The sequence below is a fragment of the Pelodiscus sinensis genome, chromosome 3 (genome assembly GCF_049634645.1).
Source record: "Pelodiscus sinensis isolate JC-2024 chromosome 3, ASM4963464v1, whole genome shotgun sequence".
NCBI lineage: Eukaryota > Metazoa > Chordata > Testudines > Trionychidae > Pelodiscus > Pelodiscus sinensis.
Genome location: NC_134713.1, coordinates 139,044,816 through 139,166,686, shown reverse-complemented (window position 1 = coordinate 139,166,686; position 121,871 = coordinate 139,044,816). Strand labels below are relative to the sequence as shown.

Genomic DNA, 121,871 nt, shown 5'->3' with positions numbered 1-121,871 from the left:
AACCCTGTTTCCACTCCCCGGAAGGCTGCAGACTCAGTCCGGGGCACATCAAAGACTGTTGCTATGGGAATAGTTATGCTGCTATAAACAGAGGATCCTAACATGTATGTAAGGCCAAGAGGGAGGGAAAGAGATAGGTGGAGGGTAGAAAAATCTACTAAAAGATGTAAGAGAACTCTGTGTGCTCCTAAGAGTGCAGAGACTGAGGAGAGTGGATAAAGGCAGGCAGAATGTGGGCAAGGACTATTCAAACCATGAGACTACCATATATTCTGCTTCTGCTACCAGTACCCCTCACTTCTGATCTGCAACCCCTGCTATTGCAGTCCTACCACCCCAAACTCTGACTTGAAATTATCCCAGTTTTAGTCTAGACATAATTCTGCCTCTTGTTCCTCACTTCTGCCCCTCCCACCGTTGTTATTTTTCAGTCCTGAGCATCTCCTGAGCAGAAACCAACATGGCAAATTAACTGAGCCAAATTGAAATAAGATGGAAAAAGCCCTCGAGTATTTTGATGAGACCCTTAAACTTACTTCCTCTGTGACCCTGCTAGTTCCACACCCACGTAGTGAAAGGCTGGTGTACTGGCTAACAGTGCAGCTGAACCCCTCAGAACTGTTGAAGACAGGGATTCAGCAGAGTTCTGCTGCCGTGATGTTGGGAATGTTGTGCTTGGGAAGAACCACACCCAGTGGGTGCCTGCTGCTCTGGGCCATGCGTCAGCCAGGGATATTTCAAGAAAGACTTCAATACTTGTCCCTCCATAAATTCTCCAAATCCTCTCTCTGCAGTGGAGTCAGATAACAGTCAGAAGAACAATGGCTCCAAGAATCCAGGCTGCCCATCTGCTCTGTGTTTCCAGATTCTTGCCTCCCCAGCGCCAGCTGATGAAATTTTCATAGCTGATGAGGTTTCTCATTTCCACTGGGCCTTGCTGCCTTGGGGCCTTCACAGTTGATCAGTATCTGAGTTTGTGTGGGTATATGCTATAGGAGACAACACTCAGACAGTCCCATGCTCTTTTATAGACCTTTCAACTTAGGATCTTAAAGTGCTTTACAAACATACATTAATTAAGCCTCACAAGAAGTTAAGAGTCTGATTTTCAGATCTTCTGAGCACCCACTGCTCCTGTGAATTCTGTTGGAATTAATGGTGCTCAGCACTTCCCAAAGTTAGATCTTAAGTGACTTCTGCAATGTCAAACAATGAATTAGAGATGGAATCAGTGATATAACTCAGGAGTACCATGCTATAACCAATGGAAAACACTCTTCTCCCAAACCTAAGAACAGCACCCAGCGGTCCTGGCTCCTATTACTTTATCTATTATTTACTTCATCTTGTCTATCCTATCTCTGTGTTTCTGCAAGGTAGGCAGCAGGTTCATCCCTGCCCTGGGAACTGAGGTGTGAGATGTGGGGGCATTATGTTATGTTACATTATATTCATTTATATAACACTGTTAATACCAAAACGTTGCTCTCCTGGAACCAGTTGCTCACTAAATCTACTGGAGTTCAATTAACAAGCACCAAGTAATCTAACACTGGACTCCCAATAATCCCTTTATTTTAAGGGGCCTCTGGCTGATGCAGAAGCCCCCAGCAAATGACCCTAGAAATACATTTGAGATTCTCTTAAATACCAGCTGAATTTATGACCCTCAATGAAGAGCAGGAAAGAATCTCTTCAAAATACTTTCCAAGTAGCAGCACTTTATATAGACCACTGTAACAGTATAAAAGAGACTCCTGATGGGGCAGGTGCCACCCTGTGGAGAGATGAATCCCCTATTTAGTAAAGCATTTACAACCTTGACTGGTGATGGAGTGGACATCAGGAGGCTGAGAAGTACTATCTCCCCATCAGAGGGAGGCAGTGCAGGTTCAGGCCGCTCAGGTTCACAGTTACCCTATGTCAAGCTGATGAGACAGAGTGGCATCTGACTGGCTGGGCCCCGCCAGGAAAACCTGAAATAGCCTCAAGCTTTTCCCGTATGAAACAAAGAATCCCTGTAGAGATGTTTTCCCCTCTACTTCCTTGAGACACCACAGGCAGGCAGAGGGCTGTCAGGAAATGCCCTGTTCTCCCTCCTGCATTGCCAGTCATTCTGGGATAGCCTTGGATGGTTCTGGAGAGGATTTCTGGCTAGTCCTCAGCTGACAAGTTGGGACCTCAGTGGGAGAGAAATTCTCATGGATCAGATGGGTCAAAAACAGGAAGCATGTGAACAAAACCTTAGCCATATAGGAAATGCACTCTGGGGTAGGTATGCAGGCACAAAGGAATGCTGGTTCATTCAGGTACATTCCTTAAAGTGGAACACCCAGACATAATGGAATCCTAGGAACAACAAGAACAACCAAGCACTTGCACTCAGGAACACCCAATTACATCCTGCCAAGGCACAATGGGACAGCCAAGTACACCCCAACAGTATGCTTGGAGAGTGCACTTACAGATCAGTACAACCCACCAATAAAACTGCTGCTACCAGTTTAATTCCACTCATTCTCCCATATGGTAGCAAAGTCTGCCTCCCAGCTTTAACAATCGCATTTGACACTCAGAGAACACCTTACATGTTGAGTTTTGCACCTGGAAACTCCAACAATAATGATTTCAGCAAAAATGAGTTGATTCCCCCTTTCTAATTAGTACTCGTATTCTGTAGGGCTCAAAAACAGTAATCAAGATTGGATCCCAATTGTGCTGAACACAATACAGACATAAAAATAGGTCCAGCTCCTTATCTTAAAGCGCATACAGTTTAATTCATGGCAAGACTCAACAAGTGGGTGCAACCTATGATCAGTGGAAATAGGGAAGGAAGGAGGAGAATAATAATGATAAAAAGCACATGATAAGAAAAGATTGCCTTTAGGACAGCTAGATGAATTCAAGTCACTTAAACATACTTATATGGGTGTATATATTATGAAATATAAACACAAATCAAATAGGTTGTATGTGATCCCTCATCTTCATCCACATGGCAAATTCCAAAATAATATGGCCTCCTTGCAAAATGAACATACCCTAAGTCAGTCACTGACTGTAATGGAGGTGTGACAGCACCTCCTTCTGGCTATCCTGGAAATCAGCTCTGGTCCACCAGTGTGCCTTCATCCAGTGTGTCCTTCTGGGCCATCACTTTCATCCCTAGGATGGTTCGGGACGGTCATCCCAGGGCCTATGTTTTGGGAGGCCCTGCAGTGGCCACTTCAACCATACTGTGGACGGGTCCCAGGGCACAGGTGGGGCATGGGCAAGAGGTTGCCTTGGCCCCACACTTGGGGCACCAGGGGATGGTCCCAGGCCCCGCACTACCCTAGGGACAGCCCTGCTTCTGTTTCCACCTCTAGGACCAGTGTCACTCCCCAGACTGTAGGATCCTCTTCTGGACACAGCCTTCTGGCCATACCCCACTCCAGCCTCTCCCCGCTTCCAAGAGTCCTCAGTCCAACCACTTGTTTCAGTGGCAAATTGCCATCCATGCCCTGGCCACTCCACTCAGTGGCAAGCGAGGGCAAAGGGAAGGGGAAATCCAGGCCTGCCCATTACCCTGGGTCCCAGCCCAGGGATCCTATAGTTGGGAGCTACATACTGCCCTCCTCCAACTCCACTGTCTCCTTCACTGAGTCACAGTCACTTTTCTACAGCCCCAGCACCTTCTCTACCCCTGGTATGAGGGCCTTACTCTGGAAGCTGGCAGCCTAGAGCTTCTTCATACTCTGCTGACTTTGCCCAGCACTGCTCTGTCCATGGTGCTTCCACTTTTTAGGCGGCCAGGTTCCTCCCTCAAACTCCAAGAAGTGACTGACTCTGCTCTGCTCAGCAGCCCCTTCTTATATGGCCCAACCTGACCCTGATTGGTTGCCTCCAATAACCCTTTCCCCAATTGGCTGGCTCTACAAGCCTTTTCCTTATTGGGTTGCTTTAACCATATTCCAGTGACAGGTAGCTACTCCATTACTCTGACAAAATACTTCCAATGGTCTAATAATATTCCGCTTATGTCCATCACTGGCAATTTGATGTTTTTGATGCTCACATAATCACTAGTCATGTAGCAGCATTCCTTGGTACACATGCTTTAGAATTCATTGGTCTTCCATTCTAATAATATGTCCATAACTAGAAACCAAACTACTGCTAATGGAGGTGATTGCGGGATTCAGCTTTGAATATCTTCAATTTTGATCTTGCTCTGCCACTTGATATAAAACAACTGATAAAGAATTGGAAATGGCAGTTCAGTGTTCTTCAGCCTTCCTTGGCACTACATTTCATTTCCATTCAATACTGCAGGTCTCAGTGATCCCATCTGGCCATCTAAATAGCCAGAAAGAAAAGAACATAGGGTATGTCTACACTACCACCCTAGTTCAAACTAGGGTGGTTAATGTAGGCAACCGAAGTTGCAAATGAAGCCCGGGATTTGAATTTCCCGGGCTTCATTTGCATCTTGCCGGGCGCTGCCATTTTTAAATGTCCGCTAGTTTGGACTCCGTGCCCGTGGCTACACGCGGCACGGACTAGGTAATTCGGATTAGGCTTCCTATTCCGAACTACCGTTACTCCTCGTGGAACATTAACCACCCTAGTTTGAACTAGGGTGGTAGTGTAGACATACCCATAGTGACTCTGATCATCTCTTGCCCTATACCTTGGGCCATTATTTATCCTAGTGCAGACAGTAGGAATATAGACCCATGTTAGGTTTGGGTGAGCTATCATTTTAACTTGAGTTAGGATATTAGTAAGCAATAGGCCCAAATCATTGAATCAAACAGAATGAGAGTATGAGAAAGAAGAGTTGTGTTAAAATTGTATAGACCCTTCAAAATACCAGAACTTGTCTACACTACAAGATTTTTTTGGCATAATTGATGTTGCTCAGGGGAATGAATGATCCACACTCTTGAGTGATGTAAGTTATACTGACCTACTTGCTTATGTGGACCATACTATGTTGGCAGAAGAGCTTCTCATGTTGACATAGCTACTGCCTCTTGTAGAGGCAGGAGTTATTAAGCCAACAGACAAGCTCCCTCTTATTGGCTTAGAGTATCTCCACCACAAGCGCTACAGTGGAACAGCTGATTCAGTACAACTACAAGAGCTGTAGTGCAGATGTAGCCTCAGTGTCATCTTATTTAAGGTTTGGACCAAAGTAATAGAAATAAAACACGGTGACTGGGTACAGGATGCAGTAAATAACTGACTATATAAGAAAATCCTTCAAGCTGGCCTTAACTATGGTCTGATAATTGGCAATGACATCATTTGTTAAAGGATATAAAAAAGTAAACTCTTAAAGGGTGCATGGCATTTAACCCCTTGGGTACCTCAGTGCTTTTATAAAGTTCAAGCCCTTCTTAAATAAACATTAGAGGATAAGGTCTTTCTTGACTGTGGCACAGGTGGTTAAAACCAAAATATTGGAGACTGAGAGCCCTATCCATTTTCAGTAATAAAACATCAGCAAAAATAGCAGCAGGAGAAGAATGAAAAGACACAGTGCACCTCAGGGGAGAAGGGAGGATGACAGAAGAGAAGCAATGTTAAGAACACTGAGCCTTAAGGAGGCTCTGAATAATCAGACAGTTATTTTGGTGGGGTAACTCTGTAAGCACAAAACAAACAGTTCCACTTCATGTGAAAAGTGATACGGCTAATACGACTTTATGGCAAATAAAGGCTGGGGTCAAACTATGGAAGGAATGTGTGTTCCCACAGAATATGCAGTTTATACTGGAAATGAAATGTAAAAGAATAGAAATGTAAAACCTGATATGTTATTTAATTAAATTCCGATAAAAGCTCCAAAGAAGAGCCAGAGTAAGTTGTGTTTTCTTTTTCAGCAAATATAAGAAATGGAGCTTTAACAATTAAAAATCCTATTCAAAAGTTGTATTCAGCTGTGATGTGACGTAAATGCTATGCAGGGAGTGAAAAATATATGTTTCATAATTGGAAAAAGAATAACTTTATTAAAACAAAAAATAAATATTTTGGTCGGTTGTATAAGAAAATGAAAAAAGAGAAAAAGTGAAATGTCCTAGATTGGAAACAGGTCCAAATAATGCCTTAGGGATACATCTATTCAAGAAATATTGTATAACAATGTTCAGTTTATTCATGTATCAATGTTACTGAATTTCACTAATTTTGCCAAAAATGATTCTAAAGCTATTAAAAAGACATTGAAGATGCATAAACCTGCCAAGGTGGGGCAGCAACGGAACAAGAGAGGACTTAGTAGAAATAGCATGGAAGATGAACTGTTTGGGACTGGTATGTCACTCTGAACCCAAGATGACATAGAGATCCTGTGGGAACATGACCAAGACTTTTAACAGATGCTAACCGAAACACTGGCTGTATTAAATAAGCAAGGTTTTTTAGCAAGAATTAGCATCTAGATAATTACATTTTTGAAAATCAGTAAAGCAGAGCACTGATTGAGAAAGCACTTTTAAGTGTTTTATATGCATGATGCTGTAAATGATCTTTAAATATATAAGCTAAAATTAATTTACTATCATGAAATGTAAAAAAAAGGAAAAATAATACACATGAATAGCATGTGATACAAACATGCTATATACTGTGAAATCAGTCTTAAATGACAGAGAAAAATTACAAATTTGGTACAAGGGAGGTAATGCTAATTGGTACAGGGTAATAAATTAACAAGGGTCCAATACCATGAAGTTTATCAAATAAGCTTTGGTCAGAGTATTACAAGTGAAATACTTGATAGCACTGCAACCAATATGGTGTGGAAATAATTTGTTTTGCCATCTCACATACTGTTGCAGAGAATAACAAGGTCTGGACAGCCCCAGACTTGTACGGCTGTTTGCATCTAATGGATGGACGCTTTTTTACTCACACTTGCAGATGTAATGTCTTGCAGTGTTGCCCGTATTTAGCTTTACTATGGGAGAACAGTCTCCAAATTGCAGAGTGCGGTTGAAATACTGGGAAGCTGGTGAAGTAAGAATTACCAATACTAGGAATTAAAGAGACAAGGTGGGTGAGGTAATATCTGGAAATATGCTGGGAATGGCAAATATCGTCTATTGACTAGAAAGGACCTCTTCCTATATGGAACCTGCAAATATTATTTTAATTGCCCTAAGTTCAGTTTCACACCAGAACTTCCCATGGCAATAAATAGAAAAACATGTTTTGTACTAGTTTTTCATAATGTAATTGAAATATAGGTAAAATTAAAATTGCAGAAAGGTGCTTTAAAAGCAGAGCAATCTTATAATGTGGGATTATGTCTATGGTGAAGGTTATCATTAGAAGGTTTGGTAATTATCAATATTATTGTGGTGATTAGTGTGTTGATGCTATATTGCAGAATTTAGCAGTTATATTAACAGTTTGCAAAATTGCAGAAGTCTGTTTGAAATGCTTCATATAGTAAAACCCATATTAGTGCATAGGTTTTTAGGGTGGGGAATGCAGGAATATAGGCCCCCATTAGATTTGGATGAACTATGGTTTTAAATTGAGTGGAACATTAGCTTGAAAAATAGGCCCAAAACATGTAGCCAGAAATAATTAAATCAATGAGAAAGAAGAGTTGCTATATTAAGCTTTTAGTGACCCTTCAGCATACCAGTGTTATCTTATTTAAGGTCTGAATGTAAAGTAATAGAAATAAAAAATAAACTAGTAAAGTAAAAATAGTAAAAAAAATTGTAATAGAAATAAAACACCGTTAATTGGGTTATAAGGTGCAGTAAATAATTGGCTATATAAGAAATTTCTTCAACTTGGCCTTAACTAAGTTCCAATAATTGGAAATTACATCACTTGTTTGTTAAAGAGGGTAAAAAAGTAATTTCTTAAAGGGTGCATTGCAAATACCTGCCTGACCAAACTGGAGATGACTAATACGGGTCTGAACATCCTTGGCTTTAGCCTGTTTGTAAGTATATTGATCAAATGTTTATAAATGTTTTATTTTTGTTTGGATGTAATAAATTGCTTTTTATTTAGGCTTATTATTGAGCACTTGTACAAATAGCATTTGGCCTCTGGATTTAGTACAGTTTCCAGATGGTTTCAACAAAAGTACCGGACGCACTTGACATTACATCACAATCTACATTATATCTTATTTAGAAAATACCAGACATTTATCTTTTCTCATTTATATTTTCTCAATTTGTTTCCCGAACATAAAGCTCAAATACTGGATTGTCCAGTTCAAAACCGGACCATTGGCAACCCTAGGATTTAATAAAGGAACTTGTAGATAACTGAGCATGATAGTGATACCCTGCATAAATAGTAACTACAACACAGTGAGTGCAAAACCTTATCAGGTCTGAAGGGCTGCTTTTTACACCGACTCTGTGCTGGTGTGCATCATTCCACCAGGTGTGGGGCAACAGAAAACCAGGCCTTCTGTAACCATGTGATCTTGTTACCATCCCCCATATCCTGCCTCCCCACCACTCTGCTTGTTGGTTACATTCACTTGTTCCATCTTGCCTTTAATGAGGCTGCGATCTTGCAATGAGCTCTGCATAGTTGGACTCCTCCACCTACGCAGAGCCCTGTTGGAGTCAATAGGACTTAGCGGTCTACCCACACAAGTACAGTTGTGGTACTTGTTAATTTTTCAGTGAAGGAACTTTGTGTTACTCTATGTTTGTACAGCCCCAGCACAATAGGGCTCTGATTTCAGATGGGGTTCTGGGTGCTTTTACAATGCAAATAGTAACACTAAAGTAATATGTGGTAACCTGCCACTGAATAAAGAACACAGGGCACAGAATATGGTTTCAGGGTATTAAGCCTCAACTACAGTGTGAAGACCTGCTTTGGGCAGAGACAGGAGAGATTGTGTCTGCCTCAGACAGAGCATTCAGGGGTTCTGAATTTGTTACTTTTTGTGAAAACTTGTTTAGCTTCTCCTGCTAATAAAGTGTTTGCAATGAACTGGTTTCACAGCACACGGGGGTTCTCCCCTGAGTGTGTGGGGAGATGGCTGAGGTATGGGTATGGGGGTGGGACTCACTAGTACGCATACACAAGGTGGCTGCACCTCTAGGTGGAGCAGAGGATTCACTGTGGGTGTGCAAAGATGGGGGAGGCCATCTCCTACATATGTTTGTGTATTGGGGATATGTAGAGCAGGAACAGCCTCATCTGTGGGTACAGGAAGATGGGGTGCTTTCCCTCTGTGTACAGGGAGAGAGGAGGGCTCAGAAAGAGGGGGGATGCTGCTCATCTTTCATGATGATTTTATTCTGCAAAGTGGGCAATCCATACACTCATCCCTGCATAGACCCAGGGGTCCAGAGGTTGCTCTGGTCCTTATCTATCCTGAGCATCTATCAGACAAGGGTATGTGGCTACCTAGGCCTCTGAGGAAACAGAATCTGTGTTAATTTTAATCCATCCCTAGCTCACTCCTCCTGCTTGGAAGAGATGTTTCTTATGAAATCTGCAACACTGCTTTCCCTGTGGAGCCCTCTGCTTGTTTATAGGGACGGGCCCAGGCAGGCCAAGAAGGAATTACCTTTCCTTAGGACACACTTGGCGCGTGGCTGAGTGTGCTTCTTCCCTGCTTTGCAAGAGCTCTTGCGGCCAAGGAGCCAGTCAGTCTGGAATCAGCTTCCTGCCTTCCTCCCCACCTCCACCCCCCGAGGCCTGGGCACCCCTAGAACATTGGCTGGAAATGATGGGCTCCTCCTTATTGCTCGCAGTGTCTGTTCTGAGCCCTTCTATGCAGAAGCTGCAATTGGAGGAAGAGACCATGGCATCTACTACTGTAGCTGACGCTCCTACCAGCCCTCACGGCGGAGATGGGCTACACTTAGGATGTCTGGTTCTCAATCAGAAAGTCCAATTGAAAAGAGGACCTACCAGTGTCTGGTCAGTAGCAAAAGTCCAGTGGTGGCAGGGAGGCACCAGATCACCATCCATGCCAACCCCTTTCTTAGCCAGGGGTAAGTGGAAGGAGATGAGAGAGGAATGGGACACTCAGCACATCACAGCAGTCGGCCATCAGCCCGGCTGCACTTGCCGCAGGCTGCCATCTGGGGAAGTCAATCGGGGGGCTGTCAGGATCCAGGAGACCCTGCAGGAAAGCTTCCACCCCGAGGAGCCCGCAGAGCCACCCCAGTCCTCCCCATCGGGGGCTCGTACCCCATTCCTTCCTCACCTCCTTCCACTTACCCCTCCATAGCCCCCCTTCCTGATGTAAAAAATAAAGGACACGTGTGTTCAAAAATAGAAACTCTCTTTATTTAACAAAACTGGGGGGGAGGGATTAACCTCTGGGGAACTGGGAAAAGGAGGTGGGAGAGGGGAAGAGAGAGCGTGGGAGAGGGGAGGGGGAAAGCTGGGAGGAGGGAGCTGGAAGGGGGAAGCCAGGGGAAGAAGGAGGAGGGGAAGTATAAAACTATGGTACGCCATATCTTCAGTACTGTGTACAGATGTGGTCTCCTCACCCCAAAAGAGATGTTTTGGCCTTGGAAAGGGTTCAGAAAAGAGCAACTAAAATGATTAGGGGTTTGGAACAGGTCCCATATGAAGAGAGGCTAAAGAGACTGGGACTTTTCAGCTTAGAAAAGAGGAGACTGGGGGGATATGATAGAGGTCTATAAAAGCATGAGTGGTGTGGAGAGGGTGCATAAAGAAAAGTTCTACATTAGTTCCATAATAGAAGGACTAGAGGACACCAAATGAAATGAATGGGTAGTAGGCTTCAAACTAATAAAAGAAAGTTCTTCTTCACAATCCAAATAGTTAACCTGTGGAACTCCTTGCCGCAGGAGGCTGTGAAGGCTACAACTAGAACAGAGTTTAAAGAGAAGTTAGATAAAGTGATGGAGGTTGGGTCCATGGAGTGCTATTAGCCAGGGGATAGGAATGGTGTCCCTGGCCTCTGTTTGTAGAAGGCTGGAGATGGATGGCACGAGACAAATGGCTTGGTCATTGTCTTCGGTCCATCCCCTCCAGGGTAGCTGGTGTTGGCCGCTGTCGGCAGACAGGCTACTGGGCTAGATGGACCTTTAGTCTGACCCCGTACGGCTGTTCTTATGTTCTTATGTTCTAAGCTCAGGGCTCAGGGTCGGGGTTCTCACCGGACCACTTTGATTTTCATGCAGACCTGCTCCTGGGGTCGCATGTGGCCTTTGGTGGCCAGGCTGGCAGCTATCCTGCCCTAGACAGCCGCTTTCCTGTGCCTAGTGCGGAGGTTGTGCACGTTGGAGGCCTCTCCCCAAACCTGGATGAGGTCCACGATCTCCGCACTAGACCAGGTGGGCGCCCGCCTCTTGCGGCCCCGGGCAGGCTCCTGGGAGCCGCCAGCCTGGTCCCGGGAAGAGGCGGAGGGCTGGGTGGCAGCGGGTGGCTGGCTCATGCCGTGCCAGGTGCAGGGTCTGCTGGCTGGGTGCTGGCAAGCTTGCATCTGGCACAAGCACCGTAGCCAGACTGTGTCCCTTTAAAGTTTCCCTGGTTTGGCCCAGAGTGGCCACCAGGGCAAGCTGGGAAGGGCTAGCCTCCCACTAGTTCAAATTAAGTGGCTATACAGCCCTTAATTCGAACTACTTAATTCGAACTAGGCGTTAGTCCTCGTAGAATGAGGTTTACCTAGTTCGAATTAAGCACTCTGCTAGTTCGAATTAAGTTCGAACTAGCGGTTTGCATGTGTAGCGCCTATGAAAGTTAATTCGAACTAACGGCTGTTAACTTTGTAGTGTAGTGTAGACACACCCTTATTCACAGAAGGGGAGGAGGGAATCTATGTTTTGTTAGTTCATGAGGTGCTGCAAGACTATCTGTTGTTTTTGAAGTTTTTCCAATTACAGACTAAGTTGGCTCTCCCTCTGAAGCTTTTGTACCTTTGGGAAAGTGGCAGCAAGAGCAATGTCTCCCACACACACTGTGGGTGGACAGAGGGAACTCAAAAAGAAAAAGACAAAGCAAAAACCACAATATGATATTTTTTTAAAAAACTCCTTAATTTTGGGCAAATCTTGTGATTTTTTTTCAGTTGGATGTGTGATTTTTTTTTTCATATTTGGGCTGAGAAATACTGCTTCCCTTCCCTGTCAGCTCCCAGGCTTCCTATGACCCTCTGCCTCACTCCTAGGCTACGTCTACATTGGCCCCTTCTCCACTTCAAAGTAGGAATAAGAGATCCTCCGGAAAAGGGTTTTATTCCGGAGGATCGCGCCAGTCTAGACGCTTTTTTCCGGCTTTTCCCCAAGCCGGAAAAAAAGCGGCGTCCATGTTTATTTAAATCCCGTGGGGGATATTTAAATCCCCCGCGGATTTCCCTATTCTGAAGTTGGAAATTAACATGCCTCTTCCGGAGAAGGGGCCAATGTAGACGTAGCCCTAGAGCCAGAGCCTCTGGGCCCCACACTTCCTCTTTGTTTTTTGCCCACTCTCCTGGCTAGAGTGAATCTAGGGCCTTGCCTCTGCCCCTCTCAGAATGACTTATGACCCAATCCTTTCACTACAGCTCATTCTAGTAGGGGTTGGTGTTACCCAGTATTGAGCAAGCAGGTCCATTGCACTATTGACAGGTATCCTCCCCAGGCATGTAGGAACTGTCATATGGGATCTACCCAGAGGTCCATCTAGGGCACTGTTAATTGTCACCTGGATTCTGCCAGCCATAGAATCCAGAGAACAGACATAAATCCCCAGAAGGAATCCCCCTAGCAGAGGAGACCCCTGTGGCTGATATAAGGGAGAGGAACATGGGTATGGGCAGGCCAGAGGAGGGAAGATTAGATATAACTTGAACAGATCTGCACTTGTCATTCTACACCCCTGCAAAGCTATATGGGGACACTGAAGCAGGGATGTAATTTAATCACCACTGGTCCAAACGACCTCTGAATATAAGAACTGCAAGTTGCCTCCCCATCATTCAGACCCTGGCACCTATGCAAGCATATGGATGAATTTGCTCCAAGTCCAGAATCCTGTCTCTGACAGTGGCCAGTGCCTCATGCTTCTGGGAAAGGTACAAGAATCACCTACTGATCAGTTATGAATAACCTACTTATATGGGCAGCTTCCTCCTAATCTCTCTGAGCTAGAGAGTGGCTTAAGAGCCCAGGAACTGAAGGGTTTGTATCCCTCCTAGAAATATTTTTTAAAACCTTATAATCACTCTGCTTGCTCTCATTATCTATGTAAATGTTTAATCCTTTTCTGAGTCCCACTATACTTCTTGCCTTGAGATCTTGTGGCAGTGAGTTCCAGGGGCGATAGACTTAACAACTTTAAGATTGTAAGGAACCATTGTGATCATGTAGTCTGACTTACAGAACATTGCAGGCCATAGAACCTCACCCACTCTTGTAATAGACACCTAATAGGTTGTTTGTGTTGAGTGTGAAAAAGAATTACTTTTTATTAATATACTGCCTTTAACAGGAATATCCCTTTATTTTTGTATGGCATAAGAGGGTAACTAGAAATCTAGCAGTGATGTGAAGTGATGTGAAGACCCATGAGCTATTGATTCCAGTGCTGAGTTTGAAGTCCATGAAGACATCGCCTAAAATCAGAGAGAATCTGGCACTAGTGCCAGATTCAAATCACATCCACAAAGGTTTTGGGATACAGAGAATCATAGGACTGGAAGGAACCTTGAGAGGTCATTAAATACAGACCCCTGCACTCATGGCAGGACCAAGCACCATCTAGACCATCCCTGACAGGTGTTTATTTAACCTGTTCTTAAAAATCTCCAATGATGGAGATTCCACAACCTCCCTAGACAATTTATTCCAGAACTTAACTATCCTGACAGTTAAAAAAAGTTTTTCTTAATGTCCAACCTAAACTTCCCATGCTGCATTTAAGCCCATTGCTTCTTGTCTTATCACCAGAGGTTAAGGAGAATAATTTTTCTGCCCCTCTTTAGGTATTGAGAGCTGTTATCATGTCCCCTCTCAGTCTTCTCTTTTCCAGACTAAACAAATTCAGTTGTTTCAATCTTCCCTCATAGGTCAAGTTTTCTAGACCTCCATGGACAATCATGTTTGTTGTTCTTCTCTGGACTTTCTCCAATTTGTCCACATCTTTCCTGAAATGTGGCTCCCAGAACCGGGCACAATACTCCAACTGAGGCCTAGTCATCACAGAGTAAAAAGGATTACTTCTCAAGTCTTGCTCACAACACTCCTGATAATACATCCCAGAATGATGTTTACTTTTTTTGTAACAGTGTCACACTGTTGACTCATATTTAGTTTGTGGTTGACTATGACCCTAAATGCTTTTCTGCAGTATTCCTTCCTAGACAGTTGCTTCCTATTCTGTATGTGTGAAATGGATTGTTCCTTCCTAAGTGGAGCACTTTGCATTTGCTGTTATTGAACTTCATCCTATTTACCTCAGACCACGTATCATTATATCATTATTTGGTCTGGAAGTTTTAAGCTAGCAGGTAATGCAGCGCTGAATCAGCAGGTGTCCCAGCCCAGTTCCTCTTATGCCAGTGCACATATTACAAACTATTGCTAATGACATTAGTTGCCCTTTGCTTGTCCTCCATGGAAGCCTCTGCAGAGAGGCCAAGGAAGAACTAAAAGTGCCTTGGAGACTGAATTTATTCCATCAGAGGCCAGCTTTCAGAGCAGCTGAGGAAATGTGGGCCATATGAAGGAGTTTGTACTACCCCCGAAGCCTTTTCCATTCTTCTTCTTCCCAGGATCTGCTCCAGGTCTGAACCACACTTGTCGAGTGTGTGCATAGTTGTATTTCAACACAGGCACTCTCCACAGGGTGACAGATCATTGCAATGGTGAAAATTACACAGGAAGAGCCAGAAGCTCTTTCACCTTTGCCCTTAACCCTCTCTCTGCCACCCCCATCTCCTCAGTGCACACACACACACATATCTCTGCTGCCCATGGAAGCTATTTCTAAGCAATCCCGGGCATCTGGGGAATGAGACTCTGAACAAATATCGGAGCGTGCGTGTGCACGCACACACACAGACACAGACACGTGCTGCTGCAGCAGAGTCAAATATAGACCTTGGGGAAGGGGGAACAATGGTAGGAGGTTGGGTTACATTGCCGCAGGGCCAGTGGGCTGAGGGTGTTTGTTGTGAGCCAGGATGGAATGGGAAAAACGAGGGGGAGGGAGAGAACATTTGTTTTAATATATAAACCGCTGCCTGGTGCTGTGCTGTGCTGTGCTATGCTGTGTAGTGTGTGTGTGTGTGTGTGTGTGTGTGTGTGTGTGTAAAAAACCTGGAGCAAGAGCCAAGCTATGGGACGTTAAATTGAGTTGGCAGCTCAGTGGTTTTTGTGGTCTCTCTCCAGCTGGTTTCCTCTACTCCCCTGTCACCCTGGAGAGATTAGAGGGGGCAGGAGGAAGGGAAGAGTCTCCCTGGGCTTCTGCACAGAAAAGTGTTTCTTTCTCTCTTTGCTTTAGGGAAAATTCCCCCAGTGGAGGGGAAGTGACAGCATCACCTATTCCCTTAGCCCAGCATCTGCCTCATGCCACTGATGTCCAGCTGCTTCCAAGGAGCAGGCTCCAGACTGCGAAAGAAAGGGAAGCAGGTCCAGCTGGTTTTGACAGGTAATTTTTCTGGCTGTATGCGAGTGGTGACAGCACTTTGAAAGAGTGGCTGGGGAGGGGCTTTTAGGCTGACTTGCACTAAGGGAGTAAAACACGAATACAGCAGACAGGTGACAGGTCACTTCATTCCAACCCCATGTTCCCACTTTGTGGGATTTCCTTGAAAAGGGAAAATCTCCGAACAGATTCTTATGGCCAGAAAAAATCCTTCCTAATTCTGACCTAGCAGCTGTTCAATGCAAGTGGCAGAGATCAGAGGAGAGCGGAGCAGCGTCCAAGCTTGCAGCAGGGTGAAGGAATCCTTATTCCCAATCTCAGGGGCTATAGAAAGTGCTGTTTTTCCAGACTGGTTCTCAAAAAGCCTGGGCATCATTATAGCAAGTCCAAGACCTAGGATTTTGCAGGGACTGGATGAGAGCCCTTCACTCCTGCATGTTCATCCTGAGCCCCTAGTGCTAGACAAGAAGCTGCAAGTATTCTCCCACTCCTTTTAATTTCTGTTCCCTTCCTTCGCTTCCTTTACTTCCCTTTCCCCATCTCTTAAAGAATCACACAAGGACCATGGTTAAAAAGTGAAAGGAAAAGTCACATGTTTAAATTCACCCATTTTGTCCACCCTCAGATATTGAAATTTCTGTTCCCAACCCTACTGCCTGCAATTTTATGTCTCTAGTGATCAAGTGTCACCTCCTATACCCTGATGACACTCACTCAGTGCTACAACTCTCACTCACCTTTGAAAGGAACAGAATGAAAAACTCTAGGTACTGTATTCCTTGCAGCACTTTTAAGGCTGTCTCTCCCTCCTGCGGACCCTGGGCAGTTGTATGTACATGCAGACACTCATTTTAACAAGAAGTGCTTCTCATTATACAGGTACACACACATACTCACACTCTGTCCTAGCACACACATACATTGACACCACCATGGCTACACAAATACACAGCACACACATTTGGTCCACCAGCATACACAATGGCACTGGAACTCTAACTAAGAAAAATACAGTTTGATTGTATGGGACACTGTTCCCACAGCAGCCTTGCAATGCCCAGTAGCTAATCCCAGGGCAATATCACAGTAAGAATTTAGAAGTGCAGGTGAGGACGGGGAACTGGGAGAAATATGAAGGGTGAGCAATAGCAAGTGCCTGCTTCACTAGAGTAGCACCCAAGGAAGCTGGTACAAGTAGTACTGTTTGAAGGATGAGGAAGGAAGGTGAGCAGCCTAAGCACCAGCCACGGAGGGGGGAGCTCTCCTGCTTTTAGCAGAAGAAGAGATGTGCTCTTCTCCTCTCTGCTTCTCTTTACTGTTATGCCTGGAATCAAGAGAAGAGTGTCACAGCTGTCAACTGAGTTGGGACATGACTAGATCTCCTAGGCGCTATGCTACTACTGATGAAACAGAGATGAAGCTAGTCACTTTATAGAAAATGGAGAACCAGCGAAGGCATCCCAGGATAGAGATGGAGCAGTTCTGCTCCATGAACATCTGAGAAGATGGCTGAAGCATCCAAGAGACTGAGGTTTGGATCTGAGGGCCTCTGGAGACCATGGAAATGGGTGCTCATACACCTGATTTGTGAAGGGAGCAATTCAGCAGTGGTCTAGAGCCGTGGTCTCCAACCTTTTTAAGCACAAGAACACTTTTTTGAATTTAAGAGCAATCCAGGATCTACCTCAAACCCAAATAATCTTGCCTTGCTCCTTCATGCCCCTTCTCCCAGCGGCGGATTTAGGACAGGGAAAGCGGGGCGGCTGCCCTGGGCCCCGCGCTTCCCAAGGCCCCGCGCATGCGCCGTGGCGCCACGGCGCATGCACCATGTCAAAGGGGGGGGGGCGTGAAATTTCGCTGCCCGGGGCCCCGTGGCACTCTCATCCTCCCCTGCCTTCTCCAAGGTCCTGCACCTGCTCACTCCATCCTCCCTCCCTTCTCCATCCTCCCTCCCTTTCACCAGGAAGGGGCAGAGGATTAGGGCACAGGCTCTGGTCTTGGGCTAAGGGATTCGGAATGTAAGAAGGGCTCTGAGCTGAGCCTGGGGCAAGGACTTGGGGTGCAAGAGTGGGTGGGGCAGGGGATCAGAGCTGGCTCCAGCTGGACACTGCTTACCTCAGGTGGGTCCTGGGTGGTGGTACAGTGAGGTTAAGGCAGGCTTACCCCTGCCCTTGCCCTGCACCACCCTCCAAAGCAGTCAGCAAACTCCCTCCATTCCAAACCCTGTTGTGCCCCCCACTCTGCTCTGTGGAGATAGGATACAGGATGGGAGAGGGGGCACCTTGACATCAGCATCCTCCTCTGCCTTCCCTACTCTGCACAGCAAGCAGGAGGCTCCCGGGGAGGGGCAGCTCCAAGGGAAAGGGCAGGAGATACGCAGCAGTGTGGGGAGGAAGCTGAAGTGCTGCGCTTTATAATAGCCTCTTGGCCAAACCAGACAGAATCACCTGTCAGAGGCTCCAAGATCTACCTGTAGATCCCGATCGACTGGTTGGTGACCATTGGTCTAGGAGATAGACTGGAGTGCAAAGGTTTGCTCAGAGTCTAAGGCTCTGTCTATACAGCAGGGCTTAACTCGAAATAAGCTATGCAAATTGAGCTACATCAATTGCGTAGCTTATTTTGAAAGAGCTCATTTCAAAATTGGGAGTGTCTACATAGCACTTATTTCAAAATAGAGCACTCTTCCTCTGACTTCCCTCACTCGTGCAATAAGAGTTACTGGAGTCGGAGTAAGAAATCCTCCAGCTTGACAGTATTTCAACATTATTTCGAAATAATGTTGCTGTGTAGACATACCCTAAGGGAGCTCAGGTCCAAGACGAGAAAAGAGAGGTCATTGAATTGTGACTGTAGCTAAGAGTCCTTCTTCATCCAAGAGGAAGGATGTCTGTCTTATTGATGTTTTAGTGGAGCATGTTAAAAGCCAGGTGTTGCAAAAAGGGAAGGAGGTGCAAGGAGATGGAGTTGAGGGTGATTAGTACAAAGATAGTATCTGAGGTACATGAACTGATGTGCCAAGTGGGAAGAGATGGACAGAGAAGAGAATGATATCTTGAAGCGAGTGAGCCAGTTATAAAGTCAGGTTTGATATCAGGTAGTTAGGGAGCAGACATACCAGCCTGAAGCGCAAGGGGGATGTGTAGCCCATGTCAAATGCTACCCTGAGGTCAAGTGTGTGGGAGGCCTAACTGAAAAAGGGGAGAAATCTGGGCCCTGAGAAGAGTGCTTTCAGTGTTCTGGACTTCCAGTTGAAATGGACCACAAATGCTGTGAGAGCAGCAAGGGGTTGTTGAAATAATTTTTGATAGCATTTTGCTTTGAAGAGTACGGTGGATCTGGGGCCACGCTTGACAGCACTATGGTCAAACATGAATTTCTTGAGGCATGCTGCAGCTTCAAGTGCAGTAGGGACAGAGCTGCCAAGAAATGAATGAAAGCTGCAGGAAGTAGCTGAGTTAGTCAGTACAGGATAAACTTAAAAAACAACAAATGGTCTGGTAGCACTTTAAAGACTAACAAAACATGTAGATAGTACCATTCATTCATGTTAGTCTTTAAAGTGCTACCAGACTATTTGTTGTTTTTAAAGAAATGAATGGGTAATCATAGTGCTGGCAGAGCCAGCATAGGGACAAGGACATGATCCTAGAGAAGTCAATCAGACATGATGAGAGTGGAGATGGCGAGTCAGGAGTATTGGGGGAGGCTAAACAAGGAGGGCAGCATTAGTAGCTGTGATGCTATTGTTAACTGATGCCATTCTGGAGTGGTAAGAAGTGGCAAGCTCTGGGTGGCAGATAAGGGGAAGAGGAGAAAGTGTGCAGGTGGCGGAGCAGACTGGTAATGCTGAAGAGTGAAACCTGAAAAGGCCTTCGGAGTTACACAGAAATAGGCAGGAAGGCAAATTCCTGGATGGGAGAGAGGCCTTGCAGAGGACTAATTGTTCTGTCTAATTCTGGTGGAGCTTTGGGACATCAGCACCTCCCCCGGTGATGTCTTAAGAGGTTAGGAAGGTTCAATGGAATGGAGGGTTCTGGAGGAGCAAGGAAACAGAGATTGTAGAGGAGCAAGTTGGCTTGAAGATGCAGATAAAACAGTCAGATGCTCCCCCGGGGTCCTTGTCACCACACAGAAAGATCCTTGTTACAGGCACACATGCAGACACAAGCAAACAGCTGACTGAAGATAAGGTTGCCACATGAGTAACTTTCCTGGAGAGCCCTGCAATCTTGAGTGGGCAGGGAAGAAGGTAGTTACTGAAGCTCAGTTAATGGCTTGTGGATGGGTATGAAGAAGGGGGTTGGGATTCACAGAGCATTCAGATTTCTGATGGAAGGTGACTGTCAAGATCACTCTACATTAAGCAATGGGCAATCCCTTGAGCTGAAAACTGGCAGAGCTTGTAGGGCAGCCTTTAAAATAGACAGGAAAGGGTGAAGGAGGCGCTTTCAACTTTAACTCAGACAATCCAGCATGAATGTCCAATATAAACATCAAAATAGAATATGGAGATGTTCTTCAAAAGATGATAATAATGGGAGAAAGAGCACTGATCAATGAAAGTACATGTAGAAAAAAAGCAGCAAGCGTGAGCAGAAATAATTGATGGAGGCAGACCTAGATAATGTAGTGATTAAAATGTGGTATTCTGTGGTTCGCACAAGGACTGTGCGGGAGCCACACTGGTGCTAGTGCCACTAGGGGTCAGAGCAGCCAAAACTATGTTTTATTATGGGAGTCCCTCACTATTCACCATGTGGCTCTGAAGCTGCTTGGTTCTCATCCCTCATTCCCAGCAGGAACCTTGTGTTGATATCCCTGAGAATCTGTTGGTCAGTCTCCATGAAGCAGATTTAGGCTGCCTGCCAAGAACTAGGTGGGGAGTTAAAATCTCCACAACCAGCAGCATCCTGTGACGTGGGGTAACCCAAGAGTTGGCCTGGGAGTTTCTCCTTCTTTCACATGTTTCTCCATGTTTCTCTTTGGGGTCGGTTCCTGGCACCTAGTGGTTTCTCCTTAGCTTTTTAATCCTTGTATATCCTTCCCCCTTGTTTTTCTCATACATTAGGGGACCTTAGCACCCCAGCGGTGGGAAGGGTTGGCTATTCAGCCCCCTCACGCCCGTTCAGTGTTTCCTGGGCAGACCAGAGGGGGCTGCAGTGCCATTCCACCCAAGGGGATCCTCCCCCAGGACTGGGGCAGATTCTGAGTCTGTAAGGGGGCTCTTTCCTTCCTCCTCCCCTCCCCTGCTCTGGTGTGCAGCTGCCCCCATCTCCTAGGTGAGCAGGAACAGGGACAGCCCTTGGGGCAGATTCTGCGGTGGAGGCCAGAGGGGGAAAGATCTCCCAGGAGGGGGCAGGGAGGCGTCAGCCCGGCTCTCGGCTCAGGCAGAGGTAGCTTCCCCGCCACCATCCGGGCCGGAGCAGGTGAGAGGTGAGTGGGGCAGGGCCGGGGGGGCTGGCTGCGGCTGGGGGCGCTGGGTTTCCTGGCTCCCGCTCGCAGTCGAGCTGCGGGAGGCGGCATGTCCCGGGGAGGGCGCGGGGATGTGCAGCCACACGCAGCCCCTGGCAGCCGGCCTGAGCGCACGGCAGCGGCGGGAGGAGCAGCCGGAGCGGGGAGCCTCGCAGCAGCTCCGCAGCCCTGCGCCGACCGAACCCCCCGCAGCCGGGCCGGGCCGGGCATGGCAGCCCCCCTCCGCCGCTCCCCGCGCTAGACCAAAGGAGCCCCTGCGATCGCCGAGGTGAGGAGGCGGCAGCGGCCCCGGGGGGCGCAGGGGCTGGGGCGGCCTGCGGAAGGCGCAGGGGGCGCGGGGCTGGGTGGGGGGCCGCGAGGGGAGGGAGGATCCGGCTGCCTGCGGAGGAGCTGCTGGGGTGGGGGCAGGAGCCGGCGGAGCTGCAGCTGCCCCACCACACCGCACGGGTCCAGGCGTCGGACTCCCGGTGCCGGCGGCCTTTGCCGGGGGGCGCCCCCTACGGGGCCGAGCAGGCGCTCGGGAAGCGGGGGGGGATATGGCTGAGCTGGGGTGGGGGCAGCATGTGTCCGCACTACGCGAGCCCCCTGCAGCTGGCCCGGGAGCCGGGGGCTGGAGGGGAGGCGACCGCAGCGGTTCTGGAGACCTGATCTCCAGGGCCATCTCTTTTAGCCCCATCCCCCGCGGGACAGCGCCCTACCCTTCGCTGGCTGAGGATCAGGCTGAATTCAGAGACGCCGGGGAGCTAGGCAGGTCATGGGGGATTCAGAGGCTGACAGTGCCCCCCACGTAGGCATTGAACCGCGAGGGGAACACCCCTGCACACTCCATCCTGCCAGGGGGAGTCAGGCCCTGGCCTCAGGAAGCCAGAATGTGGAGCTAGAGCAATATCAAGGTCTGAGATTCAGCGGCATCCCCTCCAACAGCTTCTGGGGGCAGGGCACAATTCTTGTCTCTGAGGAGGTTGCTTTTCTCAGCTGATCCACTTGGTGCTTTGTCTTCATTTACAGCTAGGTTAGGCTTAACCCCCTGTCCTAAAACAGAGCTGTGGAGACCTCCCCCCCCCTCCGAAAGTAGGACAATTGGGAGATCAAACTGGTGTGTTTGTGAAGTCAATGCTAAGGGATCAGAAAGGTCAGGAGGGCAGCTCTTGGTGAAGAGCAGAGCTTTAGAGGTTTGACCATAGCAGATCCAGTAAACCTGAGACACCAACCCCCCATCAGGCACAGAACCCCCTGGTCTATTAGCCCTCAGAATCCCTACTCAGCTAGCCTAATAAATACAGGAGTATCAAAATAAGAAAGTTCCCTCAGCTCATGAGAGTGACCCAGGGCTTGGAATAAAGACCTAGCCCCATCCCAATCCCGCTCACACCACCTTCAGCATTGTCAGAACACTTTACGTTTATTTAGAGCCTTTCACTCCAAAGGATCCCACAGTCTTTGCAGGCTGCCTCCCCACCAGTGCTGGGAGGTGCTGCCTTAACTGCAGGTACAGTGTTGGGAGTAATACCCACATTATGGTTAAGATGAGAGGTCATGCCTCAAACTGGGAGACTTCATGAGAAATCTAAGGGAAGATGACCTTTTCAATGACATGTGGAGTGAGGCTCAGCTCCTAGCGGCCCCGGAGGAGCAGGCTGCCAACTGTTCAGCCATAATCCCTAAATTATTTTATAAGATTCACAGGAATCACTTCCCCCTCTCCTGAAATGCAGCAGCTGTTCAACAGCACACACTAGCACTACACAGCATTTTGGGACAGGAAGTGAAGGGGAATCCAGTGCCCAAATGTAACTGCAGGAGAATTCAGGGAGGTGGAATTTGGTCAGGCTAATCAGAAGTGCCATGGGACCTCTAATGATCACAGGTGGTTAGAATCGTGGTTCTGCTCAGCTGAAAGATGCTTCTAAGCATGGGGTGGGCAATAATTTTTGATGGGGGCCCAACTCCAATATTTTAGTAAGTGGCCAAGGGCTGTACTTTTCTAGGTGGGGTCTGGGATGGAGGGTGGTTGAGGAAGGGAGCTTGGAGTAGGAGACTGAGGTGCAGGAGAAGGTGTGGGTTCTGAGAGGGAGTTTGGGTGAAGGAGGGGGTTGTGGCATGGGGCAGGGAATTGGGATGCAGGGTCTGGGAGGGGATATAGATATAGGAAAGGATTCTGGCCTGGGGGAAAGGTGTAGGAGGGGGTGCAGGGTCTGGAAAGTATTTGTGACCCGAGGGAGGAGTTTGTTCAAAGGGTTTGGGTGGTGACCCAGGCAAGGGAGGGGCTGGGGTGCCATAGGCAGTCTTTGGCCAGTAGGCGTTTACCTAGGTGGCTCACAGAGAGCAGCCTAGCGGGACCTTTAGGCAGGCTCCCTGCCTGCTGCAGCCCAAGGCCACTCAAAGCAGCTGGCTGCTCCATATGTTTCTCTGCGCTATGCATGGAGGAGGGGAAGGAGAGGCTTTTTGTGCTACCCTACCCCCAGCATAATCTCTCAGCTCCCATTGGTCAGAATTGGCCAAATGGGAGCTGAGAGATTGTGCTGGGGGCAGGGCAGTCCATGAAACCTCCCCCCTCCCACCACAGTGCAGAGAGGCATATGGAGCAGCCAGCTGCTTTGAGTGGCCTTGGGCTGCTCCTTACCTGAGGGCCCAGGTGGGGTGAGCTGCATTCAAAGGCTTGGTAGGATGGATCCAGCCTGCGGGCCGCATCTTGCCAGCTCTTGTTCTAGCAGCATCATACCCCTAAGACAACAGGACAGTCCAGTCCTTCTATCAGTGCTACTTCCTGAAAAGAGTTTGCTGCCCAAATCCTAGGAAATCTCCCATCCATATTAATTCAGCCCAATACTGCAAAGCTTGCAAGCCATCCTTATGGTAGAACAGCCCGTCCTTCTCATCCACACACTTGGGTAGAGTCCTTCTTTATGCTCGTTGTTCTCCTAGGAAAATTGACTGACCCTTCTGATCTTATTGTATTTCTGTCCCTATGGTGGCACTCTACAATTGCCTGCCCACAACAGTCCTAACATGCCTCAGAAAGCTGTGAAAGAACAAGGCCTTTTTGAGAAATAGTAAAATGCTGCTCCAGGAGAACAAGCAGCGGATGGAAAATAAATGGACTCAGAAACATTGGGACCACCAGTGGCTGTGCAGGAAGGCAGGAGAAACAGGAAAAATGAACAGCAATCAGTTAAGAAAGGGAACATTTGCTTTTGCTTCTTCAAGCTTTAACCTCATGTCTAAGGGCCTCTATCCCACTCCTACTTCCTGCAAACGTTACTCCTGGCAGTGCTGACCACCTGCCAGAGTGGGACAGAGTTATTTTCCTCCCCTCTCCTTGGAGTCTGGCAGAGATAGAAGCAGTTTCCCTGTGTAGCCCTCAGCTTTATTAGGTTTGCTAGCTGCAGCTGAGTCTAGTGAGAGGACACAAAGTGCAACTGACAGCAGTATGAGGACTAAGAAGCAATCCCTTCAGCATAGACTGAGCACTTCAGAGGATCATAGAATCATAGATTCCTAGTGCTGGCAGAGACCTCAGAAGGTCATCAAGTCCAGCCCCCTGCCCAAAGCAAGATCAACCCCAACTAGGACCAATCCTTAATCAGGATGTGACCCATCCATTTGGAATGCAGTTATGATGCATTGCTAGAGTCATGTGGGTGATTTCAGGATTGAATAAAAAGGGGATGGTTCCCTTATGCTAGGGAAGTGGGATTTCTTGAGGAGAAGGCTGAGATACATGGATAGGCTGCAGGTTAATAGTCCTAGCCATTAGACACCAATTTATAGTTCTGTTACATACCTTTAAAGGAGGCTGTTTGGACCATGTAGCTCTGGTTGTCCCCAGGAGAGGAGGGAGTGCGGAAGGACCAGGTGAAGAGATGTAGTGAGACTGTGACAAATGGACAGCCCTTGTAGAAAGCATGTAAACTCAGAACTCAGAAAGAGGATGGCAGGGAGAAAGGGGTGTCTGAGCCAAACCCAGCAAGGCTGCAGAGGGGTGGGTGGAGAGGATTTTTTGACCATGCTCTTTATGTCCCTGTAGGTGCTCATCTCGGTGGGGCCACATTGACCATGCTCAGAAGTTTCTGTCTTCAGCTCATGTCCTTGGTTTGGATCCTCTTGGCCCATCATCATCTTGCCCAAGGTGAGGCTCTGTAGAAATGTGTTTTTCCTCCTGTGTCCATCCTTCTGAGCCCACCAGGGCGCTGCTGAAGTCTCATTACATCCCTGCTGTCCAAAGAAAAGGAAGCGGATCTGATGGACGAGAGCAAAGGTTCTGCTTAGCCAGTAGGCATATTGTGCATGACTGGCTGCCATCAGACGGGCTCCCCGCTCTGCTTTCCCAGTGTGTCGTACCAGCGCAGCACTAGGCAATGCCCAAGGGGATAGAACGCAGGACTCCCTTGGGCTGTATACAAAGCTCACTCCCTTTCTGTAAGAAAGCCTGGATTATCACTATTATCGCTGAGACAAGTTGTCTTTGCTGGGCAGTTCCAAGAGGCAAGGAAAGGCAGGGAGAGTGCAACAGGCCAGCTTGGATCCTGAATATGCCCCAGTTAAGTGGCCACAAAGCACCTTCCGTGGCTGCGTGCTTATAGGTGTGCAACGAGACAGTACTCAGCCACAGGCTGACCTGGCCCCGCATGCTGCTCCAGATTAGCCAGGGCACATTATGGGAGTTTCTAGTTCTGATCTGGGCCATAGGACATCTGCCTCCCACTTACAGTGAAGGCCATTAAGGATGCTGTGAGGAGAACACACCATCCCCTCTGATTTCTCATGTTCTACGTGGTATAGCTTAGAGAGTCTCTTTTGCTGGCAGCCTGACATAAGCTCTGCTGATGGGACTCTAGACCCTATACCGGGCCGTAGAGATGGACTCCATCGCTGTGCAGTCCTCCATCTCCAAGACAGGGGCTGACATTTGCTTCTGCTCTCCTATTCCTACCACATGCAGGTCTCCCTTCCTGCTCTGGTCTGTCTGCCTCTACCCCATGTTTCAGGTGTGCAGTGACACCTGCTGGACAAGGGGCAGGTTGAGAAGCTGCTTTCTTAATACCCATGGCGCTGGAAGCTGAAGACTAACCATGATTGGGAGTGGCGCTCCCCCAGCCTGTCCCAGACCCCCCACATGCGGGACTGAGAGCTCTGAATTTGGCCTAATGGCCACTCCTGAGCCCTGCAAAGCCAGTTTGTCTCAGTGATAATCAGTGAACAGGAAGGAAAGAAAAGGTTACCAGAGAGAGAGGGAGTCAGAGAGCAACGAACAGGAAGGAAGAGGGCAGGAGATGAGAGGAGACACTCGATGAGGAGCAGCAGGGCCAGACCGTGGCTCAGTTACAGCCATTGGGACCTTTAAATAAATAAACAGAACTCGACACCCGTCAGGTTATAATGCCCCCCTCTTGCCTTCTCTGCAACAAAGAGTGAGATTGTTGCTCACAGCCTGGCCATGGCAGAGCCTCGCAGCCTACCTGAGTAGCACTCTGAAAGCATCTGCAGCCCTACGGGGGGAGGCATTGCTGGGGACTGAGATGGTGCCAGTCCAGCTTCACTCACCTCACATCCCAGGGCAATGCGGCTTTTCCCAAAGGACACAGAAATTTAGACTCGTTAGAATAGAAAACATTCTAATGGGCCTTAAAACCCCTCAGATTACTGTTCAGAAGCTAGTCCCAGACTTCCCTCTCATTATCATTTATTATGTTATAGGAGTACCAGTCAGGACTGGGCCCTCTTGGCCTGGGTGCTGTAAACCCACAAGTAATGCACATTCCCTCCCAGAAGAGCCGTAGGAAAGTGCCATAGATAAGGTGACCTAATATAGGCCCTTGACATGAGCAGACCTGGAACCTGGGGCTTTCATGCACGGGTGTATGTTAGCAAGGGCTTGCTTTTCTCACCTCCTTGTGCACTAACTGCCTTTCTCTGACCTGTACTGCAGGTGATGACTGCAGTGAGCACTGTAACCTGGCCCACGGCTCCTGTGACCAGGACGGCAAGTGCAGGTACAGTGTTTGGTGGGGAACAGTAAACGTTCTTCGGACAGCAGCTCTCTTGCATCACAGCTTATTTCTGGAGGATAGCTAAACCCTTTCCTAGGCCAAGGGATGCAGAAGGGCTCGTTCTACTCCTCAGTTCACCCAAATCTCAGTCCCCAGGCTCCAAGAGTCACATACTCCGACAGCTGCTTGGACAGACCATGCTGTTGGTGGGAAAGTGTGGGTCCCTCTGTCCGTTGTTGTGGGCTTTGCTTCAGTGCGTTTAGATCCCACCTGAAGACAACTAACTTGCAGAGTTCTGCAGAGGCAAAGTGGCCCCTATAATCTCAACAGCAGTCTGAGAGGCAGCACAGCAATTTGTGAGAGGATCCTCAGGGCTCCTCAAGGCTTAGCTATATGGTGGTGGATAGCCACCCCAGCAGCAGCAGCAAAAGCTTAACGGTAAGCAGCTAAAATTAGACTGTGAGCTCTTTGGGGGCAGGGACTGTCTTCCTGCATCTGTGCAACATGGGCACTTGCAGAAAACATAATATACACAATAGCTTTGATGCCCACAACAGAAAGAGCAGCACTGGCTTGAATATTGGCAGAGGGTGCAGTTGTAACAGTAGCTGTACTCTGTCTGTGCTACTTGTTGCAGCTGGGACTGGGGGATGGCATCTAAGATGGTGACGTGGCTGCTTTGGGATGCGAGAGGAGGCAAGATCAAGACAAGGGTGCTGTGCTAGTCAGGTTGTGAACCTTGCTGCGAGTTGTTGTGGTGGACATAGAGGTGGTAGCTCTTGCCTCCATTTTCAGGTCTCCACTTGTTCTTTGAATCCTTCTGCAGCTTGGTAGCCCTTTCTTGCTACCCTCTGATCCTCAGAGAGTCTGGCTAGCCTATGCTGCTTTGCCAGCTTTCATTGCCCACATGCTCCTTCAGCCTCCTACAGAAGCGGAGAAGCTGAAAACTCAGCAGGGATCTTTCGGAATTGTAGGCACTGCATTGAGTTGGTGAGGTTTAATACTGTGGTACGTTTAGTGTCCAATTCTTATTTCTTCCAGCTACGGCTACACTGCCCTCTCTTGCGCAAGAAAATATGCAAATGAGGTGAAGTGGTGAATATCACGCCTCATTTGCAAACTTAATGAGCTGCCATTTTTGCACAAGGGGCTTTTGCGCAAAAAGGAGCCATCTACGCTGCTCCTTCTTGCACAAAACCCCCCTCTTGCACAAGAGCAGTTCTTCCTGAAAAATAGCAGCAGAACGGCTCTTGTGCAAGAGGGGGGTTTTGCGCAAAATGATGGCTCATTAAGTATTCAAATGAGGCACGGTGATATTCATGGCTTTGCCTCATTTGCATATTTTCTTGTGCAAAAGAGGGAAGAGTAGCTGTAGCCCCCGTTCTGTGACCTCAGCTCAGTTTTGCTTTCTTCCAGGGGATCTATTTCTTGGACACCTAATCTCCCATGGGAGAGGCAGGCACTGTCCAATAAGGGAACACTTACAATCAGTGCCCCCCCTCATCCTTTGAGATCCAGAATGCTACTGTGTACTGCTGTGACTGGTTTCTCCATCACACTCTTATGGGAAGCTTGTGGAATAAGTTGATACAACACAGGGACCCCATCGGGGGTACTGCGCATTGTTTCACATCTGGATTATTGTACAGGTTCTTGAGTTCCACAGTTCAGGAAGTGTAATGGGGTGTCCATCCCACATGTGCTGATCAAGGATTCATATGGGCCTGAAGGACCAATTAACTTGCCTGCTCATACCTGGAGAGGCAGCCAGGCCTAATTAGAGATAAAGCCCAACTGGGGGAAGAAAAGGGCTTGTTTCTACAAAGAGCTGGGTGAGCCCAGTTAAGGTACAGTATCCTGGAAAAACTCTGCCGCATCCAAGGAATGCATCTGCTCTTCTGAAATATTTTTGGAAGAGCAGACGTGTTTTTTCGGCATCCCTGTAAACCTCATTTTATGAGGAAGAAGGGATGTTCCAAAAAAGGGTTTTTTTCCCGACATTTGGCCCAGTGTAGACGGTTCGTAATTTGCATATCTTTTCTGGAAGAACTGTGTAGTCTAGGCACAGCTTTAGTGAGGAGAGACCCAGAGGAGAGGAGAGGAGAGGAGAGGAGAGGAGAGGAGAGGAGAGGAGAATGTTTCCTCTATAGGAAGCAGCCTGATAGGAGGCTGAGAAGTGGGGCAGGCCAGCTAGCTACTGCAGGAGTGAGCTGGAAGCCGGACTGGAGACAGGGACCCTGAGGAGTTATAGCTTGCCTGAACCTCTGAGGGGCTGGGGGAAGAATGTGTTACCTCCTGGACAGTGGGTTATTTAAGACATGGGAGCCGGAGATAAGGTATGAGAACAATCTGTAGGAGATGATGCACACTTGTGAGGAAGAGGAGGCCATCTGAAGGTTTGGTTTTGTTGATATTTCTTTTGTCCACTGAGGTGAGGGCAGGAGTTTGCAAATTGGTCTGGCTGGGGGCAAGGATAATCTTATGGCTAGAGTAGGCCAGAGGACAGTAGGGGAAACTGAGGCAAAGGTTGTTTAGCACAGGAGCCAGCCTGGAGGGGGCGTGTTGTGTTAAGATGGCACTTTGTTGCAGGAAGGAAATGGACAAATTATACTCGTAAAAGACGGCAATAAAATGCATAAAGCTGTGAAGCCGTTGGAGGAATTCTGCTTTCCTGATGGTGCCTGCCACCTGCCCTTTAACTTGGCTGGAAAGATACAGGCGTTTTCTTTCTGTCTAATTTGATACTTGGATACAGAGCAGATTACTGAGAGGAGGATAATGTGGACTTGCAATTAAAATCAAGGCTGCTGGCCATATGTCTGGGGTTCTGTTACCAGCTCTGCCTCTGCCATCCTGTGTAGCCTTGTAGGGTAAATCCCTTTTCTTCTCTGCCTCAGTTCCTACATTTGTAAAGTTTGGATAATACTTACCTTCACCCTTTGGGAGGATTAAGGCATTAAGTGTTGGAAAAGGCCTTTAACAATGAAGAGTGCAAAGCGAGTGCTGCTATTCCAGCTTTTATGGGAGAAAATAAACACAGTAGCAGTGTTTGTCGTGTAAGCACAAAAGGCCACTACAGCCATGTTACCAGCCCAGATGTACATTTGCACAGTAGTTGCGAGTGTGATTGCAACCGAGCAGACCTAGCAAAGCTAGTTTTAATCTTGCTAGCTTGAGTCCTGGAGCAGTCATTCTGTGGCACCACCTGCTAGCTACAGAGGAATTACCCAAGGTTCCACGAATGCTTCTACAACCAGTACTTCCCAGCTTCACTGCTGCTGGTACCAAGCTAGCTGCAATAAAGCTTGCTTGGGTACATCTACCAGCTGCCATTACACCTCATGATCATAGTGTAGACATGTCCAGGATTTGTCATTTCTGCTTCTTCGTCGGCCTTGATGGTCTTTCAGAAGAAACAATTTTCTGCCTCGGGAGAGCGCTTTGAGAGTGGATTTTCCAAGCCCCCCCCACACACACTTCTAGCAAGTGCAGGATGTTGTGTGAAAACAGAATTGTGTGAGCCATTATATAACTCAGTTCTTGCCTGTATTGTGCTGCTGTTGGGGAAGACTGCTGTGCTCAGACTGACCTCTTGCAGGTGTGACCCAGGCTGGGAAGGAGAATATTGCGAGCAGTGTGTGCGGATGCCGAGCTGTCTCCATGGTACATGCCATCAGCCGTGGCAATGCATCTGTCACAATGGCTGGGCTGGCAAGTTCTGTGACAAAGGTAAGTTCCACCAGCTGGACAGGAATCAGCTTGCTTCAGCAACAGGCAACTTGTTTACAAGAAAGAACTCCAGATGGGGAAAATGTGGTGTGGGGAGAGTCCAACTGCCTTGCAGAGCGGAGGAGGGGAATGTGGAGGGCACAGGGATTAGAAGCACCAGGTGTCAATCCAGCTGCCTGAGTGTATCCCCATGAAATTGTACTTTTTACTCTTTTATGGGTAGGGCCGAAGCCCAGCACACATCCCCTAAAGGGAAGGATGATGCAGCTGTTTAGGTGACCAGTTGTTTCTCATGTGACACGTGTGCTGGAGTCTTATCTTTCCATCAGAGATTTGGCCCCTCTCTTTTCCTTTCTACAGAAAGTGGTTAGGCGGCTGGACTCTGATCCCTGTTTGCAGGGCCAGTGATGCTGTGACATTAACAGTATTCACTGGCTTTCTCTCACGGTTGGGACTGCTGACAGTTGTTTCCTATTTCCAGCTGCACTTCCTGCATTTGGAAGCCAGCTGGGTGGGATCCACTCAGTCAGTTTCAAATGGGAGTGAGTGAGGAAGCAGCTTCATGGCAGCGTAGCTAATCTGTCCTCCAGCCAGAGATCTTCGGGCTCTGCTCTTCAGGTTGGAGAGAGTACAGACTAGGGATGTCTATGTGTAGACGACTACACGACTGACTGATACGCATGAGTTTATTGGTTAATCCTGTCATCTACATGCATTTCCCCTCCCCTTTGCTGCCTCTATGTCAGAGGCAGCAAGGCGGGAGAGGCGGGAGTTGATGTCCATGGGGAGTTGGCTTTTAAGCCGGCTCCCCACAAGCACCAGATCCACCTGGTCTCCGCCTCTCATGGAGGCAACAGCACAGAAGGTAAAGGGGCAGGCAGGTGCCGAGACGTGTGGGAAGCTGGCTTTTAAACAGCTCTCTCTGCATGCAGGCTCCATGGACCCACCTGCCTTGCTGCCTCCTACAGCCTGGGCCTGCCACGGACAGAGGCTGTTCAGCGTCAGCAGCCCTGTCCGTGGGGAGTTTAGACCCTCTGCAGTCAGGGGCTGCTGCCACTCTGCGCTGCTGTATCAGAGGCAGTAGAGCAGAGCAGCAGGCAGGAGCTAGTCTATGCAGGAAGCTGGTTTTTAAACTGGATTCCCTTGTGGACCAGCTCCCACTTGCCATCCTGTGCTGCTGCCTCTGATAAGAGAGACAGCAGTGCAGGGTAGCAGGAGGCTCGGAGAGCACCGGCTACCGGCCCCACCCCTGGGGACTATCGAATAGTCATGTACCATTTGATGCGGTTACATGACTATTCTATTTCACGCTATATAACATGCTTAGTACAGGCTACAGCATACAGTAATTCCACAGCGCTCAGAGGCAGAGCAGCAAAGGTTTCCCCCACTACAGAACAATGCAAACATGCACTGAGAGCTTCAGCTGAAGAGTCCTAGGCTATGTCTACACTGGCAGCTTCTTGTGCAAGAACAGCTGTTTTTGCACAAAAACTTGCCTGCTGTCTACACTGCATGTGCATTCTTGCGCAAGTAAATTTACAGTATAGCGTTGTAAAACAGGGCTTCTTCCGGATGAGTTATTCCTCTCCCCACGAGGAATAAGCCCTCTTGTGCAAGCTCTTCCATGACAGGCAACATGAATTTCTTGCGCAAGAAGCCCCTATGGTTAAAATGGGCATCAGAGCTTTCTTGCGCAAGAGAGCGTCCACACTGCCATGGATGCTCTTGTGCAAAAGCACGTGGCAGTGTGGACGTGCTCTTGTGGAAGATTTTTTGCACAAGAATTCTTCTGCAAAAGAGTTCTTGCGCAAGAAGCCACCAGGGTAGACATAGTTCTAGAATTTAATACCAGTCGGGACAACCAGCTCATCTTGATGATCTGACCCCTCTGTGCCACAAGCCACTAAACACTACTCAGCTGCCCTGACTTCAAGCCCAACCACCAGAATTAGACCAAAATTTTGCCGCCCTCAGAAAGCTAAACTAGCGTGTGCCACAAGTGGAGAACAGGAGGGCCAGAGAGGTCAGCCCCTACAATGGCAGACAGGCCCACTGATGGAAGGGGTGAGGGAGGCAAAGGAGGCAACTGCCCAGGGGCCCAGTGATTCAAAAGGGCCTAGGGTTCCCAGACGCTGCTGCAGTTGGAGTGCCATTCGGTACGCTCCACTGGCTCTGAGGGCTGGCTGCCCCTTCCACCTGAGGCCCTGCTCCTTCCAGGAGCACAGAGCAACCTCGCCCCACCTTGCCCAGGGGCCAAGCAATTCTGTAAGCTCCCCTGATGGCAGGGAGTTGATTGTGTTGTACCCTGAGGCGCTCTGTGTAAAAGCTACGCTGCAAAGGCTGGGAGAAGCTGCAGATCGTGCTTCATTTCCTCCCTTTGGGGTGGATTTGACAGTTCTTGTTGGCATCAGCTCAGCTCACCAAATGCCTCCTGTTTCTCTCTCCTCAGATGTACACATTTGCGAACACAACCCCCCCTGCCAGAATGGGGCTGGATGCGTCTACGATGGGGACGGGGAGTATTCCTGCCTGTGTTCTGAGGGCTTTCATGGAAAGGACTGTGAGCGGAAGACAGGGCCATGTGAAAAGGCAGGGTGAGAGCAGCCGGGCAGGCAGAGATTACATAAGGCATTAGCTACAGCTTCTACTCTACCAATCAATGGCCAAACTTGGATCATTAGCTGTGGATTTCCATATGTCTATGGCATTGAGCCAAAACCTTCCTAATCTTTAGGCAAGCTTTGGTTTAGCTCAGTGGTCCCCAACCTTTAGAGGCTCCCAGGCGCCCGGGAGGTGGGGGCCATTCACCCGCCGGGCGCCCGGGAGGTGGGGGCCACTCACGCGCCGGGCGCCCGGGGGCGGGGTCGCGCGTCCGGGGGCATGCCAGGGGACCCTTTTGCGCAAGATCCTGTAAACCTCATTTTTTGAGGAATAAGGGATCTTGCACAAAAGGTTCTTTTTCTGAAAAATGGCCCCATCTACACTGTGGGGTTTTTTTCGCAAAAACCTCTTCCGCAAAAAGGATTGGCAGAGACTATGCAAATGAGTGCAAGATTTGCAAATGAGCACTTCATTTGCATTTCCTCTTCTGCAAAAACCAAACAGTGTAGACGGAGCCAATGACACTGCCTCGGCTTTGCCCTCAGGGAAACTTACTGGGAGCCAACCTTCCCCTTTGTAAAGTTTGGCTTTAGGATTTCCCTGGTGTGGGATTGGCCAGTACCTTGGCCACACTCTGTAGAAGGGTGGGAGGGGCCTGTGCTCCAGGTGTATCTATGTATGTCCATCCAGGCATCATGGAGGCTTTTCTCTCCTCTGTGTAGGAGGGACCCAAACATCTGTCCTTTACTCTCACCTGCTTGAGGGTGCAATTCCCCCTCGTGCAGAAAGCAAGCACATGGCCTGAGCACCACTTGAGCCCATGTGTATGTGTTACCCTGAGCCCGCGTGCCAACCTGGGGCCAGAGCTACGTCCTGTCCAGGCCTGTGATCTGTCCCTGCTCTCTGCCTGCAGGTTTCCGTGCAGGAATGGTGGGCAGTGCCAGGACGAGAACGGCTTTGCTAAGAACTTCACCTGCAGGTGCCTGGCTGGCTTTGTCGGTGCCCTCTGTGAGGAGGATGTAGATGATTGCCTGATGCGACCCTGTGCCAATGGTGCCATCTGCCAGGACGGTATCAACCGCTTTTCCTGCCAGTGCCAGGTGGGCTTTGAGGGGCGTTTTTGCACCATCAACATCAACGACTGTGCCAGCCACCCGTGCAAAAATGGGGCAAAGTGTTACGATCGCATCAATGATTTTGACTGCTTGTGTCCTGAGGGTTTTACTGGCAAAACGTGTGAGGCCTCTGCTCCGGAACCGACCTGGGTCCCCTTCTACCTTTCTGCTAACAAGGAGAACAATGATCCTCTGAAAAGCACAACCAGCGAGTATCTCTGGGTTACGCAGCCCGAGCCAGTCAGGACTGTGGTTACTGGAAAGCGGGTTGCCAACCACAGTGAGAAAGCCAGTGGGGGAGGGCTGTTGAAAATTTCTGTGAAAGAGGTGGTGACCCAGCGGGACACAGGGTTGAGCGAGTCCCAGCTGGTGACCGTGCTGGTGTTTGGGACACTCACAGCCGCACTGGTCCTGGTGACCATACTGTTAATGCTGCGGAACTGGCAGAGAGGGCGTCGGAGGTCAAACTGGTGCCAAAGCCCCTCACAGGCTGCAAGGAAGCTCCAGGAACAAGAATGTCAAATGGGCATGTTAAATACAGTCATGGTAGAGCCCAGGAAGACAACAGAGCTGTGAGGACTCTGGCACTCTGAGTGGGGTCCTGGCAGGCAGTCATGCCAATGAACCCTTTAAACTGTGCCCCGGGAGTCATGCCGGTTGAGTATCTCCAAAGTACTAATGGTCTTTGGTGCAACCTAGCCTGTGATTCAGTGGGGTGGGGGTTTCCACAGGGCAGCAAATCTGTATTTGAAGACACAGCTCTCAAACAGGGCGTGACCAATCTGTTCTGGATCCAATTCATCTTCATCAACCAGGCGTACCTAGGAGTCCAAAGCAAGGGCTGAGTCAGACCAGCCCACTCCTGGAAGCGACAGCACATGGATTTCATCAGCTAGCGCCAGAAGACATTGGTACCAACTTATACTAACCCAGGCTAGACATGAGACTGATGGTGCCAGAGCAGGAGAGAGGCATGATCCTCTGTGAAACAAACTCTGCCAGGCTCCTGGATGCTGAGTAATTCCTAGTGCTGGCCACTGTTGCCAGCTTTGGCCTATTGTTCACACTGGGGCTAGGGCTTCTGGAGCTGTTGTGGCCCTTCTGTAACACTGTGGGCTTCTCAGCTCTTTGGTGGCCATAGTATGCCCATTTCAAACTGCACAGGCCCAAGAACTGAGCAGACAGACTCCCTCCATAGCCTTGTGGTGCTGTGAGCTGGTTAGGAGTGACTCCAGAGGTGGCATGAGAGCCCATCTTGCCCTTTTCTGTCTGATACCATGTCCCTTCTTCTTGGATTGGGGATTGTAAGAATATTTTGTACCTTGCTGATAATGATCCCTGGGTCTCTTTTCTCTTAACCAAAGAGTCTGGGCTGGTTTGTGTGTGTTCTAATAGTAATTCAAAAAGCTCTTTCCCAACCATAGCACATGCTTCCGCTTTCCCGCTCGCTAAGGGGGAGAGCCAGAGGCAGCTCCCCAATGTGTGGAGGAGGATGGGACTGGCCTATACCATGTGTCCCTGTAGGAGGAATTGAATATGGAGGAGGCTGGAAGTGAGCTCTGGTTGGTTCAGTTAGGGTCCATGTCCCAGTTCAACTGTCTTCCCCAGTAACCCCAGGCACAGAGCTGGGAGTAGCCGATCACCAGCCCTGATAGCGCTTTGCAATACAAAGTGCAGGCAAGGCTCTCTCTGGGGGATGCAGGGGCAGATTAAACTTTTGGATCGCCCTCTGGGAACAGAAAGGTGGCCCTGCCTGCCCAGCAGCCATTGTGCACCTTGCAGTCGGAAGCACACCTGATCCCTACAACAAGGGAATGGGACAGAAGAGGGAATGGGACATTTAATCATGAATCTAGGTCCTCTCCTGTCGGGTACAATCTCATCACCTTTGACCCTGCATAAGGCTAGACACAGCGCCACAAACAAGGTGGTGAGAGTTTCCCTGTTTCTCCCCACTGCCCTGCAACCTTATGTTAGATTCAGGCAGGGTCCACAGAGGCCGCTCCCCAGGCAGGCTAAAGGAGCTAGAGCCCGAGGTGGAAGGGAGGGCTCCGGCCTGGGTATGAGGCAGAACAGACAAAAGGGTTGGAGGGAGAGAGGATTAGGGTTTCACCAGCAAGATTTTTTTTTTAAATACACCGATGGATGATGTACCTTTATCAAATAAAATACTAGAACCAGCTCAGCGGCTAAATGAGCCCTTTGCTGGTGGTGGTCTCCCTGCTGCTCTCGGTCAAGTCCACCCTCGAGCTCTGCTGGAGGAGCTGCTCTGCAATCCCTGATCCTTGTGCTGCACCCCAGAGAGACCCTCTCAACCATGGGGCCTATTAGGACTAAGAAGTCCCCATCACCCCAAGACAGAAAGACACAACACAATGGGCAGAGGGACCAGGGCACCCCGCAGGGATGCAGCTAGATCCTGCAGCCTCAGGTGCAGGGAAGTGGCATCTGTATCTCAGGACAGCCTGGAAAAAGGGTTGCTTTTGCTATGGGTATCCTCAGAGTGCTGGAGAGGGGCTGGACTGTGCAGTGATGGCAGGCTCCCCAAGCCACAATCTAGGAGGGAGTGAGATGGGTTATGAACCTGTTTAGCCTGGCTACTGGCAGCGGGGGGATGGGAGAGGGAACCTGGAAGTAATTTGGGCAACATTTGCTCAAACACCCATCCATGGGGAGGTTCGGCTTATACAGGCCAATCTGACTGTGTGGGAAACATGGATTCAAAGCCTAGATCTGCTGCCCCCTCATTCCCTGTCCACATCCTCAGGTTGGCAGTCTCTACCCTGCCATGTGAGACCCCCAGGCTCGAGTCTTCAATACAGGTCCTCTATAGTCATGCTAGAATCAGAGCTGTGCTGAGAAGAGTTCTCCAGCATCCTGCCCCAAGAGGCTATGGAGCTGGGGATGAGAGCTATGACATCTCATTTGGAACAGTGCTCCCTAGATTAACTTTGGACTTTTAAACACCTGAAGGGTGTGGTGTCCCCTTGTAGCCATGATGAACACGACATGCAACACTGACACTATCTCTGAGCACTAGCATACCTCTACATATTAATGATGCCAATGCCTACTAATCGGTCCAGTGAGGCTGTAGCATAAGGAAACCAGAGCTCATGGGAGGAGGTATCTGCAGCCTGTGCTGGGCTCACAACATGCATAAGGGCTTACTTCAGCAGATGTAGGGAGAGAGGAACCATGGCTCCTAGCCCCTGCCTGTCACTGGGGTCAGTATGGAGAGTCACTGGGCTGCCTTGAGGAGACTGTCTCTGAAAACAGCGTGTGTGAGAGGGAATCTTCTGTCAGGGAGGGAGCCTGTGAGCAGGCCTGGTTCTGGAGAAAGGGGAGCAGTAACAACAAGCAGCTTAAGAAAAACATTTGCCCTTTATTGTAGAATCACGTGTTTTTGACTAGGAGCCACCGATTTACCTGACAGTAGAGACTAAACCCTCATTACACCAAAGGGGGTGCTGCCACAAGCTAGAAACATTTTTCCCCATCTTAGGACTCTTGATGCAGACTAGTAAGTCTTGGTCTCGCTCCATCATTGCTCAGGAAACAGCGCCTCATCCTCCTATGACTTCCCACTTGAAATATGGTCCACTCTGAGCAGAATCTGAGCCAAGAGCCAGTGTCACCCTCTGCTGTCCTTTGTGCAGGCTAGTGCATCCCATATGGCAGCTCTAGGCCCGGCAGGAAGTGGGTGCCTGCACTCACCAGCCTGTGAGGTCCAGCACATAAGAGATTTGCAGATGTGCAGCGAGGAGGTGCTGGTTACTGGTTGCTTTCTCTGCACAGGGAAGTCATTGCTGCCCACTGGTCAAGAGTCGCTGAAACAAGGAATCTTCCCTCTTGCTAAGGGCAGCAGGTGAATCCAGCTCTGCCACCTTCCCTGCATGCATCACTAGCACACGGTCCGAATCCAGGATGGTATTCAGCCTGGTGAGAGCAAATATAACCACAGACATAAGGGGCAGGAGTGCCATAGTCTGTGCAGAGAGACATACCAAATCAATTCAGCAGCACAGACGCCTGGGACACCCCCACTCACAAGCACACATTTCTACAGAGCCCCTCATAGCAGTTGCTGGGGTAGCACTTACATACAGGGATCACTCCTTCAGTGCTGAAATGCAGCCATCTCTGGGGAGGAATCTGGGAGCTGTTTAACAGGAACACTACACAACAACTTTTAAAACAGGGCAAGAGCGCAGTAAGATAGCATTTCCAGGTGACAGCAGGGAGGCTGGGAATCAGAGCTCCTGGGGCACCTGCTGGCTTTTCCACTAACTGGCTATGTGAACTTGGGTGAGTCACTTCTCCAGCTTGAGCCTCAGTTTCCCTATCTGTAAAATTGGACTAGTAATACTCACTTCTCAGGGTGTGAGAAGCCTACATTCATTCCTGTCTAAAGCACACAGATACAGTGGGAGGATATAGTATTATTAATGGGTACGGCTTGAACCCCTCTAGTCCAGCACCCTCAGGACTTGACCAGTGCCAAAACAGAAAATTTGCTGAGCCATGGAAGGTCAGCATTGTCTAGCAGCATTACCAACATTTCCACTGCTTACTGAGCTCTGAGAAGGCATTTAGGGGTAAATTAAAGGTAAATAAAGCACAGAAGACTGAGAGCCAGGACTGGTGGCTGTAAACAAACTTCATGGGACTATGAGAAACTTGGCCAGAGCCCTGATAACTGGACAGCCAGCTAACTAAAATTATGCCACACCATGGATATTGCTGGACCAGCACATGCCAGACTAAAGAAGTTCAACTTGTATGATATTAAACTGCATGGAGCTGTGTGATGTAACAGGAATGCAATTGGATCAGAACAGACATTAATGCCCCAACCATTACAGAAAGTAACGGTGGATTTTTATATGGGCCCCCGGTGGTCATGATCTCAGTTTTTCATCTCCCGCAAAAGACAGCACCTCCCATAACCGTTGGGGCCAGGCTAGGGTATAAGCAACAATTGTGACTGGGAGAGAAAAGTACCAACTACTCTTGCATCTCCTGGATTTCCCTAAAGATCTCCCATCCAAGCAATGACTTAGCCATATTTGATCAGATCCATCTAACAAAAAATTCCAAAACCCATCTATCTCAAAAGTGCTTCAGAGTGAATGACCAGAACAGGGCAAATATCAAGTGATCCATCCTGTTGTCCACTCCCAACTCCTGGCAGTCAGAGGCTTGGGACAGACAGAACATGGGGATGTAACTCTGACCATTGTGTCTAATGACCATTGATGGATCTATCATCACTGAACTTACCTAATTTTTTTTTGACCCCAGTTATAATTTTGGCCTTCACAACATCCCCAGGCAAGGAGTTCCACAAGCTGACTGTATGTTGTGTAAAGTAGTACTTCCTGTGGATTGTTTTAAACTAGGGATGTTACATTTCGAATAATCAAATCAAGTAGTCGATGGAATTTCCATCGACTACTCGGTTATTCGATAAGGGGGGGTGCTTGCTATCTCACTGCGCCTCTCTCTTTGAAATGTACAAGAACTGCGGGCTCTCTCTTCAAAGGGAAAGGCGCAGCAGCAGGGACGCCTCTGCCTCCCGTGCCCCCCACGCAGCACCGGCTCCTGCTCCCCACCTTGCTGCCTCTCTCTGATAGAGGCAGCAAGGGGAGGGTGAAGCGACTAATCAAGTGACTACTCAACTATCCCATAAGCTTATACTTATGGGATAGACAACTAGTCGCTTACATCCTTATTTTAAACCTGCTGCCTACTCATTATCTGGATGATGCCTGGTTCTTGTGTTATGTGAAGGCTTAAATAACCCTCTTATTTGCTTTCTCCACACCATTCCTGATTTTATGGACCTCTATCACACCCTCCTTAGCTGTTTCTTTTCCAAACTGAACAGTCCTCCCGACTTTTAATCTCTCTTTAGGTGGGAGCTGCTCAATACCCTTATTATTATCAGAGAGGAAGCTGTGTTAGTCTGTTTCAGCAAAAACAACAAAGTCTGGTGGCACTTTACATTCTAACAAATGCATTAGGGTATTAGAGCATGCACTCATGAAAGCTTATGCTCAAATACCCTAATCAATATCTTAGTTTTTGAAGTACCACTGGACTCCTTGTGGCTTTTAATTACTTTTGTTGCCCTTCTCAGTACCTGTTATAATTCTAATGCATCTTTTTTGAGATATTGTGACCAGATCAGATTAGTCTACAGCCTAAGATGGCTTGGCTGCAAGGTGTTCTCCCTATCCACCAGTCTCTTCTTTCCCTGGGATCTTTTTAACCTAGTGGTAATGGCCCCCCATCTGAAGAGCTACGGCATCCATCTCTGGCCCAGAGATGGCTGTTCAGTTTCATCCTCTGGCTGTCCTGCAGTGCCCTCTACTGGGCAAGACCAGCTCTGTTTCATGTTCAGCACCTCTCAGCTCTCCATGATGGCAGGGAGCTTTGAGTACAATTGTCAGGCTATCAGTTCTCTGCATTCTCAACCCCTTTTCACCTTCTGAAGCTGCAGTACCCCTGTTCTATTTGGTAGGAAAGCAAGTCCCTTTCAGACAGCTTCCAGCGACACACAGAACATGCTGGGTTCCACCTGGCACCTATGAAAGGGAACAGTTTACTTTTGGACAGTATCCAGATGCTCCTGGAGACAAAGTCAGGCGGACTGGGGCCCAGGGACAGATGCTGAAGGGGGATGGTAAATGCCTACTCCTTCCGGAGCAGCAAAAGGAAACAGACAGGTTTGCACTTGAAAAATCCTGTCATGTTGATTTTGTGACTCACCTCACATATGGAGCTAATATCAAAGTGGGGGGCAGTCACATTACTGAGACTGTAGGTGTGGCCACTGGGTGTGGCTGGGGGAAGGTGTGGCACAATGAGTTTAAAAACAGAGGGTTGCCCCTTTCTCTCTCCATAAGGCAAGTAGAAGGCTCTTCGCTGCCCCTGGCAGCCAGTCTCCCAGCCAAGGGCGAAAGACTTGTGCTAGTACTCTAAAAACAGCTGTGCAGATGATGTTTCCCATTGTTTGGGCTGGAGCTCAGGGTCTCAAGACCCCACACTCTGGCTTAAGAACCTGAGCTCTATACCAAGCCGCAGCATCTACACAAGTATTTTGAGAGGGCTAGCCTGAGCCCCTCTAGCACAGATCTGTGGGTGGGGCTGAGAGTAGGAGTGGGGCTGGAGATGTTTCCTGCCTGCCAGAGGCAGGGGGGCTGCTCCAACCCCACATGGTTCATTATAGGCAGGGAGCACTCAGGACCGGCCAGAGCAGCCCCTTCCCACAGCTGGGGTGGAGTACTCCCTCCACCCGTCCAGATTTAAATGATTAACTTAAGGTTTAACTGGTTCCAATTAAACAGGATTTTACATCCCTAGTGGAGAGGCTGCTCCCCAGTGCAGAGGAGACATGCCCTTGGCCTGAGGGGAAGCTGGCCATACCTGTGAGCAATTGTGAGCACAGTCTTGTCAGTAAAACGCTGGCGGATGGTCTGCTGTAGCAGCTGATCGGTCTTCTGATCCACACTGGCTGTAGCCTCATCGATGCACAGCACCTGTCAGTGAAACAGCAACTGAGTGAAGGGTATCTCCATGCCATGGGAAAAGATCTCTGCTCCCAGCCCTGAGATACACCTCAGAGGACAGCATAAATCAGCTCACAGCCCTGAGTCTTAACCACTTGACATTCCATTTCCTCATTAGGGCCTCCAGACACAGATTCCCGGTCCTGCCCTACTACTCCCAGAGTCAGGAACAGGCACCCACTCTCCAAACAAGTAACTGCCCTGCTTTGAGAAGGGAGACTCCAGTGGGAGTTAGAAGCGCTCACCTTGGCCTGGGTCAGGAGGGCTCTTGCAAGACACATGAGCTGCCTCTGTCCCACTGACAGACTCTTTCCTCTCTCCCCCAGCTCACAGTCCAGTCCACCTGCAGGGAGACAAGGATAAGCCCTCACCCAGCAAATCTTTGGTTAGAACCCTGCACAGCTTGCCTATACCAGGAGCTTCCAGGTGGTACTCAAAACTTCATTTCTGCTCAGCCCCAGCCCAAAGCCTGGGGATTTTAGACTCAGAGAAGCAAGATTTGTCACTAACACTATAGGTGTACCCTCTGCTAGGATCATGGAGACAGGTGAGAGAGACTGGGAAGCCCTTATCCTTCCCCCACACTCTAATCCCCTAGGGCCCAGCCTCCTTTAGTCAGATCCTGCCAGAGCCTTGCCCACCACCCTCACCAGATACCTCACGTGCTCATGTCCTTCCACTGGAAGTTACAGGATTCTGCTTGGGCCTCAGATGCCAATCCATTGGATCCCATTGGGATCTCACCCTCCCATGCTAGACCTTGTTGCATTTAGGCCCATAACTATCATCTCCAACTCACTGGCTCTGCCTGCTACCGGAGCTTCCTCATCTCCTACTGGCATTGGACTCACCCATCTGAGCAATCACCTCCTGTAGGTGGCACTGCTCCAGCACCTGGTACAGGTCAGAGTCTGTATGTTGCCCCAGAGGGTCCAAGTTCTCCCGGATTGTCCCACTAAACAGAAATGGGTCCTGGGGGATTATGGCCAGTTTGGATCTGCAGGGAGTGGAGAGATGAAGGTTTAGCAGGTGGGAACAGCATGGAAGCAAAAGGCTTTTCCTTGGAGCCAGTGGTAACAAGGCTGGTCCTGACTCTACTGGGCCGATCTCAGCCACAGGCACTGTAACCAAGGCATCTGAGATGCACAAAGGACCAGGCAGAGCTCTTCTCAGCCTGGAAAGCCTCAGCGTACACAACTGGGGGGAGGGGGAAGGAGGGGAGAGGACTCAGAAATATTTGAGCATCAGATAGGAAACTGCCAGAAGAGGCCAGAACCAACTCCCTCATTATTGCTTTGCTGGCAACCATTAGAACCAAAGTCCTGTGTTTGGTGGAAGGGCTCTTGGCTGAATCCTAAATGCCATTTGCTTCTACCTTTGCTCTGCCCACCTTACCTCAGACTCTCCAGGCCCACCAGCCGGCTGTCAACATTGTCCAGGAGGATGTGTCCCCCTCTCAGCTCCACCATGCGGAAGAGTGCCAAGAAGATGGTGGATTTGCCGGATCCAGTGCGTCCCACAATCCCCACTTTCTCTCCCGGGTATATGGTGAAGGTCACCCCATCCAGAGCATTGGGCAGTCCTGGCCGATATACCAGAACCACCTGCTGGAACTCCACAAGGCCCTGGCTCGGCCAGTCAGGGGCAACCTCAAATGAAGAAGAGGCAGAAATGTGACCAGGATCAACTACCAGGATCTGTCCCATTTGCTTCCTGTCTCTTTGCCTGGCTTCTCAATTCCTGACCATCCCTGTGCACCTAATTGCATCCCAGCCCTGTTCCACCCACCCCTCCTCCCACTGCACATGACCTTGAGGGGGGAGCGAAAGGGGTATTAGGAAAGGCACGGAGCAATTCTTGTAGATTGACTGGCAGTCCTCAGCACCCACTCATTAGATGGCTGTAACCAGTCACCAGTACATCAGGACCCTATGGGATACCTGAGCAGAGGGGAAGAATGCACAGAAAGGAGACCCAGTGCAAAGAACAGATCCATGAGATAGGATGCAAGCCAGGCCTGGAGGGCTGAGTGCAGATCTTACCTGGATCAGTTGCTCCTGGGGCTCTATGGGGATATCGGTGGAGTACTCCTCTGCTCGCTCGACACTCACCATCATGGTCTCTGTCTGCGTGAAACTGGAGATGAGGCTGGACAGCAAGTTTGTGACAGACAGGGCATACGAGAGGGCCAGGCCCACAAGACCTGAGATGATAAGAGATCATGGCAGGCATGTGAAGGAGTGGAGAAAGCAGCTCCAGTCAGGGTGGATTGAGGGGGACAAGGAAGAGGAGGTTACTCACCTATGCAGTAACAGATGCTCTTCGAGAGGAGTGTCCCTGTGGGTGCTCTGCGTTAAGTCAGTGCGCTGCTGCCGAGCCCTTTCTCCAGAGTCTTCATAGTAGGTCCCAGGGGCCATGCATGCACATGCCTTAAGCTGCGCACTCCTACAGTGCAAACATAGCACATGTGGGAGCCCCCTCTCTCCTCACTTCCTTCTCTACCCCTGAAGCATATAGCCCGTCAAGGAGGCCAGCACTCCAAAGTAGAGGGGAGGAAGGGAGGGTTGTGGAGCACCAAGGGGGGCACGCATCTCGAAGAACATCAGCTACTGCACAGGTGAGTAGCCTCCTCTTCTTCATCTTCGAGATATCCCCTTGGGTGCTCCACATTAGGTAACTACAAAGCTATATCCATTTAAGGAGGTAGGGACTTCGGAGCTGGCATGAATGCAGTAGATAGGACAGCCTTAGAGAATCTGAGTTAGAGAAAAGTCCCTGAGAAAGTGCTTAATGCTTTGTGAATGTGTGCGCTGATGACCAGGTAGCAGACGTTTAACACAGCCACTATCGGGACCATTCAGAGAAAGGCCACAGAGATAGCCATGGCTCTAGTTGAGTGTGCTCTTATGTTGTAAGCAGGGTTAACATCTGATAAAGAGTAACAAAGTTTTATACGGTCTGAAATTCAGTGAGAGAGTCGCTGGGCTGAGGTGGTTTGGCCTTCATTGTGATTAGCAACAGAAAAACAGCCTAGGAGAGCTCCTGAAAGGTCCTGTCAGCAGTAAATAAAAGGAAAGAGCCCTGCATAAATCCAGTGTGTGCGTGACTGATTCAAGCACACTAATGTGCGGTTTGAGGAAGAATGTCGGCAGAGATATAGTCTGATGCAGATGGAAAGAGGTAAAAACTTGGGATGAGTTCATGAGGAGACCTTGTCCTTGAAAAAGGTAGTGTGTGGGGGATCTGCCATCAGTGCTTCGATCTCTCTGACCTGCCTTGCCAAGGTAATAGCTACAAGAAAAGTTGTTTTCATAGAAAGGTGCAAAAGAGAGCATGTAGCCATTGGCTCAACTGGAGATGTGGTGACAGTATTTAAAACCAGGTGGCAGTCCCATGGTTGTGCTGGTGGGACCACATCTGGGTAAAGTCCTTACAAACACTGATAAACGTCTTAGTAAGAATGCGTGCATACATTCAGGTTCATCATGTGAAGATTGGGATGAATGGTCTGATTTCCTGGTTGATAGAGATCATCCTGATTGCGAGGCAGAGGGATCTGAGGTACTCAAGACATTCTGAGCAGAAAGGGAACCCAGGGTGCTATGAGAATTAAGTGTGCTTTGTCGGCCTGCACTTTGACTATGACCCTGTTTATGAGGAGTATTAGGGGAAAGGTGCATAGGAGATGATGTGACCAGTTAATGAGGAAAGCATCTCCAAAGAAACCCTTCCCCATTCTGGCTCTGGAACAGAACTGCAGACACTTCTTGTTGTTTTGTGTGGGAAAGAGGTCTATGGTGGAGTGACCCCATTGTTGGAAAACCCACAAGAGGATATCTGGGTTGATTTGCCACTCATGCAATGCCCTCCTTAGTGCATTGGCCATGGTGTTGAGGTTGCCAGGAAGGTGAATGGCAGTGATAAATATGCAATGATTCAAGTATCAATTCCAAAGTACAACTGCTTCTGTACATAGGGCATGTGATCGGGCTCTGCCCTGACAATTTATATAAAACACTGCAGCAACATTGTCTATGTATAGTCTCACGTGATGCTGATTAAAGGTAGGAAATGCTCACAAGCATATCTTACTGCCTGCAGTTCTCCATTGATGTGGAGACCTGTGTCTTTGTTGGACCACAGTCCCCGAGCCATAGGATGCTGCAAGTGTGCTTCCCAGCCCCTGAGGGATGCATCGGTTGTCAATGAAACGGACGGTTCTATGGTAAGGAACAGGACCCAGAACAGAGATTTGTGGGTGTCAATTACCAGAGAAAAGTTTTCTTCACGGAGGGTGTAACTTTGACAGTGGGTGAATGTTGGGTTTGTAAACTGTCCTGAGCCACCTCTGCTGACATCTCATGTACAAACGTGCATTTCTGACTACAAAGCTGCAACCTGGGAGTTGTAGGCAGTTGTGAGCCGCTGTTCTAGGGGAGAATGACAGCATCCTGATCAGGTCCACAATTCTGTGAAAATCATCCGTAGGAAGAGAAGCGAGAACGGATGTGGAATCTAGCCAAGCACCAATAAACTGAATTCTCTGAGTGGGTATCAGATTTGACTTGCTTTCATTTATCCATAGACCAAGACGTTGGAAGATGTGTCTTGTGATTGAGATGGAGTGATGAGTATCGGAGCGCGCTTTGAGGAGACAGCTGTAGAAATACGATAATGGCTTGTTTCTGCAGATATGCTGTAATGACTGAAAGCACCTTTGAAAAAATTCTTGGAGCTGTAGAAAGGCCAAATGGTAGGACCTTGTATAGTAGTGCTGGGTACCTAAAATGAATCGAAAAAAACTGCCTGTGAGCAGGATGGATGGAAATATGAAAATACGTATCTTGCAAGTCAAGACACGAAAACCAATCACCTCATTCCAACACCAGTATAATGGTGGCGAGTGTTACCATCTTAAACTTGTATTTCTTAACAAATTTGTTCAACGCTCATAGATCAAGAATGGGTCACCATCGTCCCAACTTTTTCTCCATGGGGAAGTAGTGGAAGTAAAACCCTTTCCCCCTTTAATGAGTGAGGACTAACTCAATTGCCTGCACTTGTAAGCAATGGTCAACCTTCTGTTGGAGAAGTTCCTTGTTAGAGATGGTTCCTGAAGAGGGACTGAGTAGGGGATGAGTGGGGGTCTTCATATAAAGGGAATGGCATATCCAATCATGATTATTTGGAGAACCCATTTATCAGATGTTATCCTTCTCCAATTGTTAAAAAACATTAACAGATGATGTTGGAATAGTTTACATGGTATGGTTGGCATTGAAATTGGCAAAACGTTTTCACAACCCTCGACATATTTCTCCAGTTTGCTTAGAGAACTGTTGTGATTGCTGCAAGTTGTTAGATGGTTGACAATGTCATTGGCTCCTGCCTCTATTGCAGGTTTGTTGATGTTGGTCCTGCCAATTATATTGTTGAGTATTTTAGGGGTATCTGCACCCAGGGTACGGATGGGACTTGTATTGCCGCCTTCTTGCTGTTGCAGGATTATGAACGCCAAGAGATCTGAAAGTTGCCCGAGAATCTTTCATAGAATGCAGCACTTCGTTAGTGTTTACCGCAAACAGCTTCTGCCCATCAAATGGAAGATCCACTACCATGGACTGGATTTATCTAGGGAAGGCAGCAACACTGAACCATGAGGCTCTTTGCATCACGACAGCTGTAACGAGGAGTGGGCCACTGTGTCAGCTGCATCTAGATGGCTTGTAGGGCTGTCCTTGAGATTGTATGGCCCTACACAATCACTGCTTTGAACTGCTGCTTCTTGGCCTCAGCAATGTCTGAAATAAAATCATTTAAATTGGAATAATTCCGATAGTTGTATTTGCTTAGTAGCGCTGCATAATCGTGACTTGGAATTGTAGTGTTGATGACATGTAGACTTTCAATTCAGAGGTCCAGCCTTTTGTTGTCACAGTCAGAGGGGTGGCTATAGAGTGCTGCAGCTTAGTCTTTTAGGTTATATCTATAGGGTGTGGAATTAAGATTACGCAACTTCAGCTACATTAGTTGCGTAGCTGAAGTCACAGTAGCTCAGCTCGCCTTTTGGCGCTGTCCAGACTGCAGGAAGTCGAAGAAAGAACACTCTCTTCCTTTGACTTCCCTTACTCCTTGTGAAAGCAGGGTTACTGGCATCGACCGGAGTGCCTCTCTCACTTTGAATTAGTTGTCTTAACTAAACCACTAATTCGAACCCTGGAAGATTGACAGCAGCAATTTTGATCTTCCACTGCGGTGTAGATGTATGCTTGGGTGTGCTGCCTCCACCACCAGGGAAGTAGGTGCAGGAGGCACCACCACTTCATCTGGGGAGGACAATTCATTAGTGTCAGGTGAGGTGTCTGGTGAGGGGTCAGACTGGTCCCCTTGTATAGCACGTTGCTGTTGAGGAGACGGAGATTGTAGTGCGGGGGAAGGGAGTGTTGAGGCACAGAAACAGATTTGCGAGAATAGTGCTGTTTACAGCAAGGCTGCCAAGGACTCCAATACTGGCATTGTGGGTAAGCCATGGGAGGTGGTACCAATAGATTTTTATACCAAGAGGGCATATAATGGTGTCTGAAGGGTGGGGGATGGGTCCTAGCCGAGTAGACAGAATAGAAAGTGAGTTAGGTGAGATCATCACATCCACCTCCTTGTCAGAGTCACTAGAAAACCTTTCTAGCCATGCATCTGGTCTTGGTGCCGAGGTACTGGAAGAAATGTTGGTGCCAAGAAAGAGTGAGTTGAAAGTTGAGGAGACCAAGAGATCTCTATGTTGTGTATATGGCTGCGCTGGCATAGATTATGCCATTTGTTGGCTGCACCAATGCTACTTGCGATGCAGTGTGATATCTTGGCACCGAGCTGCCAGGAGAAATGGTTGGTGCTGGGTCAGTGCCCACACTGGTGCTGGATATTGTGCTTGGCATCAAAGGCAGTTGTGGTGCCAGCAATGAAAAGTCGGTGCTGGTAGTTGCAGCGACACTCGAGGCAGGCAACTCCAAGTCTGTGGCCTCGGAGTGGGGCTTTGCATTTCCCGCTCCCATGGCAGTGCTGGACATGCCCAGTGCGTCATGGTAATCAGACATGGTGCCAGAGACACTCTCGGTACCATGTGCACTGGAGATGAGCGTTTAGGTGCTGGAGGCTCCTGAGGCAATGAGGAGGCGTGTTTCTTTGAAGATGTTTTGTCCTTTCGAGCTCAAGGCTTATCTGATTGTTGACCCAGATCTGAAGCTGGTCTTAGCGATTTTTCAAGTAAAATCAGCTTGAGGTGTAGGTGTCACGCTGCACTCTCTGTCTGTGACTGGAGGCAGTAGAGAAGGAACTGTGGGGCGGAGGGGGGGCCGAGCTTGCGCATGCGCAATGCCTGCGCTGTAGGAGTGTGTGGCCTGAGGTGCACGCATGCACGGCCCCAGGGACGCTGCTCTGAAGAAATGGCTCGGCGGCAGCGCACTGACCTAATATGGAGCACCCACGAGGACATCTCTTTCTCTTGAAGGAGCCAAAGCACCAGGAGAGGAATATAAATTGGCAACCTAGTTCTGGGTGGCGAGACAAAGAGAAGTGATACAGCTTCCGAGGAGATAAGGCTGATTAGCTACCTTTTAGACAGACAGACAGAGCTGCAGCTCTGGGATAGGAAACAGGGTGGCCTGAAACCAAGTGCTTGGGCTCTGTGCTGGATCCTCACTAAGGACTGGCCAGCTGTGCAGGAAGAATGACTGTGGTGAGAAAACTACTTTGAACAAGAGACTCAAATTTGTTAAATTACTTTGTAGTTTTAGAAGCATATTTTGTTTTTAACCATTTCTATCCCAATTCCTTCTACTAGGTATCACTTAAATACTGCAGAGAAGAGTTTGGACCATGAATTAGTGTTAATCTCGCACTCCCTGTCACTACCTGCCCTGGACAAGCTAATGGTCCAACCTGCAGACCCAATTCAGTGATGAATTCAAGTCACACGGCACCCGAGGCATATTGCACGTACAGTAAGGATCTATTCCCTGTTAACAAACCTAATTTGTTTTCATTACAAACCATTTCAGTGCAGTGTTTCCAACTGATGAATAAAATCTTCAGTCAACCTAATAGGCTGGTGCTGTCTCTTTAAAGGAGCAGAGAACTTGATCAAGTTTTGAGAGTACTACACTGAGTAGATCTGAGCACTGCAGAGGAGATGACTGTGGGGAGACCTGGGACTGGAATGTGCCTCTCTGCAAGGAGTTACCAGGCTGGGGAAGCCAGAGGCAACCTAGATCACTGCACTGTGAGCAGGCTGCCGGTATTCTCAGCCAAAACAGCATAGCACAGAAGCATCCAGGGTTACTGGGCAGGCAGTGACACAAACTTTTACTGGTCTGGGTGAACTTCTAAAGTTTTACAGCATACCTGGGTTTCCCAGTTGCCTCTGGTGCTGGATGATGGCGATTCCTGCTATAGCCGTAACCACAGCAACTCCGATCATCTGCAGGCGGATGTCCAGCCACTGCATGGCAGTGTTACCGGCAAAGAGGCAACGCTGGTTCTGCTCCAATCGTAGCTGATTCTCTGCCTCAAATCTGGTCCAGACATAATGCAGTGGTTAGTATCACAATCAGCCCTAGGGCCTACTGCCCTTCATCTGTCACTGGGCCAGAACCTATAGGTCCTTACAAGAGTGAAAGCCCTCACCTCTCTGTGGCCCGGGTGGCTCGGATGGTGCTCAGCCCAGTCAGTGTCTCTGAGAAGTGGGTGTAGATGGGGGACAGGGTGAGGCTGTAGAGGCGCTTGAGCTCACGGGAGGTGCGCCGATAATAGCGCTGGATGGAAAAGTAGAGGGCAGCCAATGGCAACAAAATCAGGCCAATCCAGGGCAGCCCATAGGTTATCATCACCAGCATGCCTAGCAGCCCAAAGACATTGGCCAGAAAAATGTTGAGGATGAAGGGCAAGCTGTCGTCCACACAGTATAGGTCAGAAGAGAAGCGGTTCAGGATCCGGCCCGTCGGCGTAACGTCAAAAAAGGTCACCATGGCCTGTCAACATAGAAACCGGATGGTAAGAGCCAGGGACAAGGACTAGCTTGAAGGGAGAGCAGTGCCCTGGAGCTATAGCTTGGCTGGCAGGTGGTCCAGCAAGCAGCCACCATTCGGAATAGTGCTCCGAAGAGGGGCAGAACTGAATAAGGACAAGGAAGAAATTCCCAGCTTGCACTGGCCCAGCACAACCAGACTCCAAACCCCTCTCCCCAGTTTGGAGGTGCCCTGCTGGAATAGGCATCCCTAATCCCAGCAGCAACACACAGCTCATAGGACACAGCCAGCTACCTTCATAATGAAGTGGCTTCAAGGAACCCCTTTGCAGAGAGCTGAGAGACAGACATAATGACTGCTGCCAAGGGGTAGGCGACTGACCTATGCTCCTCCTTGGCTGAGCAGTTCAGCACTCCAGTGAATCCATTTGTGGCTCTCTCTGTTCCCCTTGTTGCCCCCATTTCTCTCCCTAAACTGAGCCCCTGGGACTTCACCCTACCCCACCCTTATGACCTTCATCACTCTTTGGAGCAGCCGGCTGTGAATGACAGTGGCAGCGCGGATGGTGCCATAAGCAAAGAGGAAGGCCCGCAGGAGGGTGAAGAATGAGTTGGCTCCAGCTATGCCACCATACACCGTCAGGTAGAAGTTCACATCCAGTGTGCTATTGGGATAGATTGGAGCTGTGCCCAACACCTGGATGCGGGAGCTGGAAGAGAGGAGACAAAGTACTTCAACCACTGTGTGCACTATGTCAAGGTGACACCCAGTGCCCTTGAGACAGCAAACACCAAGGCCAGGGTGGGGGAGAAGCCAGGAGTCCTTAGCCCAGCGTGGGATACCAGCTTCCTCCTGCTGTTCACCAACTGCGGCAGACAAATTGCCTACAATTCCAACTGCAGGTTCTCTCCACTCCTCCGAGACCCTTGTGAAGCCAAGAGGACTCCCATCTGCCACAGGTAGCAAATCCAGCAGTGCTTCTTCGTTATCCCTTTGTACTCAGCTGGCCTTTTCATCCTATCTAGCTCTCAAAGCCATACTGCCTCTGTGCAATGGGGAGTGAGGGGGAGGGAATAGCCAGCTTCTACTCACAGGAAGAGGCCTTTGCAAAAGGGACATTAAGGAGCAAGACTGGAGACCATTGCTCCTCCTACAGTCAGACCACAGCAGCGCCTGAGCTAATCTATGCACACTTACATGAGCCCTGCAAGGGAGAAGAGCAGCAGCTGTGGGGAAGGGAAAGAAGCTGACAGGGGCCTCGTGGAGATGTTTGCTGTCTGAGGCAGGTTGGAAATCCAGTGTGACAGCCACCAAACTGAGACATTCCCGGATGCTGCAGAGATACACAAGAGTCAGAGCAGGATGAGGGTTAGACTCTGCTTCAGGCAACATGAGGGAGACGAGCAGGAAATGGAGCTGAGCTGGGGCTACAACGAGGAACTAGCCTTACCACTTCACTACCTGGCCTAATCTATACCCTGCCATCAGTACGTTAACCACTGCAGTTACTTGAGCAGTAGAGAGTATAGCCAGCAGCCAAGGAGGCCAGGTACAACAGCTCCCCTGGGGAAAAACAGTCCTTAGTGTTCCCCATGATAGCAGGGGCACAAATTACGACACAACATCTTGCTCTCACATTGGCTAAGGGCACCAGACAAATCCTTCGACTTCATGGGCAGGAAAGTACTGAAGGAACCCTGGCTGGAAGATTAGGAGGACGGGGTCTTCCTCCTGCAGGGGGTATGAAGAGAGTAAACCTAGTCTGCCACCCTTAGGACCCCTCATATAGCTGGGGAACACAGCAAGAGAACAAGAATGGAGAATGTCCCAAACAGAGAGTGGCGCGAGCTGCTGCCTTACCTTGCATCAGAAATAGGGAGAAGAGGATGGACAATGCTAGGCAACTGCCCACTGCCAGCCAATATGCCCTATACACCTGGAAAGCCACTGCCCCCTTTTTTTTTTCTTCCTCCCGCTGGAGGAGGCAGTTAGCTTGGCCCAGTTCCTCTGTCTGTATTTCCATATCCTCCTCCTGGCCTTGCTCAGAAGAGACTGTAGGAGGAAAGGCACAGGTCAGCGCAGCATCGATAGGACCAGCTCCTTACTGTAAACAGGGCAGGTATATGTCAAGTGGAAAGCTTTGCCATACTCTTAGAAGGCTTTCTAAGGTTTGTTCCTTTTTCCTTTCTTTTGCAACAGAGTTCATGAAGCTGTACCCTCTACCATAGGCATCTATCAGGAAGTCCTGTGGCACGTGGGAATGCACATCAGTACACTGCTTCCTTGCCAGTATCCAATGTCCCCTTCATCCCAAGCACGGAAAATACCCCACTGTGAAAGGTGTGGGAATGGGGGTTCTTTTCCAAGCTCCACAGCTATCCATTTAATTATCCCCATTTCAGCTTTTAATTAGCACTGAGGAGCCAGGGGGACTCAGAGACACCTGTATATGGAGACCTTTTCCACATATATCATATGCTCTATTTTTGCCATGAAAAGGAGGCAAGGCCTTGTCAGCAGACCAAGCAAAAAGCTGGGAACCAGGAGTTTAATAATCCCAACTCACTCTGTGATGTTGAGCAAGTCCCTTCCTCTGTCTCCCTCAATTTCCGTTAGTTGTTTTCCTACTCCACCCTGCCCCACTAGTACAACTGTCCTGAATTCCTGCTTGGAGATCAGATAACGGCAGAAAGCAGTTCCACGTGGATGTTTATCCCAAGCCACAGGGACCCCACCCACTTTCAGCAATGCCACTCAAACCGCCATATATTGACCTTTATTCTGCCTCCTTTTATTCTCCTCGTTGACTTTTGGGGTGGCTTCCACTAGTGGCAGGATTTCAGATGGGGTCCCTAGAAAGAGAGAGTGTGAGTGTTTTATACACTGCAGAGATCCTAAGGAGCAGATACTAGCTGTGGAAGTTTCAGTTATTAGGTACAAGACAGCTCAATTTACTTCTATCTCTGCCCTCCTATTCCTCTATTAGTACCCGCAACCCTGCTCCACAGATTCCTGGCCCTCCATTCCATCTTACCCCAATGCCCATCTCTTCTGAATCTGTCTATTTTATTCATACTATTGTACATTCAACATGTCCCAGTTCTTCCAGCTTATCCAGAGGCCTCTTCCCTTGGGCTCTCACTAATTTACTCCAGCCTCTTTGCAACTGTCTGCTTTGATTCCATATGGCCATTTTCCATCTGAATTCACAGCTCATCAGTCTGTCTAATAAGACTGGGATGGAGTTCTTAGCCCTCTGGTACACAGTCTGAAACAAAGCAGGTGTGCCACAGTACCTATCTTGACTATTCTGCCATTGTCCATGAGCAGCAAGGTGTCAGCATTCTCTAAAAACTCCGTCCTGTGTGTGCAAAGGATTCTGGTCTTGTGTTTGAGAAATCCCAGGATGCATTTTTGCATAAGATGATTGGCTACATCAGCATCAACAGCTGCCAGTGGATCATCAAGCAGATAAATCTCCTTTTCCTGAGGAAGAAAAGACAGATATACATCTCCTACGTTGCTTCAGTACCAGCTTCCACAGCAGGTTGTGCTATAGAGAATGGTGAAAGTGCACTGGCTTAGGGAAACTCTCAGCTCCTTTAGACCCAGCCTAGATGGACAGGAGGAGCTGGATGCTGTGCTGTAGGAGCTCTGGCAGTTGGGTACTTCCTGCTTCTCTAGCCCAGCCTTGGCTCTTGGACAATGCACCTGCTACAACTGGCCCTCTGTAGGGTCACTCTTCTATTTACCTGATAAGCCGCTCTAGCGAGGGCGATTCGAGCCTTCTGTCCCCCACTGAGTGTCACTCCATTCTCACCCACCTCTGTCTGGTCACCTGCTGGTAAGATCTAGAAGTGAAACACACAAGATGATCCATTTACAAAGTTGCTTCACAGAGGCAAAGTGAAATCAGGGATGCAGAATCAAGGCTCCTGAGTTCTATTCCTGGCACTAACACTAGCTCACTAAGGGTATGTCTACACTACCCTCCTAGTTCGAACTAGGAGGGTAATGTAGGCATACCGCACTTGCAAATGAAGCCCGGGATTTGAATTTCCCGGGCTTCATTTGCATAAGCGGGGAGCCGCCTCGTGGAACGAGGTGTACCGGTAGTTTGGAATAGGAAGCCTAGTCCGAACTACCTAGTTCGAGCCCCGTGTAGCTGCGCTGCACGGGGTTCGAACCAGCGGGGTTTTAAAAATGGCGGCTCCCCGCTTATGCAAATGAAGCCCGGAAAATTCAAATCCCGGGCTTCATTTGCAAGTGCGGTATGCCTACATTACCCCGCTAGTTCGAACTAGCGGGGTAGTGTAGACATACCCTAAGAGACTTTGGACAAGACACAAGTGGCCTGATTTTCAGAGACTCTGAGCACCCACATCTCCCACTGCAGTCAAAGGGAGATGCAAGTGCTCACCATCTTGGAAAAACCAGACCATTAGCCTCTGTGTGTTTTTGCTTCCCTGTCTATGTAATGGAAGAACAATCCTTCCCTCCCAGAGATTGTAGGAGGGTTCATGAACTAATGTGTCTAATGTGCTTCCTAGATGGGATGTGTATTACTGATTGGAGAAGGGTGAGAGTTTGAATCAACCTAGATGATAAATTCTTTCCTTTTAGCTCTCTTTAGGATTGAGATGTGGGGTATCATCAGGCCTATTCAGAGATATGTTCTGCTTCCTTTTACAAAAGGAGTCTGCACTGCAGTTCCTTGGGACATCTGGGGCTGCTGCCTTGATACTACCAGCAGTCCCACATAGAGGATGAAAATTCAACACTCTTTTCTTGCTGCGTAGCCCCACCAGATCCCAGGGAAGGGCTGTCTGCTCCAATGAAGTATTGGCTTCTGATCATTTCCCTATGGCCAGAACCTGATGGCTTATTAATGGGAATACTAGGGCAGCTTTGAACAACCTCTCCCTTCCTTGGGATTCAGATCTTTCTGCTCAAGATAAGCCTTAGAAGAAACAGTATAAGCATTGCCTCAGCCCAAAGGAAGGGAAGGGAGTGACTCAATGCCGGTAATGAAAATGAACAAAGGGCGCATTTGGCTTAGGAAGGAGGGAGAGGCTGGGGAAATAGGTTCTATGCCCTGACTGAGAAGTTAAGATTCAGGCTCAGATTCAGGGCAGGACCCGAGGAAGCTGGTGGGACGTGCGCATCACAGGGCACTTACATTCAGATCATCAGAAAGTGCACAAGCCTCAAGCACCTCCTGGTAGAGCCTGGCATCATAGTCCCTTCCAAAGAGGATGTTCTCACGGACAGTAGTAAACTGGATCCAGGGCTCCTGGGTGGCCAGGCCGAATCCTTGCTCCAGATCCCAGACATACACTTGTCCGCCAAGTCTGCAAACACCCCAAAGCCGGAAAGAATAGGGAGGCAGCAAAGGAAGAGAAAAAACAATACAGGGAGTGCATGCCTGGTATATGGGTCTAGCCCATGGAAAATCCTTTGTAGCAGAGGTGGTAGGAGATGGGGCAGGAGGAGAGTTTGAGATGTCTTATATGGCTATTTACCTGTTGAGTTCTCCAGTAATTGCTGCAAGCAGAGAGCTTTTCCCACAGCCAACCTTCCCAACAACTCCCACCAGCACCCCCTGCAGAGGGAAAGAAGCAGAAGCCAGATGTAATGTATTAACACTTGACCCTTCTAGTGATGGCTCCCTCTTCTATATTCCCTGCACCCCCACTCACCTTTGCCACTGCCAGGTCCTGAATGAAGATCTGTTGAGACCCTCTGGCCAGATGCTGCCTGGTGCTCTCCTCCTTTGCCGATGACCAGGAGAAGGCAGACTGATGCATTTCCAGTGCAGAGGATGGGTCTGTGGGGCCATCTGGCAAAAGAAAAGGGTCAGAAAACGCAACGGAGACACTAGGCTGGCTCCGCCACTCCTGCAGCATGTTTTTGAGGGATAGCAGCCCAGACAACCTTGGATGCTGCTAGCACCATTAGCTCCACTCCTAGAGTACACAAGGACACAGCTCAGACATGCTCCACTCGGCTGTACAATGCCACTGTGTGACACCGAGACACTACCCTGTTGTAACCTCTCTCTTCTACCTGTCTCTGAATCCCTGCAGGAAGCTCATGGAGTCATTCTAAAAACAAACTGAACTTCCTATGTCTGCGGGTGGAAGAAACAGCAGGGAGCTGGCAACAGGGGAAGGGGGCGGAGGGAAGTATCACAGAAGAGAGTGCAGAGGTTCCACCCATTCTGCCAACCAAAGCCAACAGGGCTGATGGCTTCAGTGTTGAGGGAGATTTTGTAGAAATGAGCAAACAGCCTTTGCTTTGGGAATATACAAAGGCAGGAATCAGCAGGCACAGGAATGGTCTGTTTGGTGCTGGTGGAGAGTGATGCTGTTGCCCTGTTCTCTAATGGGGACACTTCCACAGATCCAGAGCGTGTGCTTCCCTCAGACTGACTGAAAGGAGCACAGCGCACTGCTCAGCACCCTATGGAGTTCAGTTACGGAGCAGTTATCTAACGGCACTAGGGTCAGCGAACCCGTTTCCTTTAGACCTATGCCCTCTGGCACAAGCACTTTCAGTATTCAGACTTCTCCATTCTCTTCACACCCCACACATGGAAATTCCACCCCAATGCCCACAGCACCCACTCCTGCTTGTGTCCCAGCTCCTGTCTTCATACCTATGGTGTAATAAGCCTGCAGGTTCTGGTCAGAGAGTTCAAGGAAACGCTGTATGCGATCCAGAGACACTTTGGCATCCAAGACTCCATTCAACACCCACGGGAAGTTATTGAGGGGAAAAATCAGCATCCCAACAAGCGCCAAGGCTGTAAACACCTGTGGCAGAGAGGGATACAATAAACAATTGAGGGATAGTAAGCCTTTGGCACCCCTCCATACATTTCCCAGATTAGAGATCATGATGGGGAGGAGGAAGACCACGTGGACAGATGTCCTTGCACCTGGGGAAGGGTCACAACATACAGATGGGTACTGAACTTTATTCTACAGCTGCACTCAGCAGTATGGGCTGAGCTCTGTTCCCAGGGGAGATCTCAGAGCAATGGAATCCCATAAGGGAGTGGAGCCCCATGGTTATTCCAATTAGGATGATTCTGAAAACTCTCCTCCCACATCAGTCTGAGGAGAGAAATGGGTTTGCACAAGTCTCCTCTGTCATTCACCTTGGTGGCAGTGAGCTGGTGCCCCAGCAGTACATAGGTGATGAAGATGACAATGGAGACGACTACTGGCAATGCTGCCCACAAGTACACACACACGGCATCCAGATACTTGATGGCTCGCAGCTTCTGTAGCTCCTTGGCTCGGCAGGCATTTATCCGGGCACCAAAGTGCTGCTCCCAGGTGTAAAACTTGATCACTCTTATGCCACAGAGGAACTCTGTCATTAGCTGTGGGCAGAGAGGCAAGCAGAACAGACCCAGATCAGTCTCTTCTGCCCTCCAGAGCCATGTTACACCAGACACTAGCCAAAACAGATTGGACAGAGGGGGATAAAAGGTGGAGAAACAGAGACATGTTCTAGTCTACAACTGGCAGTAGCAACAGTCAAGAACTTTGATCCATCTTCTCTGATGCTGCCCCTGCCTATTTGAGCTCTGTGGTGTTTGAAGTAAAACTAAACATTCAGTATTTAAAATCTAAGCCAGACAACTGAATCCTCACAGAAGATTCATCCGGCAGAGTGGTTCTGACTTATCTAGAGAAGACCATCCTGGGGCGGGAGGGGGAGGGTAGAACTAGAGATAACTTCTTCCAGAAACATACTGCAAATGCTCTTATAGATGTACAATGCATATAGGAATGAGACTTACATTTTTATGTTTCTAAAATATGGGTGGAAAATTGCAAAAAAATTGGTGGGTCTGGAAAAACCTCTGTCACCACTGCAGATGCTAGGTTAAAACATTACCATACAATCTTATCATACTGGAGCCCAGGACACTAAGGGTACGTCTACACAGCAGTCCACGTCTACACTACAAGCAGTTATTTCAACAGAATGTCAAAATAAGGTCAAGCTGGAGGACTTCTTACTCCGACTCCTGTAACCCTCATTATACAAGATGTATGGGAAGAGTGCTCTAATTGGACTTCCTGCTATATAGACAGCACCAAAATTAACGTAGCTCAAGCTGCATAGCTTATTTCGGCTTTAGCTCTGTTCTGTAGACGTGCCCTTGGATAGTAATCCCAAGGGAGAAGAGTCAGTGCAGAAGCAAGAGACAGAATGATATGGATTCTGAGGGTGCCAAATCAGAGAGACACATAACCACGATAAAAATGTTAAACATAGGCACTTTGAATCAGCAGTGGGCAGGGTTCCCAAGATTAATACGCATCAATGGGAAGAGTGTCTCGAGGGAATGGGACCACGGGTTTCACAGTAACTGCTACACACAGGACAGGCATCTATGGGAGAGACTGGACATGCCTGGGGAGCAATAAACACCATAAAATGACATGACAGAACAGCTTCCTTCTAGGTGGAATCATAATGACAATGCTTTGTGCTGTACCCCTCAGGTATCTGACCTTTCTGCACTCCCATTAGGGTTTTCCTCATTGACTGGGTTCCAAAGTACATAGCCACAGTTCTAAGAATGATCAGGAAGAAAATGCAGCAATAAACCCAAAGGCGGTCTCACCTTAACTCGTGTGTCTTTGTACTTCAGCATCTCCTTGTTGTTCTCCATGATACGGTTTGCTATGACCTTGTTCACTGGCACAAGCAGCAGGGCCAGGGCCAGGCCTCCCAGGAAGGCCACCCCCACCTGCTGGTAGAGCAGGAAGAGGGTGATGGCAAACTGCACAGGGAGACTCCATACCTCATGGAAACTGACACAGAAGTTGACCAGCCGATCAGTGTCTGTGCTCATAAAATTGACAATCTCACCCATCGTGAAGTCAGCCAGACTGCTGCCACTAACCCGCAGGGCCTTGCGATAAATGGCAGAGATGACTGCTGCACGTACTGTCAGCATCACCTTGTTCACCTCATAGTTGAATTGGTTCCGCAAGAGAGCACCCAGAAAAGAACCAGCAAAGAGGCCGAGGGCGTACAGCACCCCATGGCTCAGAGGCTCCTGGTGTGACTCCATGAAGCCAACAAGTAGGTTCAGGAGCAGGGGACCTGAGAAGCCCAACAGGCTACCAGCCAGTTTGAGGAGCCCTAGGGAGTAGTAGCGGAGCCCAAAGGCTGCATGAAGTACTGAGAGGAGTTGCACAGCCTGCTGGGTGTCACAAGGGCTCTTTGAAGAGGGGAAGGCATACCCAGTCCCATCACTTCTGGTGATAATTGGGCTAGTGGAAGACATTGCATCTTCCTCCTTTCGGCTGAGAGCTGCTTTTTCCTGCCAACACGAATAGAAGTGGTCACGGACCCTGGCAGCCTGGAGACGTCGAGGTAGCAGATAGATATCCTGTGGCCGATTCAGCATACACTGGTAACCACGTTTCATAAGAGGGTTCATCCAAGTATAAGAGAAGCGTGAGAGCCAGCTTTCACCATCTTCTGCCACTCCCTGCCAGGTAGACACTGGGATCCCTGATTCTGTGATGAGAGGTTCATGCTGCCCCAAGTCATTGATGGAGCAAAAATCTTGCCTGCTGGCAACAGGAGTAATATAGCCAATCACATAGATAAGTAGAGTGGCCAACTGCAGGCAGAGGATGGAGAGTCTGAAGATATGAGCAGCATGGAGGTAGGGCCCGGCCAACCCATTCTTGCAGCACCATACTAGTGTGATGATAAGGGCAGGGATAGGGAAGAGGGCTAGCAGCACCATGGCTGCAGGGCCACGGGAAGAGCCATATGTGGACCTATAAAGCATGAGGAGTGCCAGGCTATGAGTGAGCCATGCCAGCATGGCAATGCCATTTGTCATCACTGTCAGGTACAGGGTGCCCAACTCCTGTTGAGAGATGGCTGCTGAGATTATACCAAGGATGGGCAGGACGGTGAGCATGAAGGAGGCAGTGATTCTGCATTTCCAGCCAGGTCTGTGGGAAGCCCCTGGGACAGATCTAGTGGAGAGAAAGATGGTGAAAGCTTCACAGTGAGCCAGCTACTGTTCCATCAGCTGTGATCACTTCTCTCCTTCCTCCCTCTGCTCTTCCCACCATTACCCAGTCATTCCTATTTCTCGCCCATACAGATAACAACAGGCTCTTTGTCCTATCCAGAGCTTTTTAGGATGACAAAAATTGCCACTGCTTTTCAGATCATGTTAATATACTCTGGTATCTTGTTTCTCACAGTGGCCAATAGAGCATACCTTAGAAAAAGATGCAAGAAACCCCACAGTTAACAACTATGGAAGAACCTTCCCATGAGGAAACTTCTACCTAACCTGTGGTACTTGACGGTTGAATTAAGTCCTGACCCATAATAGTTTAAATCCCTGATAAACATATATTTTTATCCTAATATAATTCTGGATGTTCACATTCTTCATACAAATATCAATTTTTTCTTAATCCCTCCTAAACGTTTTACCTCAGCAATGTCTTGCGACAAAGAATTTCACTGGCTAATTATCCACTGCATAACAATTTCCTTATCAGGAATATATTTATGGCCTTTCAATTTCATTGAACATTGTAATTTGTTAATTATGAGAGTAAATAGGAGAAACTAATGTAATAAATGATGTAGAGAAATTATTTTATATAATGTCTCAATGTCACCTTGTATTTATATCCTCTATAACCTAAATATTTTCAATCTTTTAAATCTCTCTTCAGAAGTTTTTTTTTTTCCAGGCCTCTAATCATTCTTATTACTGTATTAGCCTCTGAACTCCCTCTATTTCTACTAAATCTTTTTTGAGATATTGTGATCCAGCTATATACACTATTTCCAGGTGAGGAAATTGCTCTGTGTAATGGCATTATAGTATTTTTCTCCATTTTGTCCCTTATGCAGAATTATGAATGTGTTTAACTACCTGTTACTGCAAACTGAGCAGATGTTTTCAGTGAGCTGTCTACAGTGATAAACAAGTATTTCTCTTGAGAGGTTACAGTAAATTTAGAACCAAGTGACATTTAGGACTACTCTTGTTTTAAAAAATAATAATACAACTTAAGGGGCTAAAGGGAACGAGATACAGAGAATATATGTGCTTGGTTAAGAAATGACTCAGGAGGGACATGATAACCACCTATAATTATGAAAGGTAGATGAGGAATTGTTTAGGGTGGCACCTAATATATAAGTAGGAGGAAGGAGAAAATAGTACAACTGGCTTAGCTATTTTGTATAATGTAACAAAATAACAATCCAGGATAAATAAAACTTTTTTCAAAAGAGAATGTGTCAGCTGACTATCAGGAAATATTAGGGACAATTTTAAGCTTTGGAATCATTTCCTAAATGGAAACAGTAGAGTCTTCACACGCTAGAGTATCTGAAACTGGACCCTGGGGAATAAACTGTAGGGCCAGATTCTACACTGGCCCTGAGGCAGAGATAGGGATAGATTAAATAGAGCCTAATAGTGCTTTTCACTCTGCATGTGCTCAAGCACTCTGCCCAAAAGGAAGTAAACTCAAGACTGTGAATGTTACCTGCAGGTAGCTGCCACATGGCACAAAGAGAAATTATTTCCATCATTCAGGAGACTTTTCCCACATTCTTCATTACAAAGAAGAAGAGACACAGATGGCTATCATACCTTGGAGTGCCGAGGTAGCAGGCACTTACTAATGCAAGGATCACATGAGGGACAACATTCAAAATCAGCTGGTTAAAGCAGTGACCAACACTACCATGGATCCACACAGGAAGTGGGTCTTCCGGACTGGTACCACACAGATCAGCCAGGATCTCTTCCATCTTCTTTTAGGAGCCAACTGCAACAGTGATGAGCTCCTAGAGAAAAAAAAGGAAAGAGAATGAGTTAGGCACATAACTAAATCAAACACAATTTAAGATAGTAAAAGAAGATTCCTCCGTTATTAATAAAACTCCTGGCCATGCTGCAGGTCCCTTTTTATAAGGATCTCAAACAATTTTATTAACATTTACACTTTAGACATCCCCTCATCCCCGTGAAGTAGATAAGTCACGCACAGGGTTAATTTCAACCATGACTAGAGCCACGTAAAATCTTTCACATTAAACTTTTTTCCTGAAAGGTGTACATTCAGGTTGATGGAAACAGCTAATGAATTTGTGTCAAGTAAAATTGTTTTGATTGAAATTCCCCCTTCTCTCTCCCTTAAATCCTCAAAAGATCAAAACATTCTATTTTGATATTTTTAAATGAAACATTTTGTTGAATGTTTCAATTCACAACAATGTTTTTCTAGATTTACTTCAATTTTATAGTAAGTTTCTTACCATCTTTGTGTAGCTATACATTAGCTATAATTGTATTGTTGCAGACAAACTTTCTTTTTATGTGCACATCCACCACCTACCACCTTGGAACCCTCTTCTTAGTTGGGGTCTCTACGCACTAAACACCTAGGCTGCGTCTAGACTGGCATGATTTCGCGCAAATACTTTTAACGGAAAAGACATCTTTTGAGCAAAAGCATCCGTGCCAGTGTAGGCGCTCTCTTGTGCAAGAAAGCTCCGATGGCCATTTTAGCCATTGGGCTTTCTTGAGCAAAAAATTAACCTCCCTGTCTACACTGGCCCTCTTGTGCAAGAATACTTGCGCAAGAGGGTTTATCCTTGAGCGGGAGCATCAAAATATATGCACAAGAACCACTGATTTTGTACAGTACAAAGTCAGTGTTCTTGTGCAAATACTCACAGCCAGTGTAGACAGGCGGCAAGATTTTGCACAAAAGTGTCTGCTTTTGCGCAAAATCTTGCCAGTCTAGACACACCCTTCTTGTAATAATAATGTGGAACTATATGTGCTAGTGCATGCTAGATGTGTGCATATGAATACTCATGTGTATCTGCATGGAGATGTGGGAGTCAGTTTCTACAGATTTTAGATATATAGGTATTTAGACAGGTGCATTTCTCTGTGATTGTGCTATATGGATTTGTAGCTGGGCTTCAGAAACGGATCTTTAATGGATCCACTGCAGCTAGTCCTAATTCCACACATAAAATGACAATAACTTTAGCCAACAAAATACAAGGAGGTGGTTGCAAAAAACAGGGAGAGGAAGCGAAAGAAACAGGAAAACCTTGGTGAAATTTCATTTTTTTAAAGTTACCTCTTTGACTATTTTGCTGCAAGCTGTAGCATCCTGTAACAAATAAAACCTAAAGCTAATATATAAAGGAGAATGTTTGTGCGCTAATAACTTGGACAAGATAAGAGCTACCGCAACCAAACTTTGCATGGGATAACCTTTCATCTAGAAGAAGGTTTTAAGGTACTTTTGGACCCGATATGGCCTGAGCTCAAACTGTAAAAATAAAAAAGTAACCCTCCGCGCTGCACTGCAGGGGCCGCTCCGCCCACCCTAGGTCCCATGCCCGACGCCTGCAGCCCCCAGTGCTGTCCGGGACTCGCCCCCTCCCGCCTGCGAGGTTACATAAGCAACCCTCTTTTCTCCCCGTCTCCCCCCCCCCCCGGTGCCAGCACGCAGTGCCCTGACCCCCACGTGCACAATCAGAGCCGGCCCAAGCTACCGGCTGACCAGGCTACTGCCCAGGGTGGCCCATTGTAGGGGACGCTGTGCAGGACTGCCGTGCAGGGCTGCCGGGCCAGGCAGCACCGTGCATGCTCCACACGCCCAGGGCGGCGCCATGCTTTGTCGGGTGCCTGGGGGCACTGCGCACCTAGGGCTACACATGCACTATATGCCTGGAGCAGGGCCAGGCATGCACTGAGCACCGCCATACATGCTCTGAGCGCCCGGGGGCGGGACTGTGCATGTGCTGGGTACCTGGGGGGCGGGGCCACGCTCCCGGGGCCCTGAGCGCACGAATGGCTTGGGCGGGCCATGCGCACAATGGCTTGGGCACCCGCCCTGCCCCCTGCGGAACCTGCAGCCCCAGGCGCGAGCTGGGGTACCCCTCCCACGTGTAACTTCCTCTCCACCCGGGGTCGCACTCCCCCCCCCCCCCCCCGCCAGGGATGACGTGGACCTATATTTGAATCCCTATAGAAATCAGTGCAACTTTTCTACCATTCAGAAAAAGATAATGGACTATTGCTTTTCTACATTTGGTTCCTCCGGTTTCCCGAGCAATGCCGGGGAACTCCAGCTAGTTTAGCATAAAACACTCGTCCAGGCGATAACGATGCCTGTGAGCAAGTAAGCCAGGGCGTGGGAGAGGAAGAGGGAGAACACGGGGCCGGAGGAGCCGGGTGGGGCCTCAGAGGGGCGAGGCAAAGGCGGGGCTCCGGGCAGGGGAGGGGCGGCAGGAGGGCCTCGGGGCAGAGGAAAGCCCTGTCACTAGCCGGGTCTAAGCACCCACCAATAAATGGGGGCGGGCGGGCAGCAGGGCGGCCCTTGCTGGCCGGGTGAGACGGGCTAATCTGGCAGCGACAGGCCCCTTCCCACCACACACCGGCCCGCTCCCTGCCTCGCACCTTCCGCCCTTCTCGGGCGCTTTCCCGCTCCCCCGAGGGGCGGCCGGGCTCCACCGGCCCCACAGGCTGTTGAGGGAGGGGCGCCCAAAAGGACACGTGACCCAGGGGTCCCCTGCGGAGCCTCACACGCTCGCGGGGGGGGGGGGGGGGCGGACGCGCTTTCGTCACCCGGTTGTGGCACGCCCGTCCCACGAGCCAGGGGCTCGGATGACGTCATTGATTGCGGTTTCCCCTCTCCTCCCGCCGGCGGACTTTGAGGCTTGGCCCCGCGATACCTGAGCGCGTCCCCGCCTCCGTTGGGTTGGCGAGGACGAGCCCGCTCCCATTTGCACCCGGCCGCGTCCCATGCGATGAGGCCTCGCGACGGCGAGCCAAGAGGCACAAACCCGGCTCTTTGGCGCTGCTGCGTTCTGAGCCGCTCCGGTATCAGTCCCAGCACGGAGCCTGATGGGTCCCCAGTGAGGAGGTGTGATGGGGCAGGAGGGGAAGCACCTATGCGCCATGCACAGCTTCCCACGCTGGGGTCTTTCCCCGGCTCCCAGCGTGGGTAGGTGCTGATCGCTTGTCGCTGCGGCTGACCTCTTGCAGACCGGGTCTCTGTGAGCTCCGGCAAGATGTTATGGGTTAATGGTGGTTCCAAAAAGTTATTCCTTGTGCAGACCACGAGAAACCCCGGCCCTGCAGCAGACCCCTGTGCTGGTGCAGAGATCTCCTGAGTTCAGCTGGGCTTTGTGGGGATGGATGGGCTCACCCACAGGGATCTGGTCTCCCCATAGCCCGGGAGGCATTCAGAAGATAAACATCCAGCAATGCAAAGTAATCGCATACATTAATAATCAGTTAAGGAAATCTGTGCCTGCTATGCTATACCATCAAGTTAATAGACACAGAGACATCAAATTAACAAGGCAGATAATAAACAATAAAAATCAGAGAGCTTTGGCATTTAGGACTCTGAGAACACAAAACAACAATCCCAAAGAATATACAATTTTCAGATGCTTCATTGGAAGGTGTTGCAACTGGCTAGTCAGGTTAGAGAAATATAATACAAAGGAGGAAACATAAAAAGAGGTAGAAACGAAACTGAGTTTTTAAAATGCAATTAGTATATCTGGAGAAGAGCAACAGATTCTTAATTGGAAGGAGAAACCTGGAATTCCTGGAAAGTGGAAATGTTTGAAAGGGATGTATGGCTGACTGAACAGTCAATTAGACATAGTGTGGCAAAATGACAGCAACTAAGTAGGTCAATGCAATGGGGTGCACACAAAATGTTATATCCTGGAGTAGAGAATTGATAATCTCACTCCAAACAGCTCCATTGCAACTGCTTCTGAAATACTTTGTGGCATTTTGGGCACCTCCTTACCAGAATTCATATAAGTCCAACAAAACACATTGGGTGCATCTAGACTGGCAAAAACGTGCCAGCTGTCTACACTGGCCACTTGAATTTGCGCAAGAGCACTGACTTTGTAATGTACAAAATTAGTGCTTCTTGTGCAAATACTTTCATGCTCTCGCTCGGGAAAAAGCCCTCTTGCGCAAGAATACTTGCACAAGAGGGCTAGTGTAGACAGGGAAGAACTGTTTTGCGCAAAAAAGCCCCGCTCGCCATTTTAGCTATTGGGGCTTTCTTGTGCAAAATCGTGTCTAGACTGGCCATGGATGCTTTTGTGCAAAAGCACTTTTTGCACAAAAGCATCCGTGCCAATCTAGATGCACTTTTGCGGAAATACTTTTAACGGAAAAACTTTTCTGTTAAAAGTATTTCTGCAAAATCATGCCAGTCTAGACGCAGCCATTAAGAGGCTGAATTATGAGGAAAGGGTTTAATGTATGCATCTTAATGAATCTGAATTCTTTAAATATGTGCCTAATTAGCACACTGGATGCATATACAAAAATACAGGCTTCCTTCCCCTCCCACCCTCAGAAAAAACACCTAGAAATCAGACAATTTTTCCCCAAATCCCATTAGTTTCCTCACAGATTTCCCAGATATTGCTCCTGCTCCCCTCATCTTAATTGTTTCTCAACATCTGTCTCTACAGTGTCATGTTCATACACAATTACCTGTTGTCAGATTCATAGATTTTAAGACCAGAAAAGACCATGAGGATAATCAAGTATAAGTAGGCCAGAGAATTTATTCCAGTTACCACTGTAATGAGCCTAGAGATTAAATTCCCAGAGATTATTTCCTCGAGCCTCCCTTGTCTCTCTCTCTTGCTCCCTTCCCCCCTTTGAGGATCCAGGCATTAGCTGTGGGACAGACATCTTGGCACTTCAGCTCTGTGAAGGGGGGCACCGGGCCTTTTTGCCTCTCAGGGAAAGCATGAGATTCGAGACATCAGCCCCATATATGGGCTACCAGGGTTAGGGATTTCAGACCCACAGAGGAGGCTCCATCACATCTTGAGGCTTCTGCCCCATGGGACCTTCAGGGGTTTGGGATTCTGTTCCACAAGATATATTGGGGCTTCAGTGTCATGGGGCCACTCAAGGGCTCAGGCTTTCAGACCTGCAGGAGGTTCTGAGTTTTCTGCAGATTTGAAAATATTTACCAGAGCTCCACTCCAGATGACTCTGGCTAAATTTAAGCACTGATTGAGCCTAATCACTTGTATTTGACTGAACTATGCATAACATGAGGAAGGCAGCATTCATGGAATACAACTCAATTTAAACTACAAAAATACAGGACCTCAGCTGATGAGCTGAAGACAGCTTTCTCAGTTCAGATAAGGCGGCACTGATATACACAGCAGGTCAAATGTATCCCATCCAGGATGGGGAAGTTGCATGTACATTCAATCCATCTATTATAGAATCATAGGGGATATACAGTCACCCTCGTAGTAAGAAAACTCAGGCTGGTGGACAAGGCAATTTGTTGTTTGCAGTACTGAAATGATAAATACACCTTTGCCAAGGCTTCTCTGACCCCTGGCTTTTCCTGAGTTCTTTTGAGTGCCTACCAGGCTACTCCCCGCCCACCCCGAGTTTGTACAAAGTGGTAATTTTATCATCAAAAGTAAGGGTACGTCTAGACTACATGCCTCTGTCACAAGAGACATGTAGATTAGGCTACCAGACATAGGAAAAAGAAGCGGCGATTTAAATAATCGCCGCTTCATTTAAATTTACATGGCTGCCGCGCTTAGCCGACCAACAGCTGATCAGCTGTTTGTCGGCTCAGCGCTATAGTCTGGATGCGCGGGTGGCGACATCAAAGGTATTTGTCGACCACCCAGGTATGCCTCCTGGGATGAGGTATACCTGGGTGGTCGACAAATACCTTTGATGTCACCACCCGCGCATCCAGACTATCACGCTGAGCCGACAAACAGCTGATCAGCTGTTTGTCGGCTCAGCGCGGCAGCCATGTAAATTTAAATGAAGCGGCGATTATTTAAATCGCCGCTTCATTTTCCTATGTCTGGTAGCCTAATCTACATGCCTCTGGCGACAGAGGCATGTAGTCTAGACGTACCCTAAGCAATTCCTTTCTTGTAGACAGCAAATGTCTTCCCAACTTTCTTCCAGTACAAACAAACACACAGAAGAGTCCTCTGAGCTTGTGAGAGTAAAGTCAATGTTATCAGTGGGGTGCTGTGGAAACAAAATGCCAGCAGCATTCCTGTCTGGAAAAACAAAATAATCAAGCTGAGGGAGTGTGAGATAGAAGAGGCAGAAGTAAAAGTTATGAGGCCAAAGCGCTTTCTTATCTTAGGCTCCTTTAAAAGGGTGGGGGAGGGAAGGGGGGGGAAGAGAGAGAGAGAAACAAGTAGCTGGTACTCACCAAAGATCTTTTGCCGGTTTTCGGGGATGGAGAGGAACTGAAGCCCCAGAATGAGTACTGAGTGCCCCAGATAGTCTATACACACTGCCAAGATGCCTACTTGAGTCCATTTGATATCCTTTCACTTTGCACTTTGTTCCTCTCTTATCTTGTTTTTGCCAGGCTGTGCAAGATGAAAAGAAATTGTATGTAGGATCAAGTTTTCTCTAACAAGTTCCCAGTAGATACTTCCATCTGCTTTCCCCTTCTCCACAAGAGATAGTACCCCTTCCCCACCTTGGCAACTTGTGCTGTTCTTTTCACATCAGAACATTGACTTTTAGCTGGAATTACAGGTAGATTCAGTGAACTAGGATCCTGCCCTTCCTTCAGAGGGACCCAAAGGACATGAATATTGTACCATAAATAGGGACAAAAGGAAAGAACTGGCTCTGTGTAGGCCATGACTGTGAACCTCTATAACCCTTGTTAGCCCTATATTAATACTAAGGGGCAAGAAAAAGGTTTATTTGCTATTTTATTCTGGTCTGCTTGGCTGCATAGAGCAATTATTGGTATATCTGTAAGCTTGTCCCATTCTTCTGCCCATGTATCCTAGTTCCAGCCCTAACTGTAACACTTACCTGCATTTAGGACTTAGAAGATATGTTTATCATGCATGTATTGCCAGCCATTGATGCTGTACACACTGTGTATATGTTGGGTGGGTTCTTTCTTGCCTCTACCATGCTATTTTTAAGTCTATAAAAGAAGTATCATATTGACTTCAATTAGTAAGCAAGCTTCCATGTAGAAGACAAAATGATGGATTTCTGTTATTGATTTATTACTCTCTCATCAACGGAGGTACAACTGAGGAAATGTTTTGGTACAAAAGGTATCTCAAACACACAAATATGAAACATTGGATCTTGCATCTGTCCATGAATAAAACATTATGGGTACGTCTACACTGGCCTACTTTGAAGTAGGAATAAGAGATCCTCCGGAAAAGGGCTTTATTCCGGAGGATCGGGCCAGTCTAGACGCTCTTTTCCGGCTTTTCTACAAGCCGGAAAAAAGCGGCGGACATCTTTATTTAAATCCCGCAGGGGATATTTAAATCCCCCGCGGATTTCCCTATTACGAACTTGAAAATTAGCATGCCCCTTTCGGAAAAGGGGCCAGTGTAGACGTAGCCTATAGCTCTTCATTGTTCTGAAGTATTACTTAAGTTCAAATGAGGAAGCTTCTTATAGCTTTTTAAGGCATCAAGAAAAGTTCTTAAATATCCAGAACAAAACATGGCTTCATGTTCCCCAAACTACTGATTTTTTCAATAGATAAGACCTTATAGCATCTCTTATCTATTCCTACTGTCCCTCTTGTACCCTGAATTCTGTCTTCTCCTCTCTCCTGACTTCTCATTTTGGACCAGATTACCCAGGAGTGAACAAGAAGCAGTTCTTGTTGATCCTTTTTAGTCCAGCCATTGTTGTCTAGACATTCACACAATTATGTTAAAAAATAAAACTAACAAAGTAAACCAGGAAAAGAATAAAAAAGTCCCACCAGAGTCCAAACATAAGTGATCTGAATGTATTGGTCCCAAGACTGTACATACTGATTGAAGTCAATGGCAAAACTCACATTGACTTAAGTGGGAGCAGGGTTGCGACCATAACGTTTTCCCTCTGTTTTTCATCTTGCAACATCATGTTCTCATTCTCTGTTATGTTTTGGTCTGATGTAGGGTCTGAGCAACTTAGAGCAGGAAATTGTGCCATATTCACCGATGAAATACCATGCACACCACCTATAAATAATGACAAATGCTACATTTGTCATTGAATCCTAACACTGGAGATGGAGAAAAAATTAGGACTAGTCCCTCCCTCAGGGTCTAAAGCAAGATTGCTCCAAAGAGTCTATTCTTCAGGGCTTTGACCAATCAAAATTAAAATGTTCCAAATGATGAAATTTCTACTTTCACAAGAAATTTATTTTTGGACTGATCACATACTGCCCACAGCATTGCTTCAGCACTGGGAGATGACACAGGGGTGTATGTCTATATATATCTCCCAAACATAGCAGGTATTGAATTTGAACAGAGGGAGGCAGGCCCAGATAAGGCTTAAACCCAGAAATATGAGAGTTTTTACCAGTGCTCTTAAAATAACTATTTGGCTGCAGTTTTCTCCCAACTGGGGCTCTATTATCAGTTGAACTGTCCTAGAATTCTGTGAGGTCACAAGCAGGGGAGGTTTGAACATTCCCTTGCTAGCTCAGTCTGGAATATTTTTATGACCTGTTTACTTCTGCATCTGAAGACACAGCATGAACATTTGTCCCTGCTCTCCATGGGAAAAACTAATGACAAATTCTGGAGACAGGAAATAATCTCCAACACACCTCATATGGGTGATGTACACACTGCTGTAAACTCTACCTAGGAAGAAAGGAAATCACATTTGCTCTTATTGATATTCCAGGGATTAGAGATACTATGGGCTGCTGTGTGCTGGTCTCTTCTCAGACTTATGAAGGTAAAACAAATTTAAAAATAAAGATTTTACATGTTTCCTAGTCTTTCTGCTTGTTACTTACCAGCTTCTCAATCAAATCTCATTCTTGATGCCTGTTCTTACTTTTTAAATTTTCTTTTACTTCTGTTGGCTAATTTCCTTTCATGTTACTCTTTCCCCTCCTCTTTCCTAAAAGTGCTTTTTTCTGCCACTTTCTCTCTTCTATTTCTTCATTTGAGGCTTATCTCCAGCTCTGTGCACCTGGCTGGGAGAAATAAAAGCAAAAAGATCCCTTATTTCCACAAACATTGCTATCGCTATCTGATTGGTTAAAATCTCTTTCTTCAAGAATCAGCTAATTGGAAGTTCCTCAGCTCAAAATGAGCCTCAAGGTTCCAAAGGAGTTTCAGGTTCCAATTATTAGCATGGAAGACTGAGTGGCAGCTCCTTTCTCCTGTGAAAACCTGGTGCATCAATAATGGGACTTTTCCAAAAACCTCTGCAAAGCAGGTAAAGACTTCCCTTGAGTTTTTCACTCACATGACAAAGCTTATGGCCTGTTCCTGTAAAGTGCTGAGCATCTAATTAGAAAGAATTGAATGCATCTGGTCTTATTTTCAGAACTGCTGAGTACCCATAAATCCCACTGAAGTTAAAGGGTGCTGAGCCCTTTGAAAAAAGGAGTCAGTGTTGTGTGTTCTAGAGATGGCAATGCAGTACAGTATGGAAAGAGTTTAACTGAAAATATATAGAGCTGCCCAGTAGGATTATAGGGTAATATATTGGTGGACTGTAATGTTTCTTCACGATGTGTGTTTTCTACTCTGAACTGTTTCAGACCCATGTAATCTCTAGTGTGTGCATCCTTTTTATTTGCCATTGAGCAGTTCTGTCATCTGAATGGAGAAAAGTTTTTATCTTTATTATTTTTCATTTGCATTTTTGACCCTTATTATTTGTGTTATCATTATGTCAAAGAGCCCATGAATCAGGATATCATTATGCCAGGTACTGTATACACACAGAACAAAAACACAATAGCAATGGCTCCTGGAGAGCCTCGGCTTCTATATGCCACTTACTTCAATGCAGGAAATCACCAAGACCTTGCCTCAGGGCCTCCTATTCTGTTTAGAGGAATAAAGCATGAAAACATTTTGGTGTTCTGGGTTTCTGTGCAGCATTTAGATGTCACAGTAATGAGTGTTATCTAAACGCCCGGGCAAGCTTTCTTAGTTTTTTATATTTGTTTCTTTAAGATGACTTTGTTAAAGGTAATATTACTACAGGAAAAAGAAAACATGTCTTTTTTAAACCAAAGATTCAGGGCTGGTCTGAGGAAAGCGAAAGAATAGAGCAAATATACAGGCAGCTGAAACCCCAAAAAGGGTATTTTTCTGTCACCGGAGTCTGCTTTTGCTTGTTTAAGTTTGTGGCTCACCTCTTTTCTTTATTTTTCTTTAAAATTAATAAAGTATATTTGTCACTGTTACATTGTCCTAGTTGCAAATGTTAAATGCTGTATTGGTTTCATAGCATTGTCACAGAGCAGGACTTCGTGAATTGCTGAGTCTGAAAGATTCTGAGCTCTACAGAAATAGTTGGACGTGATTTACCTGGTAATTTTCTTAATGATTAATTAGTTCTATTGTAGTTGCACACTTAATCTCAGTTAGGATCAGAGGCCCATTAGGTCAATAACCGTACATGCAATTTAGTCAAAGACAAGTCACAACAAACTTTGAGAGTGTGTTAGGATGGAGAAGTGTAATATAAATAAATTCATATGACTACATAGGCTACAGTGCATGCTCAGCATGCTCTGATGGTTTACACACTTAAGTGTGTTTCCTGGACTAGTATAGCTGTGCACTCATTCAGAAACAGTTTAAAGGTGAGGCAGCTGGTTATAGTATGACATTAAGACACAGTCTATCCACTCTGCACATGTGCCTTTTAAAGGTGTCAAGAGACCAATAAGCCCGAAAACCTTTCTTTAGGTATCCCCAGTTGTCTGATTCAAGTGTGCTCAGGGGCACGCAACCCTAGAAGAGAGCAAAATTTAAGCTGAACTTGGAAATACCTAAAGCCCTGCAAATGTGCAGCTATCTGCTTTATATCTGTAGAACATGTTTGTGGAATAGCTGCAAATACACATTTTGTATCTGCGCAAGGCTCTACAAATACGATCCCAACCTGTGAATAACAAAATATTAAGAGCCTATTTCAGCTCCTAATCGACAAAGAATAGTGATGTAAAAAGTGATTTCCACTTCAACATTAACTTGTCTGCTTTGATTTAATGCAGGAAAACATGATTTGTCACAGTAAACCAGGACAGCGTCTGGCAGTCCACTATCCTGACAGTGATCAGTACCAGATTCTTCTGAAGAAGCTGCAATAAAGCCTAAACAAGTAGGGTACAATCTCTCCGTGCAGGTAGTTTCTTCCTGATCCAGTAGGACACCGATCTGGCTTACAATTCGAGACAGGAGACTGGATATGCTTTCCAAACTTTCACAAAACCCAATGGTAGCTGGTCTCAGCGGTATTTTGGGGCTCGGCCTTCCACGGGTTTAATTACATGTGTGTCAACATACTTGTTGCCTGGCAGCCGGGTTCACTCTGTTCCGCTAGCCGGAGAGAGGGGGAGCGGCAGCCAGCGCTCTCCACTCGGCACCAACCAGCTTCCTCTCCCCCCAGGGCAAGGGGCACCCGGCACTGGTGGAGAAGGGGCAGCTCTGCCTCTGTGTAGCTACAGGCCTCTCCTCGCTCCGGCCCGGCTTCGCTCCGTGGGCCTCCCCGCGCTGGCCCCAGAATCCCCTCTCCCGGCGGAGCTGCACCTGCTGTCGCCCACGAGCGGCTGCAGCTACCGCGCACCGGCCGGCAGGGGGCGCTCCATGGCAGGTTAACGTCAGAGCGGAGGGGGCGCTGCGAGGGCGGGCTGCACGGCGGGAGAGGAGGGGGTTCCAAGGCAGGGCGGGGCCGTCCCCAGAGCAGGGAGACGCTCTGGCGGCTCCCGCCTGCCTTAGATCATGTGATCGAGGCTCTGGTGGCGCCATTTTGTTCGACTGTGTGAGCGCCCCCCCCCCCCCCGCGTGACGGTGGTGTCGGTGTCGGGAGCGCGCACGCAAGGGGCCCAGGCGAGCGGCGGAGGACGGCGCCGGGAAAGTGAGCAGCGGAGGCCTCCCGCTCGGCCCCCCGGCGCCGCCGCCATGTACCGCTCCAACAGCTCCCGCACCGGCCCGCCGCCCTCCCACCGCTCCAAGGAGAGCAGCTCGGCCGGGTCCCGCAGCTCCCGCTCGGGCACCTCGGGGTCTGGGCCGGGCCCAGGCCGCGGCCGCCCCCACTCCTCAGCTTCGCCGCCTCCCCCGTCCCGCCGCCACCGCTCCCCGTCCGGCCACCGCGCAGCCTCCCGCCGCTCCCCGTCCCCGCACCGCAGCAAGAGGCTGCCCTCCCCGCCGGGGGGAGCGAGGCCCGGGAGGAGCCGGAGCCGGAGCCGCCGCGGGGGCGAGCATGGAGACAGCAGCAGCAACAGCAGCCGGGTAATTACCCCCCCACCCCCAGGACACACTCGGTCGGGCCCCGCCCCCTCCCCAGGCTGTGCGAGCGCCCTGCGGGCCAGGCCGTCTGCGCTCTCCTAGCGCTGCGTGCTTGTGCCCCTTTCCTGGCCAACACAGCCCCTGGCCTGCACCTTCCCTCCAGTTGGGGAGCGGACACCCTGTCCTGGTGCCAGCTATCCCACCATGCAGGGACAGCCGCAGCCAGGAAACTGCTGCTGAACGCCCCCTCGCCCCTCATCGGATTTCTCCCAAACAAACCCGCCCGATTGGTAATGCTGATTGTTCTGCTCCCCTGAAGTAGTTCTGATTGGTCCATGACACAGTCGTTTCAGAATCTGACTCCTCTTGCCACAGAACACTATTTGTCGAGTCTAATGGAGTGCCGGCAAATACACCTGTGAGGATCAGTCCTGTGTTTTTTAGAGAAGTAGACAGGAAGGTCTAGTCAGAGAGCGGCGCTTTGGAATAGGTGTAGAGAACTGTCTCTGTTTCCGATTCTATCACTGACCCACCGTGTGACCACTGTTACATTACTTAATTTTCTTGAGCCCCTGGTTCTCCATCTGTACACAGAGAATAAGGATAGCGATTCTTGCTTTGTTTTGAGACCAAATAAAAAGTATTTAATGCTATTATACTAGGACCTTTCATTTCTAAGATCTAGTGATTTTCCCTTCATCATTTATCCCCATTCCAAATAATCCCTTTTATTATCTCTATTCAGGCTTTTATTCCTCTTCAGCTAAGAATTCAAGAATTGCCATTTCAACTAAGAATCCATGATCAAACTATGCTTTAGCTAACTAAACACGTGAATGCATAAAATAGAATATTTAACCAAAGATTAGTTCAAACTGTTTAATAGTATTTTTTGTTTATGGATAATTTATAAGTGCAGAAGGAAGAGAACTTTCTGAATCAGTGTCTAATAAACATTTAAGTTTAAATTTTTCTTGTTCTAGACTCGAGAGCTAGTTACAGGTTCATCAGATTCATTTTCTGACAGTTGTTTAATATGTAGTTAAAAATTCTCATCTAAGCCTAAAGGAAAATATTCAGATTTGTGCACGTAAATCCTTTTTAAAAATTATATTTCAGCAGTGAATATCTTTATCATTTGGTGATGTGATTGTATAAGGATAATATTTAGTCAATACTAGATTATCTCTGAATATGCTTTGCAGTAAGCAAGCAGTTTTGTCTTTAACTTTCAAAAGCTTCCCAACATGGAGAATTATTCTGGAATAACAATTCCTGGTTAATGCCATGTGTGGATGTCCTTATTTGGGAGTAAGAGTGCCTTTTTCCAGGTTAGCTTTGTCCACTGGATTTGACAGTAGTCCAGTGGATTAAGATAATTTGGAAAAAGGCACTCATATTCAAGAATAATAGCATCTACACATGGAATGAACCAAGAATACTTAATCCACACCCTATCTTATTCCAGATTTTCCTGTGTAGACTCTTCCCCCCCCCCATTAGTTGTTAATATGCTTGCAAAAGAGATCCCGAATTATTGTTGCCTAGCACCAATTCTGCTAGTAAAGTTAATCATTGCTTTTTCATAAAATCATAGAACTGAAAGGGACCTTGAGAGGTCATTGAGTTCAGTCCCCTGCCCTCGTGGCAGGACCAAGCACTGTCTAGATCATCCCTGACAGGTGTCTGTCTAACCTGCTCTTAAATATCTCCAGTGATGGATATTCCACAGTCCCTCTAGCCAATTTATTCCAGTGCTTAACCACCCTGAGAAGTTGTTTTTCCTAATGTCCAACTTAAACCTCCCTTGTTGCAATTAAGTCCATTGCTTCTTGTCCTATCCTCAGAGGCCAACAAGAACAATTTTTCTCCCTCCTCCTTGTGACACCCTTTTAGATACTTGAAAACTGCTGTCATGTCCCCTCTGTCTTCTCTTTTCTAAACTAAACAAGCCCACTTCTTTCAGTCTGCCCTCATAGCCCATGTTCTCTAGATCTTTAATCATTTTTGTTGCTCATCCCTGGACCACCTCCAATTTTTCCATATCTTCCTTGAAATGTGGTTCCCAGAATTGAACACAATACTCCAGTTGAGTCCTGATCAGCGCAGAGTAGAGTAGAATGACTTCTTGGGAGCTCACAACACTCCTGTTGATGCATCCCAGAATCATATTTGCTTTTTTTGCAACAGTGTCACACCGTTGACTCATATTTAACTTGTCCACTATGACCCTGAAATCCCTTTTAGCAGTACTCCTTCCTAGACAATTCCTTCCCATTCTGTACATGTGAAACTGATTGTTCCTTCCTAAGTGGAGTACTTTGCATTTGTCCTTATTAAACTTCGTCCTATTTACCTCAGACCATTTCTCCAGTTTGTCCAGGTCATTTTGAATTTTGACCCTATCCTCCAAAGCACCTGCAACCCCTCCCAACTTGGTATCATCTGCAAACTTAATAAGTGTACTCTCTGTTCCATCATACAAATCATTGATGAAGATATTGAACAGAACCAGTCCCAAAACAGACCCCTGCAAAACCCCACTTGTTATGCCCTTCCAGCATGATTGTGAATCGTTCATAACTACTCTCTGGGAATGTCTGTCCAGCCAGTTTATGCAACTACCTTATAGTAGCCCCGTCTAGGTTGTATTTCTCTAGTTCATTGATAAGAAGGTCATGCAAGACTGTGTCAAATGCCCTACTAAAGTCTAGGTGTACCACATCCACTGCTTCTCCCTTATCCACAAGGCTTGATATCCTATTGAAGAAAGCTATCAGATTGGTTTGATATAATTTATTCTTTACAAATTCATGCTGGCTGTTACCTATCACCTTATCTTCCAGATGTTTGCAGCTAGATTCCTTAATTACTTACTCCATTATCTTTCTTAGCACTGAAGTTAAACACTCTGGACTGTAGTTTTCTGGGTTGTTCTCATTTCCCTTTTTATAAATGGGCACTATATTTGCCCTTTTCCATTCTTCTAGAATCTCTCTTGACTTCTATGATGTTTCAAAGGTGATAGCTAAAGGCTCCGATACCTCCTCTATCAGCTCCTTGAGTGTTATAGAATACATTTCATAAGGCCCTGGTGACTTGCGGACATCTAAGTTTTCTAAGTAATTTTTAACTTCTAAACCTACTCCGTTTCCACTAGCATTCTCTGTTAGGCATAATTTCTGAGTGCTCTAAAATCAACATTCTTACTCTGTCTCTATAATTGCATTGTGTCATGGGGGTCCTGATAGTTAGGGCTCGACAAATAATACAATCTACTCACCCGTGGCAAGAAGATTGCAACCCGGAAGAGCCGAGTTTGGGCGATCTGCGCATGCGCAGAACGATCTGCGCCGGACAGCGCGGCTGGCAAGCGGGGCTCGCCGCGGTTCGGCGAGCCCTGCTGATAGTATTCGTGCTCCAATTTTGTTTGAGTAGGGAGTTCATGAGCTATCTACTGGTAGATATCTACTGGTAGATCGCAATCTACTGGTAGATCTCAGGGGCTCCAAGAGTAGCTCTTGAGCCCTCTCTGAACTGTGCACCTGCACAGTACATTTACATTAGATTTCCTCATGTAATGTAGGCGGGGCTTCAAGGAAGGGGCGGGGCAGTAGATCTTCACCTGTTCTGAGACTTAAAAAGTGATCTTAGTGGTCTCCAACCTTTTTACACCCGAGCTATAGCCTTCTGCCCAACTGATCTCAGTTCAGCATTTTTTCATCTTGTGTATGGCACCCACTGCCTCTTTGGTGAAGCAATCCTGAAAAAAAGGTATTAATCTTGGATTTTTGGCTCTGGAGGTTGGCAAAGTGCAGAACTAAAAAAACTGAAACGTGTGTTTTCAGCAAGACTAAATCTCTATTGAAGTAAGAGGATTTTTAGGCAAGCTATTGCCACAGTAACTAAATGGCTCACGAAGATATGCTGTGGTCACTGACCTATAGCTACCCCTGTGCATTGAGTTTAAGCCCTACACTTGACAGTTTCTATGGACTTATGCGCATGCCTTGTTCTTTACTGGAATTCTGTAGGACTCATTTTGGAAGCTTTAACCTGAGACCAAAACTTTTGGTTTAAAAATACTATTTTTTCCACTAAGCTCTAAAATTCATAGTTAGATGTTCATCTGCATTTAGAAGAGTTATCAAGAAAATCAGCATTGATCAAATAGAGGAAAAATTAAAGGATAATGTGATTATGCTTCCTGAACAATGGAACTTTGAGTGTGATCCAAGGAAAGCAAGTCACTGGGTCATTTGGTTAAGGCTTTTTCCTAATACAGAGCCCCCTCAACGTGAGCTGTTCATAAAATTTTTGGATCCTTATGACTTTTTCATGGAGACCAAGAAATAAGGAGGATTATAGCATTGAGGAGCAATGAGGGGAGGCTGTTGGAACAGTGTGGGGATAGAGAGGGTCTTAGGAGGGAGATACAGGGATAAGAGAGAGGAGTAGAAGGGTTTGGGTCTGCAGTGAGGAGAGGGTGAGTTATGGGGACAGGAATAAATGATGAAGAGAGGAGTTGGGAAAAGTGGGAGGCTGAGAGGGCTCTTTGGGATGAGTGGCAAGTGGAATTGAGGGATTAGGTTGGTGCAGCAGTTTGAGCCATTCTTCCTGACCTCCTCCCTCAGTCTATAAAGATCAGGGGCCTTTCCCCTTTGAGAAGTAAACTTTTCTTCCTGCCCCTATGTGAGCTGGGATCTAGGAGGCTGCCTTGGCTGCTGGGAATCTGAGCCCCTCTGCAAGTCAGAAGGCAGGACGGGGATGAGAACACCCATTGAGTTGAATGGATCAGTTCACAAATCTCAGAATTATAGTTTTCAAGTGGTGTTCAGCTTCATTGGTTGCATTTATTCAGCCGAGAACATCTCAAATAAATGTGTTGTTTTACGCTTTTCTCTAAGTCTTTGTCTATGATAGCACTTTTTTCGTAACTTTTTTTGATTGGGGTGTTAAAAAAACCCACTCCTGACCCACATAAATTTCATTGACAAAAGCACTAGGGAAGTTAGAGAGTAGTCAACTACCCGATAAGCATAAGCTGGTCTGGGATGCTGCACCTCTACATTTAAAATGCAGAGCTGCAGTATGAGTGGGTCTCGGAGCGGGCACAAGCCGGGCGGGACTGCTTAGTCTCAGCTTGAGCTGGCTCCAGGAGCTACCCCTGCTACAGCTCTGCTGAGCTGTCCTTACTGACTAATCACATAGTCGATACAAATTGTATTGACTACATGATTAGCCAGATAACCCCAATTTAACATCATTAAAAAGCACCGGTGTGGATGGTGCTATGTTGGCAGAAAATGATTTCCTGTGAACCTAGTGACTGCCAGTTGTTAGAGGTGGTTCAATTATACTGGCCAGAGAGCTCTCTCATCAGCATGGAGTGGCTGTACAAGAGACCTCATAGTGGCACAGCTGCAGCAGGACAACTGTGCTACTGCAAGGTCTGTAGCATAGATGTAGCCTAAGATTCCCATGTTGCAGATGGCTTTGCAGAGTTCCTTCCCCAAACATTAGGACCAGTTTGGGGGAAAGCACTCTGCATTTCTAATTTCTTGCCCCTTTCTGTGTCCAGCACTCCTCACAGCTCACCCATCCCTGTATGCTGTGGTGGGGGGAGATGTGGGTAATCAGATCAATAGGTGTAATGGAGAGTCTGTTTGAGGAGTTGGAGCTGTGATGACACAAGCTATGGATCTCTTAAGCAGTTGAATGGAGTATAGACAGTTCCAGCAGTGAAAGAGTGGGAGCTGTTGGAATATAATATTTTAAAAAATGTGATGGAAAGCAGGGGTTCTGAGCTGTGCAATAAGTAATGTTAGGGAACTGCTGTTGCCCCAAACCCCCCATGTCTGTCCCAGCTTCCTCCATGCTTGTCCCTGCACTCTTCCTGCATCCTCTTCACAGCTCCTCAAACTTCAGGTCCCATGCTGACCCTTTTCTGTCTGTGAGGAGGGAAGACCATGCTGATATGCACAGGCAGAGAGAAGGAGGTAAAGACAAGATGCAGGGGCAGTAAAGAGACTAACTTGCAGCCAGTGCATTCTGTGATTGGAGGAATCATTACCAAGGAGCCAGAGGTGGTGGATGGAGAGAGATGGGCAGCGAAGTGATGCACAGTGTACTGAGAAACTATTATTTAAAAAAAACAATAACAAAGCAATTAAATGCCCAGAAACTTACATGCAGAGTTAAGGTTGCCACGTGATGCCTCATGCCCTTCCAGAATGAGGAGTGTGGCTGAACTTAAAAGTGAAAACCAGAAAATGAAGAGTTAAGGCAATACAAAATTCAACTAAGTCTCTTCCACACAGTTCCCCCACATGTGCTAAATGTTATCTCCCCATTACCCTTGCACTAAGGATTCCTTCTGAGACATTGCCTTCACTTTCCCCTGAGTAAGCCCTGCTGACCGCAGTCATCTATGCTACCTGACTGCCGAGAATCCCCAGGGGAAGAAGATGCCCTTGCATGTGTTTTCTGACATCCTACAAAACTCATTGCTGAAATGAGGTGTGTTTCATCTTTCAAAGTATACAGCTACCTCTTATCACAGAAATAGCTCTGTGATACACATTGCTTCAATAAATCCCTTCATCATTCAGTATAATTACACATAACATGGTGGAGGCAGTTAGAGTGCTTGCAGATAAATGCTGGAATTTTAGATCTGGGATGCATAACATAAACAGTAGTACCTGCTCTTAGGACTTCCTAATGTCTGCTCTTTATGGTGTCTCCCTTACTGATCAACTCCCAGTGTATGTTTCCAGACCTTGGGATCAGAGTTAAGGTAGTGATGTAGGAACAGTATATACTTTAACTTTTTTTATGTCCTTGTTTTCTGATGTTTACATTTAGTTATCACTCTCCATCTTCAGGAATGTCTTGCTGTGCAACCCTAACACCCAAGAACTTCATTAACACAGTATTTAATGTTATAAGGGAAGTCTACAAAGGTAGCTCACTTAGACCTTGCCTACTTAGATACAATAATAATTGTTGTTTTTTAAAGTTTAACACAATTGTCCTAATAGAAATAATTTGGAGAATGCTAATGTACATGAGGCAGTTGTGGCCACTGGGACTTTAAACACTGTGGTGTTTATGTCAGCTCTAAGTATGGTTAGACAACAAGGAAGGTGATGAAAATGTCAGTACATGCAAAAGCTCTGCTTTTACTGAGATTCACATTGGTACTGATTTGACAGCAACATGGAGAAACTTCTGCTGAGAAACTCAAGTCTAGGTGCTGCTCAGCCATAGGGATAGGAAAGTGACTGTGCCCTTCCGCAGCAAACCTTCAACCATTTAATTTGTTGATTGGCTTTAGAAGGTCTTTGTGCCCACTCTTCAGATAGAATAGTTATTGCAATCCAGGGTTTTGTTTGGAACATGGCCTTCAAAGCTTCATTAAGTAGGTGGCTTATCAGAGGCAGTAGTGCAGGGGTGTGTATGCACAGGAGAGGCTCCCGTATTGCAGCCTCTGTCTGCAGCAGCCCAAATTTGCTGCAGACAGAGGCTGGTCCACGGCAGCAGCTCCTATCTGACCTCCCCGTGGACAGGGGCTACTGCTGTGGACCAGCCTCGGTCTGCAGGGAGCTCAGACCCCTGTGGATGGGCTGCTGCCAGAGGCAGCTGGTCTGCATGGGGAGCTGTTTTTTAAATTGGTTCCCCGGCAGACTGACTGCCATGCTGTTGCCTCCAAGATGTTATGTGATTATGTGACTATTCAATTTCATGATATCTAATATCCCTACTACTGACTTCACTAGTATTTTTAATGTAGCCTGCTGTAAAACTAGGCAAATATCTAGATGAGTTGACACATCCGCTGTAAGACCTTTATGTACCCACAGTGGAATGTGTGCCCCTAGTTGAGAACTGCTGATGGAGAGCAGTGGTTCCCAACCCTATTTTATACTGGGGACCAGGAAACCTGTTCACAAACTTTTCATGTACTTGTAATGTCTTATTTGCAAATTCACTATGCAAATAAAATGTTGCCAGTCCACCAAAAGCCCCAGCCCTAACCCAGCTCCAGCTCCCAGAACCCCTCAGTGTCAGCCACTGATCCCAGAGTCCCTGCATCCAACCCCGCCAGTGCCAGCCCCCCATCCCAAATGCATCAGTGCCAGTCCCCCTCCCCTTTGAGCCCCACACCACCAGACCCCATCTCCCAGTGCCACTCTGCTGTTTCCAGAGCCCCACTGTACCCAACCCCCTCCCCCATGCCAGTCCCCAATATTAGCCCTGGCCTCAGAGCCCCCCATTACTAGCTATGCCCCCTGACTCTCCCAGTATTAGCTTTGCTCCCCCCACCCTGAGTGCCAGCCCCTCTGCCTGTTAGAGCCCCATACCTCCTGAGTCCCCCTGCACTAGTCCCAGCCCTGCAGCTCCCATAGCCTGCCCTGTCCACCTCACCCTACCCTGTCCACCTCACCTAGTTCTGCTCTGCCTCCCAGCTGTATGCTGCTGCCCAGGTCATGGCTGCTCTAAGGCTGCCGTGCTAGGCTGTGCACTGCCCTCCTGCTGTGCAGCAAAGCCTCCTCTGTGTCCAGGAAGCAACCCTGCCTGGCGCTGGTTGGCTGAGATGAGGGGCAGGTCACGCCTGTCCCACCAGGTGGGAGCAATGTACCCTGGCCCTCAGAGCCACTGCGGCCTGGCAGCCAGAGGTGGACCAGCGTTTGGGAACTACTGCTGTAGAGCATTCATTTACTACTGAATCAATTAGCAGAGCCACTTTTTGAACACTGTCCAGTTTTGCTAATAGGCTTTGTTATTGTCATTGACCGAGGCTCTCATTATGCCAAGAGGACATGACTAGTCAGTGTGTCTATTTTAGGTGCACAAAAATTCCTTTGCACTTCAGGATACACTGTACACACAGTTCGTTGCCCCCAACAAAGAAGGAAGCATGGCAGCAACTTTGAGATTTCTTCAGTAGCTTCTCTTTCCTCTTCTTTTTCTGTGGTGTTCTACCTCCAAAATGGGCAGTTCTTCAAAGGTATCTTCAAGTTGAGAAGTTCCTGTGGAGCTAGTGTAAATACAGAGTCATTGTTAGCTGCATATAGGGTGAGAATAAACTACACTTAGTCCCTTTTTTTTTTACACAATTCTCATAGCAATTTGTATAAATGGTGCAGATGTATGATTCGTTTAATTCTTATGATCCCTGCCCTCAGGTCTAATATGAAGTGGACAGACTGATGCCTGTCTTGTGATTGAGGGGATTGTCCCGTCCTGGACTTTCATATTGTGCTTAAAAGAAGCACCTGGGATCTTTTTCAGGGGAATAAGACAGCAAGCCACATTTATTGAACATACATAGATCAATCACTACTTTATCATATGCATATGATACATTACACACACACACACTCTCTCTCTCCCCCTTCTCTTCTTCCCCCCCTTCTTGTTGTTACCAGTAGTTGCTCCCCCCAACTACACTAGCCAGGTGAGTTAGATGGGGGAGGGGTGGAGCCAGGCTTCTGCTGATCTGGATTGATGCTCCAATGTTGACCAGACGAAAACCCAGGGTCCCTCAAGATGCCTCATATTTATCCCTCTCATGCAGCCAGTTAGTCATCACCTTGCCTTTTTTAATGCTGCTTCAAAGAGAGTTCTTTCAAGGGCAGGCACTTGCTGCTTGACTCCCAAGGCCTTCTGTATGTCCAATCTTCTTTTCAATGAGCTCACTTCACAGGTATTGTCTTGGATCTGACTCCCAGCACCTCTCTACCCTTGCAACTGCTGCTGGAGGTGCTCACCTTTCATTCTCCATTCACAACTCATTCATTTCAACAGGACAATCAGTGAAAGGGGAAGATCTATTCTTCTCCTAGCAAAAGACATTTTTCTGTGCCTTAACTATTCCTAAGACCTATAACAGCATTTCCCAAACTATGGGCCGCTGCCAGGCTGCGGGGGAAAAAATACTGGGCCTCAGCGTGGCTGCCAGGGTGTTCCGGGCTCCTGGACTGTCCGTGCAGCACTGGGTTCCCCAAGCCCTCAGCTGGGCTGGGCGGATGCAGCCGTATGTTTCAGGCTCCTGGCAGAGGCATAATGAGGGTTACCAGGTGAACTCTTATTGCTGGCTGTGGAGGAGGGGTTGGATATGGGCCACAGGGAAGCAGGGTTGGGGCAGTGGAGGTGCCTGTTGGAGATAGGGAGGGGAACCGGCTGGCGGAAGCAGGGCTGGCCAGGGGAGATCACGGGGGTGGGAACCGGCTGGCGGGGACAGTGAAGCTGGCTGGGGGAGATCGTGGGGCAGGGCTGGCCGTGGGGCGGGAGCGGTGGGGCTGGCCAGGGGAGATCGCGCATGCGGGGGGGCGGGGAGAACCAGCTGGCAGAAGCAGGGCTGGCTGGGGGGGGGGGGGGTAGGAGTAGTGGGGCTGGCCAGGGGAGATCGCGGGGGTGGGAACCGGCTGGCGGGGGCAGTGAGGCTGGCTGGGGGAGACCACAGGGCTGGTTGGGGAACTGGCTGGCGGAAGCAGGGCTGGTGGGGGGGGGGGGGCAGTGGGACTGGCCAGGGGAGATCATGGGGGGTGGGGGGGCAGAACCGATCCGGCTGGCAGAAGCAGGGCTGGCTGGAGGGGCAGGAGCAGTGGGGCTGGGCCAGGGGAGATCACTGTGGCGGGGAAGGGGGAACCAGCTCGCGGGGGCAGCAGGGCTTGCCAAGAGAGATCAGGAGAGAATCAGCTGGCGGGGACAGCCGGGCTGGCAGGGGGGAATCAGCCAGCAGTGAGCAGGACAGTTCAGGGCTCATGCAGATCCTAAATAAAAATGTAAAAGCAGTGCCTTTTAAATATCCCCGCTACTGACAGTGAGGTTTAAAGGCACTACAATCTGTCAGAATGGAGAGAACCTGGTGCATTCACCATCTGGAATGAGAAGATGGATAAAAAATTCCAAAGATGGTGTCAGCTTTCTGAAAATAAATGAGCCCCTTTTCAATACATGATGTGGTGGTGCACATTGGATTGCAGTCTATTTTTCCAATCCATATTCCCTTAACTTGCTGGTAAGAATATTGTGGGTGGCCGTATCAAAAGCTTTCCTAAAGCTTGCTCTGGGGGCTTTGGGAGGACCAAAATCACCATATTTGCATATTTGTAATTTGCTTAATGAATGTCGTCGGTCCTCCGAAAGCTCATGAATGGATTTACTGGTCCCTGTGTCAAAAAGTACTGGAACCCCTGACCTATAACATAAAGAGCTTGATACAAAATTTCTATGGAAAAGACTGGATACATGGTTCTCTTAATACAAGGGATTCTATAAGAAGGCTTAACATAAAGTTATCTAAAAGGACAAGTTCTATATATATAAAGGGACTTACAAAGTTTCTCTTAATACAAACTTATAGGAGAATGATGCATGGTTATATGGAAATGTTACAGAGCTTTATCCACATTCATTCTCTCTTCAATTGCAGAGACGTTCTCCAAGCCTCCGTTCTGAGTCTTCACTGGAGCAGAGTTTGCGAATCACTGTTGGTAATGACCGGTATGGCATTGACACACCAGAGCGAAGGAGGATGCCTGATCGACAGGGTTCACCAACTGATAATTTGAGTGATATGGACAGGTATGGTTCTCTGCAGACTGGGATCCCCAAGAGCGAGACAGCAGTTTAAACCAAGACTTGTGAGGCTTAGCTCTTCAAGTAATTTTTGTGGAATGCCTTATTTGAGCCAGAGAAAAACCTAAATAACACCCCCAGAATAAAGTGGGAGTTCTGGCTAGAGTAAAACTGTAGCAGTGGTTGGGATCTCTGTGGAGTGGGAGTGGGCGTCAAGATGTAAAAGCAATCTTTTGGAATTTGGCAAGAGGCCATGATTTGTTGCTGAGACATTGAGAAGGAGAGAGTCTCACTCAAGATAAAAATACAGTGAAGTGGTAGATTTCCAAAAGCCCCACTGATGGGACTTGTTGACAAGTTTTAAGAGATTTCTTTGGTGAGACAGATACTGCTGTGGGGAGAGTGGTATAAATTTAGATGGATGTTTATATTTTTAAAGTGTTTATTACAGAAAAATAGGTGAAACTGGGCATAGAAAATAAAGAACTAATACTTGAAGCTTGAATCCTGTTTTCCTATCTGAAATTGTTATCCTCTGATATAAAAACACAGTAGTCGGAATTGGAAAACACTTTATATAGAATCTGTGTCCTCCATAATCATAATTGCTGCATCCAGTTGTGACTTCAAGTGAGGGTTAAGCATGGGGTGCGGAGGAGGCACTGAAACATCCTGTTTTCATGCAAATACTCCTACAGTCGTGGCACAATGAAGGAGAACTGAACAGAATTCATTCATTAGAAATGAATTGGTTCTTTAAGATTTTAAGTTCCAGAAGCGACGAGGAGTCCTGTGGCACCTTATAGACTAACTGAAGTGTAGGAGCATAAGCTTTCGTGGGCAAAGACCCACTTCGTCAGATGCATGTAGTGGAAATTTCCAGTACATGCATCTGACGAAGTGGGTCTTTGCCCACGAAAGCTTATGCTCCTACACTTCAGTTAGTCTATAAGGTGCCACAGGACTCCTCGTCGCTTTTGCAGATTCAGACTAACATGGCTACCTCTCTGATACTTAAGTTCCAGAAGGTGCAATAAATCAAGTTAGTTTCGTTAGTATTATTATTTTTAAGCCTTCTGCCTCAATTCTCTATAATCAGTATTTCATCTGTAAATCCCAGTTGCAGGTATTGGTTTTCTGGCCAGAACTGGTGCACGTGCACAGGGGATAGCCGCATGTTCTGGAGGTAGGGGGAAATGATACAAAAGAGAGTTGTGAGCACAGCCACAATGTTGACTTGTCTTTATTTGCCTGTTGGGGCTTCCCCACTGTTTCCTTTTCTCCAGTAGGCATATATATATATTTTTTTTTGCGGTCATGCTGCACAGTTAGAAGTGGTGTTTAATGTAAAAGTGAAAATGCTCTGAAAATGCTGTTAGGGACATTACCTCCCTCAGAGAAATTAATAGCTTTCGCTTGGGCTCCCTGATAAAAGTTTATTACTCATTTGAATTAACAAAAGTAGTGAGGAACATAGGGCTAAAAAAAGTATGAAAAGCGATAGCTAAACCAGACTGAAAAAAGGAAAGGGAGATAAAACAAACTTATGTTCTTATTTGAATGCTTGCTCATACCTATTCGCTGTTGACATGCAGGCACCCTATGTATTGCGGTTCAAATTCTTTTGGTCAGCAGTTGTTGGGCTGCATCTGCACCGAGTGTCCTGCCTTCCACCAGAGGGCATAAGGGGTGCAGTGACCCCAGCTTTATCTTAGATGTCCTCCCCTCAGCTATGAATCAGTTAGAACTTGCAACATCCTTAATAAGTTAGTTAGAACAACCAACATTATTGGTTACTGTGTGATATATGTATTATTTTGTAAATAGCTAGTTACTAAGCAATTAGTTACTTGTGTGTGTTATAGAATTTTTTGTAGGTTTGTTCCTCCAGAAGAAGAAAGGAAATCTTTTTCTTTTTTTGCACATGTGATTGTCTGGTACTGACTAGGGATGGAAGAGGATAAGCATTTACACAGTTAACCAACAAGACTGGGCTAATTGGTTACTGAAACGGTTGCACACGCAGGCTCCCACCCTACTTCCAGTGAGCTGGCTGCCACCTTGCTCTGCTGCCTAGGGACTAGGGCATTCGCCTGGAGAGGCAAGGATGGTGGGTTCAAGTTCCGCCCACCCTGGGAGCGGTGGGACAGCCAGCACACAGGCTGACCCTGGGATCGATCTGGCTCCCGCACATGCAAGGCAGGATAAGGGACGCCCTGAAGGTAAGGTGGTGGAGTGGGTTCTCCCATGGACTGCCATGGGATAGGGCGTTCACCTGGGGAGGGCAGGGTGATAGGCTCAAGTCCCTCCCACCCACCCTGGGATGGGGGGGGACAGCCAACACCCAGGCTGCCCCCAGGATAGAGGTGGCTCCTGCACGTGGAAGGCCTGGAGCTGGCATGCACTGGGAATAGGTTAAAAAAACGGCTCCTGAGGAGCTGGCTGCTGCCCCATGCTTCTGCCTCTAATGTATAGGCAGCAGCCAGCTCCCTGGAAGCAGGATTGCACGTGGGAGCCAGGGTGTGCTGGGAGCTGCTTTTTAAGTCAGGTGCGAGCACCCACTGGCTTCCAGGGAGCTGGCTGCCACCCTGCCCTGCAGATATGTGTAACCATGGAACTGTTGAAGAAATTTTAATTGATTACATGTTTACTCAGTTACCCGCTTTTGTCACAAGAGGGCGCTATGATCCGGTTGATGAAGCTGTATCACAATACACACATACTTCGGCATTCGCAGAACAAGTGTCTTCCACAGTATCTTAAACATACCTTTAACAAGTTTTATTGCACGCAATTCAGGAGCAGTTTTAAAAGCACTATATGTATGTTTAATACTAAGCAATTAAAACATCATTAAAAGACATTATAACGCATCACAAGCATGAAAAGGCATTAAAAGCAATAATTAAATGGAGTACTTAACAATCTAAATCTAATACTTAACCCAATTTAGCAGCCTAAGTCTTAATCCAATTTAACACACTCACACACAGTTACCCTCTGGAGCTGGCCAGACCCCAGGTAACGTTGGTTAATTTGGTTGAGGCAGAAATCCGATGTGCATGTCACCCCAATATGCCGAATCAATGGACTCCCAACTCATGGGGCAAAATGGTGTGGTATATATTCCCTCGGCAGGGGCCAGTCGGGTGGGATGCCATCCTCTGGCTGCACTCAGTTCAGGTGGGGTGATGTCCCTTAGTGACACCTCCTTCTTACTGGTGTGTCCACAACCAATCCAGAAGCACCCGGTTTCTGCACCACCCAATTTTGCTTGCCTCACCACGAGTGAGAAACAAGGTTCTGTCCTTCTTGCTTTTTCTTATCTGGAAATGCTGGAAACACTGCCTCAGCACACATACACAGTTCTTTTATTTCACACAGTCCTTTTTCTTAAAGTTGTAAACAAGTCCATAATCCTGTGGGGCTCTTGCCAGGACCTCAGCAAGGCCTCTTTTCAGCTCACTTACTGTTATTTCACTCATGCTAACCATTCACACTACCCATGATTCGTAACACTTTTAACATTCCTAGTACTGACACCAAACACTATGACTGAATGTACATCTGTAGGTTTTAAAAATTACCTTTTGTGTGAGGCAGTAATGCTTTTGATTTCTCTTGCAGGCCAGATGCGTATAGATCAGGGTGGGCAAAATACAGCCTGCAGGTCTGCCAAGCTTCCAGATCTGGCTAGCAGCCCAGTGGGAGCCTCAGGCATGCTCCCTGCCTTCTGCACTCACACGCCACTCAAAGCAGCCGACTGCGGGAGACACGTGCTTCTCTGAGTGTTGCGCGCCCTCGGGTAGAGGGGTGAAAGCTTAGCACACTGCACCCACCTAGCCAGTGGCGATTGAGATTGTTCTGGGGGCAGGAGCAGTGTGCAAAGATCCCCCGTGGTGTGTGTGCTCACAGCGCTTAGAGAAGCACATGGCCCCCACAGCATTGTCTCACTGGACTCTCTTTGAGGAGCCAGAAATGTCATATTGTCTCAGAAAAGAGTTGCTCAAATCCCAGGAAGTGTCCTGCTGGTGTTGGCCATAGCAACACTATTCCAGCTAGATCCTGGAAATTGTAGTTGTGGGCTATTTTGTCCAATTCCAGACCTTCCCTTTTCACTATCTACCTTCCTTATTCTTTTTCACTATTCTTCAAGGAGGTGGTGTCACTTCTGAATTTCAGAGGAATGGAAGCAGTATCTCAAGAAGAGAGGTGGGGAAGAGGTTTATTTCTCTTCCTTTCTAATTCAAAAAAGGGGGGAAAGAGGAGCTAGTGCCCTATTGTGGACCTGAAATAATTGAACACCTAATTTTCAAGCTTAAATTCAAGATCGTGACTCTGGCCTTGATAATTTCCATCCTTGATCCACGTAACCTGTATACAGTTCTTGGCCTCCATGACATTTATTTTCATAAAGCAATTCATCCTGCCAAAAGAAAATACATGAGGTTTCAAGTGAGCAGTTACCATTGTCAGTACATGGGCCTGCCATTGTCTTTTGATAGTGCTGGGAGAATTCACCAAATGTTTAATTCATTTGTCACCAATTCCATACAACAGACCCTGCAACTTTTTGAATCCTTCGGATTAAAGTAAATGACCAGTAGTTCATATAAATTCAAACCAAAAGGACAGAATTGATATGAGTGCTTCATATAAGTTCCAACCAAAATGAGGGAATTTATAGAGGTGATTTTGGACTCCCAAGTGGCCTTTCTGACCCAAGAAAGATTTAAAGCCATAGCAGGTTTGACACACAGCCTATGTTCATCTCAAGATATTTGTAAGAATTTGTTTCAGACTTGTAGGGCACATGGCCTTCTGCATGTGCATAACTCACCTGACCAAACTTTACCTTTGTTGTATGCAAGAGTGGTTGAAGTATGTGTATCAGTCCATTATACAGCATCTGATTTAGGGATATAAGCGACTAGTCGACTGTTTGATAAGCAAAAGCTTATTGGATAGTCAACTAGTCCCTCGACGAGTTACTTCCCTCCCTTGCTGCCTGTATCAGAGCCAGCAAGGAGGTGGAACAGGAACCGGTGCGGGGGTGGGGGAGGGTGGCATCTTAAAAGCCGGTTTCCCCCAGCACTGACTCCACGGGAGCAGGGGAGGCAGGGGGGTAGCGAGGACTAGAAGTGAGCTGGGAATCAGTCCCAGATGCTGCACCTCTGCTTTTTAAATGTATTGAGAGCCTGCCGGCTCTTAATACATTTAAAAATCAGAAGGGCAGCGGTGGGGACCCAGTGCAAGACTGGACAGATGATCCCTGGCTTGTGGTGGGTCCCCCTACTGTTCTTGAGCTGCTTAAATGTAGTAAGAGCTGGTAGGCTCTTAATACATTTAAGAGGCTCAAGCACAGCTGGGAAGGACACAGCACGAGCTGACTCGCGCAGGGGTCCCCCACTGCACACTAGCCTTTTAAATGTATTAACACCCTGTCAGCTCTTAATATATTTAAAAGGCTAAAGTGCAGCAGGACTGACCCAGTGTGAGCTGGGAATCAGCTGTCCCAGCTCGCCCTGGGTCCCTCCTGCTGTGCGTTAGCCTTTTTAATGTATTAGGAGCCAACAGGCTTTTAATACATTTAAAAGGTAGAGCTGCAGTGGGGTTAGCTCCTGGCCCGGAAAATCCATTGACTAGTCAATTAGTTGATTAAACTAAAATTAACATCCCTAATCTGAATATGATAGTGCAGGCCCCTCAAGACGCCTTATCTCCATTAAACTGATGGAAGGGTACTCTACCACATGAGTGGGGAACCTTTCTTGGGTCGGGGAGCTGCTGACCCACAGAAAAATCAGTCAGGGTCTGCACCCAAGTGAGAAGCAAAAAAATAAAAATAAAAAATAAAAAACCCCACCCTCACTCACTGACATGGCCGCTGACCAGGAAAGGGAAAGACACTCCTCACATTCCCCTCACACAGAAGAGCCTAGGAGTGTCCAGACTAGTAGATTTTTGTGTGCTCCTCCTCCTCCCAGGGTTGGCAGGGGATTGGAGCACCAGCACGATCAAGCAAGCTCCCCACTGCTGGGGGAGAGCCCTAAGCCTTGGGTGCTGTATCCAGGCAAGCCAGGGGCTGTATCCAGGCAAGCCAGGGGCTGCATCCAGCCCCCGTGCCTGAGGTTCCCCACCCCTGCTCTACAAGTTTGCAAGGGAGTACTGTTCCCTCTACCATTGCCATCAAAGGCTCTGGTAATAAATATCTTCACTCTAAGTAGGAGACAACGTTCAGAGACAAGACCTCAAGAGGCTGTATTTAAATCCAAGGTGAGGACACTTATCAGTTGTGCACGGTTTTCTTCCCAAATAAGGAAATGTTGACAATTCAGATTGGGGGAGCAAGAGTCTGTCAAGAATCTGTTGTGCTTCTGGAACACTATATCCATCATGATATTACCCTGATAGCTATACACTTAAAAGGGTTGTAAAATATGATGGTGGACCACCATTACTGACCAGTGGTTGTCAGTAAAGGATATCATTATCCAAGATTTATTTATAAAGTGGGGTCATCCATAGACCTGGTTTGGCACTAATGAAAACAAAAACTGCCACAAGATTTGCTCCAGAGATGGGCAGAATCAGAGTCTGATGCATTCCTGATTCTTTGGCCGCCGGGCATAATTCATGGTTACCCTGATATTTCATTGATCCCATGAACACTGAGAAACTCAGGCAGGACATGCACATTGGTTATAATAACTCTCCATTCAACCTCCAGTCCAGCAGAGCCACATGTAATGTCCCAAAGATGAGGTTAGATTCTTCATGCATATCCACCTTCCTGGCATCTCATAGCCTGGATGGTGCCCGCTTAACATTAGTGAAAAGGACCTGTATCCCTTAAATACAAAACATCCTTATCCATAATAGAAAGGACTCTGATGCTCCACTATACAGCCAAATGGAAAAGATTCACTGTCTGCACTCCGCAGCATCAATTGACTCCATTTATCACCTGCCACCTGCAATACTAAAATGCTTTCCATGCTTAAAGGACTCTGGACTGAGTTCTTGGAAGAGGCACTTGGTAGACATCTCTATTTTTCACCATCTAATTCAGGGATATTCTGCAGTCCCTGTAGGATATTACATCCTACAGTAGCAAGATTCCTGACAAAACTTATGAAAATATATCTTTTAGTTTGAAAGCTTCCCCCCTTCTTGGGGTCTCCAGATTGTTCTAATTTGGGTCCACCTTTGAGCCTTCTGTCGACATGTTCCTTGTTTCATCTATCGATCAAAACAGCTTTTTTTGGTAGTACAGGATGGATGTACCTGGTTGGGCATTCTCGGGACCTGACTGGTTTCAAATGAGGGATTTTGCCCAACCTCCTGGCCAGCATCCCTCCCCCAACACCAGCCCAGTTGGACTCATGGCCACAGCAGGGCTGCTGGCTCTTCCTCTGCTGTTAGCTCTGCTGCCCTACTGGCACCGTCGGGGCTCCCAGTTGCCACTCCACTGGAGCCTGTTGGTACTCCAGCTGTCCTGCTGCCAGCCCAGCCGGCCTTCTAAGCAGGGCTGCTGGCCGATGGCCCTCCTGCAGCCAGTCTGACTGGGCTCCGAGCCCCCATAGGGCTCCTGTTGCTGGCCCTCCACTGGACCTCTCTTTTCTGGGAACATGCCGGATGTTGTGGGACCAGAGAGTCCCAGTTTAGAGAGGTTCAGAATGTAGTAACATCTGCCAGAAGTGTAAACACAAGCTTTTGTGGCAGAACTTAGGTACGTTTGTTTTTTTTCCATAAAGACAGTAATTTTGAGACCTCACCTAAAATTCATGCCAAACAGTCCATAACTTCCATGTCAAACATATAATACATCTCCCTCTTTTCTTTGAAAGCCACATTCCAGCAAAAGGAAGGGTAAGCTTTATACATTAGCGGTTTGTGGGACACTCCATGAACAGACATGGAGTTGTGAAATTAACAAGGCTGCCTGACTCCTATGGGGAGTGGGCAGCGGGGAGAATGAGAAGTCAGGACAGTTGGGACCCACTACCCAGGAGGGGAGCTCACCGTTACTCTGTGCTAGAAACATCAAGCTCTGATCTCTATTTTGGTATGGCTGTCTTATAATCATAGTTGAGATATGCTTCTAGCACCCACCTACTGCAATTTAGGTTGCTGCTTGTGAATCAACAATGGAATATATATGGACAAGCACTCAAACATAAGATTGGCCTTACTGGGTCAGAGCAATGCTTGGATCTGGCCCCCGAGGCTCAGGGCTCCCCCTACAGCTGTAGTCCCCAACACAGTGCCCACGGGCGCCATGGCGCCCTCGGGGGCATTTCAATGCGCCCGCCAGGTGCTCGGGGCTGGCCTGGCCCCGGGCACATGGCGCATGGGCGCTTGCGGGGGAGTGCGCTTGGCGGGGGGAGCGCCGGGCACGCGGCACTCGGCAGGAGGGGGCGGGGGGGGGAGCGCCGGCCCCGGGCACGCGGCGGGGGGGGAGCGCCGGACCCGGGCACGCGGGGGGGGGGGGGGGAGCGCCGGCCCCGGGCGCGCGGCACTCGGCGGGGGGGGAGCGCCAGCCCTGCCCCCTGGCGCCCGGCGGGCAAATGGCCACGCCCCCTGGCGCCCGACAACCTCAAAAGGTTGGGGACCACTGCCCTACAGCGTTGAGGAGCCCGGAATGCATTCCAACCCCTGCCAGCCCCCCAGTGGGGCTGGAGCACATGCAGTCTACTAGCTTGGGCCTCCCCTAAGCTTTGGCATGCAAGGGCAATGTGTGGGGAGTGTTGGGGGCAACGCCAGTGATGGTTGGTTTGTTTTTTTGCTTCTCACTTGTGTACTGCCTCTGATGGATTTTTCTGTGGGTCAGCTGCCTCCAACCCAAAACAAGTTTCCCCACCCCAATGTAGCCAGTGTCCTGTCTTCTGGCAGTGGTTGGTGCCAGATGCTTCAGAGAGAATTAACAGAACAGGGCAGTTGTCAAGTGTTCCATCCCCTGTTCTACAATTCCAGTTTCTGGTGCCCAAGAAGCACAGGGTTGCATCCCTGGCCATCTTGGCTAATAGCCTTCATGAACTTACCTAAATCTTTTTTGAAACCAACTAGGCGGCTGTGCCCCCTCTTGTCCAGGGAAGGTCCAGGGGACCCCACCTCCTACCCTCTTCCCCCTCTTCCCCTTCCAACATCGGGAGGGTCTGAGGCCGCCCCCGCCAGCTGCTGGGAGGGGCCAAGCCCAAGCCATGCCAGGCCCGGCCCCTCCGCCCCCGCGGTTGTTGGGAGGGGCTGGGTGCAAGCCACTCTGGGACTGGCTTTCCCCCAGCCGCTAGGAGTGATCGGGCCCAAGCTGTGTCAGGTCTGGCTTTTTCCCCCTGGATGTCGGCAGGGGCTCAGCCAAAGCCACACCCTGCCCAAGCCCCGCTGGGCCTGGCTTTCCCCCCTGGCCACTCCTGGGAAGGGCTGGGCCCAAGCCATGCTAGGCCTGGCTTTCCCCCTGGCCACCAGGGGTTTGGGCCAGGCTAGGCCCAGCCAGAGACTGTGTGGCTCCCACTTCACCCCCCTCCCCACCCCGGGCATGGGGGAGGTGAGAGGCCATGTGGCTTGTGGCTCCTGCAGCTCCCTGGAGAGTTGCAGGACACGGAGTGACGCATGATGTCACTCTGTCGTCCCGCAGAAAAAGGGTTTTTCTATATATATAATTAATGTGAGTGAGTGTATACTTCTGGCCTTCACAACATCCCCTGGGTAATGAGTTCCACAAGTTGATTGTGTATTTTGTAAAGAAGTTTGTTTGTTTGTTTCTTGTTTGTTTGTTTGTTTGTTTGTTTTTTCAAATTGTGGCCTATTCATTTTGTTGGGTGACCTTAGTTTTTTGTAGTATGTGAAGGGGAAAATAATACTTCCTTGCTCTATTTTGTCTCACAATTTACGATTTATTTATTCTATAGACCAGTATCATATCCCCCACATTTGTTTTTTTTAAAGCTGAACAATTCAATTTTTTAATCGTTTCTTATAATGAAGCTATTCTATACCTAGTCATAGCTGCCATTCTCTGGATCTTTTCCAATTGTAATGCATTTTTTTGAGATGGTATGACCAGAATTTCATATAATACTCATAGTGTGGGTGTACCATAGATTTATATTGTGGCATTATGGTATTTTCTGTCTGATCTATCCCGTTCCTAATGGTTCCTAGCATTCTGTAAGCTTTTTTGACTACCATTGCATATTGAGCAGATATTCTTGGAGAACTGTCCGTGATGCCTCCAAGATCTCTTTCAGGAATGGTAACTTGTAATTTAGACTCCATCACTTTGTATATATAGTTGAGATTGTTTTCCAGTGTGCATTTGTCAACATTGAATTTCATCTGTAACTTTGGTTGTTGAGTCTGGAGATGTTAAATATTGAGTAATTAACCAATCGAATAGGTGCTGACCCTGGGCTGCCGCTTTGAAATGCCATGGAGAACCCCATGTCAGCTCTAACCCTCTTTCCCCCCCTTGCTACCACTTTCTGATAGAGGCAGTGTATGTGTGTGGGGGGGGATAACTAGTTGACTAGCCTGTCGACTAATCATTCACATCGCTAGTTGAGTCATTGTTTTTTGAGATTTCTTTATAACTCTTGATATTTAGCTTTGAATTTAACTGTCTTGAATAATTTTTATCATTGGCAAACTTTGCCATTTAATCGTGAACCTCTTTTTTCCAAATAATTTAAATATATGTTGACCAGCATGGGTGCTGCCCTTTGTTTCTTATGTCTTAACCAGTTACCAGTTCAAAAGAAGGCCTTCCCCGTTTTATCCCATCACTGCTTGCTTTGCTTAAGAATCTTTGGTGAGGTACTGTGTCAAAGGCAAAGAACTGTTATGACCTTACAGTAGCTGTGGCTATTTTGAGGTGCATTGTCTACAAATATTCCATGATCCATCTTCTTCCTCGCTACTGCAGTGTCTTGTAACCCATGGATTCTCTGGTGAAGGAACAGAGGTATAGTTGGCATTGTCTCACTCTTTATGCACTCCGAGTGGGAGGCTTGCGGACACTCAGGGCACAGGTGCAGTCCCAATGAAAACTGCTGGCCAAGTGAGTGCAGTGCAGAAACAGCCACAATGGAATATACATGGACAGCATATTTTGAAGAGCCACAGTTAACGGTAGGATAAATGATCATTTCACATGCCTCGTTGTGCTATACACAGGAGTGTTTCTCCTTTGCTTTCCAGTGTGACTGTCTTCTAAATCCATGTTTCTTTGTGGTCCAGAGTGTATTTTTGGAGCCTATTCTGAATATCATTAAATGCTCCCTGTAAGTTAGCTGCTGTAATCAGAGTTCATAAAGATTGTTGATTACCTCTTGGCGAATGAGAGTATGACAATTCATTGCAGAAAAAAAAATCAGCTGAAAGTATTTGGTAGAGTGTACCAGTCACTCCTCATGATATTTTCATGCATAACGAGGAATAGGAAGGGGTGGTATTGAAAGGTGTTTCCTGAAAGTGAAAAATAAGTTAGTCAGCTGTGCCCTATAGTGTTGAAAGTATAGTCTTTATATATGTGCAAGTTATTTTCAGTTACTTTGGTATAAATATTTTGGGGGTTTTTTTGTATGTGGCCAGAAGCCAAAGCTAGAAAAACATCTGGTTGGGTGTGCTTTACTTAGGTTGCAATAGATCCATAGTAATTACTATTTCCACCTTAACTCTGATTCAAAGATAGCGCTAATGAACTTTTTCAGACTGTATCCTTCGCTGATATTTAATGTCTTTATGTAAAGCATCTGATCAGAGATGTATGAAGTAGGGATGTAAAAATGTAATTGTGTAACCTCTAAAAATCACAGTGGTCACATGCGCTGGAGGCTCTGAAATATAAATCTTGAGTAAGTTTTATGCTGCAAAACCCCCAGTGAAGCCACCTTTCCTGGGAGCAGGGCTGTCTCCTGGGGAGGCTTCGCTACAGGCTCTGAAGCCAGCTCCCTGGGAGACAGCCCTGCTGGCCCTAGTCCTGGGGAGGCAGTGTATAACCTGTGGTGGGTGGCATGGTCAGGCCCACCACAGACAGGGGCTGCTCCTGTGGGCATCACTGGGCTGGAGCAGCCCCTTTCCTGGGGCCGGCTAGGTGGGGACCTGCTCCAGCCTCTACTGGTTAACCAGAACCAGTAAGCCTTAACTCCTAAGGATGAGCCTTATCGGTTAATGTTTTACATCCCTAACTGGGATTTTACATCCCTAATCTGCATAAATATTCTGTTCCTTTTACAGTTTATATATTAAGATGCTAAAATTCACCTTCCTGATGCCAGTAATATTCAATTCTGAGCCATAAGGCAATCATCACGACACTTCTGCAGATTACTGTATCTTGTCATTTCCGTCCATTTTCATTCTTAGGATTTTTATACCATGGACCGGCAAACCTATTCACAAACTTTTGGTGGACTAGTAACATTTTATTTGCATGTTTGCATATTCATTATGCAGATAGTGAATATGCAGACATGTAAATTAAATGTTGCTGGTCCGCCAAAAGCCCTGGATCACAGAGCCCTCCAGTGCCAGCCCTAAACCTTAGAGTCCCCCACCCCTCCACTACCCCCAGTGCCAGCCACTGATCCCAGGACCAGCCACTGATCCCAGGAATCCCCTGCATCCAACTCCCCCCAGTGCCAGCCGCCTGCCCTTAGTCCCCCAGTGCAAGCTCCCCCTCCCAAATGCCTCAATGCCAGCCTCCTGCCCCTTAAAGCCCCCCCACTCTTAGATCTCCCAGTGCCAGCCTCCTGTTTCCAGATCTCCACTGCACCCAACACCCCAGATCCCCTCCCAGTGCCAGCCCCCAATATTAGTCCTGTCCCCAGAGCCCTCCAATGCCAGCCCTGCCCCCATTGCCCCCCACTCTCAGAACCCCTTTGGTGCTCCCAGTGTCTGCCCATCCCCCTCACCTAGCTCTGCGCTGCTGCCCAGGTTGTGGCTGATCTAAGGCTGCTGTGCTGTGGCTCCGCATGGCCCTCCCACCATGCAGCAAACTTTCCGCATCTGGGAGGAGACCCCACCCCACCCCAGCCCAATGCAGGACATGCCTCTCCCAAGAGCTGTGGTGGGAGGAGAGGCACAGGGCAGTGTACCTCAGCCCCCAGAGCTGCAGCGGCCTGGAAGCCAGCAGTTTGCAGCCCGGAAGCAGTCCATGGACCAGCATTTGGGAACCACTGCTCTAGACCAGTGTTTCTCAACCTTTCTTTTTATATAAAGTACCCCTTTAAAAAAAAGTAAGTACCCCAATACCTAAAGTTTTCAGACACACAGTTTTTTTTTCTACCATTGCAACACGTTTGTTTAAACAACTTAATCATAGCCAGGCAGCAAAAATAATAAAACGCTGTAAAACTTATAACAAAAATTCAGTTTTCTACAAATTTCAGTTGTTGACGTACCCCTCAGACTTCTCTCAAGTACCCCTAAGGGTACTCATACCACTAGTTGAGAAACACTAGTCTAGACAATCATATATCCTTTATCTATCCCTTATATGGCATGACAATCACTCGAAGGAGACATTTCCCTCTTCTTTTTGTTTCATTAGAAGCTTATGGGGGCACTTTCCTTTCCTGTTGAAAGGAACTAGCTAGAATGTTTGGGCACTTGAGATTGAATGATGTATAGCAACCCCCTCAAGCTACCCTATATATACTTCAGATAATCAAAAGTACTGAAACATAAGGAAATTTCTCATGATTCTGGTGCATGTAATGTATGAGAATCCTGAAAGATGAGTTCTTCATAGAAGCAAAATTAAAGGGCAAGTAAATCCTCAAGTTAGTTGCTTTTTAATATTTTTATTTAGGAACTACATAATGCATGAAACTTTTAGAGCTACCTCTTGAAAATTTGAACTAAGTCTCTTATTAGGAGAGGGATTCGAAGCAGTTAAAAACCATCCCTAAATCTCTGGAAGGTGTCACATGTCATGCTTTCATAAAAAAGTACCCTAGAACTTAGGCTAACATCAATATTTGTTTTCATGCTCAAAAGGGACTTAAATCACACTTACTAGAAACCTGAACGCAACCTTAATGCTACTGAAGGAGTAGTTGCTACTGACACCTTCGTACTATTGAAGACTACTCTCATGTGCACCTTTTGGGAGGAAGTTCTGGGATTCCCCAGACCATTGTTCCAGTTTCATTTTGCTTCCAGTATTTTTGCCGAAGTAGCATAATTTCACTGTGTCAAATATTGGTTTATAAAGTAAGCTGTACGTAGCAGTGTTTTACAAGAATCCCACTGAGAGAAATGAGAAAATCAGGGAGTGCTCGCCAGGCTCTGGGCTCCCAGTGCTTCCCAGGCACTTACTAGATTGAAGAGATAGCAATACATCCAGCAGTTTCTAACTGCAAAATGGCCAGTTCAGGGGGGCAGTTGCTTGGCTCTATTAAAGGCCGGTCTCAGAAAGGCATGCTGGAGGGGCACTTGGGGGAGAGGATTCTGAAAGAGGGCAGCCCTGCACTGGAGAGTGTTAGTAGGGAACAGTTACCAAAGAAGATGCTGATTTGGTATTGTACTAACAATCAACATATACAAAATGTATACTTTCAATTTTCAAAATTTATACTCTAAACTGAGGCTAGCACAAAGAAGAGGTTTTCTTACTAAGTACAGACTTTATTGCTTTGGTGTCTTGAAGTTGTGAAAATATTTCAGAGCATCTTTTCTTGTACACTAGAAATATGTTCACTGATAATTCATGTACAAAATCTGGCTAGAATTCATGATCCAGATCTTCAGCTAGTGTAAACCTACATAGCAGATTTTAAACCAGTTTATAATCTGGCTGTGTGTCCGATGCAAAGCTAAATTTTGCTGAATAATGCCTATGTAACACAACCAGAGTGCCTAGTAGAAGGGAAGAGTTTTTTTGTGGCCTTACTTTGTATTAATGTAATTTAGAAACCACGTATATAGCCTTTTTCCTTTACAAAGCTACAGTTGTACTATTGCTTGATGAGTTCCTTGTATGAAATCTTGGCCATCCTTTTACCATATAGGTTGTGTTTGGACTTCTGTATTTAAGAATGAATAGGAGGGGGTGAAGTAGCAGATATATAATGTGTGGTCCTTTTCTGAGTTTCTGAGGTGCTGCGTTTCACTTATACCATGAATTCAATGCTACCATCTGAATACAATATGAAATCTTGCTACTGTTGTAGAGTAAGAGACTGAAAAACTTTTACTCTGATTCACTGACCTAGGTTTAACAACATGTGCCTCTTTTACCAGGGATGACATGGCTGATGGTCCAATATTTACCAGAGGCCCCTCATGCCCTCGAGGCCTTGAGCGATATCCCTCTCATGAAGATCTTTCTTCCAGTCCTTACATAACGAGACATGATGAGGACTACCGTAATAGGGATGTATTCCTCCACCGGTCAGACTACAGTCCACAGTATGGTCATCGTGAAGAATTGCCAAGGGGACCTGATAGGGATAGTGATAAACTGAGGAAACCCTCTTACCCACCAAGACCAGAGGAAAGAGGGCGAGAAGCAAAGCGCCCTCGGTATGACAAGGATGAGAAAATACGTGGCATGAGTGGAGATCATCATGGTTTCACATTGGGAACACGGAATTATCGCAGACGGAGCCGCAGCCGAAGTCAAAGCCCGTCATATCTGGGTGAAGAGTTCCGGGAGCTTGATCGTGCAAGGAGGAAAAGAGAAGAGGAAGAAAGAAGCAGAAACTTGAACCATGATCTGTCTGGCAGTGGATGTGTGATCCCTGGTTTGACTAGCACACTGCAGTCTTCTGAGACTCGGTACTTATACAGACCTGATGAAGTGCCATCCATGCCCAAAAAATCTATCCTGAAGAAACGCGTGGAGGTGGAAATGGAGTCTCCGGTGCAGGTTTGACCCCCCAGCTATTTCTCTACTTCCCAGAACTGTCACTTTATGCTCCACTGCATTAATTTGATCTTCAGTCCCTGTACCTTAGGACCACTTGTGGCCACTTGCCCTAGATTTTTATGTTTTAGGACAGGGGTGGGGAACCTTTTTTGGGTAAGGGCCATTGATCCCCAGAAAAATAAGTTGGGGGCTGCACACAAGTGAGAAGCAAAAAATCCAACCCTCACTGACATAGTCCCCAGCTGAGAAGGAGAAAGATACTCCCCATATTCCCCTCCCACACCAGAGCCCTAAGGGGCCCCAGGCTAGTAGATTTTGTGTGCTCCGGGCCAGCTGAAGCGCCAGCGTGGACTCCCCAATCCTGGAGGGGCTTTGAGTATTGGGGGATGGATCCAGGCAAGCTTGGGGCCGCATCTGACCTTTGGGCCTGAGGTTCCCCACCTCGTCTTAGGGCATCAGAACTCTGTATCCTCCTTTTAAACATCTTCATTTATGTGCACGGTGGAACTCTACCAAGGATTTTCCAGAAAAAAAGGGGAAATCTTGTGTTTAAGTGCCATCTAGTGGGTCACTGTGGGTGCATCTACACAGCAGGGCTTATAAGCTATGCAAATTGAGCTGTGTCACACTCAACCGGCCAAATAGCCATTTTGTTCAAGCCAAATATTCACCTGTGGCTAGTGTGTTGGACACCCTGGGTCTGTGTAATAGTTTTAGGGCACTTAGTGAAGACTCTCACATGCAGTAGAATTAAAATAGAATTTAGGGACCCAGAATGAAATACCTTGGCTGCAATTTATCCAGGGCAATGGCATCAACACCAACTTTTACTGAAAGTGCTATAGTATGTTTCTTAACACAGGAAATTAGTACAGTAGTTGAGTGGCACCTCCTGCTACAATGTGTTCTAGAAGTCTTCACTGAGTCATTTCTAGTCTAGTACTCTGACATGGAGTGTTAGATAAGAAATGTCTCTGTGAAGAGAACCGCCTACTGAACATCAGTTAGGGATGTCAAATCCCGGTTTTGTGGTTAACTAGTTAGTGTTTGGTTAACAGAGGCAGCGGATTGCTCTAGTACAGCTGGGCAGTGGGCCCAGCTTAGCTGGAGCGGCCCCTTCTCCCCCCCCCCCCCCATGTGGTAGGATACCTTGAGACTGGCCTGGCAAGAGCAACCTGTGGTGTGGTCCATCACACCATGCCTTGAGCAGGCTTGTATTTTTCATCAGTTTCCCATTCACATACTGATAAGGCTCAACCACGTTTGTTATGAGAAATAAGATTACATAGGTCACTCACTAATTAAGGCTAGCAATTAAATCTCATTGATGTACATTTAGCATTATTGTGATAAATGGGATGCTTGACATTATCTCTTCAATACATCACTTCAGCCAAAATCTCATATTGATCTGCTTTGGTTTTGTGGTGGTGGTGTTTGTAGTATAGGGTTCTCTGAAAGTGAAGGGTCTCTGTTAGATGTTAGAGCAGGGATGGGCAAAATATGGCCCATGGACTGGATTTGGCTTGCCAAGCTGCTAAATTTGGCCCATGGAAACAGTGGGGAGTCTCAGGCCCCCCACATGCCAGCAAGAAAAGCTGCTGCTGCAGGCCCTGTGAGCTTTGTGGGCATGGGGAGAGGCGTCACGTGCTGCCTCTGGTACAATCCCATTGTCTGGTTACTGGCCAATGGGAGCTGCTCGTTATCAACAGGCAGCTTGCAAAGCCCTCTCCTCCCCTCAGGCTCCTAAATATTCAAAGACCACATGGCCCCTGCAGCCAATGTAGGGGTGGAGCAGGCAGGGAGTCTGCCTGAGAAGGCTGCTGGTCAGGAGTCAAACAGGTAAGTCTCCCAGCCAGAGCCTGCCTTTGGCACACCCGCTCTTTGCCCCCCTACCTTCTTGACCTCATCCTGCACCCCAATCCTCTGCTCCAGGTCACAATCCTCCTCCTGTCCTAGGTCACAACCCAAACCGCTGCACCCCAATACCTTGCCTCAGGTCCATGTTTTGTTGCTTTCTTGTGTTGTCTTTTTTTTAAATTTTGATTGTAAACTTTTCAGATGAAGTGAATGTCTTTTTATTTGTACTGTGAGGTGCGTATCCCTGTTTTAGATGCTGTCATAAATACACTTTTCTTTTTCAGATTGAGGGCTTTCCAAGCAGCTCTCCATCCAGCAAAGATCTCCCACTTCTTTCAAGTCATTCATCTTTGTCTCAGACCAGCAGCAGCACTCCTTTTACCTCTGAGGTGGAGAATTTTCTCAAGCGGTTTAACACAGACGCTGTGGAGTCAGCAAACAAGGAGTTACATGATGGTGCATGTGAATGGAGTTCACGTTCTGGGCTTCCCAGTGACAACTTTACATTTCAAGAGAAGCTTGGGAACTTCTTAAGTCAGAAGGAGAAGTTGGAACCAAAATCGGAGCCTGCAGACCGTCATTCTGACTTCCTGCTCCCTCATGAGAGGGCTAGTCAGGATGGCAGTGGCTTCTCTTGCATTCTGGGCATGATGGCTGATTCTGCCAGTGCTCAAGAAAAGAGAAGGCGAAGCTTTCCTGACATTGAGGATGAAGAAAAATTTCTTTATGGTGATGATGAAGAAGACTCAAAAACTGAATCTTCCTCTGTTCAAAAGCCTCCAGTGAGTTGTGGGAGTGAAGTTAAAAGCCGGAAAGCGAGTCCCTCTCCTTCTCCAGCTGTGAAGCTAGATTCTGTGGAAGAGTCCAATGCAGAATATGCAAAGATTCATGACTTGCTCAAAACCATTGGGCTTGACATTGGGGTGGCTGAAATAGGTAAACTAGCTGTCCGCACACAGGAACGCCTCCATGGCAAAAAGCTGGCGTCTCGTTCTCCTGATCGTCGCTCTTCAGATTCCCGTAGACTGGAATCTTGGGAGACGCGCCGCAGCCGTAGCGACACTCGTTCTCCAGAGTCAAACCAGCAGCGCTCTGCATCTCCTCCTGGCTCTTTCCAGCCATCCAAAGAGATACCCTCTCTCCTGAAATCAGAGTACTCCAAAAGCAAAGCTGTGGGTGAGGAGATACCTGCTTGCCCACCAAAACAGTCTGTTCCTACTGTGTCTCTAATTCCTTCAGCGCCGCCTGCTCCTGCCAGTTTGCACCGTACCCCCACTTCTGTTTCCCAGTACCAAATTCCCAACTATCCACAATTCACTGCAGCTCAGTTACCACAAAACTATCAACCTGCAAGACTTACTCCTCACGGTTATGATGCCTATGGGCAGTATATGGCTTATGCAGCTTCTGGCTGGTCCATATACCCTCCTGCCCAGCAGCCTAACCCTGCACTGCCAGGGGCTCATGGGCTTCTCGCAATGGCAATGCCAGCAAACCCCACACGTCCAAACCTGCGAGTTATTGAGACCATTTCTGTAGCCAAAACTATACCTAATCTCATGCAAATCCCCATCACCACTACCACTTACTCCAAAATGCCTCTTCGGCTTGCCACACGTCCACTCAAAAGTACAACGGAAAAGATCTCTGATGAAAAAAATCGAGCAGCTCAAAAGCAGAAGGTGAGTGTATTATTTGGAATTATAAATGTTTGGCTAAGCCACTCAAATTTAGTGTCACAACTTGTATCTGTGTTTGTTTTTCAGTCTTTTTTGTCACAGCTAGGTTTCTTGGTTAGATTTTTAGTTGCTGCTCTTGCTCTGGTGAAATAATTGGCTCTTCATCTTCAGAGGCACATTTTTCTGTGTGCTTGAAGTGTAACAATATTTACACTGAATTCAGTTAAGCTGTAACAAGTGATATTCTCCTGGACTGTTGCTGAACAATTTGGGAAGAAGGTGTAAAGCTGATAATTTGCAACCAGCTAAAAATGGCAGACGACTACATGAAGAACCCTGTATAATGCTTAAAACATTACAGGAGTTGAGTATTGACAGTAGGGAGTTTAAAAAAAAAAAAAAGAGGTGTTTTCTATGTATTACTAGGAAAAATAGTTCCCTGTCTCAACACAACATAGTGTTCTGTCAAGCCTTTAGATGTAAAGAAGCTTTTCTGATATTTTTTATTACAGTGTAGTGATAGCACAGTGATAGATGCATTAGAAATTCTTAGAGGTATTAAAAAGACCAGATTAAACATCACAGTTTAAAAAAATTGCTACGTTTGTTTCAAGTAACACCAGAGGTTCTAAGAAGTGACAGAGATTATAGGAAGAAATACTGTTTTTTCCTTTTTATATTGACCTAGTGCATTTGACAGCACTTTTTGTACAGTCTGTTTCACTGTATCTTTTATATAGTTAGATTGCCTGTTTGAGCAGGCAGGGGATTGAAAAATGTTTTTAAAAGTAACCTTACAATAATATTTCCTTATATTTACTTTATAGACTTTTGCCAGCATAGCTCTATAGTGTGAAGAGGTGTGTAGTTTCAGGCTGATGTAGCTGTACTTGCAAAAGCCCCTACTGATGAAGCAGTTAGAGCAGCAAAACTATGATTTTTACCTGTATTAACTTAGTTGGGGAGTGGTGATGGTCTCAGTGTACTGGATAAAGAACAGCTTTGCTGGTATAGTACAGGCAGTCCCCAGGTTACGTACAAGATAGGGACTGTAGCTTTGTTCTTAAGTTGATTCTGTATGTAAGTCGGAACTGGCGTCCAGATTCAGCTGCTGCTGAAACTGACCGCCAGTTCTGACTTACATACAGAATCAACTTAAGAACCCCAAGCGTCCCCAAGTCAGCTGCTGCTGAAACTGATCAGCAGCTGATTCCAGGAAGCCCGGGGCAGAGCAACTCTGCCTCCGGCTTCCTGTAGTCAGCGCTGGTCAGTTTCAGCAGCAGCTGACTTGGGGACGCCTGGGGCAGAGCAGCTGGGGTGCTGCTGGGTTGCTCCAGTAGCGCCGCTCCTCGGCGCTACTGGAGCAACCCAGCAGCACCCCATCTGCTCTGCCCCAGGCGTCCTGATTCAGCCGCTGCTGAAACTGACCAGCAGCGACTGAATCAGGACGCCTGGGGCAGAGCAGCTGGGGTGCTGCCGGGTTGGTCCAGTAGCGCCCAGAGCGGCGCTGCGGGACCACCCGGCAGCGCCCCAGCTGCTCTGCCACAGGCGTCTGGAGAAAAGCCTAGTCTGTTGGGGGGAGGGGCGTACTAGCTGCACCCCCCCGCACCCCAGCAGACCAGGAAGACGCGGGCGGCGGACCGAGATGCACCCGCAGTCCTGCCGCCTGGGTCCTCTGCGGCTTTGCTCCCCGTCTCCCTGGTCTGCTGGAGACCAGCAGACCAGGGAGACGGGGAGCAAAGCCTCTGAGGACGCCAGCAGCGGGACAGCCGCGGGGCGTCTGGGCTGCTCCGCTGCCGGCTTCCCCGAGGCTTTGCAAAGCCGCGGGGGGGCTCGGGCAGCGAGGCAGCCCAGGCGCACCTGGGCTGCTCCGCTGCCGGCTTCCCCGAGGCTTTGCAAAGCCGCGGAGGGGCTCGGGCAGCGCGCCTGGGCTGCTCCGCTGCCGGCTTTCCCGAGGCTTTGCAAAGCCTCGGGGAAGCCGGCAGCGGAGCAGCCCAGGCGCGCTGCCCGAGCCCCTCTGCGGCTTTGCTCCGCGGCTTCCTGGTCTGCAGACCAGGGAGACGCGGAGAAAGCCCCAGAGTACACGGGCGGCAGGACCGCGAGGTCCCGCAGTCCGTGTCCTCCGGGGCGAGCCCCGTTCATAACTGCGGATCCGACATAAGTCGGATCCGCGTAAGTCGGGGACTGCCTGTATTGTAGAACACTGGAACTGGAAGGGGCCTCGAGAGATAATCAAGACCAGTCCCCTGCCCTCATGGCAGAACCAAGCATCATCTAGATCATTCCTGAAAGGTATTTGTCTAACCTGCTCTTAAATACCTCCAGTGATGGAGATTTTGCCATCTGTAGGCAATTTGTACTGGTGGATGACCATCCTGACAGTTGGGAAGCTTTTTCTAATGTCCAACCTAAACTCCCTTGCTGTAATGTAAGCCCATTTCTTCTTGTCGTATCATCAAATGTTAAGAAGGAGAATAATTTTTCTTTCCCCTTCTTGTAAAACTATTTTAGGTACTTTAGCTGCTATTATGTCCCCTTCTAGTCGTCTCTTTTCCAAATAAAACAAACCCAATTCTTTCAGTCTTCCTTCATAAGGTTATACTTTGTGGGTTGTACCTCAAAACATACAGCCTTATGAACTGGTAGGACTGAAACAAAAACTAAATTGTTAAAGCCAAGGAGAGTGTAAGAGGAGAATGCCAAATGTAGTGGTAGAGTCCATTTTTAATTAGTTTTCATTGAAGTGTGCATGCCGTGAAGATACAGCATGGGATTTTCAAAAGTTATCTGCATTGGACTAACACTGCACTCAGTGAAATGAATAGTCCAATACTTGAGAGCTTTTGAAAATCCCAGCCATAGTGTAACAAGATTTTGTTTGGCGATGGCTTTGCTTTATTTTTGGTCAAAGGGCCATATTCTACAAAGAGATGTCATAAGCTTTTAGCAGATTAGTATGTGCTTTATATACTCTCCCATAATTTACTGGTAATTTAATTTTAATTAATTAAAAATAAAACTAGATTTTTTGACTAACTATATTTACCAGTGCAATAGCAGCAATAAGAGTTAATGGAGTTGTGACTTTTTTCCGTTGGGTTTTCGTTGGATTGAAAAATTAACACAGATATATAGTATACAAAAAATTTGTTTAAAGGTGGTAAAAAAGGAGTAGATTTGTTTTTTATATTGAAAGGTTAACAGAAGATTATATTGAGAACAGTGATTAGAATAAATGATATCCAATGAACTGTAAAGGAGTCCTAGCAATCACTTTGGCAGTGTTGCTTTGTCTGTGCTGGAAGGCATTTCACGCCCTTCTCTTCCCAATCTTTTTAGGTCATAGAAGAGAGAGAGAAACTGAAGAATGAGAGAGAAGCAAGGCAGAAGAAGCTCTATTATCTCAAGACTGAATTAGATAGGCTACGTAAGCAACAAGGTATTTACTGACCCTTTTCTTCCTCCCCTTTTCCCCCCAGGATGGGCTCCAAAGATCCCATATTGCAATACAGGTCAGAATAAGTGTAGTTCAGAAACAATTGTCTGGAATAAGAGTATAGATCAGAATAGTAATCTAGAATATGGGATCTAATGTTTTCCCACTCCAGGTACCTCAATTTTTTTATTTTTTTTAGAAAGCAGTGACTGTCACTGCGTTACCATAATATGTGTATGCAAATGTACAGCCATTCTGTAATTAGCAGTTGTTTAGATTGCCTTTGAAATTGGAATCTTGTACTGACCCAGAGTGTGTAGGGAAGGACTTGGGCCCAGTTTTCTGAAATGTGCCACTGAGCAACTTGACACATTAAGTTTATTTCACTCTACATTGCAGTGTGTTAATGCAGGAGAAATGATGTCTGTCAACCCATCACTTCTTGTTTTTAGTAAATCTAATCTGGAAAGAGGATAAATTCCTCCTTGGGAAGGCAAGGTAGTTTATCTTGTATTGTACCAGTTTCTGATGTTCTGTAGCTTTCGAGCTACACAGAGTCGCTCTTTCTGTTTGCTGAAGAAAATATGAGTGTCTAAGCTACAGGTGGGGGACCCTTTTTTGAGTTAGAAGCCAGTGATACACAGAAAAATCAGTTGGGGACCACATGCAAGGTGAGAAGCAAAAAAACTACCCAAAACCTCACTGATGTACCCTCAACTGATAAGTAGGAAAAAAGATACCTCACTCATGGAACTTGGGGAACCAGGGTTCCCCTCACACTCTTGCCCCATGGCACCAAGGCTCAGGGCTTCCTTCCCGGAGAGCTAGATTAACTCTTCTGGGTGCTTGGGGCTTGTAGGTTTTGTTGCTTACCCCTAGGCTTTGTGATGGGGCCAGAAATTAAGGATTTAGTGTGTTTGGGGGGGGCTGCTAGGGAGTGGGCAGGGGGTGCAGGGTCTAGGCAGGAGGTAGGATGCAGGAGCAGGCTGGGAGTATAGGGTCTAGGTGGGAAGAAGAGTGCTGGAGGAAGATCCAGGGGACTGAGGTGTCAACCTCACACAAATCCCAAAGGGGCATAGTTTGCTCTGTGCTTGCAGGTTGCAGCTGCTGCTCCCATTGGCTGAATTCCTGGCCAATGGGAGTGACGGATGGAGCCTGCAATTGAGTGCAGGGGCAGAACTTCCCTTGTCTTTCCTCTCCCCTGCTAGGCAGTGGGATGGACGGAGAAGCCCCAAGCTTTGCAGCCTGGATCAAGGCAAGGCACGGGGCCGTAGGTTCCCCATGCCAGGTCTAAGCTAAATACATTTACAATCTGTCCTAACCTTTTAGTGCAAACACTGTGATTTCCTTCCCCAGATCTGAAGAAAATCTTTGTGTAGCTTGAAAGTTAGTATTTTCCACCAACAGAAGTGGGTCCAGTGAAAGATTACCTTGCTTCCTTATCTTTCTCATACCTTAGAACCATATGGATACAACAACAGTGCAAGCAGTCTTTTAATAGTATTTTTGGGTAGCTTCAAACTTGTTTTACCAAAAAAAAGTTTGAATTCTTCCTTCAAATTCAGGAAAAACGGTCCTTTAGGATAGGTTTGAGATCCATTTGTTGAGCAATGCAAGGAAAGTCAAGGACTGCTTGTTTGGTCACACAGTAACAGGGAAATTTAAATTTCTGTCTTGGGTTGTGAGATTTCTCCATTGAGCTTGTTTCCCAAGAGCACAGTTTCATACTTCTTTCCTTTCAAAAACTCTGAACCTAAATATTTTATAAATTTAACAAATAATTATATGACAGAAATAATTGTACATGTTTTAACATGAGTTTCTTCTTGCACTTCCTACTCCTTTGCCTCCTTATTTGGCTCAGGAGAGATGCTGAGGAAGAAAAGGAGGGAGAAAGATGGGCACAAAGACCCTTTACTGGCAGAGGTGAACCGGCTGCAAGAAAACATTATGAAGGAGATTTCTGAGCTGCACAAGGAGTCTGAAGCAGCAGAAAAGAAGCAATCTGAGCTCGACAAGGTAGCCCAGATCCTGGGAATAAACATTTTTGAAAAACCTCGGAAACCATCTGTGGAAATTAAAGAGTCCATTGAAAAAAACAGCAAGGCAGAGAATGCAAAAGGTCTGGAGAAAACGCCCTTCTCCAATAAGGTAAAATCTTAGACTTGGGTGTTAAATATTTTCCTTGTTTTGAGAAGGCGGCACTGGAGAGGCATCTGTTTCCAGCCCCCCACTAGGACATCAGGGCAAGACTTATTAAGCTAACATTTGTATTACATTAATACATTATTATTACATTGCATATTACATTACATATTATTACATAAATATTACACTATTGGTGCAAGCATACGTACCTGTTCACTTTTCAGGAAAGGCTACCACTCTTTATATGAGCACTCTATGTTTAAAGGGGTAACAGTAACCACAGAAGAAATTATTTATATTCCAGAAGACAGTCTTAAAACTTTTATGTAGGGCACATGTGCAGTAGCCTCTGACGGTTGGCATCTATGTTTGGGAGATGTATGAACCTACTTTCTGAATTGGTAACTTTTCCATTTTGAGCAGAGACAGTATTCGGCATACATTTTTGGTTTGTTTTTCATTCTGTAGGCGTGACCATATCCAATATTTTGCAAAAGGGTTCATGGGGGTATGGCAATTCAGACTACTTTGTCTTATGTTGTTTGTACTCCTTCTATACATACACATAGTCAACTGATTTCATTTTAATGGTTGCTCATTTTAACTTGGAAAATTCTACACCCTTGCCAGGAACAGCTGGTGTTCTTACAGACACATGGAATACTATTGTTAATCTCTTAGGTTCACCCAGGAGTTCTGGCTGGTAACTTTTTAATAAAAAGAGAGAAAAATTGGCTGTGGCCTTTTCTAATTTGACATGAAGAGTCTGAAAATTTTTCTTGGCCTGGGGCAGGACTGAAATAAACTCTCCGTGGCACGTGTGTATCCGTCTTTGTAGCAATACTTTACAATCCATCTGTCTTCTGAGACTGGATAGTCAGTGTGTGGTTGCACAAACCGTCTCCAAATAGGGAAAGTAAAAACATAAACACTTAGTGGCAAAGAAGTGAAGCACTAATTCTGCAACATTGCCTGTTAAATAAGAGGCCCTAATAAGGCTATTCTCCTGCATGAGTTTTTTTTTTCTTTACTGTTTCTATTGTTTTGAAGAGTGATACTGTGATCTGCATACTGCTCACTTTCTGCTAACATGAAGAAGCATAAAAGATGGAGAGAAGTGGCTACCATCTGTCATTGGGTCAATATGTTCATTCCAAAGGGATGTGACTTTCTGGGGCCTGTCCCTGCTATTCACATAATGCTCTTGACAGATACATGTTGCCCTCTCCATTCGCTGGATAAGAGAATGCTATGTTCACTCTGTTCCAGAGCTATTAGTTCTGGAAGTAGTCACTACGTGTGTAGATCTCTTACGGCTCCAATATCAAAGAGAACTTCATTCATGGATTACTGATGAAAAGATATGGAGTGGTCATATAGTTGCATTTGTTTGACATTGGAACTGAATAACTTGGGAGATGATGCAACAGTGCTTTGTGCGTTGTGCCAGCTCAGCTATCGATATTAATTTTTGAGGCAGTTACACAGATAGGAAATGGTCATTTGATGCTGTTTCACCCACAAAACATGAAGCACAAACTGTGTGTTTAGCAAATGGCAATATCTAGAGGACAATGTCTAAGCCAACAAGGCTGACTCAATCTTCTATTCCTCTTGTGTATTTAATTTTTCACTCTGATTTTCATCTGTACCGCATATTCCTGATTTAAGATGATATTGTTTACTTTTTAAAACGGCGAAGTCTTCTGCTATATGATTTTTGACTTTACAGGTCAGTGTCTATCAGCAAGCACTTAAGTGCATGAACCATCAGCTATTATTCGGGGTGTATCTAAGCAAAAGATACACGTTGTACTATATAATCTTGGGTAAAATAAGCTTCTTTCTGGCTTCTTAGAAGCTATGACCCTGATGGAAAATACCAGGCACTTGTTTAGCTTTGCAGGGTGTTATTCTTTGCTAGTTAAATAGTTTTGAGTTAACTGATTCAATCCTCATTTTATTCTGTTTCTATTGAAGTTAATTTTACTATAATCACAATATGGCAGTGGGAGGCTTTTTGGACATTCCTAAGCAATATTTAGCTGGTACTCTAAGTGGCATCACTCAGGAACATATACTTTATTCATAAAGTGGGGAGGGTCTTGCCTTGGGGCATTTTTTCATTTGGTTCCTTGATACATACCTATCATTCAGACATTACATCTGGGAATCTTATTCGAATCTCTTCATTGGCCACACAGCTTCTGAGTCTGCAGTGCCAGCTCACTGAAACGGTGGACTTAGCCTGAGCGTTGACTAGCAGGTGATAATATTTTTTGTGTGTGTTTCGAGGCAGGTTTTGCATTCCAGCACGTTGTGTGTCCTTCTGTGTCTTAAAGAAACATTTCCTTATGTTCCATTTAGGAGTCAAAAACAACAAATGAAAAGTCCAGAGGCAAAAGCCCGAAGCCTGCAGAATCCTCTTCTCAGGCCAAGCATCCTTTTCAGGTGGCCAATATTTATGAATATTATGATGCAGGAAACCACTGGTGCAAAGACTGCAATACCATCTGCGGGACCATGTTTGACTTTTTTACACATATGCACAATAAGAAACACAGACAGGTATGTGTCAAGCCTCCATTAATTCCTGTTATGAGGAATTACATGCTGAATTATCAGTCACAAAATTACCTTTTGCAAAAGAGCCTGAAATTATACTGAACTCAAGAGCAATTGCTTAATGTAATTGACTTAATGTGTCTGCAGTTTGTGTAGCTTTTTTATTAGCATAAGTGGGGCTTTTTTATCCAGGTTAGTAGGGCACCAGTTTCGAAAAATTTGCATTTCAAACACCACCTACATGTTGATCTGATTTATATATTACCTTTTCACAGGTTATTTTCTGTAACAAATCACACAGAGAGGAAGGGAAAGGGATGAGAACATAGTTCTTGTTCATATTTGTATTCTGATTTTGATTCTCATTGTACTAAAGTGATTTAAAAGAAAAAGGAAAAGTGTATTTGACTTGTTAGTGTAATGAATGAGCCTGTATGCCTCTGTCACTGTGCAAATAGACCCTGGATCCTTACAACAGACCTTGGGCTTCGAAGACCCAGAGTGAGACCAAACAAGACTTCATAAAACGCATCGATAAGATAACAGTCCCTGCCAAAGGTATGTTACTTCCCTTTTCTCCTACGTATGATTTTGATCTGCCCCCCCCAGTAGGTTCCGGCTGCTCTGGGAGAGGTAGTATATGGGGTTTGATTGTGGTTCTAGATAGTGTGTACATTTTTACCATGTATGGGAGGAGTATAGTAACCATTCCGAGTTAGGAGGGAATGTTTCCCTGGTTATTCAAATTTAGAAGAACATGGAGTGAGGTTGTAGGGAATCACAAGCTGTTTTCAATATTTTTTTACTTTTGTGTGGTTGCTTGTCCTAAGTGTTAGGTGGTTTGTTTCATTCTATTCAGACATTGTGAGGTGATCTGCTGCTGAAACAATGGGAGTCATAAAAAGGTTGCATAATTTATCGTTTTGGGGAGCTTAGTATTTAGGCTACTCTGAAGCGTGTGACTTCCATTTATGTATTTGATTTGGTCCTGGGAAGTTCCCCATGGAAGCCATTGATATAAACTTGTTGGGTTTGAGTGAAATCGGGAGAATTTCAAGTACAGAAAGGATGTATGGTGAATTAGAAGGGTGTAATGTTTGGTTAAAAAAATCCTACTGCACACAAGTGATATATGTAGCAGTCCTGTTAGAAATTGATTTACTATCTTGTATATAAGCTTCAGGGGGTAGCCGAGTTAGTCTGTTGCAGAAAAAAAATCAAATGGTCTGGTAACACTTTATAGACTTAACAAAACATGTGGATGGTATCATGAGCTTTCGTGGGCACATCCCACTTCAGATGACCGGAGCTATGAGTTTAGGATGTGCCCATGAAAGCTCATGATACCATCCACATGTTTTGTCAGTCTATAAAGTGCTACCAGACCATTTGTTGGTTTTTTTTTATCTTGTATATAGTCTTCTCAGCCTGGTGTTTTGGGTAATAGCATTAGAAGAAGGATCTGCTGTATGTTAGGTTACAGTGGGTTGTTTCATGTGGGCACAAACACAATGAATTAAGGTTGACTGAGAAAGTTGCTTTTTTTTCCCAGGCATGCATTGCAGATTGTGTGTGCTTTCCTTTAGGAGGCTTTGCTTTAGGTAATAATTAGTATTTGAAGTGGACCTTTTGTTGGAAGTGAGAGAGCAGAATAGTGGTGGAGGGAAAGAATGGAAAATAGTTCTCTCAGCCATGATGCTAAAGATAGGATGTGTTAAAATCAGAGGAGTATTCCTGATAGTGCAAGTCCCCATACCGGAAGTGCAAACAATAGTTTGTTCAATTCCAAGAGCATTAATAGGACATGGAGGTTCTGCATCATTGCTACCTGTCACAATTTTTTTTTGTTGGCTTTTATTAAAGCTTAGGCATTTTTTTCTCTTATTTCTCTATTTTTTCTTTTGCCTTTTCAGGTTCTGAGTTTCTGATTCCCGTCACTGGATATTATTGCCAGCTCTGTCATGAATTTTTTGGAGATCAAATTTCAGGAGAGCAACATGTGAAAAGTCATCCCCACAATGAGAAATATAAGGTTGGTAGCAGTGTACCAGCAGTGTGCCATTCCTTTGTTAGCTTCTGATTCTTTCTCTTCTCCTTCCCTTTGCCTCAGTTCCTTCCCTTTGCAGTAATACTTGTCTCATGGTTAAATAGTGTCACCATTTACTACTGAACAAATTAAACATGTTAAAAGCAAAAAAAAAATAGCATTTATGTGTTCAGCTATGTGATATTCAAGTCAGGCTTCAATCCCAGTGCTGACTTTCTAACATTTCAGTAGAATATAAGATTTAATTGTAAGGTTTTCTTGGTGTTATGTTGCAGAATTCAGGGTGTGAAGTCCATATTTCCTGATAGGAAGAAGACCTCTATTCTCCTATTAGTGTAGAACTGGCAAATCTAACCAATCAGAACAGTTCCAGAGCAAAGTTTTAGTACTGAAATTGTGCCTTTTTCCCACAGAAATATGTAGATGAGAATCCACTCTATGAAGAAAGGAGAAACTTGGACCGTCAGGCTGGGTTGGCTGTGGTCCTGGAAACAGAGCGCAGGCGGCAGAACGAGATGAAACGGAAACTGGGAGAAAAGCAAAAAGAGGAAAAAGATGAGAAGAAAGCCAAAGTAGCAAAAAAAGAGGAAACAAAGAGCACTCCAGAGCTGGGAGAAGGGGTTAGTGAAATGACTAGTACTCCAGGCAAAATGGATAATGCTGGACGGAAACTTGGTATTAAGCTTAAACTAAAGAAGGATGAGAAGAAGGATGAGAAGAAGGAGGAGAAGGACGAGAAGAAGGAGGATTCTAAAAAGGAATCGCCAACTCAATCTTCCTTTGGAAAGTTCAGCTGGAAAAAGAATGAGAGAGAGGATAAAAATCCAGGAACAACTGTCGCTCCTCCAAAAGAGGAGAGTGTTGAAGGAAGCAAAGATAAAGAGGAGGCCAAGCCTCAATCTGGGAAACCGCATGCCAAGCCCATTGAAATTAAACTCTCTGGGAAGACTGTTATACCACACACTAGCCCCTGGACACCAGTTGCTTCCACTTCAACACAATCAAAAATTCGACCCAATCTGCCAGTTCCTACCATGATCTTCAGGAAGTCTGCGACTGCAACAGTAAGCAAGCCAGCACCTCTGAACACTTTTTTGTCTATAAAATCCTCCGGTGCCACCACCAAACCACTACCTGTGGTGAAAGAATCTAATGCAGATGTTCTGCTTCCTCCAGATATAATCTCAAAAGCATTTGGGGGAGAGGAGGTGATTTTGAAAGGGACGCAGGAGGATATTAAAGTGCCAGAGAAAAATGAATCATCTGAGAAACCACCCCCCCCTCCACCCTCACTTCCATCCCCAGCTAAACAGACAGCAGTAATCTCAGCGGATGACGCAGCACCAGGGGTGTCTGAGTGTGACCAGGCCATCTTGGCAATGCTAGTGCTCCCCCCTCCTCCACCACCTTCTCCTGTTTTTAGTGAACAGGCTAAAAAAGTTGAGAAACGGAACTCTTGTCTGGCCACAGCTAATGCTAAAGACCTCTATGGTATCTTCTACAGTAGTGGTGGAAATAATTCATCTGATAGCAAATTGGCAAGTTCCCCAGTTCCAAATGGAGAAAACTTAAATATAGCAAAAGCAGAGGGAAGCACAGATATGCCTGCAAACGCTGAACCAAGTGACAGTCCACCCTCCGAGAAAGAAACTTTCCAAAATATAGCTTCTTACACAGATGTCCACTTAGATGAGGGGGTCTCAGAACCTGAGAAAGTAGAAGTCCAGGAGACTTCAACTCCCTCTACAGAAAAGAGCACCGAAATCCCAAACAGGGCTGAGGGCCAGGTGATCTGTGAATCTCAAAATGTTCTTGCATCTGACTTTCAATCTGAATCCAAAGAAGAAGCAATCACACAGTCTAAAGATCAGACAGCAGGTGCTTCAGTTCATTTGGAGAATGAGGTAGAAATGGAAACTATTGATCAGACAGAAATTAGCAAAAAACCACCAGAGCCTCAGAAACTAGAAATGTCAGTCACACAATTGCCAGAGGCTACAACTGTCACCCATATACAGAAATCTATAGAAATGAGAGGTACGGATGGAACAAGTGAAGAACAAGAGGTCTGCCAGGAATTCCAAGATCCACAAATAGTTGAGGTCCAAGAGAAAACAGAAGAGGAGAAGAGGGTCAGCTCCGTGGACACCAAAGTAGATGTATTTAATACCTCTGAAAAAGATGCAGAGATGGACAATTCAGAATTAATAGGAGCTCAATTTGAACTTTGTGTTGAACATCCAGGGAATCAGTTACCTGAAAGACACAATGAAATCCACACGTTGGGAGATCCCACTTTAACGGAAGAACATATAAGTGATAACATTTGTAACACTAATAAAGAAATTGACTCAGAGTTGCCGTATGTTCAAAGTGAATTGGCTCCTGAACCACTAAGTACATCTGATAAAGTCAGTGAGGAAAACGTTTCAGTAGTGATAAATACAGAACATGATACATCCTTAAGAAGTGTAAAACTAGAGAATGTAGACTTGGAAAGGTCTCAGTCAGCAGTCATTGATGAAGCCCCTGAGACTTCAGAGGTCCAAAATAGGGTTTCAGAATTGACAGCAAAATGCCCAGGTGAATTGGACTTCTCCCAAACTAGTAATAAAAAAGAACAGGACACTGTAGTCAGTTCTCAGTCAGAAAGTAGTCAAGAATTACCATATACTCAAACAGTAGATAATCAGGAAATAAACAACGATTCTAATGAAGTCAGTATGTGTCTCACTAATGTAGAAATGAAAAGTAGCATATTAGTGGTACAAGAAGAGATCAGGCATGAATGTTCAAGCTGTGCAACATTGGACAGCCACCAGCAGGAGCAGGGAGTCACAGAGCTAGTCAGCACCTGTGCTGCAAACACTGTTGAATCCAGTTCCAGCCTAGAATTAATGTATGATATTGAAAATAATACATTGAGAGGCCCTGAATCAGATATAAAGTTAGGGAATTTTACTGCAGAGAAAGATTCATTAGAAATAGGAGGTGTTGACTTTTCTAGCACTCCGTCTGATATGATTCAAGGGCCACTAGATGCTCTACCATCAGACTTCAGTGTGGATCGTCTTGGAGGAGAGACCCTCACCCACACAGAAATAAACCAAGAGGTCTTAGCTACTTCAGCAGCTAGTGATTTTGATCTTAACACCACTTACCCAGAATTTAGCTTTGAACAATCAGAAACTCTCACGCTAAATTTTAATGAGGAAAACGAAAAAGATTCCTTAAAGCCAGAAGATGAGAAACCTAGTGACACGCCCATCCTGAAAACAGAGTTGGAGTTAGAAAGCATTGATTTCAGTTTGGGGGACATTGAAGTGGAACGTGAACACCTCGGTATTCTAACTGCAGGAATTCTAAATGAGGATACTGAAGATCTCCCAAAATTAGAAACCATTGCGTCCATTGGGCTGGAGCCTAGCAAAACCAGTGAGTTAAGCATTGAACAGTCAGTGGATGAACCAGAAATTATTGATTTTGTTGCATTAACTTCTGGTGATCAGGAAGATAAATTTTGTACACTGATCTCTGAAACAGCTGTCCCACACATTGAGTCACGGTCATCAAATAGTGACACTACAGAAGTGGGCATGCCAGTGTTAGAAATACAGGGCATTCCTCCAATCTCTGAGATTCTTCTGCAAGTGGAAGAGAGCAAAGATAGCACGGCAGACATTACTGAAATGCCATCATTGAGCTGTGATGGAGATAATGTGGAAAACCAGGCTTCTGGATGCATTGAAACTGTCCTCCCAGAGCTCATGGAAACACCTGCAAATGAGGATGGCTCAGAGGACAGTGGATTGAGCATTGCCCAGAGCAAGACAAAAACTGACAGTAGTTTGGAAACTAATAAGCTGGCTTCAGTAACGACTGAAAGCTCAGTAGAGAGCCCAGTGGGTTGAAATGGACCCAGCCAGTCTCAATATTTGAGGAGCCAGTGCTGGGATTTTATGTATATTCTTTGTTTCAGTTTAACATGGGAATATTTTGCATCCTGCAGTAGATATTGACTAAAGCTTACACTTGTTTTACCAAAAACCAGACACACATTTTATTCTGTACATATTGGATTGTGTAAAATGTTTTTCTTGTGAAATTTCACCAGTTTATTTTCTGTACTTGGCAATTAAAATGGAATCTCTGAATGTGTGATTTGGTTGGTTTTGTTTGTTTTTGTCTTTTTATTCTTTACTACTTTTTGATGGTTTCCAGTTCACACATTTCCATCAGTAACATTCCATGACTAGCCTGTGAGACAAGCTCAAGAAAACCTATTCAGAACTTAAGGAAACAGAGATTCTTACAGAAGATTTAAAACTAAAAGTTCATTTCAAATGTAATGCATGATTTTGATTGCTTCCATTGTTTGAAATGCAGAAAGTGTGAATAGAATTGACTTTGTTTCATGTCCTGTGGTTTATAATTACTGTTGTATTACACCTGTACTTAAATGGACTCATACTGTAGTGTATAAACACATGTGGATACCACCTCACTAAGCAAGGGAGAAAATCTGTCAACTCACTTTTGAAGAAGACAACTAATCGGTAAGGCTCTGTGGCCGAACACCTGGACCAGACAATTGAGGTCACTTACATGATTTGAAATGGCCTTTCTTTCATTGTATTGTGATCCAGTAACTGTTTGTGTTAAATCATTTAGCAGCTGCCTACTCTGAAGAACCAGAAGATCTGAACCCTGGTCTCAGGAATTGGACTCGCTCGGTGTGCCACAGACGCATACATGCCCACCCTGAATGATCCCTGAGTCATTAAACCTGTAGTGTGATGGTTTTCATTTGTACAGTTTGTCAAAAATTAAAGTGTTAAAATGTTTGCTTGCATAAATCTAACACTTTTATTTGTTAAATCATTTAAAATAAACTTATGGTGATCAAAAACATATTTTTCTAAATTTTCATTGTTTTATTTCATTTTAACCATCTTCCAGACTCTGCACAGATGAATTCCTATTGAATTCAGCAGAAAGACATGAATTGACTTCAGTGAGAAATTGATCAAGTTCTGAATTATGCAAGATTAACAGGGGGGAATAGTGACATACCATTTTATATTTCTTGGTTTACTGCACACCAACCTGTAACTTTTGATTCTTAAAGGTGGACCTACAAAGGAAAAAATGGACTGGTTCCCCTTTTGCTTTTTTAAAAAAATGCATGTAAAAGCATTTTTTT

At 46.9% G+C, this 121,871-nt stretch overlaps 3 protein-coding genes across 13 annotated transcripts; 2 read left to right on the top strand and 1 right to left on the bottom strand.

Annotated features, from left to right (window-relative positions):
• Positions 1–20,588: 20,588 nt before the first annotated feature.
• DLK2 (delta like non-canonical Notch ligand 2) lies at positions 20,589–36,520 on the top strand. Of its 3 annotated transcripts, none has more exons than XM_075924998.1 (6): positions 20,589–21,033; positions 25,100–25,201; positions 27,002–27,065; positions 30,661–30,791; positions 33,244–33,388; positions 34,309–36,520. In XM_075924998.1, exons 2-6 carry the CDS (start codon positions 25,129–25,131, stop codon positions 35,084–35,086), a joined length of 1,191 nt encoding a protein of 396 aa, XP_075781113.1. In that variant the 5' UTR covers positions 20,589–21,033; positions 25,100–25,128; the 3' UTR covers positions 35,087–36,520. The 3 variants fall into 3 exon arrangements, with proteins under 3 accessions (XP_075781113.1, XP_075781114.1, XP_075781112.1); XM_075924999.1 differs by having other exon boundaries at positions 20,980–21,026; XM_075924997.1 differs by lacking the exon at positions 20,589–21,033 and adding an exon at positions 21,069–21,340.
• Positions 36,521–37,710: 1,190 nt separating this feature from the next.
• On the bottom strand, positions 37,711–69,556 carry ABCC10 (ATP binding cassette subfamily C member 10). 8 transcript variants are annotated; one of them, XM_075924991.1, is made up of 22 exons: positions 69,425–69,556; positions 62,782–62,978; positions 59,752–61,129; positions 58,267–58,494; positions 57,763–57,919; positions 56,804–56,943; positions 56,627–56,706; positions 56,284–56,455; positions 54,857–54,955; positions 54,401–54,590; positions 53,879–53,956; positions 52,965–53,156; positions 52,302–52,437; positions 51,618–51,813; positions 50,764–51,107; positions 50,482–50,651; positions 44,127–44,287; positions 43,480–43,733; positions 42,936–43,081; positions 42,330–42,427; positions 41,942–42,054; positions 37,711–38,449 (listed from the first exon to the last, which is right to left on the bottom strand). In XM_075924991.1, exons 2-22 carry the CDS (start codon positions 62,940–62,942, stop codon positions 38,314–38,316), a joined length of 4,629 nt encoding a protein of 1,542 aa, XP_075781106.1. In that variant the 5' UTR covers positions 62,943–62,978; positions 69,425–69,556; the 3' UTR covers positions 37,711–38,313. The 8 variants fall into 8 exon arrangements, with proteins under 8 accessions (XP_075781106.1, XP_075781103.1, XP_075781107.1 ...); XM_075924988.1 differs by lacking the exon at positions 69,425–69,556 and adding an exon at positions 65,892–66,032; XM_075924992.1 differs by lacking the exon at positions 69,425–69,556 and adding an exon at positions 65,785–65,833.
• Positions 69,557–71,760: 2,204 nt separating this feature from the next.
• On the top strand, positions 71,761–121,581 carry ZNF318 (zinc finger protein 318). Of its 2 annotated transcripts, XM_025188785.2 has the most exons (13): positions 71,761–71,952; positions 72,281–72,441; positions 73,468–73,550; positions 74,240–74,346; positions 86,917–87,068; positions 102,306–102,933; positions 105,078–106,475; positions 109,812–109,911; positions 111,773–112,059; positions 114,424–114,624; positions 115,080–115,179; positions 116,535–116,653; positions 117,082–121,581. In XM_025188785.2, exons 5-13 carry the CDS (start codon positions 87,019–87,021, stop codon positions 120,577–120,579), a joined length of 6,381 nt encoding a protein of 2,126 aa, XP_025044570.2. In that variant the 5' UTR covers positions 71,761–71,952; positions 72,281–72,441; positions 73,468–73,550; positions 74,240–74,346; positions 86,917–87,018; the 3' UTR covers positions 120,580–121,581. The 2 variants fall into 2 exon arrangements, with proteins under 2 accessions (XP_025044570.2, XP_075781102.1); XM_075924987.1 differs by lacking the exons at positions 71,761–71,952; positions 72,281–72,441; positions 73,468–73,550; positions 74,240–74,346 and adding an exon at positions 74,894–75,476.
• Positions 121,582–121,871: the final 290 nt, after the last annotated feature.

Excerpts from the sequence above, each read along its gene's own strand:
- DLK2 (XM_075924998.1), top strand. The coding sequence starts at position 25,129 with ATGCTCAGAAGTTTCTGTCTTCAGCTCATGTCCTTGGTTTGGATCCTC. Across the intron at positions 25,202-27,001 it reads CCATCATCATCTTGCCCAAG|GTGATGACTGCAGTGAGCAC; the intron begins GTGAGGCTCTGT and ends CCTGTACTGCAG. Across the intron at positions 30,792-33,243 it reads TGGCAAGTTCTGTGACAAAG|ATGTACACATTTGCGAACAC; the intron begins GTAAGTTCCACC and ends CTCTCTCCTCAG.
- ABCC10 (XM_075924991.1), bottom strand. The coding sequence starts at position 62,942 with ATGGAAGAGATCCTGGCTGATCTGTGTGGTACCAGTCCGGAAGACCCA. Across the intron at positions 57,920-58,266 it reads ACCAGCTCACTGCCACCAAG|GTGTTTACAGCCTTGGCGCT; the intron begins GTGAATGACAGA and ends TCTCTGCCACAG. Across the intron at positions 53,957-54,400 it reads TGGCAGAATAGTCAAGATAG|GGACCCCATCTGAAATCCTG; the intron begins GTACTGTGGCAC and ends CTCTCTTTCTAG.
- ZNF318 (XM_075924987.1), top strand. The coding sequence starts at position 75,147 with ATGTACCGCTCCAACAGCTCCCGCACCGGCCCGCCGCCCTCCCACCGC. Across the intron at positions 106,476-109,811 it reads GAGCAGCTCAAAAGCAGAAG|GTCATAGAAGAGAGAGAGAA; the intron begins GTGAGTGTATTA and ends CAATCTTTTTAG. Across the intron at positions 114,625-115,079 it reads ACAATAAGAAACACAGACAG|ACCCTGGATCCTTACAACAG; the intron begins GTATGTGTCAAG and ends CTGTGCAAATAG.